Genomic DNA, 144,179 nt, shown 5'->3' with positions numbered 1-144,179 from the left:
AATTTCTGGTTGGATTCCTTTCCCAGTGCATGTCAAACCCAGAGTTCCTTGCAGTTTCCCCTCGAAGTGCTCAGGTACATCTCTTACCTAAGATAGCTCACTTCTAAGTGGGCCAACATGCACTGTAGTCTCATAAAGGCAAAGAAACTTGGGTTGCCCCAACTCCAGAATATGTCCCTGCTATAAACCAGGATATCTGGGACCACACTGCAACCACAGCAGAGGGCAATGGTAAGTATGGGAACTGCAGCAATTAGGCGGTGGCAGTATAGGAGCTATCTGACGTCAAGAGGCCAGAAAGAATTACTGACCTTTTCCAGGGCAGGCTCTGGGAGTCTCCTGGTTTCAAGAGCCCAGGCAGGCTGGGGGAGAGTACTAAGTATGCAAAGAGAGTCTGAGAGTCTATTGTTGCAGCTGGAGCAGGAAGAGCCTGTGGGAATCTGGACCTGTGGGAAGCCCCGCCGGGCATTCCTGGGCGCTGTTAGTGAGGCTTGCTCTGGGCAGAACTCCCTGTTTCAGAAGTTCTGCAGGGACACTGTGGGAGCAAAGAGAGAGTCCCATAAATTCTCTCTTCATCTGTCCTCGTATCTTTGATTTTTTAACGCTCAGCAAGTTGCCTTCGTCTGTGCTTTGCTCACTGCTTCATCTGCTCTCATTTCTGTTTATGTTTTATTTTACCCACTGGGAACTCAGCGCTAGTTTTTGCTTTACACTAATCACGGTTGCCAGCTATTGACTGAATATGCTACCGTGGACGGGGAAAGGAGAATGATCTAGCAGGAACATTATAGGGTGAAGATGCCAAGAACAGCAGAGGCTGAGGAGCCTGGCAATCACACCGTGTGAGAAATTCATCCATGGTTTCTGAGGAGAGCTGTAGATTTACAGCCTCCCCGGCTACTTTAAAAGAATACAACCACGTATTTAAAAATCAAAATACATGCTTCATAGCATGAACCTGTCACTGAATCAAAAGAGAAAGGCACTTTATAAACATATAAAAGCCAGGCTAGGATGGTGTGGATGCCAACAATTAAGAAGGAGAGGGGTGAAATCTTTGAAGTGGTGGTGAAATGATTGAGTATCTCACTCTCTGGATGGGGGAAGAGCAGGTTATGGCAGAGGGTGCTCCCGATTTGAGCTTATATCACTTATAAAAATACATTCGTTTCCACAGTGAATCATCGACATGTTTACTTAGGTCTGAGTTGGGGACATTTGTGGAGATTTTAGGATATTCCTCCCAGACCCATCTAGAAGTTGCCAAGCATATAACTTAAAGCTCTAGTCTTGAGTATTGTGAAAAAAAGGGTATTATTTGAAGTTGAATTGTGACTAAAAGTTATATCTGTAGTATATATTTTTTCACTCAGAGCCAATTTTGTATAAAAGACAATGAGTCCCAGATAACATTGCAATACAGATAATGGTCCTTTCCAGAATTTTTTCATCAACTCTTTGCTCATCTTTTACCACCTCCCTTTTTTCTCGCCCTGTTCATGCATGTATTCACTGAAATAGGGATGGCAAATGGGTTAGAAATGTCTCCAGGTCATATGGAAACAAGGCAGCTCAGAGCACTGCTGGGAAGGGAAGCTAACACAATCCCCAATCACCTGGGTGGCAGGGATCGAAGCCACAGCTGGAGCGCACACAGCTGCTGGAGCCCAGATGGAGAGATGAACTCCTGCTGGCCCAACAGGGAGAGCTCCAGACACTTCCTCTGGGCCTTGACCACCTGCAGGGAGATCGATAGGGAGATTTACGCATCCAAAAATGTTAATTTTGAGTTAATTTATGAATGGTTGAAGAAGCTAGATGCAGTCTGTTAGTGGGAAAGAAAATCAATGGAAAACATTAAACTTGTCTTCAGTATTTGAAGGACTGCCAAGCTGAGAAGGATGAATATTAATTTTGAGGTGCTCCACAGAGAAGAACCAGCATGCACCAAGGGGAAAATTTGAGGAGGCAAAAATCAGCCCCACAAAATAAATTCATTTCTAACAACTTTGAATTATAAAAAAAAAAATTGTGTTAAAAAGTCAATCTTTTCCTTCAAAAATCAACATAGAACAAAGAGACCAATATGAAAAGCATATTTTCCATATAAACAGTCACTTTACCTAGAGGATTCCTGGAAAACAGAAAATGTTGAATATGTTTTTATAAACATGTTTATTATAAATGTTAAAGACAACTACCCTCTTAAAATATAGAAATGCACTGTATGGGGGCGGTTCTCATCCCGAAGAAGCAAGTGAGTCCTGGAGAAGAGAAACTCAGCCACAAGTTATTTGTGTAAGCACTGATCAATTATGAAATCCCACAACGGAATAATAAGAGAAAAACTGAATTCAGATGAGTAACAAATATGTCATCAAGCGCTTTGATGACAAATCCAGTATAAATACATTAAGCAATATGAAAGAGTACAAAGAAAGTATCTGGCACATTTTGATGTCCCTGCTGGCACCCACATTCTTCACAACTCTCTGAAGACCTATTTCTCCATAACTAGGTTAAGTATCATCGGCAGGTATATTTCAGAAGTGTGGTAAAGGTATTGGGATTTACAAAAAACACGGTGGATCTTATTCCTTGGGTCACCGTGCAGCTGTGATATATTCTAAGGGTAGTCACTCACTCTAATCATTTGAAACAAAGGGACAGAATCATTCATCCAACCAATCAATGTGAATCCCCTGGTTCAGAAAAGAAGTATAAATCAGCAGCTGCTCCGTGGTCAGTGTTCTCATCTACCCCTCCTCCAAAACAAAGAAAGGGGGAAGTGGAACGTGTGTCAGCAGGAAAATGGCTCGGGCTTTCATACTGACAGACATAGTCATTGGGCAGCAAATTCTCCATGGCAGCTGTGCTGAGGTCAATGTTGCTGAAAGTAAGGTAGGAAGTTTGTGGGGCTTGGGTACTTTTTACTTTTTGCCTGATCGCAGTTTGGTGTATTGCAGAAGATGCTGTTCTGTGTTAGGGAATGTGGAAGAAAAGAAAAATCATGCCAAGTCTGCCCCTGCCCATCTGGCAAGATGCACATTCACTTAAAATAAGTATTATTCTAACTGTTTCAAGTTGACCAAATGCTATATTTTTCATGAACACCAAATAGATATCAGATACAGTACTAAGCAGCTTCTCTCTTCCCCATTATAACTTCCCCCATCCCTGAGTCAGCAAATGACTTCATGACTTGGTTGTGGTAACTCTGCCGGCTGGAGAGCACAGCGTGGCTTGACACTCTGCCTCCCACCCTCCTTTCCTCCGTGTGCATCCTCATACATCACGCATCCTTAGCAGTCACAGCACTGACCCACGGAATGTTTCTGAAGTCATAATAATTTCCTATGATAATTTCTAGCTCACCAAGCCGTGGACTTTGCACGTGCAGGGAGAGGTGTTTTCTCACCCTTCTGATGGACCCTGAGACATGCTGCCCCTGTCACCCTGGAAGGGAAAGCTTATTGCCCAGCCACTGGGAATGCCGTCAACCTTTAGCAATTGCTTCAGATCCAGAGCTGCCTTGCCTAAGGTCATGCCCCTTCCTGGGGTGGCCTATATTTCAGGACTGGTAGATGCAGGAGTTTAACATTCCGGCTCTCCAAGCTCAACTTAGGACAGTTCTGAATGGCCATTCCTGCCCCCAAACCCCCCATGGGTTCAAGCAAAAGTGTTGTTAGGCCATAACTACAGCTCAGATCCTCCAGTTCCTAATTCCACCCCCCTCCCTTCAACAAGTGTTGATCTCAAGGTCAATCCTAATTAAGCATCCTGCTTACGAAACTCTACCTCAAAAAACTCTTCCCAAAAACTCAACCTGAGACAACTCCTGTATTGATCCCACTGAAGTCGCCACCCAGCGGTGTGCTACTAAAGATTGACACACAGCTCTTGAACAAGGGAGCCCTGTACTGTTTGTAGATCTCTGTGGTGTAAGTACTCCACCATAGCTGATATCAAGCTACTGATGATTTATCAACCAACTCATTAAATTCCCATAAACTTAATATTATTTCTCACAAATGAGCCAGCCTAAGCACCTCGGTGTCTTTAATTGATGAAAGATACATATTTTTTTGCTGAATTGAAGAATTAGTAACTGTCAAGCTCTTCATTCTTTATGTTTCATTTAATACTCATGGAAACCCTGTGATGTTATATTTTCCATTTTATAGACAAAGAAACAGAATTTCTGGAATAAAGTAGTTGTTCCACAAAACATAAATACTTGCTCACGGCCAGAATGGAGCAAAGACATATTTTTTAAAAATATGCTAGCATCCATTTACTTAGTCAACCATCTATTAATTCAAGTAATTATTAATGAGTGTTCATCTTTTTACCTATACCTGGAAAAACTATTAGAATTTACTCCATCTGATAATAAGAGCAAGTGTTCCAAAGACACATTAGTAAGAAACTGGTGGAGTTTGAGGGGTGGAGAAGGAAAGCAAGCCACTGTTAAGATTAAAATATAGGATACAGATGAGGAATTAAAGGAGGAGGAAGAGAAGGCTGGGGAGAGACAGAGAGAATGGTCAGGCACAGCCCCTCTGCCTTTGCACTATGAGGTTATTGTTTTAGATCAACATTTACCTATTGGATTGGATTGGATTAACCATTTAACCTTGCATATGTACTCAAGTGGTTGATCATGTTGCTGTTATTTTATGGGTACAGATAATGCTTATGACCTAAACCCATGGTCGGCAGACTGCGGCTCGCGAGCCACATGCGGCTCTTTGGCCCCTTCAGTGTGGCTCTTCAACGAAATACCACGGCCTGGGCGAGTCTATTTAGAAGAAGTGGCGTTAGAAGAAGTTTAAGTTTAAAAAAGTTTGGCTCTCAAAAGAAATTTCAATAGTTGTACTGTTGATATTTGGCTCTGTTGACTAGTGAGTTTGCCAACCACTGACCTAAACTAACATCCTCATAATGTTAGAAATTACAACATTAGGAAAGGAGGGGAGCAAAAAGACCTAAACACAAACTTGATATAATACATGCATTCCTTTAAATTGTAACTCATGATATAAGCTAGTCATCAAATCAACTTAGTATTAACCAGCATTTTAAAATAAATAATAGAGTAGAAAATACCAGACTGCATCAAATGATAGTTTTATGAAGATTTCATTTATTTATATGTACATGCACAAAAACATATCTGTCTGTATTCATACACAGTGAAATGTGCTGAGAGGTACAAGGACATTAGCCATGGAAAGACCATGTTTTCATTCCCATCACTGCTTCTTAACTGCATTATGACCCAGAGTGAAAATCTGTGTGGATACCTGGGGTCCTCAGATTTAGCTTGACGACTGTTTTGAAGATTCAAGCAATCCACAGAGATGCTGGAACTGAGTAGTTACTCAGTAAATGGCGATGAGGTTTTATGGAAATTATCCATTATGTAAGAAGATTTTGCCTTTTATGTCCCAAAATTTTAAACACATAAAAGATGCAGTGCTGAAGAGAAAGAACACTGGGAGAAACTGTACTCAGGAGGTTTTCTTATTGAGCGTTAAAGACATCCTGGGGTTGGCAAGAAGGCAATTCAGTGGCGTTACCAACGCAATGCGGGGTGTTGCCCACTGACAATAAGGGAGTGGAAACAAGCCCCATCTCAGTGACCTCTCCCTGCTTTCTCTGAGCTTTCTCTTCACCACCATCTCCCTCTTAGCCTTCCCTCTTTTAAATATTTAGACATTTGGGAGAAACCTTCCGTTTCTACTTTTTTAATTACAGAGAAAAAGAACAAAAGATACAGATGTCATCATGGTGGGTTTTCAGAAAGTTTTCTGTGAAGGCTGTTTCTAGCTACTGACAAAAACTGTGTCACCAATAGGTGGCTTACACTTCAAATCAAATGAAGTTTGAACTTTTTGGAAATTGTTATTTCCTGTTCTAAAATTAAAACAAATCAAACCCTAACCAGAGAGAGCGAGCGAGCGAGAGAGAGAAAGAGAGAGAGATAGAGAGAGAGAGAGAGCGAGAGAGAGAAAGAGAGAGAGAGAGAGGGAAAGAGAGAGAAATTACTTAGCATCATGAGTATCAAATACTTCTTTTAAATTTAGAAATTTAAAATACTTTTTAAAATTTGGGGTGAAAAAATAATTTTAGAAAAAAGCCCTAACCAGTGTGGCTCAGCTGGCTTGGGCTCATCCTAACACATGCCTGGGTTGTGGGCCTGATCCCTAGCAAGGGTGGGCACGCAGGAGGCAGCCAATTGATATTCCACTCTCCCATCGATGTTTCTCTTTCTCTCTCCCTCTCCCTTGCTCTCTCTCTCCCCCTAAAAATAAAAAGAAAATTAAAATAATTTTAGAAAAAAAATTAAGAAAAAATCTAAAATACAGAAAACTTTATAAAACATAGAAGCCTTTGGTGTGGAGAGGAGGAAGAAATGCATAATAGGCAAATACTAATGTCTAACAATAAATTGCAGTTAAAGAAATACTAAGTAGACAATTTGGTAAAATGTACTTTAAAAGGGAAAAAATATTAAAACTTTTTAGGCAAAATTACAAAACAACATCTACTCATCTAGGAACTGACTCCACATAGCATTTTTTAAATACAAATTGAAATATTTGGGTGAGGGATCAGTTCACCAGGGAAGAATTAAATGACCCTGCCTTCTCTGGGATCTCATGGGGAGAGTGTTACTACATGTGGGGGCAGCTCTAATTACAAGAAATAATTGCAGGTGAATACAAGGCAGTTCCCTATCTCAGATAATAAATTATACTGAGAGACAAGGACACCCAGTGCAAAACGCTAATGCTTCCATCTCCATGACATTGCTAGGAAATGTCATGTCCACAAAATAAGCCCCAGGAAAAGCACATTTGACAAATACCTAGTAACAGGAGCTAGTGAGTCCATCTGCAGTAGAGTTGTGATCAGTAAACATACAGTAGATGAATACCCACATATATACCTATTTGCCAATAGGAAGTAAAAGCCTCTAAGGTCAGAGTGAATAAGCTGTGGTGGGACAGGACAGGCAGAGCATCTTTCCTAAATGCTACCTAACCTGAGGGCATAGTCCAGGCCTGAGACTTACTTGTAAAGTCTGTTGTATAAGTCTTGGTGACTAATGAATGCTCACTGTTAGTAATTTCTTATTCCATTCATCTTTGAGACACCTCAGAATCACCTGGAGAGCTTTAAAAATATGGATGCCAGGTTCTGCTCTCAAAGACAGTAGCCTGGGAATCAGGATGCTTTAAAGCTATCTATGTCATTCTAATGTACAGACAAGGTTTGAGAACCACCACTTTATGGGCACTGAAGGCATAACTGCTCATCTTTCCCCTTAAATCTCACTGATTCGGGTAACACGTGTCGCCATGGCTCTTCCTCACTCACTCCTTCCTTTGCAATTATTTCTATAAGCCTATGAGAGGTGTCTGACACTCCCAACTACGAAGCAGTTTCTCATGTTTGGCCTTCTCTGGTTCCAGTGATATCACCATTGAGCCAATGTTCTATAGTCCTTGGAGGGCTCCTGCCATAAGCCCAGCCTCCCAGAAAAGTCATACTCTACCTACTGCCACTGTCCTCAAGGCCCCCATTACTGTGCAAAACCTCCCATGAGCTGTCAGCATAGTCTGCAGGCCCTTGTACACAATACTCCACAGACATTTTGCTTGAAAATAGTCCATGAGACAAGCTGGTATTTAGATATTCAGGAGAAATCCCATGATATTCCCAAATACCCCCTTATTATCCTCCACACCTATTTAAAAGCACAGCCTGTATTTCACTGTAAATTTCCTCTCTGTTTTGATGAATCCCCAGTTAATTCTTGTCTTCTCACTCCTCTTTATTCTTCCCACCTATTTTATGGGCACATATATCCCTTATATTCCAATCTCAAGAGTAATTCTGCTTCTGAAGGTTTAGCTATAGAAATGCACATACTTTTGCATAATGTTATATATTCAAGGATACTCACATGCAATGTTGTTAGCACGAGCAAAGAATTAGCAAACACCTAAGTGTCTCTCAATAAGGCAATAGTTAATAAATCCAAGGTGTCCCCATCCTATGCAGTGTTATTAATGCTAAAAGGAAGAAGGTTTATCTGTTTGTACATATACAGAAAATTTCTAATATATATTTTAAATAAAAAGAAAGCAAGTTGCAGAATAATACATGTAGTATGCCCCATGATGGAAAAAATGTGTTGTCTATATTAAAACTAAAACACATACATATATAAACACACACATATGTGCATGTGTATAAAAAACACATAGATACACATACAAATGCCTAAAAAAGAGGCATGGAAGAACCCTCCAAGCTACTACTAATAGTGATTAGAATAGGGAGGACTGCAGAGTTGAGAATGGGGTGGGGTGAAGGAAAACGTACACTTCTACTTTAATCACTTTGATAATACCGATATTCTTTACACATATTTATGGACTATTTTAAATTAAATGAGATAATTACCACAAGATATCGTAATTAGGTCACTAGTAAACTAGGCAAGATATTTAGTGCAATGGTGGGGGTAAAGGTAAAAAATAATGGGTGATGGGGAGAACCTCTCCAAACCACTTTATTGCACCATTTTATTAGAATAAATCAATTGTCACACACCCAAAGGTGGACCAAGGTTTAATGGAATATGAAGTTTATATAATTTGGGATTCTCTTTAAAAAAAAAAACACACACAGAAAACTATTACTATAAAATTATCTATAATAATAAAAGCATAATATGCTAATTAGACCAGACATCCTTCCAGATGACCTTCCGGACGAAGCCGGGGCTACGAGGGAAGCCCGGGTCCCAGGTGCCTGCCAGCAGCCAGAGGGAAGCCTGGGTCCTGGGTACCAGAGGAAAGCCGGTGCCAGCAGCCAGGAGAAGGAAGGCCTACTCTTGCATGAACTTCATGCATTGGGCCTCTAGTATTAAAATAAGAAATCACAAATATCAAGAAATCAGAAAACATCGTATTTTATTATATGCCTAACACACTTGCAATAATAATTTTCTAAATATTAGCATCTGGCTCTGGGCATTTCATGCCTTTCTTCTCCTACAACTTAGGGTATCCAGCGCTACAGGATGCTCCTCTATGACCACAGAGATGCTAATCCTGTGTTTTCATAGCATGATGCAAGGTGGGTCAGCACAGTGGGTGGGAAGAATATGCCTGGAAGACATTCCTACACTAGTATGGCTAGCAATGACTTAATTAGACATAGAAGTGACTGCAAACTATACAACATATGATATTAACCTCAGCCATATGTACCTCTAAATAGATTTCTTTTTAGCTGGTTTCCCAAAATGCTCATGACCTTTCCAACACTCTGTGACAGGAAGAGAAGTATGTCAGTGAATGAGATGAGATTGTGTGTGTGAGAGAGAGGGAGATCAAGAATAATCTTGAGAATATTAAGATCAGGACAGGGGAAACTATCAGGAATATATATGGAAGACTTTGAAATGATCAAAAATAATAACATGACATTTTGTCTAGTGCACCCCTCCAGGTTATCGAGTGTGAAAATAACCCACATATATTGATTGTATCACAGATCTTGTCTAGTAGCTCAGCAGCTGGGATATTTCAAGACACCACATTCCTACGTATCCTCTCTATCAAGATCTGAGAGCATCACTCTCTCTTAAAAACCTGTGCCTGCTCTTAACTACTCTAGAATAGTCCTGATTCCAAAGCTTGATGCTCAAGGCTTTCAAATTTCCCATCTCCCCATTTACCCACAGGTGTCCCCATCCCACCCACACCCATCTATCTACCTGAGAGATTATTCTCCAGACAAAATACCCTTCCATTTCCCACTGACATTTTAGAGTATTTGTCCTTTCCTTCAGTCAAAAGCTTATTTATCCTGTAAGATTCAGCTCAAATACTTCCTTCTAAATAAAACAGCACATTCCATCTCATTGGAATTCATTGCTTCCTCTCTGGTCTCTCAAGGCATTTTTCACAGAGCTCTATTATTACACATAACATAACACACAGCATAGTCAGGCTTGGAGTTGTAATTGCACCCATGTGGACTGTATGGGACCCAGGTGGGTCATGATCTCTGGTCCACGTGTATGGAGCAAGCAATCAATAAATCTTTGTAGACTTGAATTAGGCTGGATAATTGCAAAATTATGTCACTGAAAGTCAGTCTTATTAAAAGCCTGTGAAATGCCAAATGTGGCCTTTACTAAAGGTTGTATAGGAGAATCACTAAGCAGCTATTGTACCCTAGTGTTAAAAGCTATTTCCTTGGGGGCAAAACTTAAAATCATGACTGTCATGCAAATATAAATTGAACACTGGTGAAAGATTTTATTTAACTCATAATTAATAAGGGAATCAGTAAGAACTTAAAATTTGTTCAAAGAATTCTGAGAATACATGCATATATGGGCAATCAGGAATACTGAATGAATTTACAAATAGACGTAAAACTGGTGAATAGCCACAAAACAACAATCAATTATATGGCACCAGGTAAAATTTATTTACATTTTTATGGACAGTAATCATTTGCATTACTATCCGTTTGCTACAATTTACAGAGTTATAAAATAGCTCAAAGCCAGTGAAAGACACAGATAACCTGGAAGGGTGCACTAGAAAGAATATCCATTTATCATTTTTGCTCATTTCAAAGCCTTTCACATTTTCTAAGAGCCTCCCTCCCATGATCATAATAATTTCAAAGATTATTCTTGATCACAAAAAAGGCAGGTCTCATTAAGATGGGCCTAGCAGCTCACTACATTTTAATTGCCTCTTTACTTGTCCATCACCTCAATTAAAATGTCAACTTCCCAAGGCAAAAGACAAAACTTCTTCATTTTAAATATTAATTCTTGCTTCAATAGATTAGTTTTTTGTTTTTATGATAATATTTTGGTCAAGTAAAGCCATCGTTCTGTGTCTTTCTCCCTCAGGTAGAGTATTTGTGAACTGCAGAAACTAATGACATTTCCTTTCCAAGTATGTCTTTATCTTGAAAAAATGATCTCTTCAGTATTAGGGAGCAATGACCTAGTTTGCTGTATTGTTAATATCAGTGTGCTCAAGCACTAAAGAGCATGCAACAGCTCTGATATACTTTTGAACGTTAGAAACATCACACAACTAAATCTAGCTTTACTGCTTGGCTTTGAGAATTTCAACCACATTAAAACCACTGCTTTTGAAATCTATTAGCAGTTTCCCATTTATAAAGAGATCAATATAAGGACCCAATTAAGAGATATTCATTGTGTTTCTATAAAAGGTTCAACACACAGATGGACTCTACATTTGAAAAAAAAAAACATTGTTATGCTAATTATAATAGAAAACATTGTAAAACGTTTAAATGCACAATGGGATTAGTTTTTGGAAAAGGTGATTCATAAATAACATGTACTGTCATGCAGTTTTTAAGTGATCATTTTTAAAACTATGCTTCCAAAAGGAAAATATATATATAGTCCATTAAAATGCAATAGAACGTAAGATTTATACCTACTTAAACATATATAATCATTGGAACAAGGCTTGCACAATAAGGATGCATATTGAAAAGAACCATATTATAGGACGCATTTTCTGTTTTTCACACTTCCTTTGTGTTGTTTCGGCAATGTGTTACATATATTTTTAAATAAAAGAAGGAAGAAATGGTGTTCTATAAAGTCTCTTCAGTAGCCTGTAATTTTGGCCCTTATCATGGGACCCTTAAAGGGTTTCATTATGCTTTGTTTTGCTAGCAGACATCTGATGTCCTTCTCCTGGTGTGATTTTCATTATAGCTATTTTCAAAGTGCTTGAATTCGGATTAGTTACTTAGCAAGAGGCCTCTTGTTCTATTAGTCACTAATACGATTTTTATATGACCTGAAATGCAGAATTCATCACTTTGTTTAGTCCTTTAAGGACTGGGTCACCATAACCCTGAACATGCCAAAGGAGGAAGAATTAGACTTTAATGATACCATCATTCGAACAGGGGTCTTGGATTCACCGTCAGTGTCCAATCCTGTACCTCTCTCAGGACACAGGTCCTAAAGAGATTGCTGTAACTTCGCACGGCTTGGTTTTAGGAGTGACACAAAATGTTATTTAACCAGTGGGATGTTTTTCATTAACATGGGTGTTTATACATTTCACAAAATATAAATATGTTGGGGGGTATTAAAGGTTATACAAGGAAAGTAGTTCACCACCCCAATCCGAAATCCCAAGTCTTCCCCGCTGAAGGCAAGAACTATTAGCCAGCTTCTTCATGTGTCTTTCTGGAAATCTGAATCACTTTGCTGTGAACATTGCAACTTGCTTTCCACCTAATCTTTCAAAAGGATTTACTAACCAAGAAGTCTATTTTCCAGCTTCAAGACCCACCCAGCCAGAACTGTCCCTTAGGTAAATTAAGCAACTGAGGAATAGATCAAAGTAACCAATGGCTCTTAGACCTGGTTGGGTCAGTTTTTACAAGTTGAATGATTTATTATCTACCTTCATCTCCTGCAAAGTTTCAGTTTCTCCATCAGGCCTGTGGCTCCAGGTGGTCACGTGACTCCCCACAGAGCTCTGAAAATTGTCTTGCCGTGGTACCAACCAGCAACAGCACCGCGTAACTAGGAATAACCTAAGACTTCAAGAGGGATGCCTAAGCAGAGTCCATCTCCTCCTCAGTTGGGGGTAAGAATAGTTGTCAAGAGAGAAAATTCTTTGAGAGATATTTTTATTTAGTGACTTCTATTTCAGAAACTAAAGATTCAAGGAAATAAATCATGACCACAAAATACTTCAATCCTGAAACATCTTATTACGTTGTTATCCTATGATTCTTTTAAGAATGAGATACTTGAATAAAGCAAACAAAAATTTACATCACTTTTTTGGATTATAAAAAATATTGACATTTACTGTAGAAAATATGGAAAACAGAAAGAATATTAAAATAATCATTGTTACCATCCAAAGACAACCACTGTTAATATCTGTCTAGCTATGTTTCATTTATACACATTACAGATGTGCTTCAGATCTTTTTATGAGTTTTTCCCCAATATACTAAATTTTCTTCAGACTCAAATTAAAAGAGGTAACTCATTACAATGGGCTCTTTGTGTTTTTGTCCCCAAGCAGAGAGCCAGCTGTTTCAGCAGGTGTGGGAATGATGTAATTCTACTGCAGCAGGTGTTCAGACATCCTTTCCCCATACCTTCTATCTCCTCCAGCAGTGCCCTGAGCAACAGAAACTATTCTAAAAACCCACCCTGTGGAAGGCAGAGATTAAGCAAGAATGATCTGCACCTGTGAGAAAGATTGTTTGCTTAAGAGTCTCTTTAAATTGTGGTTAAGATAGATTTGCTTGGGAGCAATCTTAGCATTGGGGGAAAGCTCAAAGTTAGCTAGTGAAGATTATCTGTACCTATTTGTTTAGTGCTAGGCTGGCTTGAGCTTCCACAGAATTCAGATCATATGTTTTTTCTCCTGTAGTTTGACAGTGAAAAAGGAGGGGATGGTTACACAGAGCCTGATATGGTTAGAAACTGTCCAGTCCCAATCTTGTATTCAATAAGTTAAAGCTATTTTTTTTTAGATATATTTTTATTGATTTCAGAGAAGAAGGTACAGGGAGAGAGAGATAGAAACATCAATGATGAGAGAGAATCACTGACCAGATGCCTCCTGCAGTCCCCACACTAGGGAACCGTGACCTCCTGATTCGTAGGTCAACGCTCAACCACTGAGCAACACCAGCTGGGCTAAAGCTACTTTTAAAAATAGTTTCTAATGGAAGCAGAATATTCATGTCCTTACCACTGCCTTGAAGGATACCAAATGCTGTTCCACTATACTCAGGTGCAGCTGATGACTCAAGGAGTATGAGTCAACATAAGAAATGCAAGTTACATGGTTAGCCTAGAACAGTGGTCGGCAAACTGCGGCTTGCGAGCCACATGCGGCTCACGAGCCGCGGTTTGCCGCTCTGTTGACTAATGAGTTTGCCGACCACTGGCCTAAAACATAGCATTAAATGTGCTAGTCAAGCTATATTATTCTGTTAGTGACCTGGTGCACAAATTCATGCACATTGAAAGGAAATTAATTAGAAGAAATATTTTAATATCACTATTTGCCCTTTCTCTATAATAGAAGTATCAACCAAATTCACAATCAACAATGACAGATCAAAACACACACGTGTGATTGGTGCCAGCAAGAGCTTTATATATATAAATAAACTTGCTTCATTAGACCTGCTTTCTGATTTAGCTAAACTTTTTCCAGCCCAGTGAAGCACCCCAACTTCTCTTTCAGGTAATTGTCAGCAACACAGAAGTAAATATCAACATGAAGCAGGTTATTATTGTACATCACGCAGGGAGAACAAAGGGTAAAATATTTAACTGCAGCAGTGTTTGACTATATTCTGCGCAGTGAGAAAACCTGAAGTCATTTTCAAGGTCCACCATTTCTTACTTCTTTTCAGTCGGGTCAAGTTTCTAAGCTTTCTAAATCTCCATTTTCCAGCTAATGAAAAGAAAATAGGATTCCACCGAGTCTCCTATCTACCTACTCCAGGACTTCTGTGAGGATCAAATGAGATGAGGCACAGGAAAACGCTTCACAGACATTTGCTTAAAGTGTAAAATGTTTGCACCTGCTATAAAGCAAGTCGTGTTCCTGGCTGAAGAAACTGCAAGGAGGTTAGTTGCTAGGGAGAGGAAGCCAGGCATTGCTACATGACATCATTACCCGGCGCCCACAGCCACCATTTCTGGGCTGGGCTGGGCTGGGCTGTGGGCTGCATTTTGCGTTACAAGGTCTCGGCAGCCAGCGTCAGCTATGATTTGGTGGGGTGTCACTCTGGGGTGGTGGCAGGGCCTGTGTCCCACTTGGAGGAAGTGAAGTGTTGCTTTGTGGGCGCCAGGTCTGCGGTGCCGTTTATTGTTAAATGGCCTGTTGATAGGGAGAGGAAGTTGGGCGTTGCTATATGATGTCATTACCTGGCACACACAGCCACCATTTCCGGGATGAGCTGGGCTGTGGGCCGCATTTTGCGCCATGGGATCTTAGTAGCATCGGGTGCAATTTGGTGGGCTGTCACTCTGGGGTGGTGGCGGGGACTGTGTCCCACTTGGGGGAAGCCAAGTGTTGCTTTGTCGGTGCCAGGTCCGTGGTTCCGTTTCTCTGTTAACAGCCAGTGCACTTCACGGCAGCTCCTGTGTTGAGCGTCTGTTCCCCAGTGGTCAGTGCACATCATAGCGACCAGTCGGACTGTCGGACACTGAACATATTAGCCTTTTATATATATAGAAGATGCTTAAAATCGGTAGATTTGTTTTGCATCAGACACTGCTCTATTGCTCATTTAACAAAGTGACATTGATATTACTGAGCATCAGGCAAAAGTAAAAGAACATTCCAGTAAGAATAGCAAATATGACAGGGGAATTCTGCTTAGGACACTGTTCAGTATAGGGAAATAAGCATAAAGGTATTTTCCATTTAAAAATAAGCATTGCATATAGTCTCAAAATGGAAAACGTCTTTGGTAATCATATACTCTGCTATATCATTTTAAATATCCTAGATTGATGTCAAAAAAGTTTATTATTACCATTATCTTCCATAACCTAGGCTCATGTTGAGAAATCTTCAAGGACAATAACTTCTCTACAAATGTAAAATTAATTCATCATTTTGGATGTTTGGTTTTATTCTGCATCTTGCCTCAAGTCTAAGGACCTAGTGTGGTAACCTTCTGGTTTCAGAGTAAAAATAGAAGTCTGGAGAGTAAGAGAATAGTCCAGCCAGTTAATAGAGGAATCATTTAATGCCTTCTTTAAAAAACTAAATTAGGCATAACATCTGGACTATTACACCTGCTCCCTTAACCAGGTAAACCGAATAGGGTGCCAGGTCTCCCTGGTCAGGCTTCCCTTTCCACACATAAGTCCTTTAAACAACGGGAATTTGACCTCAGTCCTTCATGTACCTGTTTGAGAATGTAGATTCTTCATTCCACCAAAGACCACCATGGCTTAATAAGGAAGGTGAACAACTGAAATCTGATGGATTCACATTGTTGTCAACTAACTGCATCTGAGAGTTGATTCAATTTTGAATTTGCAAGTATCATAATCCTAAGGTTTTTCTAATTTGGCCCCTGTTAATCCACATCTTCCTTAAACCTATGCATCCTCACTTGCTCCTTCCAATTAGTTAAACTTCATCTTTTAAAAAGTTACATATGGCCCAGATGCTGTGGCCCAGTGGTTGAACATAGACCTATAAACCAGGAGGTCACTGTTCGATTCCTGGTCAGGGCACATGCCCGGTTGTGGGCTCGATTCCCAGTAGGGGGCGTGCAGGAGGCAGCTGATCAATGTTTATCTCGCATCGATGTTTCCATCTCTCTATCCCTCTCCCTTCCTCTCTGAAACTGCTAAAAAATATATTTTTTAAATTTTTAAGTTGCACATGGACATTAAAAAGCATAAACATGTTTAAAAGGAAAATTCAAGCAATAGAAAAATGTATGAGATACAAGATAGGTATCATTTGCTGTCCAGATCCCCAGTCCCTCAGGCCCTCTCTACAGCAACCACTGTTACCAGATTTGGATCTCCTTCCAGAAATAATCCCAGACATACATGCATACAAGTGTTTATGTAAATATGTAGCCTTTTTTCACAAAGCGGGAGCCTACTACACATATTGTCAGTATTTTTTCTTTTCTACATAGCAGTTAGTATAAAGATCTAAGTGAATAGTCCAAGGGGATTATTCAAGCTTATCAAGGTCACTTTCACCTAAAATGGTAAAAGTGTCACCTGTGTCCTCATCTAGATGTTGAAGAACAGACTGGGGGGAGGGGGCGTTGGACTGTAGCACTCCACTGCCAACTCTTCCAACCCCAGCAAATATTAAATAGCTCACAGTGGGCTATGAATACTTTAATGGTATTGTTATCCTGCCCACATTATTTCACTTCAGTACCCTGGGAGGTAAATCAGAAGAAGTACCAAGAAACATGAACATATGCAGAGCCATTTCTTCAGTTACCCTGAGTTGCCATTTTTATTGACTTTCCCCCTATTCCTTCAGGCTTAAAGAGAAAAAAACCTTTAAAGCATATGCTTTGTTATATACAACATGCTATGAACAGTAGTCCTTACATAATGAGAATGTTGAGAACAGTAACTAAATAAAGGTGGTGATAAGGCTAAAAACTACAAGCCAGAGTAGCAAGATTCTCATTTCTCTCCAGTGGACTTCTGAACCGCTTAAAGTTCAAAGACACATCATGGCATTGCATACCTCTGAGCCACAGAACAGGCCATCCCTGTGCGTCAGAACAGCAGTTACCAGATGGATCTCTGTGGGCATTTCTATCCTGGCATCCATCGGGGATGCTTCAACCTCTCCTACATCTAGAGATCTAGCTTCCCGTGTGAGAATTCACTGATACAAAGCATAATGAACACCTTCAGTGGACCGTGGTACTTTTCACTGCTACATAAATTTTCCAGGGAGTATGTACCGTATGTTTCCCCTTTCTTTAAGCTTCTATTTTTGGTTCCTCCTGCAGGCATATTTCATGTACTGCTGTCAGCATATGTGTCTATGCTTTTCAGTGAGTGAATAACTCAATAAAAATAACTGCCTTGCCCGGCTGGTGTGACTCGGTGGTTGAGTGTCAACCTTTAAACCAAGAGGTCATGTTTCAATTCCCGGTCAGGGCATATGCCCAGGTTTTGGGCTTGAGCCCCAGTGTGGAGTGTGCAGGAGGCAACTAATCAATGATTTACTCTCATCATTGATGTTTATGTCTCTCTGTTCCTCTCCCTTCCTCTCTGAAATCAATATATATATATATTTAAACTGCCTTAACCATCATCTAACCCCATGCTTTATGCTGAATCATATGTACTATGGCCATTGAGAATTAACAATTATTTAGTCCAGGGACAACTTCCCATGACACATGCATTCTGTTTGAAAGAAAGTACACCCAGACCATTTGGGGGAAGATATGAATACAAAATTAAGCCATATTGGTTTCAAAGCTGAAAACAGAGTTTATCACAAATATGTATTCAATCATTGGTGAAACTGCAAGGTTTAATTTATATATGTAGAAGCAAGGAAAACATGTTAGTCATAATTTAATTGTGGGCTTTCTGCATTTATAGGTACACTCCCATTTTTGTGAAATGTGTATATTTCAAGCTACTGTGAGGGTGTCATTTCAAACCCAGTATGGTTCCCTTATATTGACTTTACACTTCCTCTCTCATCTCCTATCAGTGGCTGCCTTCTAGATGCATTTGCTGAGACACTACCTGCAGGAAGGAAGTACTATTGTTGCTACATGTGCACATAAAGCTTATCTGATTCACACTTTAGATAAGAAAAAACAAATAGGTAATTAAACATTACAATTATATCTGTCATTATTCTAATCATGCTAATAACTATGGCTATTTGAGACTAATAATAAGTTGAATCCCTAACGGGGCATATGCCACTCCAGAACCAATCAATCATTTTAGTCATATACATATGATATTACTATTAGCCAGACTTGTGGTCAGTAGACAGAAAACTAGGTGAAAGGCCTACAAGCATTCTATGGAATGAGTGGTAGGGGTAAAGAAGTTCCTAATAGAAAGATCCGTGATCTTACCCTAGAAAGGGTAAGAAAGAGTGCTACACACGCAAACACACAAACACAACTTCAAATTCCTTTAACATACTCCCATTAAGAAATGGGTCTAAGTCCCCTGGACTTGAATCTGCTTCTGTGCCTGCTTGACCAGTAAAACATGGTGGGAGTGATGCTGTCCAGTTTCCAGTCCAAAGCAGTAAGGAACAGGCAGTTGCCCTGTCTCTTGGAATGCTACTCTTAGAAACCAGCCGTAATGTTGCAGGGAAGTTTGTGAGGAAGCCCATGCAGAGAGGAAGCAAAGTCTGAAGCCCTCAATCCTGCTCAGCTCCCAGTCACAGCCAGGACCAAATGGCCGGTCACGTGAGTGAGCCATCCTCCAAGTTTATCCTCCAGCCCCAAGTCGACCCAGCCCAGCTGATGCCACATGGCGCAGAAACAAGCCTTCCCTGATGAGCCCTGCTGAAATTGTATGTTTGTGGTCTGATTATTTTTGTACTTTAAAATCACTAAGTATTGGTGCATCTGTTATATAAAAATAGATAACTAGAACAACCAGTCACCAACTGTTCCTCTTTCTTTTGCATTGAATACACAAACTTTGCTACGCACCTTTTTCATAGCCCTCTAAGTACAAGCACTATGCCAAGCACAACGAAGTTGTGCTATAAATATTCATGAAATAATTGAATTATGCATTCAGAAGGTATTATTGTCTCTTTGTAAATGGATAAATGGCACCAAGAACTTAAATGAGTTGCACAAGTAGGTCTTAAGCTGAGCTGGAAATAAAAGATTTTCAGATGAGTGTTTTATCTGTGAGGCCCCTCAGAATAGTCTCTCTGCATTAAGTAAAATACAACTATTCTTTTTTACATGAACAAGACAATGGGCAGATGTGAATGCTTTCTGAGCTTTAAAAATCAACTTGCTAAAATATCTGGAAAGATAGGCTATAAGTCATTAACAGTAGTTAATGGTGGAGAGTAAGACCTGGCGTTTGAGGAAGCAATTCTTTTTATCTTCTGTGCCATTTTCATTTCTTACAATGAACATACATTAAATTTATACTTTAAATGGCATTAAATTAGATATAGCAAGGAAACCCACCAAAATGTTAGTAGCAAGTGTCTTGATTATAGAATTATGAGAGCTTTACATTGACATTTAATATCTAAATCATATCTTGCTAGTGAAAATGTATTCCCCTATGGTTCGCAAGAAATTTAATTTCAAAAAACTTTTTAAGAGCCCAAAAGTTACAGAACGTAACATATCTAGATGTGCCATACAAAATCAACTGTAGTATACAAGCTCAGATTCACCCAGGAAGAAGAGGGTTACACATCTGGTCCTGCACTCCCACATGCACCAGGAACCATGGGGGGATAGCTTTGCTCTCATAGGACATAGCACCACGAAGAAAATTGCAAATCACTTCCTAATTAAACCGTTTTACCCTTGAAACTTTTGTCTTGCCACAGCGTTTCTAGGAAAGGAGTTTGAAACATGCCCTTTCTCGCTGTTATGGTCAAGTGGGAAGGTGGTAAAGAGCCCATTAGTGTCTAGCTCTGAGGCTCAAGCATGGCTAAGGGATACTAAACCTTTGATACTTCTGAAGCTTTGATACTTAACGTAAAAGCTAGAAAACTAGTTAATGTGGCACTTTGTATTCTCTTCATTTATAACTGAAAATTTTCTCTAGGTACAAAATTTTAGGGTACTCGTATTTTGCTTCCTGATCTTCTATTTCTATCAATAGATTGAGTAATTTTCAGTACACATTACAGGTCCTCAAAGACCAAGCCTTTTATTCATTCACTAGAGGCCCGGTGCATGAAATTCGTGCACGGAGGGGGGTTCTCCCTCAGCCCAGCCTGTACCCTCTCCAATATGAGACCCCTTGAGGGATATCCGACTGCCCGTTTAGGCCCGATCCCAGTGGGATCGGGCCTAAACGGGCAGTCGGACATCCCTCTCACAATCGAGGACTGCTGGCTCTCAACTGCTTGCCTGCCTGCCTTCCTGATTGGCCCTAACCGCTTCTGCCTGCCAGCCTGAATACCCCCTAACCACTCCGCTGCCAGCCTGATTGATGCCTAACAGCTCCCCTGCCAGCCTGTTTGCCCCCAACTTCCCTCCTCTGCCGGCCTGGTCACTCCTAACTGCCCTCTCCTGCAGGGTTGATCACCTCCAACTGCCCTTTCTTGCAGGCCTGGTCCCTCTCAACTGCCTTCCCTTGCAGGGCTAATCCCTCACAACTGCCCTCCCTTGCAGGCCGGGTGCCTCCCAACTGCCCTCTCCTGCTGGCCATCTTGTGGTGGCCATCTTGTGTCCACATGGGGGCAGGATCTTTGACCACATGGGGACAGCTATATTGTGTGTTGCAGTGATGATCAATCTGCATATTATTCTTTTAGTAGATAGGATAGAGGGCTGGTACAGGGGTGGGGGCCAGCTGGTTTGCCCTGAAGGGCGTCCCAGATCAGGTGGGGTTTCCCTTGGGGTGTGGGGCGGCCTGAGCGAGGGGCCTGTGGTGGTTTGCAGGCTGGCCATGCCCCCTGGCAACCCAAGCAGAGGCCCTGGTATCTGGAATTTATTTTCCTTCTACAATTGAAACTTTGTAGCCTGGAGCGGAGCCAAGCCAAGCCTGGGGCTCCCTCCGAAGCCGCAGCCATTGTGTTGGAATTATAATTGAAACTATGTTGCCTTAAGCAGGTGAGCCCGGCCAGGGTGTGTGGAAAGCTTTGCTTCCCCTGTTGCCAGCGGCAACCCTGGCCTGCTCTTTCAAGCTCCATTCTGCCGCCATTTGTTTGAATTTGTTTACCTTCTATAATTGAAACTTTGTAGCTTGAGTGGAGGCTTAGGCCTGGAAATGGCAGGCGGAAAGCTTGGCCTCCTCTGTTACCTAGGAAACCTTGCTCTCTGTGGCTGTAGCCATCTTGGTTTGGGTTAATTTGCATACTCATTCTGATTGGATGGTGGGCATGGCTTGTGGGCGTGGCTTGTGAGTGTGTCAGAGGTATGGTCAATTTGCATATTTGTCTATTATTATATTAGATTTATATACTCAAACTATATCTAAGAAACATTTGACAGGCAATCTACTGAAGAAATATGAAATTGGAAGATAAAGAATAATTCGTACTTTTAACTAAATGTCCAAAAGGATGATCTCTTATCTGCCAAGGGCTATATTTAGTTGCCTACCCAGCTATAATCCCTGCTCTCCATAAATCAAATTTATAGAAACAGGGAGTGGAATGGTGGTTACCAAAGGCTGGAGAGCAGAGGAAATGAGGAAATGTTAGTTAAAAGTTGCAAACTTTCAGTTTTAAGAGTATTAAGTCCTGAAGGTATAGCATGCTGACTATAATTAATAATAATGCCTGGTGTATTTGAAATTGGCTGAGAGAGATCTTAAGTATCCTCACCATACATGTTAAAAATAGTAACCATATAAGGTGATAGATATGCTAATTAGCTTAATTGTGGTAATTTGAGCAGAAAGTATAGAGAATTCCCATATCCCCCTTGTGTACACTTACAAAATTATCACATTGTATCCTTTAAATATATATAATTTGTATTTGCCAATCATACCTCAATAAAGCTGGAAAGAAATGGGCAGGAGACTTACAGCTACCTCACCAAAGAAGATATACAAACAGAAGTAAGCATATGAAAAGATTCTCCATATGTCATCAGGGAAATGGAAATTAAAATGAGATACCACCATAGACCTATTAGAATGGCCAAAACCCAGAACACTAACAGCACCAAATGCTAGTGAAGATGCGAAGCAACAGAAACTCTCCTTCATTGCTGGTGGAAGTATAGCCACTCTGACAGATTGACAGTTTCCTACAAATCTAAACATACTTTTACCATGAGATCCATCAATTGCACTCCTTGTTATTTTCCCAAAGAAGTTGAAAACTTTCGTCCACTCAAAATTCTGCACAAAGGTGTTATGACAGATTTAATCATATCTGCCAAAACGTGGAAGCAACCGAGATGTCCTTCAGTGGGTGAATAAGTAAACTGTGGTACATCCAGAAAATAGAATATTATTTAGCACTAAAAAGAAATGAGCTATCAAGCCATGAAAAGACATGAAAGAAACTTAAATGCATATTATTAACTGAAAGACAACAACCTAAAAAGGCTATATACTATATGATTCCAAATATACGACTTTGCAAGAGATTTGGGGAGAGGGACGGATGAAGAGGCAGACCAGAGAGGATCTTTATGGCAGTAAAACTAGTCTGTATAATATTACAATGATGAATATATGTCATACCTTTGTCCAAACCCATAGAGTGTACAACACCAAGAGTCAATCCTAACATAAAGTATGAACTTTACATGATATATATATGTCAATGCAGGTTCATCAATTGTAACAAATGTACCATTTTGATGCAGGATGTTGAAAGTAGGGGAGCCTATGTGTGGGGGAGGGCAAGGGGGTTATGGGAATTCTCTATACTTTCTGCTCAATTTTTCCACAAACCTAAAACTTTTCTAAAAAATAAAACTTAAATCATCTCTAGGCCAAAAAAAAAAAAAAAGGTGGCTGCTTTTCTTTCTACATTTCCAAAATTAACGACTATTAAAATTAATTGCTTTGCTTTTCTAATAAGCAATGTATATGTATTGAAGATACCTGAAGATTTTGCCCTTCTCTTAATTCCCAGGATTGCTACTCTAATTTAATCTTCAACAAACTCATGCCTGAACTACTGCAACAGGAGCCAAACAAAGTTCTCCATCATCACATCTCTGCTCTTCTTAAATCCCTCCCATCAGTCCAGGGCTGGTGCATGCTCCCTCCCCACATGCATTTCTCCTTTCATCTTCTTCAAATGTTCCATTCCAGAGTGATTACTTTTCATTATGTCATTTTATAAAACAAAGGCCAAGGCTTTAGGAAATTGACTGTAAACCAATGTGCACCATATATTGGTTTCATGGTCTGTGGGTCATGGTGATATCTCCTCAACCAGATTTTAAACCCTGTCATTCCAGGTACGATGCATCACACTTGCCTTCTATTTCATCAATTCCACTTCCGATGGGAAAAATGCCATCATATATGGGACTTATGTTAAAATACTCTACCAAAAATACATATGGGGGATACATTTTTTTAAAAAGATAGACACAATAACACAATGTTGATATTTGCTGAATGCAGATGTTAATTATATGGGGATTTTAAAAATATGATTTCCCTAGTTTGTGTGATTTTTGAAATTTTTCATTATAAAAACTTCTGAAAAGGAACTATGAAGAGTTTAAGACTCTTAGAGCCATTTCTGAAACTTTAAATTATCAGACAGATTTGGATTCAAGTTATGACTTGAACTCTTTTCCAAATTATTTATATATAGTTAAATCGATCCCTTTTGCATACATATACTTTTATTTTTAATAAAAACCATTTCACTTGTACAAAAGTTCCTATTGACTGTTAAGTCGTAAAATGTGTTTTCATTTATAGAAATAAATTATGTGAAGATTAAATAACCTAAATATTAATTTGGAAAATAAAGTACCTGACTTGTGACATCATTTTTCATTGTCCAAAGAAACAGTGAACCCCACTTCTTATTTTGCATCATTTTTACATACTGACCTCAATCTGGGTTACAGAATGGCAATATTATTGCAGCAAGCATGATTAATTCATTTGTTTGTTTATTTCATTTATAAATCATTTTAATTAAATAGAAATGTCAAGGGAGTTGAGGCCTCACATTTAGAGCTTTAAAAAAAATAAAATGAGGTAGAAAGATGATTTTAATCATGGCCAAAACATGCTGCTTTCATATTAAAACCATAAACAATTAAAAAAACACACCTGACCCCTTCACCCAATGAGACCTCTTTAGTTGTGATAAATGGGAGCTTATGAAAGTATCACAGTCCCTACTTAGCAACTAGGAAAATTTAGGCTGACAAAGTCTCGGTAGAGGCCCCCAAGTCCCTTCATTTATCAACCCCTAGTAGCAGTATATGTAGAAAAATGCACGCAGTTACTAGCCGTGTAATGTGCCAAGTGCCTTCAAATAGGTGGGAATGCCTACCATGCAAATGACTTCTCATAATCTCTGTTCATGTCATGCTTTCAAACACCTGATAATGTGATCTCTAGCCCAGAAATTGTGCGCAAGGGCATACCTTCCCAATCCTCATTTTCCTCACATATTAAACTGAGATAAGAACAGGATGTATACCCCACAGAGTTGTGGTTATTAAGTGAGTTAATGCATGTGAAACAGTGCCTGGTATTAAAAAAATCTGAATGTGAAAATAAAAACAGAACTTCAAATAGTAGTTGTGGAATTATTTTTTTCTTCTGTTTATTTTCATCACTCAAGGTTTGTGGGATCATTACAGAAAGACAACATGATTCTGTAGGTGGAATTCTTGCCTCCCATGCCCCTGAGCCAACCTCTAGTCTAGGGTCCCCATCATCCCTCTTGAAGGAAGATCTGGTAAGAGACAATTCCAGGAATCTGTTGTGGTTGGTGCCCAACTTAAGAAAAAGAATATAAAATGACAAATACAGAATTATATACAAACTAGAGGCCCGGTGCACGAAATTCGTGCATGGGGGGGGTTTGGAGGGGGGTGTCCCTCAGGCCAGCCTGCACCCTCTCCAATCTGGGACCCCTCGAGAGATGTCTGACTGCCCGTTTAGGCCCGATCTCACTGGGATTGGGCCTAAACGGGCAGTTGGACATCCCTCTCACAATCCAGGACTGCTGGCTCCCAACTGCTCACTTGCCTGCCTTCCTGATTGCCCCTAACCACTTCTGCCTGCCAGCCTTATCACCCCTAACCACTCCGCTGCCAGCCTGATTGATGCCTAACTGCTCCCCTGCCAGCCTGTTTGCCCCTAATTGCCCTCCCCTTTAGGCCTGGTCACCCCTAACTGCCCTCCCCTGCAGGCCTGATTGCCCCCAACTGCCCTCCCTTACAGGCCTGGTCCCTCCCAACTGCCCTCCCATGGTGGCCATCTTGTGGTGGCCATCTTATGTCCACATGGGGGAAGGATCTTTGACCACATAGGGGGCAGCCATCTTGTGTGTTGGAGTGATGGTCAATCTGCATATTACTCTTTTATTAGATAAGATAGAGGCCTGGTGCACAGGTGGGGGCCAGCTGGTTTGCCCTGAAGGGTATCCTGGATCAGGGTGGGGGTTCCCTTGGGGTGTGGGGCGGCCTGGGTGAAGGGCCTGTGGTGGTTTGCAGGCTGGCCACGCCCCCTGGTGACCCAAGCAGAGGCCCTGGTATCTGGAATTTATTTACCTTCTACAATTGAAACTTTGTAGCCTGGAGCGGAGGCCAAGGCCAGCCAGGGCTGCAGAAGCTTTGCTTCCTCCATTGCCTGGGGAAACCCAAGCCTCCCGCTCTTTCCAGCTCAGTGGCTGCCACCATTTCTGTTTGGATTTGTTTACCTTCTATAATTGAAACTTTGTAGCCTTGAGTGGAGGCTTAGGCCTGCAACGGCACACGGAAAGCTTGGCTTCCTTTGTTACCGGGGAAACCCAAGCCTCCCTCCTACTCTCTGTGGCTATAGCCATCTTGGTTGGGTCTATTTGCATATTTGCTCCTGATTGGCTGGTGGGCGTGGCTGGTGGGCGTGGCTGGTGGGTGTAGCAGAGTTAGGGTCAATTTGCATATTATTCTTTTATTAGGTAGGATGTGTGTGCTCATTTAGAATGAGAAATCACAAAACTTATCTACAAAAATCTGAAAAATTCCACCGTTACCATAAAATTCAGAATACACATACAGAACACATTTTTCTATGTTTTTGTAACCTGTAAACTCTTTGATTGCTTTCTTACATGAAAAAAATTTTGTAATTTCATTTTCTCTAGGAAGAATAGAATGTTAATTTAGTCTTTCCTCTAGCATGGCTGATTCATTTTTTTTGTTTTGATGGTTAAAATGTGAAATTTTGCATATAGTTGTACCTTCTGTTTGCAGTACTCCTACAAAACAGTGCCTAACAAACAGAAATCCTCATGAATTCCATTTTATACTTGTTTCCATTAAAAATGCAGTGTTATTTACAATTTTATATGTTGCATATATTCCTCTGAAAAATAAGATATTAGAGAAACATGACTGAGGTTACTCTGCTGGCAGACTGCTGAGCTGGGATTCCATCCTGACAGCCGGCATTCGTTAGCACTCACGTTCTTCCCACCACTCCATGCCATGGCCTCCAACTTAATGCCCAAACCTCTGACAATTTGATCAACTGTGAAGAGGAGACAGAGGGTAAGGAAAACTAACATTTACTAAACCTTTGCTGTATGTCAGGCTCTTATATTTGTCACTTTCTTTATCTCACATACTCCTCAAAGATACTCTGAAAGGTCAAAGTCATTTCCCCCAAATTACAAATGAGGAAACTGATATGGAGAAGTTAAAGATTACAATAAATGAGAGGCAACTGTATGGCTCCAAGACCACGTCCTTTGCACTAGACAAATCTAATTCCTTAGAAATGTAAGAGAAATATGTGTAGTGTCCAAGATAAAATTGTAAAATGAGACTTCAAACTGACTTATTTACTTTATAAATACTCTCTATCCTTTCTTGAGTTGTAAGTGGACCAAGGAAAGCACCTAATATTTGCTGCACTCAACACTCCTTGGTGATGGTTAATCTGATGCAGGACTACAGTGGGTAATGGACACTTGGCAAACCCCTGTTGGTGAAAAGGGAAAGTACTAGAAATAATTATACAGTTACATATTTTGGTACTTACAACATACATGCTTCATCCCTACAATGTTTAGTGCCATGCCCCAAAAGCATTTCCAAATCGCTCAAAATCATTTGGCCACTTCTGCTCTCTAGCAATACTAGTATACTATCCAATACACTGTCCACAATGCTAATAAAAACTAGAATCTCCTTGTGGTGACTTCCCTGTTTTTCTGGAGGATTTGGGGGTTTGGGTGCAATTTATTATGGTAGGGGAATGACTGCCTTCTTATTTTATATTTTTTTATTGAGTTAAGATACATGTAATACAAAATTTACATTATAATTATTTTTAAGTGTACACTCAATGGTATTAAGTACTTTCACATTTTTGTGAAAACATAATCATCAATCTCGAGAACTTTTTCCTTCCCAAACTGAAACTGTGTAACCATTAAACAGTAACTCCCCGTTCTCCTCTCCCCCCCAGCCACTGGTATTCTATTTTCTGTTTCTATGAGTTAAACTACTTTAAGTACCTTATATAAGTGGTATCATACAATATTTGTCCTTTTGAGTCTGGCTTATTTCACTTAGCACAATGTTTACGAGGTTCATCTATGTTATAGCATGTGTCAAAACTTCATTGCCTTTTAAGGCTGAATAATATTCTATTGTATGTAAATGCCACATTTTGTGAATTGTTTTTACCTTTTGACTATTGTGAATGCTGCTGATTTGAACACTGGTGTACAAATATATCCTATATAATAAAAGGCTAATATGCAAACAGACCGAACAGCAGAACAACCGAACCAAACAACCGGTCACTATGATGTGTGCTGACCACCAGGGGGCACATGCAGATCATGGTGGGCATCATCTGCGGCGGGATGGTAGAGCAGGTGAGAGGGGGCACCAGACCAAGGCAGGGCACCGGTCGCTGTCATAGTGGCCTCTGGTGGTTACTAAAAATTATTTGCTCCCCTGCACTGTGGTCCCGCCAAGCACTCGCACCTGCTGCCAGTGCCAGAGCCACCACTCACACCTGCTGCTGGCGCCCAGCGCCGGCCCCAATCGCTCAATGCTGTCAGTGTGTGTGAGCGGCAGCAGCCAGCCCCGATCGCCCCTGAGGTCTTCTCCACCTCCCCCTGCTCCTGAGGGGCAATGAGGGTAGTAGCCACCACTTGCACCCACTGACAGTGCCGGCCCCGCTCACACCCACTGCTGGCGCCAGCCCCAATTGCTCAGCGCCGTCAGTGGATGCAAGCGGGGCCGGTGCTGGGAGCGGCGGTGGTGGGAGTGGGGCTGCCAGCAGACAGAGGACTGGGGGCCATGGTGGAAGAGGCCAGGCAGAGGCACAGAGGATAACCCAAGACCTGCCCCTCTGCCTACAGCAGCCTCGCAGCCTCGCAGCCCACAGTTTCTTTCAAGGTGCACGAGTTCATGCACTGGGCCCCTAGTCTGTTCTATAATTTGAGATGAAGAATTTAGCATTGTTGCTTTGAAAGTCAGAACAGGTGATCCTGAGAGCTCCACCCCTAGCAGCTGGGTCCGAGGGAGGAGCAAGGAGGCAATACCTTTGAGGTTCTGCCACAGTCATTGCTTGTTAGAGGCAGATCCGTGTGTAAAAGACTTTGGCCAGCATTACTCAGGGTTATCCCACCAGTGCTGCCATGATCCAGCCTGAAGGAGCGTTGCAGCATTTCCTGTAATAACCCACCTTCTGCCATGTGCCTTCATCCCAGGGTCCAGGTAAAGATACCTCCAAATGCAGAGAGGTTCAGACTCAGTTTCCTTAGTGTCTCCAATCACTGATGACAGAAAGAGAGCCTCGTACTACCAGCCCCCATGGGGAGTTGCTCAGGGGCAATCATACCAACTAAGATCAAAGATCATCTAGATTTGGGAGCCAATAGGATATTTTTTAAATCAGCTAGACCTGCATGGTGAGTGTTCCTTTGAATTAAGATAAGTAGACACTCTTTTTCTCTCCTATTGATCAATTAAGTGTTTTTGAATAATTAGATACAACTCCAACCATAATCTACAAATGATATGATTACTGTATACAAATATATAATTGTTAAAGATAGAAATTATGCATAAGTGAATTGCTGGCATCTACAAATGATATGATTACTGTATACAAATATATAATGTTTAAAGATAGGAATTATGCATAAGTGAATTGCTGGCTCTACATTTATTTCATATTTAAGCTTCATTAATTAATACCTTTATATTTTTTAGGCTTCTATATATGATCAGTTTGGCATTACAGATCATCCGTTTAGGATACTGTAAGAAACATTTATTTATGCCCTTTTCATTTTTATTGAACATTCTAAAAAATATTTGGTTCTCATCATCATGGGAAACTAAACAAAGCATATTTTTTATTGTATCCAAATGGGCATAAAGTATAAAGGGGAGAAAATATTTCCCAATAAAGCTTATTTTACCCTACCTATTTTTCTTTTTCTTAAGAATAGTTTTGCTATTTCATAGGGAAAAAAATTCATTTTTTGTTGTTTTTTTTCATTTGTTTATAAGTGGGGTTTTTTCCTGTAGGCCTAATAATGGGATTCCCATAAACTTGAAACAAGCATCCCCAATAAAGATAATAGCAGATGCCTGTTCTGCTTCTCACACTCTGCAGTGTGACACTATACTAGGATCAGTTATGAACTGCAAGCACAGAAAAGGGTCCTTTCACTGGTGGAACTCCTTTATTAAACAGTGAAGTCACAATCATTATTATACATTGAGAAGGAGAGAAAGAAGAGGCTGGATTAGGATTTTTACCATCTTCACCAAAGCTCACTCCTGACCAGTCAGCAATGCTATCTGGTTTGCTTCTACATCCCTGATAAATTAAACAGAGCTTAATGGAAAAAAATCTCTTACCTGGGTGCTACTTTTATTGAGCTTCAGGATAATAAGTTTAGACCTCCATGTAAAATCCCCTGACTGCTTAAAAAAGATAGGCCAGAGGGAAGCTGGAAGTAGAAGTGTCCACGTCTTATGACATCCCTGAGCCTGTATTCCCAAGAGCAAGTACCAACCTGTCCTGGGGTCAGGACTAGGGGCCAGAGCCTGGGAAACATTAAGTCACCTCCTTTTTTCTTTAGGATTTCTTTAGGAATGTGGGGGACTCCCCAGCAATACAGAACCACTCAGCATTTCACTGTATTTCAATGATTTGAAGACAGGTTTTTATATCTCGATGGCTCTGAAATTGAGATATGTCTTATGATTGATCACTGTTAGCCAGACAGTAGCTCTGGCCTAATTATTTCCTGAGCATTCATGAACTTTATTGTATCACTATTCTCCTTTTCGTGGTTGCACAACGGCAATATCTAATTTTAACAAATCTATGTCTAAATAAGTAAAAAGGGGCTCTTTCAATAAGTCTGAAATTATAAAGAAGGTACTATGTCACGGTTTAATTGTCGGTATTATTTTTTCTTTTTGGAATACCTAATAATGGTACATCTTAGAAATAACATTTTACATTTGATGAAAATTATAATGAGTAATAGTAAAACTTAATTTATGTTTTCATTCTTATACTTTAAAAAGAATGGGAATTTGCCCTGATCAGTGTAGCTCAATTGGTTGGGCATTGTCCCATGCACTGAGAGGTCACTGATTCAATTCCCAGTCAGGGCACATACCCAGGTTGCAGGCTCTATCCCCAGCAGGGAGTGTGCAAGAGGCAGCCGACTGATGTTTCTCTCCCTCTCCCTTCCTCTCTCTTTTTCAAATAAATAAAAAAACACATTTAAAATAATAAATACATAATGGAAATTCTAATTTCTTTTTTAACATATTTTTATTGATTTCAGAGAAGAATGGAGAGGGAGAGAGAAATAGAAACATCAATGATGAGAGAGAATCATTGATGGGCTGCCTCGCACACCACAGAGCCCTTAACCCAGGCATATGCCTTGACCCAGAATCAAACTGTGACCTCCTGGTTCATAGATCAATGCTCAACTTCTGAGCCATGCCAGCCTGGCATAATTCTAATCTTTTCTTCCCAAGCCCAGAGGATCCTTCTGTGCATTTCCAGGATGCACACATCCCTCTAACAGCCACCTAGGAAACAGCTTGACAGTGCTTTCCTCCTGCTTCACAATACAAACAGCATTAAAAGTAATGAAGGAGGGAAAGAATTTGACCTTCTCAGGGACAGCTTCTTCCTGAATGCAAGTTTGTACCAGAACTGCCCTGCCTGATACCAGGGCTGGATGACTCAGCGCACAGCTCTGAAACATCACTTGAGACCTTGATTAGCCCACTGGCTAAGTGCACACAGCTGTTCCTTTCTACAGTCTTCAAAAAACAATAATCAAATAACGTTCACTTCCTGAGTTCCACAATCATCTCAATGGCTGAAATGAAAAGGAAAATCATTTGCAAAAAGTAATCATATCTTCCTGAGTTACTATTCAAATAAATTGTACGTTATTCTTCAAAAATTTACAAAACCCTCTCATTCTTTGCCACTCAGAGTGTGACCTAGGAGCCCCACCCCAGACCTGCGGAAGCAGAGTACGGTACAATGCAACACTCCTCAGCCACAAGAGATGACATACTGCCATTTGCGACAGTATGGATGGATCTTCAGAATAACATGCTAAGCAAAGTAAGTCAGATGAAAAAAGTCAAGCAGCATATAATTCACTCCTATGTGGGATATAAAACAGAAAGCAACAAATGAACACCCAAGACAAACAAACAAAAACTCATAGACACAGACAACAGTACAGTGGTTACCAGAGGGAAAGAGGGGTAGAGGGAGGTAGTAAAGGGTAAAGGGAGTCAAATATATGGTGACAGAAAGAGACTTGACTCTCGTTGATGAACACACAATGCAACATACAGATGACATATTATAGAAATGTACACTTGAAACCCATATAATTTTCTTAACCAATGTCATCCCAATAAATTTAATAAAATAATAAAATATATTTTTTAAAAAGACCTCCATGTGACACCCTCAGGTTTGAGAGCACTCTAGCTCTCATCTGTGCTTGGACTAAATGAGGAAGTGATTTTTTTTTTTCCCTGAAAGAAGTCACTGCATGCATTAATCCTGGGACCGGGACCGTGCAGCCTCTTTCGCAGGAAACTGAGTTTATTTTGACTGTGATGAGACTCTGACAAAGCCAGATGAAGTCTCTCAGCCACTCAGCACTGATTCTGAAAGTCCCATCCATTTGCAGTTCTCTCCTTTGAGGAACTTTGGAACCTTCTTGGAGCGGCGTTGTGGGGGGAGGGGCGGTGATGAGAACGCCGCAGGCTAAATTGCCACAGTCTCAGATTGTTCTTATCCAAGGTACACTTCTTTATCTTTAATACTGTCAAACTGTTGTATGCCTTTGGTTAATTTCCAGAGTCCTAAATGGTTGTTTTGAAATTTCTGTCCACTTTTATCACTGCTTTTTTGGAGTTAGGAATTGCCAAGCTCCTCATTCTGCCATTTTTCAGATTGTTAATTTATCTTCAATCTTTTTTTTTTCCTTCTCTGTTCCTTGGCTTGGATAATTTCTATTGCTCTACTATGAAGTTCACTTACTATATTGTCGGACATCTGAAATATGCTGGTGATTCCATCCAGTATATTTTTTTGTTAATTTTAGTATTGTCATTTTCAAACCTAAAAATACCACTTGGTTCTTTTCTGTATTTTCAATTTTTCTATTGGGATTCATCATTTATTACATTATATTTGTATTATATTTTCCTTTAATTCTTACCAAATGAAATTCTAAGCATATTTATAACCATTGATTTGAAGTCTTTGACTGCTAAATCCCTTGTCTAGTCCTTATAGAGTCAGTTTTTATCAGTCCCCATCCCCAAGTATGACTCACACATTAATTTCTTTGCATGTTTTATATTTTTTGGTTGAAAGCTGAACATTTTAGATAATATATTTTAGAAACAATGGATTCCTTTTTTAAAAATATATTTTTTTATTGATTTCAGAGAGGAAGGGAGAGAGAGGGATAAAAACATCAGTGATGAAAGAGAATCATTGATTGGCTGCCTCCTGCAGGCCCCACACTGGGGATCAGCCCACAACCCAGGTATATGCCCTTGACCGGCATCAAACCTGGGACCCTTCAGTCCACAGGCTGACGCTCTATCCACTGAGCCAAACTGGCCAGGACACCATGGATTCCTTTTCAAGATAATGTATTTCAGGAGCTGTGGATTCCTTTTTAATTATTCTATAAACTAGAGGCCCGATGCATGAAATTCATGCAAGAGTAGGCCTTCGCAGCCTTGGCTGCCTCGCAGCCCCGGCCCCACCCCCACCCGTACCCCGCCTTAGCCTGGTGCTGCCTTCGTCCACCTCGTCCCCTGCATCTGTGGAGCCCCCTATCAATCGCGGAGCCCTCCCCTACTTCGATTGCCCCGCAGAGGGTGGCCAGGCCTCCCTCTTTGGGGCGATTGCAGAGCCCCCCGATTGATCACCCCGCTGGCCGGTGTCCAGGGCCTGCCTCTGCAAGCAATCGTGGGGTGATGGCGGGCCCTCCGACGAATGGCATTGCACCCACTTTAGCTGGCCTGGCGCCAGTGCGTGTCATAATGTGCTTGTCCAGACAGTCGTTCTGCTGTTTGGCCATTCTGTCGATTTGCATATTATGCTTTTATTATTATAGATAATAATAACAATGGTGACTATTATTATTATTTACTTGCCTAGATTTTAACTGCCAAGAAAATATCTCCCATGTAGTATGCTCTTTCTTATTCTGATTTTTATTCTGATTTCTTGAGGGTTGCCCTTAAGTCTGTGTAGTTTAGTGGTCAGCTAATGATTTGGGAAAGATCTGTGCTCAAGCACCTTAAGTTGATAACTCTTCCACCCTCTACCAATCAATGTGTGTCTGTGTTGGGTAAAGCAAAGTCACAGCTAATTGTCCAATATCCCTTGGCATTCTCTCTCGACTGGACTCTCTCCCGTCTTCCCTACACAGGTAGAGTCCCAGACAGCCATTTTATGTCTCCCTCATTTCCAGGGTCTCCCTTTGAGTACATACATTTTAAGCAAATTCTATCCTAATGAACTATTATGCTTTTTAAATGCAATGTGTCCCATAAACATAGATGATATATTGGAAGTTGGTAGTTCTTGAATCTAATGAACTTATGAAGACTGTGTTTTGGTTGCAGTGTTGTATTAAAATAGAGTTGCTAGTGTATCTTGAAAAGAGGCCTTCTATTTCAGAATAATCATTACAATAACAAGTGAAGCACTTCTCAAAGTTATCCTAAATCTTTAATAAATGTAAGTCTATGTGGTGCTTGCAGCATTAACTAGTATTTTCAAAGCACCTGCCTTCTATACCTTTATACCTGAATAATAAATAAAAGCATGCTGAAAGATGGGGATAGTGAAAAAAAGCACAAAGCAGTGCTTAAGAAATTAAGTTACAAGAAATCTCGATGTGAGGGTGCAGTCCTCATGTAAAGAACTATTCATTTTCATTTTGCAAATACGGTCTATACATGTTGCTTCACATTTCAAGTAAGGGGTTTTATGCAGGAGCTTTAAATCTATGTTTCTAGATTTCACAAATAGAGCAACTTTCCAGTAATGTACAAGTAAAGCAGATAAACCTTTACAAAACAAAAATTAAATATCCTCAGGATATTGAGAAAAATAAGCAGACGTCTTTATTTTTACACAACTTGGAGGTATTTTGATGTTATTTTTCTAGCATGCAGTGTGTCATAACAGCTGAATGTATATATTGATTAATTTCAAAGTAGAAATACTGAAATTCCTATGAGACACAAGAATACCCATAGTTAACATCTTTGTTTAAGATCCACATGTCCCAGATATTATCTGGTCCATCTATTTAAGAAAATAAAAGTATTATCAACTGCCCCTACAATAGCATCCCTTTGTCCAGAAATTTGCTTTCCTTCAGTGCAGTAATTAGTGCTCTCAATTCTGGATTGAAGAAAAATAGTATTCACTCCTCAGTTTTGCTATATCTTTATAAACTGAAGAACTGCATGGCAAAGCAGGCATCTGTTGCCATAGCTCATTGAGTACTCTCTGGGTGAGCAGACACTTACAGGATGGAGAGAAAGGAAGAGAGAAAACCCCAAAGAGAAATATCAATCAAATGTTTCTTCACTCCCCTGCACTTCATTCCCTCATTGGATTTTACTTCACAACCAAAACAAAAATCACTGCCACATTACCGTCTCAGTGATTTCTCCAGTTTAGATGCAAATGCAAGACCATCCTTTCCCTGGCTGGAGGCCTTCAAAAGCAGCACTTTGAATCTAGTTCTCAATTCACCTAGCTGCCCAAACCTCTTATTAGGAGAGGAAAATAAGAGGTGGCGTTTCTTCCAATAATAACTACCCAATATATCCCACTAGTCTCCCAGGCCGGCCTTGAGTGGACATTCAAAGATTTTTTTCCTACACTGATAGCCACATTCCCAGTAACCTTCTAATTGAAAACTGCAGGGATGCTCAAAGATGCTGCTCTCTGAAATGTCTGTGCTGCCTGCACTGAGTTTTTATCAATCTCGAGGGCAAAAGTTCTCCCTGGGAGTTGAATTGCACTAACCCTCATTTTATAAACAGGAGAAAAGAAGCCAAGAGGCAAGAAAAAATATAGATAACTACTGAAAATCATATATCAGCTCAATCAATTTGTTCTTCGTCGAAGCCTAATTTTCCCTTTGAACCAGAGAAAGCTAAGGAGATAGCTCTCTTATACTATTCCTTCACACAAATCTATGTCGGCCTTCTAAGTGCAGGTAAGTGACAAAGCAGATTGGGCCATCAGGTAAGAGATTTAAAAAGAAAAGAGAATTGTGTGATAGGGAAAGCCTAAGAGACACCCTTAACAGTTGCCTAGAGCTGTCTGAAAGTCTTGGTTTCTTTCTAACAAAGGTTTTTCTTAAAGGAATATGGGTCAGCGCTGGCCAATTTGGCTCAGTGGATAGAACGTCACATGTGGACTGAAGGGCTATGCGTTCTATTCCAGTCAAGGGCACATACCTCGGTTGGATGCTCAATGGGGGCTCAATCCCCTGGCACATACAGGAGGCAACCAATGTTTCTCTGTTTCCCCCCCTCCCTTCCACTCTCTCTAAAAATCAATAGAAAATATCCTCGGGTGAGGATTAACAAAACAAAAACAGGAATTGGGTTCAGACAGGCATAAATTGAAATCACAGTTTAGTCAATTACCAGATATATTGCTTTAATTTCTTTTAACTTTTTTGAGCCTCAGTTTATAGTCCATAAAAAGAGGACATGGGTAGTGCCATTACTCTTTGTTCTCCCAGAACCTGGCATGAAATCTGAAAATATTTGTCCATAATATTTTGTTTGTTTGTTAATCCTCACCCGAGAGTATTTTTTCCATTGATTTTGAGAGAGAGAGAGGAAGGGGGTGGGGAGGGGAGAGACAGAGAGAGAGAAACATTGATTGCCTCCCACACGTGCTCTGACCCGGGGCCAGGGATGGAGCCTGAATCAAGCCTCCAACTGAGGTCCGTGCCATTGACTGGAATTGAAACCCTGACCCTTCAGTCCCCAGGCCAACACTCTGACCACTGAGAAAACTGGCTAGGGCCATACTACTTTTAAAGAGAAGAATGAGGAAGGGAAGAACCAAGCACTCTGCTTCTGCTTAATAAACTTAGATGTATGTTGGTATACTTTCCTTAAGTCTCTTCCAGACGTTTTTCCAAGCACAAAGATTTCCTGCAAACTTTGTGAAGATCCTTAACTAAATCAAGTGAAGAGTGTCTGCAGGTGCTCATTTTAAAAAGTAGATTGGGAGAATTGGAAGGGAGCAAGATGATGGAATAGAAAGCCCTAGACCTCCCTCCCCCAACAGAGACATGGATATAACAATGAAATACCTTGTGAGAAATCCAAAAACCGACTAAAAGGTTCCTGCAACCCAGGCAAGCTAGAAGCCAACCACATTAAAACCCAGCAGGTAATTCTTGACACTTTCCATTCTGTCTCTGTCAGGGCCCTTGTAAGAGTAAATAAGATAGGCAAATACAGAAGCCTGTGGTATTGGAAGGTAGGCAAGTAAATCCCTTTTAAATATGTATCAAATTTTTTAAAGCATCCTATATAATAAAAGGCTAATATGCAAATTGTCCCTGTGGGTGAGAGTTCAACCGCGAGTTACACACGTGCTGACCACCAGGGGGTGGCACGGAACATGGTGGGCTTTGGCAACGAGCAGCCGGGGGAAGGGAGGCCCCGGCCGGCAGCCAGCAGCCGCTAGGGACTCTACTTGTGCATGAATTTCATGCACTGGGCCTCTAGTAAAATTATAAATCAATGTTAACAGATATTCAATATAAAAATAACTAATGTCATCAATTACATAATACACAAAATTAATTCAAAATTAATTAAAGACAAATGTAAGACCTAAAACTATTAAACTTCTTTTTTAAAAAAAATAGGGGAAAAGCTCATAACGTTAGATTTGGTAATGATTTCTTGGATATTATACCAAAAGCACAAGCAAAAATAGAGCTGTATTAAGAACAAATTGGTAATAACAAAACAGTCACGGGGATGTATAGTATAGAATAGGGAATATAGTCAATAATGCTGTAATAACTGTATACGGTGCCAAGTGAATACTGGAAACATTGGGGGAAACACTTTGTAAAGTATGTGATTGTCTAGCCACTATGCTGTACACCTGAAACTAATACAGAATAATACTGAATGTAAACTTTAGTTGAAAAATAAAATTTAGAGCACTGTTGCTTAATGACATGCAAAAAATTAGACAAATGGGACTATACCAAACTTGAAAACTTCACATCAAAAGAAACAATGAACTGAGTAAAAAGGTAACCTATGTAATGGGAGAAAACAACTTCAAATCATATATCAAACAAGGGCTTAGTATACTGAATATGTAAGAAACTCCTACAACTTAACAACAAAAATTAATAACCCAATTAGAAACTGGGCAAAGAACTTGAATACACATTTCTCCAAAGAAGACATACAAATTACCGATAAGCACATGAAAAGATGCTCAACATCACTAATAATCAAGGAAACGTAAACCAAAACCACAGGGAGATATCACCTCCCAGCCATCAGGAGTGCCAACATCAAAAGACAGAAATTAAGTGTTGATGAGGGTGTGGCAAAGTTGGAAACCTTGAGCAGTGTTGAACACTCCACAATCTGGAGGTTCCTCAGAAAATTAAAAATATAATTACCATATGATCCAGCAATCCCACACTTCTGGGTATATGTATATTATCCAAATAATTCAAGACAGGATCTTGAAGAGATCTTTGCACATCCATGTTCATGACAGCACTAGAGAGGGAAGTAACCTAATTATCCATTGTCAGGTGAATGGATAAAGAACATGCAGTACATACACACAATTTTTATTCAACCTTAAAACACAAGGAAATCCTATTAGGCTACAACATGGATGAACCTCGAGGACATTTGTGCTAAATGAAGTAAGTCAGGTGCAAAAGGACAAATAATGTATGATTCCACTCATATGAAACATCTAAAATACTCAAAATCACAGAAACCAAAAATAGAAAGGGGTTACCAAGAGCTAAGGGGAGGGGGAGGGAAGGTGGTGTTTAACGAATATAGAGCGTAAGTGTTGCAAATGAACAAGTTCTGGAGATCTGCTGCACAATAATGTCAATATACTTAACACTACTGAACTGTCCACTTAAAATGGTTAAAATATATACTTAATGTTATGTGATTTTACAATTTAAAAAATTGAAAAAGAACTACATTTTCATTTGAACTGGTTTACTAGGTTGTTTTACCTTGGGTAATATTTTTGGAAAATAAAATTTTTAGTTCAATAGAAAAAATATGTATTTATATTCAATTGGCAGTTCAGCAAAACAGGCCAATCCAATTAAGACTCTATTCCTAACTAGGGCCAATCTGACTTGGATGGGAGCTACTTGGTCTAACTCCATGGTCGGCAAACTGCGGCTCACGAGCCACATGCGGCTCTTTGGCCCCTTGAGTGTGGTTCTTCCACAAAATACCACGGCCTGGGCGAGTCTATTTTGAAGAAGTGGCTTTAGAAGAAGTTTAAGTTTAAAAAATTGGGCTCTCAAAAGAAATTTCAGTCGTTGTACTGTTGATATTTGGCTCTGTTGACTAATGAGTTTGCCGACCACTGGTCTAACTTAAGCCAGCCTGTGGCTATTCTGTGGGTTTATTCTGCATGTCAAGCACAGTGGGGCTGAGAAAACTACTGATCACAGCCCTGGTTTCCCAAAAATGTCAGGGACATTTTATACTTTTTCTATGAGGTGTTAAATATCAGACCTACCATTAACCAGATTGTGAGAACAGACACAATAAAGCCAATTCCAAAGTTCACATTAAAGAATATCTCTCCAAAGGTCATACTGAGCTGGAGAAGATCGTAATGACCCTCTCCTTTGAGGGCTACTGATTTCTACAAAAGATGTCCCGACCCCAGCTTTGCAACTTCCACTTCTCCATAATAGCAAACAATTCAGAGATGATTCTCTTCCTAAGAATCATTTAACACAAGCACAAGCCCCATTAAAAAAAAAAAATCCCTCTCTGTTCCTTCTTACCCAACCACACTTCATGGGTCACCTAGCATGCCTTCCCTCACCGCAGTAAACCAACCTACTTTGTTGAACAAAAGGTTTGCCCCTGGTGGTCTTTAGCTACTGGAATTTTTCATCTCCCTTGCAGGAAAAGAATGTTTCCAACATACCTAAAACCAGCAGGCTTAGGGAAAAGGGTGTATTCTTCTCCAACAGTGAGGATAAATCCGAGATTTTTAAAGAGTTTTTCCCATCTCCCGGCCTGGCCCACCAGCAACCAGCCCACCAGGATCAGTACAATCGCTGGCAGCCGGGAAAGATGCTCTCTGCCTGTGACTATGCACAGGGAGCTCCTGTCTCAAACTCCAGCCAGTGTTTCCCAACTTTCCCTTGAAAACAGTTGTGCCCTTGAGGGGCTTTAAATCTAAGACCTCCTTCTAAAATTTGGCATTTGACACTCATCCCCCACGTGGGGTCAAGACAGATTTGAACATTCAAGGTCTTGCTGAAATGTCATCCCTTCAGAGATATCTTCTTTCACCACTATAACTAACATCTTCACAGACAATCTCTAACCCACATATGTTTTTTCTTCTTCTTGGCACTTATCATATAAGGAACATTGAGTACTTAGCATTTTATGAATTTGATTCACTAGTTTATCAAATTCTCATCTTAATTTTCACAGTTGAGAGTTTCATGGGTTTTTTTAACTTTGCAATCGTGTCATCAACATGTCTCTTTTCCACAATATTTATTGTAAATATGCCATTTCTTGTTCATATTGCATTAGCTGTTGCTCCAAAGAAAGACCAAAACAGTAGTGATAGTCTGACTCCAGTTTGGTAGGTTTTGCTTTTTTTTTTTTTAGTGTGGGGTAGATTTAAATATAGTTATAAAATCAAAGCATTTTATTTCTGTAAGAAACTTTAGCGGTTATAAAACCAGTTTCTCGCCCAGCCAGAGTGGCTCAGTGGTTGAGCATCAACCTATGAACAAGGAGGTCATGGTTTGATTCCGGTCAGGGCACATGCCTGGGTGGTGGGCTCCATCCCCAGTAGGGGGTGGGCAGGAGGCAGGCAATCAATGATTCTCTCTCACCATTGATGTTTCTATCTCTCTCTCCCTCTCTGAAATCAATAAAAACATATTTTTAAAAAATAATAAAAAGCCAAAAGTTTCTCCTTTTCTTGCAGAAATAAAATTGAGGGCTGGAGTGTGGAGGCAATTTGAAAATGCCCCAATTTACTGGTGACTGAATGCCAGATGGTACTTGATTAGAAAAGGGTGACAGGTTATGTTTTGATTCCTATACCACTTTATCATTTTGCCTCTTGAATTAATATCTTTTAAAATGTACAATATAGAGAGAGTTTAAACAAGTATAAATCAAAGAACCACGAATAGTCCATTCCCCTTAATAACTGGGCAGTGCTATTGAAACTCTCACTGTGACACTCCTTAATCACATCCTTCTCTTATTTTATTTTGTAGAAGGGGCAAGGAACTACTCTGAATTTTCTCTTCATCATTTCTCTGTTTTTATTTGTAGTTTCATTACTTATGTGTTCTTGAATTTAAATGAATGATTTCATACTGTAGGCATGCATTAACAACTTGCTTTTTCCATTGCTTTTGAGACTCATCATTTTCATGTTAGTTCATATTGCTACATTAATTTTCACTGCTGTATAATATTCAAATGTCTAACAATGTCATACTTTATCCATTCTCCTACTTGTAGATAAGTTAAACTTAGCAATTTAGGATGACAGCTAAGGAGACATGAGTCAACATAATGTAACTATTTGCTCCAAGAGAGTCTCCTGCAGAAAAATAAGACTGCAACCTAATAAATAATGTCATTATTATCTTCAGGAAATTCTTTCAGATCACTTTATCCAGGCAAGTAATTTGCATATTTGGAAAACAGATCTTTTATAAGGACAAGAATTTGCTCATCTTGATACGTGGTGGGCTTACCAGAACAACGGCTTAAAAAAAAAAAAAAAAAAACTCCATTAACTCAAAAGGTGGCAGAGAAGAGGAGGAAAGGTTGGAAGAACAGATGGAACAAACAGAAAATAGCTAGCAAGATGGTAGATTTAAATCCAACTGTATCAGTAGTAATACTAAGTGTAGATTATCTACACACTGCAAGCAAAAGGCAAAGATTGTCAAGCAGGAAAAAAGCAAGAACTATTTGTCATCCACGAAATGGCAACTTTGAACATAGATAGGTTAACAGTAAAAGAATGGGGGAAACAATAGCATGAAAACACTAATCAAAAGCGAGCTGGGTAAAATTAATGAGACAAAATTCTGTTTCCTTTCCGGTGTAGGGACACAGTTGAAGAAGCCACAAAGGAACGAGGAGTCATTTGTGAGGATGACCGGGTAGGGCAAGAACAATTGCCGTATACACTTACCCTGAGAAGGAGGAGGACACGGAGGCCTCAGGTTACGGGGCCCAGAACATTCCACTGAGCTGGGATGCCGTCAAGGACCTGGGCTGCTGGGCTGCTCTCTACAGTCCTGCCACTGCCCATCAGCCCCCCAGATGGCTTCCTGGGGGAGCGTGAGGCCACCCTGGAGGACATTTTGCACCAGAAGAAGATCACCCTGCAGATGAAGGCCGACAAGAGCAACAGGGTGCCCGGCGTGAGCAGCGCCAAGAGCTGCGGCAGCTACGGTGCAGGACCTGGTGCAGGGCTCCCTGGAGAAGGAGGCGGCCCTGGAAAGCCGTCCCCTCAACCCCTTCACGTCCAAGGTCCAAGGATGCCTCGGGGAACAGCCCGGTTGATGCCGCGAGGACAAGGACAAGTGCTGCCCAGCTCCTGGATCCCGTCTCTGACCCCCGAGGCCAAGGCCACCAAGCGGGGGAAGCCCTGACGCACCGACACCTGCCCCACGTCCGGGAAGCTGCTGCGCACGTCGACGCGCAGGCGCCGCACTCCGTGCGCAGGATACGTGGACCACGTGGCGTTCATCCCACGCAGGAGCACTGCGCATGCGCCCTGAGCCTCAACAGCCTGAGCAATGCGGCGCCAGGGTCGCCCTTGAGAGCGCGGAAGGGCATGGGAGTCCCGGTGAACAGACAGGCTGATGTCCGGGCATCAGCGCACCCGAGACCCAAACAATGGGCTTGGACGCAGGTAGGAAAAAAGTCTGGACCCAGACTGCCTGAGCACAAATCCTGTCTCACTGATCACTGGCTTGACTAAATTGCCATAACCTCTTTCTGCCTCACTTTATCCATCTTTAAATGGGAATATTAATAGTCTCTTGCTTAAAGGGCTGTTGTGAAGATTGAGTAAATATGTGAAGTGATTAGTACTGGTTCCAGATTTTAATGGTAAACGGACTTAAGAGTTTATCCTTTAAAATAGTGTTTGCTGTTTTTAGTAAATGGTGTTTGTTTAAGTAACTTCCTTCTAATCCTACTCTCTTTATTCACGAGAGCTCTATACTTTATTGAATAGTTTTTCAACATCTATTGATATCCTTTAGTTTGCTGTTTTAATGAACTAAGTTGATAAAGTTTCTATTTCTGAAGTCCTTGTTTTACTGAAATTAATCCCATTTGTTTATATAATAACTTGATAAATGAATAGCTGGTTCATACTTCTAATCATTTATTTGAAATGTTTGCTTCTATATTTGTAAGTAGATTTATCTTTTTATTTTCCTCCTGTGCAATATTTATGATATTTTCAACAATGAATTAAGGGCCTTTCATCTTTTTCTGTGGACAGGAATTATTTAAACAACATAGGAATTACATGATGTATACGAAATTCAGTAAGACCATCTGCGCCTGCCACTGAATTTGGTTCTGGTTATTGGCCTGTTCAAATTTTTTATATCATTTTGGGTCAAGTGGGATATTTTGTCTTGATAACAAGTTATCGGTTGTGCTCAGATTTTCCAAATTTATCATCATGAGTTTGTACAAGATGCTATATATATATAGAGAGAGAGAGAGAGAGACTTCAGAGAGAGGGAAAGAGCAATAGAAACATCAATAATGAAAGAGAATCATTGATTAGCTGCCGCCTGCACCACCCCAACACTGGGGGTCAAGCCCGCAACCCAGGTATGTGCCCTTGACCAGAACTGAACCCAGGACCCTTCAAGTCTTCAGGCTGATGCTCTATCCACTGAACCAGACCAAATAGAGCTGTACAAGATGCTTTAATATAAATCTTTAAACTTTTCTGCAATTGAATAATGTGTTTCATTAACACTTTATTCATTTTCTCTCTTTTCATTCTCTCTCAACTAAGTTTGCCAAGGATTTCCTTTTTTATTTTACTATCCTTTCAAAAAATAAAATGTGTATTTTGTATCATGTAACATAGACCATGTGGTATACTACAAAAAAATTAAGGAGCAGTATCTTAAATTAGACAAAAGTTCATTTCTCTCTCATGTAAAAGAGGTGCAGAGGGCCCAGATGGTGTTGCTCAGTGGTTGAGCATTGACCTATGAACCAGGAGGTCAGGGCATATGCCCAGGTTGCAGGCTTGATCCCTAGTGTGGGGTGTTCAGGAGGCAGCCAATCAATGATTCTCTCTCATCACTGATGTTTCTATCTCTCGCTCCATCTCCCTTCCTCTATGAAGTCAATAAAAATATATATTCAAAAAAAGGAGGTGCAGAGGTGTGCCCTTGACCAGCATCAGCCTGCAGACTGAAGGGTCCTGGGTTCAATTCTGGTCAAGGGCACATGCCTGGGTTGCGGGCTCGATCCCCAGGCACCCTGGCATCATCAGGTGCCCAGACTTAGTCTTCATGCTCTGATTCCCAATGAATAATTTCCATCCTTGCAATCCTTAAATTCACAAGAACTATTGGAGATCTAATGCTTGGAGTCAAGTTTCTAATCAGCAGCAGGTAGAGGAAGGGAAAGAAAAGGATCATTTCACCAATAATTCAACCTCCTTTATTAGCTTTCCCAGAAGTTCCTGACCATGTGAGGGGGGGAAAAAAATCAAAGCTCTAAACAAGAATGGATATTGGGTGAGACTAGAAGTGTCTGATACAATTTCATATATCATCTCAAACACTTCTGCTTTTATTTCTACTCTAATTTTCATAGCTTTCATATGAATTATTTTTTCTTTGTAATTTGTATTCATTTATTTTGATACTCGTCTTTTAAGTTCTAAGGTCAAATCATTTGTGTATGTTTTGTCTTTTTTAAAAATAACAATAAAACACTTGAGAAATAAGTCAGTCAGTGAAAGACAAATACCATTTGATCTCACTAATAGTGGAATTTAATGAACAAAAAAGAACCAGAGGCATAGATACATGGAACAGACTGACAGATGTCAGAGGGGAGGAGGTAGAAACAACTGGAAAAAGAAGGTGAAGAAAGAGATTAGCCAAAGAATATATAGTATATGCATGCATAGCCCGTGGGCACAGACAACAGTGTGACAAAGGCCTGGGGAGGAAAATGGAAGAGGGCAAAGTGGGGGTAAATGGGGGACATCTGTAATAGTGTCAACAATAAAAAATATCCCTGGCCAGTTTTTCCCAGTGGTTAGAGCATTGGCCCACAGACCAAAGTGTCGCATGTTCAAATCCCTGGCATGTACCTCGGTTGCAGGCTCAATCCATGCATGAGGTAGGCAACCAACCGATGTGTCTCTCTCACAGGGATGTTTCTTTCTCTCTCCCCTTCTTCCCTTCCATGCTCTCTAAAAAAATTAATGGAAAAAAATATCCTTAGGTGAGGATTAAAAAATAAATAAATAAATGAAAAATAATTTTAAAGAGAATATAACTTTGAAATCCTGCATTTCATTGCCTTATTTGCTAGCTCTTAACCCTTACCAGTGGGATAAATGTTTATAGAGCTGTCCAAAGACAGCTGGAATGAAGAGCATTAGATTTTACGGTTTATGATCTTTGAACATATATTCCCTGAGCAGGGTGGTTATTTGACATATTAAATCTCTCTCCTTGAGCACATAGTCCCTCATATCATAATTCATTTAGCAAATTGCCTTTTGCCAGACATTTAGTGGTCTCCAATTCTTCAAGATTATAAGTATTTGCTATATCTGCCATCCTTAAGATATATCTTTGCCTACCTGTGTAATTATTTCTGTGGGATTAATTTTTAGGAATGGAATTACTATGTCAAAGAGAATAAAAATGTAAAATCTGATACCTATCACAAAACAAGTTATTAGCTTGGTTGTTTTTTGCCCTCCAGAAAGTTTTCCAGAAAATATAACATTGCTTTCTCTCAGACATTTTTGGTAGGAGCATAACTTACTAATGCTGATTTAGATAGCAATCTGGTAGAATCAGCCAGAATTTAAATAGGCATAGCCACTGATGCAGCAAGTCCTCTTCGAAGAGTCTGTCTTACTGAATTGCTTTTATATGTACATAAGTAAATATACATTGTATGCGGTGGCTTGGAAATGCAACCTAAGGACATTAAAATTAAGTGAAAAAAATCGCTTTGAAGACATATAAATATGTTATGATTCCATTTGTAAAATAAAATTATCAGTGCATGTGTAAATGTATATTAGTACTTCATTGCAAAGTGAAAGAATGAGAAGAATACATATTCAACAATGGCCAGTAGTTACCTCTGAGGAGTAAAAGAGACCTGGCCCAGGAGAGGGGGAATGTGATAAAGAGAAAGGTCCATGTTTAAAGAAATATGCTTTTTTGAATTATATGTATTTTTTTTATTTTGTAATAACTTTATTGTTGACACTATTATAGATGTCCCCATTCACATCCTCCTTATCCACCTTCCCCAGTCCCCACCCCCTTCCCTCAGGCCATCACCACACTGTTGTCTGTGTCCATGGATTATGTATGTATGTTCTTTGGCTAATCTCTTCACCTTCTTTTACCCAGTCCCCACTCTCACCTCCTCCCTTCTGAAAGCTGTCAGTCTGTTTCATGTATCCATGTCTCTGGTTTTATTTTGTTCACCAGTTTATTTTGTGCATTACATTCCACATATAAGTGAGATCTCATAGCAATATGTTTACAGATACATCTCCTAGGGCAAAGGAAACTAAGGAGAAAATAAACAAATAAACATCAAAATAAAAATAAAAAGCTCTGCACAGCAAAAGAAACCATCAACAAAATGAAAAGGGAGCCAACTGTATGGGAGAACATATTTGACAATGATACATTGGATAGAGGTTGAATATCCAAAATATATAAAGAGCTCATACAACTTAACAGAAGGAAGACAGACAGTCCAATTAAAAAATGGGCAAAGGACCTAAATAGACACTTCTCCAAAGCGGACATACTGATGGCCAAGAGACATATGAAAAAATGCTCAAAGTCACTGATCACCAGAGAGATGCAAATTAAAACATCAATGAGGTATCACCTCACACCTGTTAGAATGTCTATCATCAACAAATCAACAAACAAGGATATGGAGAAAAGGGAACCCTAGTACACTGCTAGTGGGAATGCAGACTGGTGCAGCCATTATGGAAACCAGTATGGGCAAGAAGGGGTCAGTGGGATTAAAAATCGAACATATGTAATACTTTCAACAATAAAGATTTTTTTCTAATGAACAAAAAAAGGAAAAATGCTAGTGGTCTAACGTCTATTATGTTAATGAGGTGATATTGCAAAGCCATTAGGTAACCAAAACCATTAGGTTATAGTGGTCTGTCTAGTAAAATTCATTTTACCCTACAGGTCTTACAAGTTTATATGATTATTCTTGTTGAAGTTTAAGCTAGTCAGCAGTTAGTTAACTTGGGAAATAACATGAAGGAGAATAATGTTCATGTTTATTAACAACTGTATATTTGAGTTGGGTAAGCACATATTTCATATCTCAATCATCTTGGACATTACTGGATGAATGGGATATATGAAACTTGCTCCTAAAATATGCTAAATGACATAAGGTTGAAATCCATCAGCAGCTTTCACCAAATACTTCTTTGTATGAGAAGAATCTGATTTGGCCCTTGTCGTTCAAAAGTTCTAAACTATGACAAGCAACCCACTTGAACATTGATCATATACACAGTTGAGTAAAGAAGAAGAAAAACATTTACTGTAATGCATAGAATAAAGAAAATATTTGTGGTTTTGGTGGTGGTGTTCTCAGGTAGCATTAATTGCCCATAAAATGTTGCTTAATGAATGTTAAATCAATAGAAACTTGCATAGGTTTTCCTATACATTATCTCACTTCATCTCCAAAATTTCCCTGTAAGATATTTTTTAAGTTCATAGATTATGACATCCAAACTTGAAGCAGTTAATGGACTTACTTGACCCATCTCCCATGTCCCAAGACTTTGGGAGATCATATAGTGCTCTCCCTATGTGTGCTGTGCTGGTTCATTCTTCTGGCTCAGCAGGATGCAGTTCCATGGCCTGGGAGGTGAGAAAGGAGCTGGATTTGCAATTGGTAAAAAAGGTAGATATACCCACTTGCCCCCTGAGAGGTAAAGTGAGGGGTTGTGAAGCATGTGGAATTCCAGGAGTAGAGGGAACATCAGAAAGACAAGACTCATCAACTGAGTGTGGAGGACACCACTTGGGGAAGATGTGTAGGCAGAAAGGAGGCTCATTGAAGGGACTTGAATGGAGAGATAGAGAGTGTGGTATTGCAACTTATAATAGGAAATAATGTATTTGGTCTTCAACCTGTTCCTGGCTCACAGCTTCTAAAACTTTTGGAATTTCCTTTAGTAAAAGCAATAAATGTGTCTTTTATTATATTAACTAGAGGCCCCTGTGCACAACATTCATGCACTGGGAGTGGGGTGCCAGGGGGTGTTCCCTCAGCCCGGCCTGCACCCTTTAGCAGTCCGGGAGCCCTCGGGGGATGTCCAACTGACAGCTTAGGCCCGCAGGAGAGGCTCCCGTCACGCCGATGCGCTTGCCAGCCATCAGCCCGGCTTGTGGCCGAGCGGTGCTCCCCCTGTGGGAGCACACTGACCACCAGGGGTCATCTCCTGCATTGAGCATCTGCCCCCTGGTGGTCAGTGTGCATGATAGCTACTGGTCGTCCCACCGTTCGGTCAATTTGCATATTAGCCTTTTATTATATAGGATGAGGTGATATTGCAAAGCCAAAAGGAAGGGTCTAGTTGGCAGGGGAACCAACTATTTGATCAGAAGGTTGGAACTTCCCATGTCCCACCCCAACCTCTGGGGAAGAGGCCGGGGCTAGAGGTTGTAGCAATCACCAATGGCCAGTGGTATAATCCATCATGAATATGTAATGAAGCCTCCCTAAAAAAGAAAAAAGAAAAAGAAAAGGAAGGGCAGGGTTCAGAGAGCTTCTGGGTTGGTGAACACATGGAGGTGCTGGGAGAGTGGCACCCTGGAGGGGGGATGAAAGCTCCACACTTCACCCATGCCTTGTCCTATGCATCTCTTCCATCTGGCTGTTCCTGAGTGATACCCTTTTATAATACTCCAGTGATCTAGTAAATAAAATGTATCTCTTGAGTTCTATGAGCCTCTCTAGCAAATGAATCGAACCAGAGGAAGGGGTATTGGGAACTCTCATTTATACCCAGTTGATCAAAAGTACAGGTACTAATCTGGGTTTGTGACTGGTATCAGAGATTGGGGGGCAAGGGACAGTTAAGCAAGAAGCTTAAATGCTACGGAACCCTGAGCCTGTGGAATCTGATGGTATCTCAGGGTAGGTGGTGTCAGAATTGAGTTGAATTGTAGGACATCCAAGTGGTGTTCCAAGAATTGCTTGTTGATGTGGGGAAACCACACACACACACACACACACACACACACACACACACACACACACACATTGGCATTGGCACCAGAACTTGCTTAGAGAGAAAGCTAAGTCATTTTTGCAGAAAGTGGGCATCTTGAGGCTGTGAAGCTGGGTGAAAGTTATCAAGTCACAGTTGTGAGTGGAAAATGAAACTCTTTAAGAAAGAAGATAGGTGGTTACTTAAATTTCATGGCTGCTCACCGGTGGATCAAACCCCAAATCTGGCCAAGTCAACATTCCTTTACCTTAAAAATAATGGGATGTGGTGACCTGTTAGGGACTGTATTCTTCATGGTGCCTATTATTCCCTATTCACCCCCCTGGACTACCTGTCTAGCCCCTTAATCTCCCAGTAATTGCACACAGACATGTTCTAGCGATATGGAGCCCCAAACCTCAGTTCCAAAAGGAACAAAGATTAGACCAGCACGGAATAATTTTTTATTGGCTTGTGGGTGGACTTCTTTAGGCTCATCCTTGTTTTTATAGCAAATTCTTTCAACCTGGCTTATAACTATGCAACTACAGTACCTGCTAGAATCAATCAGCCTTCCAAACCCAAACACGTTCATCTTTATCCAAATGTAATTTATCTGAAATGCCATGTTGGTGTGAGCATTATGTATTACTGCATAGGCTTTTATTTTCTTCTTAAATAATGAAACACCCTAATGGAAGCTATTCCCTCTAAATAAATTTTAATGAGCACTTATTTGCCCAAATTGTTCTTTCTCTGAATGGCAGAAATTTAATATGAACTTGAATTATCAGAGGCTCTTTGTTATAATGGGCTTTGGGAATAAATCATGCAAAGATGACTTATTTTCCTATATCTTCCTAAGCTGCAAGTGCTGTAGTCACAACTTCCTCTTAAATGCAAAGTGAGTGTCAACATCTTACCTTGCATCTCTACAGGAAAATGTCACATCTGACATCGTGCCCAGGCATAAGATATTACTGGGGATTGAAGTGAACGAGTAAGAAGCTTAATTGCTATGGAAGGGCGTGTATCCCAGACTTTGCTACTACAAATGAAAATTCATGTGTCTGCTACATTTTTTAATCCCATGCATTGAACTCTTTTTTCTGAGGAAAGAAAGCAATTGGGAAATATTAGTCTGTATCCTGGCAGGCCACAGAGCTTGGGCCTCGCTGTGCTCACAGAGCATTAGAGCAGGGCCAGATGCAGAACTTGGAAAAGTGCCTTCCGGAGAAGAGCTCCAGCCGCAGCAAGAGTTATGAGTCAGTGGAGTAGGGAGCCAGATATGTGAGGGCTCCCTTAGACTCCAGAATGCACACCATTCATTGCTTCTCTAGACTTTCTCTCCATCTGAAATCCCGCCAAAGGGAGCCATTGCCATTTCCAAGTTGTTTTTTATAATAGAAATGACACTAAGCGGGGTCATTTAGTCCAGTTTTAAAAATTTGTGTCGCATACCTACTAGAAGCTTCTGGTTATTAAAAAAGCAACAGTGAAAGAGAGTTTCCATTTTTCAAGGAGCTCTGCTCTGGGATGAAAAACGCATCGCTAAGTCCAAGGCACTTCATAAGTATCAGGCAGATTCCTCTTTTTCAACCCAAATAGTGTCAGCTCAGGGAGCACCTTCAGTGGAGCAGAAGGCCACCAGAGTTCCTCTGGGCATGGTACAAGAGCATGGCTATCAGATGCTGATGGCTGCACCACCCACCAGCTGAGTGGCCTTGACAAAGTCAGTGAATACCCTAAAAACTCTGCTTCCTATCAGCAAAATGGGCAAAGAACACCGATCTTGTAAGGCAGCCGTGAGGTGCACACACATTCTAGACGGTTAAGGAATGCTCACTTGGCCTCCTCTCCCCTGAGCAATCTCCAGTCATTCTGACCTCTACCCCATCATAGGACCCCGACCTCCCCACCTTCCTAGCAGTTTTGTCCAAGAGCAGCTCTGTCCACAGAAATGATCCAGTCATTAGAATATGGGATCTCAGAAGATTTGGGGAGTGGAATTATTTAATCCATATAGAGAGAAAGTGGAGAATATTTGATTAAATGTGATTAAGATTCTTTTATAGCCAATAACAGTAACATGCTTTCTCATAATTTAGGCATCCTAATGATTACTCCTAATTTAATAATAATTAGGAAGCATTAAAATAACATGTATAAAACATTTAAAGGTTACAAAGCACTGGTATTTATTTTGTAATGTGATTCTCAGAACAATCAAGTATTATCAGCAGGACAAGAAGTTTTACCACAAATTTTCAAAATGAGGAAATGGAGGCTCCGAGGATTTATATGGCTTGACCCAGTCACATGGAGAGTTATTGGAAAAGCATGCTCTGCTTCCAAATCATATCTCCTGGCAGCTTGTCATATTGCCTAAATACCTGTCTGTAAAAGAGGTCCCACCTTGACGTTTATTCCATATCTGTACGCGTACCCAGCAGCTCAACTTGAATATCAAATAGATAACTCAAACTAGGTCCAAAACTCTATTCATGAACTCTCACCACACACCTTGCACTCCTTAAAGCTTCCTGACTTCATGCAGGCACTGCCAGTCAACCAGGTGTTCACAGCAGAAGACTTGAGGTCACCCCAACACTTCACCTTTGCCCACCCAGTGGTCTCTCACCATCTCCGTGGACTCCACCTCTTAAATTATTTCTGAATCTGGCCCCACCATCCTAGACAGGACACCATCATCTCTTCCCTCTCATTGCCATGGCCTCCCAGAATTCATTCCTGCCCTGTAATCTGATTCTCCAGAGAACCACCGAAGTCATCTTCTAAAGGACAGGCGTAGATCCATCCCTTCTTTGCCTAAATCCTTCTTCCTTGGGCTTCTTAGAACACAGTCAAATCTTCCATGAGTGAGCCATCGCCAGCTGCTTTGAGCTGATCTGTTCTCACTCTCCATCTTCCCCACAACTACACAGACTCTCTTAGTTCCCAGGCAGACAAATCTCTTCCCACCTCTGGACATTCCCATAAGACTCTCTCTGGATGATGTGTCCATGCTGCTCACTATAACTGCTTGCCTCCTGCTGTCCCTCAAGAATTCTTCGAAAACCTTCTCTTCCTGGTGCCCTTTTCTTAACTCTCCTTTTGCTCTGTGTGGTAGAACAATGGCCTGCTTGCAGATGTCTGCATCCTACTCCCTGAAACCTGTGACTGTGTGACCTTACAGGACAAAAGCGACTGCAGATGTGAATAAATTAAGGATCTTGAGATTACAAGGATTATAATCCAGAATAGTTATAATCTAGGTGGGCCAATGAAATCTAAGGATCTTTATCAAGGAAAGTAGAAGATAGGGGAATCAGAGAAGATGTGACTGATGGAAGTAGAGGTGGCTGTGATGCAGTTACTGGCTGGAAACCACAAACCAAGGAATGGGGGAAGTTACTAGATAAGATTCTCCCTTCAAGCCCCCAGGAGGAACACAGCCTGGCCAGAAAACCTTGAGACCCATTTCAGACTTCTGACCTTCAGAACTGTAGATGTGTTTTGTTTAAGCCAGGGGTGGGGAAACTTTTTTCTGCCAAGGTCCATTTGGATATTTATAACGTCATTCACAGGACATACAAAATTATCGACTTAAAAATTAGCCTGCTGTACCTGGTCAAACATTTCATTAACTCACCTCTAATGCCTTGGCAGGGCCAGACCCCAAATGATTTCACGGGGATTACAAGGCGAGAAATACTGGTGATAGCAAACTAATATCCTTCGACTCCCAGGTCCTTTTGGCCTCCCTTGTCTTGTGTTTACATGACGTTGCATACGTCTCCTGGCTGCACATAGATCTCTGGCAAGTACTTACTTGGAATATTTTGTTTAACGCTCGTTCTCCTAATCAGAGTGTGGCGCTCCTCTCATCATCTCTTTAGACTACCACTGGATCCCCAGCTTCTATCTAGCCCAGGACTTGGCCCAAGAAAGAATTCATTGATTCACAGAAAAAGTTCACAGAGCATTGTTGTGGCAGGGGAAGCGCGGTGTATTAGTAAAATAATGGAAATCGGCTATTTTCAAAGAAAGGGGCAAGTTACAGGCAGCGTGTATTGATCAGGCGGAGGAGGTCTCCCAGCGCTAGCCCACCACCTCTCCAAGTTGACGCGGAGTAAATGCTGCTGAGCAGGATTTGGCTGCGACCTCTCCAGCGAGCTTCAGAGTCTGTAGAGCAAGGGACTGGGGGGTCAGGTGCCTCTGAGGGCAGAGGACCCAGAGATCTGGCTCCTGGGTTGCTCTACTCTGAGAGGAGTCTTCCACCAGGCAGAAGGGACCTGGACCTGCTCTGAAGTGCAGAGGTCTCGGAAACAGACAGTGTCTCCTTGTGGGAAAAGAGGAGTATTTTTGAGTGCCTACCATTTACTCGCCAGTGAAACACACACACACACACACACACACACACACAGCTTCTTTAGGATGTACCAGATGAGACTTCCCAGTGAGGAAAAACTCTAGTGCAGTGTTAGGGATGATCCATTTCTAAGTAACTCATGTGATGTCCAATTCTGGCTCTTTCATTTCTAGTGAAGGGACCAGAATCAGACCCCTAAATCTCTTTCCTCGTCTGCAATGAGTTTGTAATGCTCCTCTCATCACACTGTTCCCATGTGCCGAGGATCAAACTACGCGCAGCTTAGATGCCTGGTGCACATCACGTGCTCGGCAACAGTAGGAATTACTCCTTTCTGAGGGAGAGAAGGATGATACGTTTAAGTGGGCACTGTTGTAAGCTGTGCACTTTCTCAGGAGTGAAATTCAGTCACCACCTCGCTGGATCCACACCACACCCCTGAGGTAGGTGGCATCCTCCCGACCTTGCAGGTGAGGCGTCTGGCTCATGGAGGTGTGGGGTGTGCCCAGGACCACACAGTGTGTAAATGGCAGAATGTCTGATCATTCTAGAGCCAGAGTGGCCTCCTGAAGGGGGCTCGGCTGTTCTTTTACCGGGGAAAGGAACAATCAATACCTCTGCGGGATTACTGCTGGAGAGAATCCTGATGTAAGCACAGAGTTTCTGGGAAAAAGAACTTGGCAAAGCTCACTGTCAACAATCAGAAGACGATCAACAGGAGGAAAGTACTCTGAGGAAGCATTTTTAAAAATATCTTCTTTGAAACAGAGCTGATTTCCCTAGACAAACGCAGAGCGAAATTCATATAATTATCTATGCATGCACCCCTGCCATCTTCTATATTTTTAGACAGCGCGTTTTTAAAGAAAAAAGACAGAGGCACCATTATTCACATTTTAGCAAGCTGAAAAATCTCTCTCCCCCTTGCTTCTCTGTGACAGTCATCAGCACAGCGTGCTATAATGAATTTTGGGAGTGGGTTAACATGTATCTAAAAAAAAATAGTGGAAGAAATGTTTACTGTTTCTTGGTGCTTGTTAATGTGAAAATATAATCAATTGCTTCCTGATTCTTTGCTCCAGCAAAGAGTAGGAACATGAACTCACAGGGGCAGACGTGCATGGACATCAGTGCCTTCTGTTCCCTGCCCCGATACCAGCTGGACAGCCAACTCCTCTTCCCAAGGCCCATGTCAATTCTATGTCTCCAAAGAGGGAAAACTATGTCTCACGATCTGTTTGCCTACACTTTCTTGGAACTATTGGGGTGACTATGCAGGGTGGTTGGAGGGGACCAGTCATGCTGGGGACATGGTAGGGTCCTAGATTTCACGTAACTGTGTGTGCCCACCACAGACTGGGCTAAGGACACATGTTCATTCACATGTGTTGAACCCTTTGTTTCCTTCCATCACCCCGTCGAAAGCCCCGGAGTGGTCAACAGCCTTCTTCCAAACCCTCAGAAACCCTTAGACACATTGCCAGCTGTGTTTGGAACTGTCCAGCAGGCGGAAGCAAGCTTTTGTACATTGTGAAGCGTTAACCTGTTGGATACTCGTTCCTGGGGAATGAGATGGAGGTGGTCTTTGCCTTCTCGCCAGGGAGATCCAGGGCCCCGGGCCCAGCCAGCCTCGGCGGGATCATGAGGCCAGTGACAAAGGACCTGTGTGAGGCAACTTTGGAGATGCGGGAGGGTGACCAGAAACCAAGATTTACCCACGGGACTCAATGAGGCAAAGGGTGTAAAACAAATTGTACGGTATAATCTCATTCAAACAATAAACATGTATTTTGAAACAACACCAGAAGGAAATGTATGAAATTTCAATTTTTTGAGTTTGTTTGTTTTTTTTCTCGCCTCACTACTAGGAATACAGATGATTTTCTTGTGTGTGTATGTTTGTGATGCAGAACTATGTTTTCCCAAATTTTCTGCATTAAGCACATGCTGTGGTCATAATGAGAAAAAAAAATCTGTTTTAAAAAATTGCAAATGATCCACATCGGCCTCTGAGTTGGAGCCAAGTGATTCCAATAAACACAGAGTCATTCCCCAGGCTCCCCTGTGCCCCCCTGTTGGCTTCACTGTAACCAAGGAAATGGAGCTTTCACATGTGCGCGTCATCGAGCGCTTAGTCATTGGACCACAGCGTTTTTAGGGATGTGGGTGTAAGTGACTGCCTTTGTCAGAGCAGCCTGCGAAGCAAACACAGCTTACGTTACCCCTTGTCTCCTCTCTCCCCCTCCCCGAGCAGGGTGGCTGTCCTTGGACCACCCGTCCTCCCTGGAGGTCCAGGAAGAGAAAAACTACACACCAAGGTCGATAGCAAAGGAACGGGGACTTGGGGGAACTGGCCTGATTACGTGCCAACAGGTCCGATGCAGAACGAGAGCCACACTTCGGACAAGGCAAGTGCGGCTCTGATCCCAGCTTGGCAACCATTTAGCCTTCGGGCAAGTTACTCAGTCTCACCTGGCCTCGCGTTCCTCATCTTTTCGGGGGTCCTTAGGCATTGTTGAAATGGTGCAGAACACGGATTCCTCCTCCGAGCAGGAACTGGGAAAACATTACAGCTGTGACGCAGAAACACAAGCAAACCATCTTAGCTCGGTAAATGTGGAATGGAAATAAAGCGTGTGCCTTTATTTCTCCTTAAAAGGAAAGAAAACCAAAACACCCCACCCTCTCACACACCCCAGGTACAATTGTACAAAATCCTTTGATGTTTCCAAGTAAAGCCAGAATGTCAGAATCTTCTATGCCTCTGTTGTCGGGCTTGGTAGCCACAAAGCACACGTGGCTGTTGAAACGTGGCTCGTCTGAACTGAGATGCGCTGGAATGTAAAACACACCCCATTCCAAAGATTTGGCATGAATAAATAATGTAACATGTCATTCACATTTTGCATTGGATAGATGTTAAACTTACATACACTGAGTGGCCAGATTATTATGACCACCTAACGTTTGTAGGCAAATTAGCCATACACTGCATCATATGGGATATGGAAGCCGAAGGCCTGTTCGAACACCTTTGCTGTCTGCAGTTACCAAGATAAAACATCTCCAATTCTCACAGGAACACAAGGGTTGGACAGTCGAGCATTGGGAAAAAGTCATGTGGTCCGATGAATCACATTTCCAGTTGCATCATGCAGGTGGCAGAGTGAGAATTTCGCGAAAGCAGCATGAAAGCATGCACCCCACATGCATGAGTACAACCCTTCAAGCTGGTGGGGGCAGTGTTATGGTTTGGGGCATGTTTTCCTGGCATGATTTGGGCCCTTTAATTTGTGTGGAACAACGTCTTATACATACCTAAGTATAGTTGCTGATCAAGTTCATCCTATCATGTTGATGGCGTATCCCAATGGAGATGGCTTCTTCCAACAAGACAATGCGCCATGCCACGGTGCTCGTATTGTGCAGGAGTGGTTTCAAGAACATGAGGGAGACTTGACCTTGCTTAGGTGGCCCCCACAACCACCAGATCTCAATCCAATTGAGCATTTGTGGGACGAAGTTAAAAGAGCCACCAGGCAGCCGGTTCCACAACCATCAAATCTCACAGAACTGGACAGTGCCATTCATCAGGCATGGTGTCAGATTCCTCGCATCACTTTTCAACATCTCGTGGAGTCAATGCCAAGAAGAATCGCTGTAGTATTGAAGGCAAAAGGTGGCCCAATGAAGTACTGATGGGGTGGTCATAATAATCTGGCCACTCAGTGTATATTGGTCATCATGATTGAAATGTATCATTAAAAACATTTTCCCCTGTTACTTTTACTGTGCTACACTTTAAAATTTAAAACTATTCATGTGGCTGGCATTATGCTTCTTGTAGACAGTGTTGATCGAGATTTCCTTTCTGGATATAGTCTCTCTGTCTGTAAGGTCTTTCATCCACTGCCTGCATGACAAGAGAACTATGTGAGGTGCATTGCAACAGGGAGGTAGGGTTGAAGGTAGTCTCTACCACCCTAGTCCTCACTGGGTTATGGTTGGCTGTGATTTAAGCCACTTTAGCTTCTTCCCTCCTTCTGCCTCTTCTTCCTTGCTCATTCCTCTTTTTCCTTTTCTGTAAAATCTCCTGCACCAAAGCGGCAGGCCATTGCTGAGCTCTAATAAGAGTGAAGTGTGGGCCAGATAATTAGCTACTGTTATACTTCACTCATCATTAGCAACTGATTTACTGGGAAAGCTTTACTCCAGGAAAAATCATTACCTGCCAGTGTGATGTGACCCGTACTCAGGTTTTGCCGCCCAGAATACTTCCAATGTGCTTTAAGTAACAGTGCTCTGATTTTTCTTTGCAAAACAGATCAATACCTTTGTTTGTGTCAGTCACAGTGCCCTACCCTCTTCCCTCCCTACTGGGCATTCAGGCCAACCTGACGCCCTTTCCCAGAGCTTGAGTCTCAAGAGGAATGGCACACCTTAGGAATGGAGGTATAACGAGGCCATGTGGATATGTCTCCTGCTACGGGATTCTTAGAGCTATCTTGATACTGTGCCTGATTGATTTCCAATTCTTCTTTCAATCTAATGAGCTACCCAGTAGTCTTGAAATAACTTCCTTTTGCATTTAAGCTACAAAGAATCATTTTCTTTTTAAATATATATATATATTGTTTTATTGATTTCAGAGAGGAAGGGAGAGGGAGAGATAGTAACATCAATGATGAGAATCATTGATCAGCTGCCTCCTGCATGCCCCCTACTGGGGATCAAGCCTGCAACCCAGACATGTGCCCTGACCGAGAATAGAACCATGACCTCCTGGTTCATTTGTCTACTCTCAACCTCTGAGTCACACCAGCCGAGCCAGAGTCATTTTCTATTCTTCAAAGCCACAGCCCTCTTTGTTATTATCCTGATTTTGCAAAACAGTGAAATACTGTAAAAAGTATTTAAGGACCTTTGTCCCTGACTGCAAATATTAGTGTCAACAGGAATAAGAAAGAATAAATTGTTGAAATATAGCCCTCAACGTTGTCTTTGTAAAAACTACAATGAACCTGATGCCAGGCTAGCTCAATTGAGCACAGAGCTGAGTCCCACCAGTGCCTGGCAGACCTCACCTGCATGCCATAGGGTGGAGCTCTGGGAACTGAGAGCTAAGGGAAAGGATGGCCTGGATTTCCCCAACCTTTCGGTACAGTGAGTCCTCACTCAAGCAAAATAAGTTATGAACATCAAAACTCGATTTTATAAAGGACAGCTTGAAAAGAAAGAAACATCAATTGAGCTATCAGCTGTTACGTGTATATGCATTTTTGGGACACCCTGAATATGAAACTTTAATTATTCTTTGTTCTTCAAGCAGAATACTGGGGGTTTCACCTGGTTAATTGAGATTCTCCCCAAAAGTGCCCAACTTTCCTCGTTATGAGGGTTTAAAGACAGGTCATGATCCCTCACTAAAGCTAATTGTTACTCATTACAAATCTCTATAGCATTTTATGATGGGAACGGGAGAGTTAATATAAGTAACAATTTTTGCAGCTGTGAGCAGTGAGCTTGCTATTAATAAAATGCCTTGCATTTGCAAAATAAGTTATCAAGAAATTGGTTGTTTCTTCATGAACTCTACACTTGTAAATGTTGTATTTATTAGAGAGGATGCTGCCAACGAGGGAGAAAGGAGTCAGGGATAGATATAACTGTCTTGATGTATGTAACCAAGGGAAGTAATATTCATTTATACAAAATTGCTTATTGATTGCATCCTGAGTTTTAGGCACTGAACTAAGGTTTTTTCATTTATTATTTTTAATTCACTTATTTACAACAACCCTAAAATTCGATATAATTATGCAAATTGACCATACCTCCGACACGCCCACAAACCACGCCCACCATCCAATCAGAGTGAGCATGCAAATTAACCCAAACCAAGATGGCTACAGCCACAGAGAGCAAGGTTTCCTAGGTAACAGAGGAAGCCAAGCTTTCCGCCTGCCCTTTCCAGGCCTAAGCCTCCACTCAAGCTACAAAGTTTCAATTATAGAAGGTAAACAAATTCAAACAAATGGCGGCAGAATGGAGCTTGAGAGAGCAGGCCAGGGTTGCTGCCAGCAACAGGAGAAGCAAAGCTTTCCACACACCCTGGCCGGGCTCACCCGCTTAAGGCAACAAAGTTTCAATTATAACCCCAACACAATGGCTGCGGCCTCGGAGGGAGCCCCAGGCTTGGCTTGGTTCCGCTCCAGGCTACAAAGTTTCAATTGTAGAAGGAAAATAAATTCCAGATACCAGGGCCTCCGCTTGGGTTACCAGGGGGCGTGGCCAGCCTGCAAACCACCACAGGCCCCTCACTCAGGCCGCCTCACACCCCAAGGGAAACCCCACCTGATCTGGGATGCCCTTCAGGGCAAACCAGCTGGCCCCCACCCCTGTACCAGGCCTCTATCCTATCTAATAAAAGAGTAATATGCAGATTGATCATCACTGCAACACACAATATAGCTGCCCCCATGTGGTCAAAGATCCTGCCCCCATGTGGACACAAGATGGCCACCACAAGATGGCCAGCAGGAGAGGGCAGTTGGGAGGCACCCGGCCTGCAAGGGAGGGCAGTTGTGAGGGATCAGCCCTGCAAGGGAGGGCAGTTGAGAGGGACCAGGCCTGCAAGAAAGGGCAGTTGGAGGTGATCAACCCTTCAGGAGAGGGCAGTTAGGAGTGACCAGGCCGGCAGAGGAGGGAAGTTGGGGGCAAACAGGCTGGCAGGGGAGCTGTTAGGCATCATTCAGGCTGGCAGCGGAGTGGTTAGGGGGTGATCAGGCTGGCAGGCAGAAGCGTTTAGGGCCAATCAAGAAGGCAGGCAGGCAAGCAGTTGGGAGCCAGCAGTCCGGATTGTGAGAGGGAGGGCCGTTTAGGCCCGATCCCAGTGGGATCGGGCCTAAACGGGCAGTCGGACATCCCTCTAGGGGTCTCATATTGGAGAGGGTACAGCCTGGGCTGAGGGAGAACCCCCCTCCGTGCACGAATTTCGTGCACCGGGCCTCTAGTTTTACAAATAAGAAGGCTGAAACCAAAATAAGTAACCTGACTAAGGTCACCCAGTTAAGAAATGGCAAATCAAAGTTTCAAACTCCCAACAAAATCTGATTTCAAATCCTAGTTCATTTTATCACAACTTCCCATTACATTGCTATTGTTTTGTTCAAGAAAATAAATCTTAGTTAATTTTAAAAACACCCTAATTTTGGCTAAACATAACGTGTTTCTTAGATTAGCCTTCAATGAAATGTGAACAGAGTTAAAGAAACAGGCCCCTCCCTTATCAAGGAAAGGGACACTAAGCCAACAAACAAGTGGTATGTTAGGTACCATCTCTTTTTGGCACAGACACCACACACTTGTCTTATTCTCCCAGGTCCTGCTGCCTAAAGTTTCTGGATCCAGGGACACTGTCTCCTTAAGGCATAATGTGACTTACTGGCTGTCCTTCCTCACAGTAGGTCTGAACAAACTCTGCCTCTACGTTCATTCTGCCATGTGTCTCCCTGAGGTGAGCTAAAGTTGAAAGAAACTTACTAGCAAGGCTGACATGGCTCAGCAGTTGAGTGTCAACCTATGAACCAGGAGATCATGGTTTGATTCCTGGTCAGGGCACATGCCTGGGTTGCAGGCTCCATCCCTAGTGTGGGGCATGCAGGAGGCAGCCGATCAATTATTCTCTGTCATAATTGATGTTTCTATCTCCCTTCCTCTCTGAAATCAATAAAAATATATCAAAAAAAGGAAGGAAGGAAAGGAAGGAAGGAAGGAAGGAAGGAAGGAAGGAAGGAAGGAAGGAAGGAAGGAAGGAAGGAAGGAAAGAACTTACTGATTCTATAGGCTACCACCACCCTGCAGTCCCAAGTTTCTAAACTTTTCATGACTGAATCCCATCCTTTGAAATATTTCAACAACTATATAACTTTATTATCCTCTGGCTCTTCATACAGGATAAACCACTTCTCAAAGTCACTCATTTGTGACTGTCAACCAAACACCTAAAATAATTTAGAATACAAGATAAGGTTATACAATTATTACCTTAAAAGTCATGGATGGATTTATCAACTCCAAGGCTGGCCATTGCTGGCTTTGCCTGCTCTCCCAGAATCTTTCCGAGGTTAGTTTGTGATATTGTATCTGAGACTATCCACAGGCATGCAACCACTGCTCAAGTCCACTCCCATTTCTACAACTCTGGATTACAAAAGGAGAAAGTTGGCAGAATTCATTTCTTTCTCACTATTTTCATATGGTGAAAATCTCCATTCTCAAGCCAGCAATAGAAGGTCTACCACATACTACTTGTCTTAAGTCTTGGATGCTTACAGAGAAAGGGTGGGGAGGAGGGAGACTGAAGGAAAAATGGATTTCAGCCCTAGCCGGTTGCTCAGTGGTTAGAGCGCCAGCCGGAGGACCAAAGGATCTAGGGTTTGATTCCATCAAGGGCATGTATCTGGGTTGTAGGTATGATCCCCAACCCAGGGCAGGGCTGGTTCGGAAGGCAAGCAATCCATGTGTCTCTCTCACATCAATGTCTCTCTCTTTCTCTCTCTCTCTCTCTTTCCCTTTTTTCTTTCTCTCTCTTTTCCTCTCCCTTCCACTCTCTCTAAAAATCAATGGAAAAATGCCCTCAGGTGAGGATTAACAACAAGAAAACGTTGTTTTGGCCTTATTTTAAAAAATGGATTTCACAGAAAAGTTTGTGTATAATCATGGAGGGGAATAAGAAAGGCAAAAATATAAAGGTTTGAGTCAAAGAGTAGAATAAGTTATCTTTATCAGTGATAGTCTCTCTTCTTCTGAATCTTTTATTTTTTATTTTTTATAGGGAAATATTTTCTGAAACTACAAAATATATATTATGCTATGCCCCAGGGTAGTCTATATCTCTTCCAGTTCTGTGAATCTGATAAAATTGAAAATTTAAATCTGTTTCTAAAGGAAGCACTGAGCATATCAAGCCTACGACATATATAGTTCTGCAACTAGATATGCCATTTAAAATCTTTCAGCAAGAAATTCCAAAAGCCAAATGAATTCAGCCCTAGACATCTCACAGTTTATTTGGAAAATAACCCTTTGACTGGCAGTTGAAAAGGAGGAACATGGAACCCCGTGGTTAAATGGAGGGAAACATGAGGTGGTTCTGTAGTGGAGGCCAGCTGCGGGGAGCAGATGTTCTGAAAATTCCTAAGCCAGATAACCTCTACCCCTTTTTGCTTCGTGGACAGTAAATAAAGACGACAATCTGGATCCCAACCCTTGCTCTTCCCGTTGCTAGCTTGGTGACCTCGGCAGGATGTTTAACTTCTCTAACAATCAGTTTCATCAACTATAAAAATGAGCGTAATTATATTTGCCTCGTAGGACCATTGTTAGGATTGAGCAAGGTGATGCATATAAATGAACTAGCTTAGTCCCTGGCATGATAGGTGCTTAATGAGTATTAGATTATTTTCTTCTTAATTTGGGAATATCTAACATTTCTGTTTGAAAAAGAGCCCTGATTTTAACCACAAATATCATTGCAACCAACTTGTGAGTTGAGATGAGAGCTCAGATGAAAACCCCAATCACACTTCTCATCACACACTCATTGGGTTTGAAACCAGCAGCCAGTCAGATGTGGAATTTTAATTTTCTGAGATTCAGTCGTGAGGAGTTGTTTTTCCCTGACAGGATTGTGTGAGTAGGAAATAAACTCTGTACAACACCTGACACTAAACTAGCATTGACACTGTGCCTGTGAGTGTGGAGGTGTGTCTCATTGGAGAGATTGGTGCCAGCTGCTGAGGCTGTCCTCTTAAATTAAATTCTAGAAGCATTATTATTTTATCTATCATACTTAGATCTACAGTCCACCTGGTATTGATGTTTGCTTATGGTATGAAAAAGGGAATGTATAATAACTATGGATTATAACATAAAACCAGCAAGGATACTCAAGACGAGCTCATTCTACAGTAGCTTCTTATTGATGCTTGGGACACTCTTATGACCTTGACCCTACAAAATTACTGGGGTTACATTGCACTCTGTTTTTCTTCCTTCCTGCTGCTTGTCTCAAGTTCTCCTTCCCACTCTTTGCTGTATGAGCAGACACATCCCCTAAGGAAAGAGGCTGCCTATCTGTCTTGGGATATATATATCCCAAATATGCAAATAGACTGAACGGCGGAGCAACCAAACAACTGGTCACCATGATGTGTGCTGATGACCGGGGTTGTGCATGGAACAAGGAGGGCGTTGGCCATGGCGGGATGGTGGAGCAGGTGAGCAGGGATGCCAGACCAAGCCAGGCACCAGTCGCTGTCACCAGGGGGAGAGCCTCTGGTGGTTACTGAAAATTCTTTGCTCTCGCATGCCGCGGTCCTACCCAGCACTCGCACCTGTTGCTGGCACCAGCCCCGCTTGCACCTGCTGCCAGCGCCTGGTGTTGGCCCCCATTGCCGGCAGATGGGGGACAAGGGGCTGCAGACAGGGGACCAGGGGCCACAGCAGGAGGGGCTTGGCGGGGGCATGGAGGATGGGCAGAGACCTGCCCCTGTGCCCACAATTCCTTTCAAGTTGCACGAATTCGTGCACTGGGCTCCTAATACTTTATAAAGGATGCTCTTGGAGAATCCCTAAAAGGAATGTAAGTGGAAAATCACAGGAGGAAGAGCCATACTCCCTAACCCTCTTCCTAACCTTCTGTTTTTATAGGCTTGGCAGGGAAGGAGACAGCCTAGATCAGTGGTTCTCAACCTTTCTAATGCCGCGACCCTTTAATACAGTTCCTCATGTTGTGGTGATCCCCAACCATAAAATTATTTTCTTTGCTACTTCATAACTGTAATTTTGCTACTGTTATGAATCGTAATGTAAATATCTGTGTTTTCTGATGGTCTTAGGTGACCCTGCTAGCGGTTGAGAACCACTGCGGTAGAGCCTAAGACCATCGGAAAAGGCAGCCTCTTTCCTTAGTGGATGGTCTTAGGCGACCCTGCTAGCGGTTCTCAACCTGTGGGTCACGACCCACAAGTTGAAAACCACTGCTGTAGAGCCTAAGACCATCGGAAAACACAGATATTTACATTATGATTCATTAACAGTACCAAAATTACAGTTATGAAGTAGCAACAAAAATAATTTTATGGTTGGGGGTCACCACAACATGAGGAACTGTATTAAAGGGTCTTGGCATTAGAAAGGTTGAGATCCACTGGCCTAGAGACTTCTGTCAGGATCTGGGCTCTGATTACAGTTTAGTCTATTATGCCTTTTTCCCCTAAGCTTTGGGTCCCAGTTCTCAATTCTTAGGCAACCAGACAAGATCCAGAGATCAACCTCCCATCATACTGAGGTGGACATGCAGGGAGAGAGGGCAATACTAAGAGGGAGCTGGGGTCCAAGCATTTATGGTGGCCATTTGACGATTTTATCTCTGAGCTCACATGCTTAGAGAAATAAGGAAGGACAGCGCCCCCTGCAGTACAGAGTCCCTGGTGCCCAGGAGGACATCAGTGACTGGGACTGTGACATTCAGAGTGCACGTCTTATAAGAGGCTCTCCGTCACCCTAAAAGTGAAAAAAATTCTCACAGCTGAGCAGCTGGCGATAATGTTCATTAAAAAACAGCTAAAGCAGTCTGTGTGTTATCAAAGAGCCACATGGCACCTGGAAAAATAGCATTTTGATATTTTAGGGGGAAAAAATAAAACAAAAAGTTAAAAGGAAAAAGAACTCTTCTATCTCAAAAGACACAGATTTCCCAATTCTGAGAATGTGAATTACAGCCAATTTATAAAGTCCTTTGAAATTAACAGGTTATATTAGCAAAGCTGAGACATCCTTATCTAAAAGTGAGCAAGAACAGCCTCATTACAATGGAAAAACAAAACCAAAAAAAAAAAAAAAGAACCCTCTAAAGCAAGCTGTGGTCCGAGACAAAGAAAAACCAAGGTCTTTGCATAATATTGTTCCAGAATGAGCTCATTATATGAACTTGGAATTGGGGCCAACAAGTCAGATTTTCTTGGGTTGCACAACATGTAAGTGGGGAATTTAGAGCTGTGGGTGCCCAGGATGTTTGCTAAGAAGCAGGAAAAGCTCAGGGATAAGAAATAAGAATAATGGAGACATGCCGAGAGAAGTATAGTGGGGATGGAGGTGGACAAAGAAAAAGATCTCAGGGTCCCTCTGGTTTCTGATTTCATCCCTTCTGAAGTCCGGTTGCCTTTTATTCTGTGTGTGATGAGGTACACATTGATTTCAGAGCCACCTTTTTAATGAGCTGCCTGGCACTGGGTTTTCTTACTTTCCACCAAGAATTCTAACTATCTACAGCAAGTCTTGGGAAATTAGCCAATAAGTAGAGAGGCTGTTTCTAGGCACAGAACTCTGACACAAGACAGCGCTTCACCGACGACCCGCCCTCTGTCGCAAGGGTGCTGACAAATTGCACAGAGTTCTTGAATATCGCGTTATAAACCAGAGAAGCACATCAGACTGGATGTGTTTTGCCCTTGGAGGAAGTCAAGGATAGACTTGAGCTGCATCTTGAAGCAGGTGGGATGTGTGATTTAACTACTCCATCACACCAAAGAAGGTCTTGTAACCTGGAGCCAGCAGGACAGTCCTGGTTTAAAATATCATGCTAACATCAGCCTAGATATGGCCACAGTGCTCCCCAAAACTGTATGCTCATCCTTACTCAGGGTAGCAGAACTAAAACTTTTTCCAGACTCTTGCTTACCGGTGGTCCAGTGATGAGGAGATTTTAATACATGTGTCACAGGCCCAAAGGGACAATTGCTTTTGTTGTTGTTAATCCTCGTCCGACGATACTATTCCATTAATTTTTAGGGAGAGTGGAAGAGAGAGGGAAAGAGAGAGAAACATCTATGTGAGAGAAACACATCGATTGGTTGCCTCCTGCAGGAGCCCTGACCAGGGCCTGGCCGGGGAGGAGCCTGCAACAGAGATACGTGCCCTTGACCAGAATCGAACCGGGGACCCTTTGGTCCGCAGGCCAATGCTCTATCCAGTGAGCCAAACTGGCTAGGGTGGGACAATAGCTTTTCATCCGAATTCATAAAGCCCTAATGATGCTAACATCAAGGACCATATTGTTAATGATGTGAAATATAAGTAAAAAATTTTAAGTCGCTTACATTTTTCTAATTATATGACCATGAGTAAATTGCTTAAATCCTCTATGTCTCTATGTTCTTCTGATTATTGTGAATATTAAATAAATTTGCCAATATAAAGTGCTTAGTATAATGCCTGGCACACTGGTTATTACTATTTTTTCTAGAAGTACCTTGTTGCTCCCACCATTGTCTTCATTTCGGATGAACTCTCTCTTGTCCAAAAATTTGAGACCCCACCCTGGCCATTAGAGATTCATCACTTTGGGTTGTCAAATAATCTCTACTGAAAGGCAGAAAGTTCTAGTAGGAAACATGAAATAACACCTAGTGGTCATTCCAACCTTTCATGAAATAGTTTTCAATGTAGATTCTTTCCTCCTAATATGTTTGAATGGTTAATCTCATCTAAACATCTGACTCCTAAGAGAGGTACAGATTGGGAGGACTGACATGGGAATGGGCTGATGTTACAAGGCTCCCCAATTCTCTATACTCATCGGGCAAATGAGCTGGTCTCTCATTAGCTACTCAGACTCCAGAATCTTAGAACAGGTGTCTTCTATGAGGTACATGGGTTTTTTCTGCCATCTAGTGGTGTCGTTGAGGATAACAGTCTTGATGTGAGAAAGGAAGGCATTTGTACCACACTGGACAGTGCATAAGAACCTCACTGGCCTCTGTAAGCTTGATTTCTTTAGGTACCTCATATAAGTGGAATCATGGCTTCACAGGTGTGAAACTGTGACCACACTCATCAAATGTTATACAGGAAATATTTTTGTATATCAGTTACACTTTATAAAGCCATTAAAACAACACAACTCTCTGGCTCCCAGGCATCTTCTTCAGCTTACACTTTCCAGGGGCTGCACCTGAGATCCACAGTGAGGCAGGAAGGAAATCAGAGGCTTGGATCTGCAGGGAGGATCAAGCCCCAACCTGGCTATTTGAAGACTAGTAGCTTAGCCACTGATTCTCTGGGTGGCCTGAGTCCGGTCACTTCGCTCTCCAACCTATTTTCTCATCTATCAGATGAATCACACTGGCTGGTCCCTGCTAGCTCTAATATTCTAGTATTTTGTTGTCCTTCAGATTGTAACTCTTTGTTTAAAGACACATATATAGAGAATTTATAACATTTAGACAGTTAACTAATTTACTATTGTCTAGGACACCTTTTTCATCTCATGGCACACATAAACTAATTACTGAAATTCTGCGGCACACCAAAAATTATATTTTTGCCGATTTGACAGAAATATAGATTTAGTTTCTATTCATTCACGCTCTGATGGCTAGTGTTGTGTTGGCTGCTGTCATTTTTTTAATTGACAATCTAAGGGAAAAGAGATCAGTGCCCGAGTAAATAGATATTGCATGTTTTAAAAATTCTTGTGGCACACCAGTTGAAAATCGCTGCTTTAGGGCAATAGGGATAAGGTGGCTAAGTATAATGTTTCTGACATCATCTTCCTCTTGGGGAAGCTCTTCCTTCTTAATTGCCTTGCAAAGACTGTGTGACTTGTTGATTCATTTACTCTAAAGTCCATAAGTCACATGCAAACAACAGTGAGCAAGTGGTTTGTTTCTAATACTCGGATATTTCTTGATGAATGCCAGAAATGCTTTACTCACAGTAATACACAGTTATTTATTCATTTGTTGGATTTATTTAATCCAGAATTTTTTCATGACATAGCACTGGTTTAATCCCTCCCAAACAGGACTACCATATATTCTTTAACATTCTACCTGCTTCTAAAATCTCTCCTTTCCCTTCATCATTATTCTATTCAATATTTAAGATAGAGAAATCTGAAAAAAACTGTCTCCCTACATATCCCACTGGCTTCCCATGGCCACCATCTTCCAGTCCAAACCTGCAGCACGCCACCAAAGCATCCCTTGATTGGGCCTCTCAGGGGCACCTGTTCATTGCTTCCTTGGCATCCTCACCCCCACCAACTGCAGCACCCTGTATTTTCTTTTGGAAAATTACTCCCTGCTATTGCTTGAGTAGTCTTGACCTGCCTTCCAAGAACAGAGTGACTCTATTGCCTTAGGCCAGTGGTCGGCAAACAGCGGCTCACGAGCCACATGCAGCTCTTTGGCCCCTTGAGTGTGGCTCTTCCACAAAATACCACGTGCGGGTGTGCACATACAGTGCGATTGAAACTTCGTGGCCCTTGCGCAGAAGTCGGTTTTTGGCCTGGGCAAGTCTATTTTGAAGAAGTGGCGTTAGAACACGCAAGGGGCCAAAGAGCCGCATGTGGCTCGCGAGCCGTGGTTTGCCGACCACTGCCTTAGGCCATTCAAATGACTCCTCGCCTGGCCACAGTGATTGATTCAGGGGTGGACATATGATCCAGCCTAAGTCAACGAGATTTCTGTGGAGACTTCTAAGAATTAGACTCCCATCTAATCCCTTCTGGATGCAAGCTGGACATAGGTAGCCAAAGAAACTGATGGATTCATTTTGGAATCACAGGGGAGAGTCCTAGAAATTGAAGTGACCATCAAGAAAGAAGAGCAATCACTAATCATTCAAGAGATGCAAATCAAAACAACGATGAGGAACCATCTCACACCTGTCAGAATGGCTATCCTCAATAAATCAACAAACAAGTGCTGGTGAGGATGCGGAGAAAAAGGAACCCTCGTGCACTGCTGGTGGGGATGCAGACTGGTGCAGCCACTGTGGAGAACAGTATGGAGTTTCCTCAAAAAGTTAAAAATGGAATTCCTGCTTGACCCAGAAATCCCACTTCTAGGACTATATCCCAATAAACCAGAAACACCGATCAGAAAGGATATATGCACCCCTATGTTCATAGCAGCACAATTCACCATATCTAAAATTTGGAAACAGCCTAAGTGCCCATCAGCAGCGGTTTAAAAAACTGGTACATCCACACAATGGAATACTATGCCACTGTAAAAAAGAAGGGACTTTTACCATTTGCAACAGCATGGATGGAACTGGAGAGCATTATGCTAAGCAAAATAAGCCTGTCGGAGAAAGATAAATATCACATGATCTCACTGATATGTGGGATGTAATGATCAATATAATTTGATGAACAAGAATAGATCCAGAGACAAATGGGTGCGGGGGTGGGGGTTAGAGAGCAACCGAAGGACTTGTATGCATGCATATTAGCATAACCAATGGACACAGACACTGGGGCGGTGGGGGCTTGCCCGGGGTGGGAATGGCTGGAGGTGCGGGGGGGCGGGGAGAGTCAATTGGGGAAAAAGGAGACATATGTAAAACTTTAGACCATAAAAGAAAAAAGAAGAGCAAGAAATAGAGAAAAAGGTGAATCCTGATCACATCATTGGAGCCCTAAATCAAGCCTCACCTGATGCTGGCATTGCCTTTTTCTTCTATTAACCAATAAAGCTCATTTATTTAAGGCAGCTTGAATTGGGTTTTCTGTATTTTGAAATTATAGTAATAATAATGATGATAAGGAAAACATATAGGCCCCCATGCAAACTTTCCATATATTTTGCACTAGTCCTCATAGATTCTTGTCTTCTGATATCACAAGACTGAAGGAGAATATTCGGACTGAAGGAACAGTGTAGATGAAGGCCCAGCAGCTTTCATCAGATTCTGGGGGTGCTGACTTGGTCGTTAATAATCGGACCTGAGCCTGGGGGAGAAGACAGAGGCAAGGGTGACTCCAAGGGGACAGACAAAGACTTGAGTCTCTTTGGGACTGCTACTGCCATTAACTAGGAGAATAAATGAGTTTGGGAAAGGGGACAAGATTCAGTCTAGATCAATTGGAATTTGAGGAGAATTATCATAGCACGCTGCAAAAGGCCTTGACCTATCTACCAACCCCAAAAAACTGGCAGGTCCCTAAGAGCAGGGACTGTGTTCACCTTCAGTCTACCCCCCCCCCCCACCCCAGGAAAACCCGAGGGCTGTCTGTTCAATTAATGAAGAAATGAATAAATGAAAGCTAAATTCATCTAAAATTAGAGAACATTTAAGTCTCTTCTGTGGGCCGGATGCTGAAGTTTTCCAAAAGTTCTGAAAAGTCAGCGATGCCTGTTGGTAGGAACAGAGGCAGCGTTGTCAGGGAAGAGGCAGCACTGAAGCTGTATCTTGAAGATAAAAGTGGATGAAGGGAGTAGCCTTCTAGGCTGGGAGAGGGGCTCAAGCAAAGGCGTTCCTGCATCCCTCTTCGATGGGGAAGTACCACTGTTTTCTCTCCAAATAACTGGAGAGAAAGCTAGAGTGAAGCAACCAAAGAGAGTTCCCACCTCACCTGACAACTGAGGACCCATCCCAGTGGCTGAGACGTTAAAGGATACCAGGGAGGGGCTGTGCTTACAGAACTAGGTCACAGAAAATTCCACACAAATAGGAGGGAATGGTTAACTGCAAGTTTCTCAGTCTTTCAGCTGGGTCGGGAGACCATTTGGTATGGCTCAATTGAAATCCAAGGAATAGGAGATGAGGCAGCTGGCGTTGATGTTTGTGCTTCCCCCCGCCCCCCCCCCCCCGATTACATAACAAGATGGAGAGAAAAAAGAGGGGACTTTGAACCATTCTGATAAACAAAATCCAGAAGCTAACTGCATGGTTTTGTTCTTACCTCTAGAGGAATTTTCCAGAGGAAAAGTTACACAGAAAATTTCTATTTAAAAAGGGGAAGAGATTATTTCTCATAATTGTTTCCAATTTAAGGGGGGGGGTGGAATCTTCAAAAGGGAAGTATTACTTCTGAGCTAGTTGTTTCATACGCATTTAAAACAGAAAATAAGGCACAACCAAAAGCAGTTCTCTGTCAACTGTTGGGATTTGCATGAAAATGATCAAAGGGCCCTTCCTCTCTCTCTTTTTTTTTTTATCAGTCTGCTCTCAAAGGGCTCTCAGTGCAGGCAGTGCCTCCTCTATCATCACTGTTGACAATTCCACCCCGTTCACCCTCCTGGCTGGTTTTATGAATTTCTTAGCTGTCCACAAGGAAGTACTTGGAGACATTAGCAAATCCATTCAAATCTTATTTAACTGGCAGCAGGTGACTTGGTGATGATTTTGTACCCCTTCTTGTTTCCTAATTCTGTGAGGAGTGATGCTGCTGAGCTTCATTACTTCCACAGGGAAACCGATCTGGGATGCAGAGACTGTGAAAATAGGCTTTCATCCTCATCACGCAGTTTCCACCTTCTGAGGTTTGGGTTGAGGAGGGATATAGGGGGCAACCTGGGTGGGGGAGGAGGGCTAGCAATCTGAATCTGTGCCAGTGACAGGTGTCCAAATGCACATTCTTGTTAGCCTATCCTTAAGTCACTGCCCCTTCCTTAGGCAGTCATCTGTTTTCCTAAATACTCCCTGTTTACAAGGGCCACAAACCAAGAATTGAACAGCTTAGCCAAAGGGGAGGTCACTAGCCCCACCCAGGCCAGGCCTTTAGCTGTAATCTTACTTCCCCATTCTGACTTGGGTAGGGCTGCAAAAGCCCTGAAGTAAGGAAACAAAGAATTTAGAAATATAAATAAGGAGTGATCTTATTGTATAAGCTGTTCAGGCTTTGGATCTTTGAATCCCCTGAGCCAGCAGTGCTGCTTTAAACAATGGGTTTTTCCTGAATCTCCGGGTACTTGTATATTTCCTAGTCGCCTGGTAAATTCTGCAGCAGGGTGATCCGATTAGATTTATCCAAAGGAATAATGAGATGGCTGTGGCCTTGTACTCTGGAAATGTGCTCATGTTTTTGCATTTTCATATGAACACTATATGGTAGAGCAGGGGGTGGCATGGAATAGAGGATGAAGCATAGACCTGGGTGCCATGAAATCTGAGAGGCAAATTCTAGTATGAGTTGACTAAATAATTTAACCTTTCTAAGCTTCTATAAAATAGGATAGTTATATCCATTCCAAGAGAATGCCGAGGATTAAATAAGATCATATATATCAAACACCTCCTATAGATGACACACAGTATGGGTTCAATGAATTGATCGGGGAGGGGTGCTGCTGGTAGTGGTATTATTATTGCTCTTTAAATATTCATTCAATTAAAGAAAACATGTAAGTGGGATAACATTGTAAATTATCTATGATGACTGCAAATGGTTACAGTAGGAATAATACATTTTTAATCCTCATCCAAGGATATGTTTACTGATTTTAGAGAAAGGAAAGGGGAGAGAGAAACATCTGTGTGAGAGAGAAACACGGATTGGTTGCCTCTCATGCGTGCCCCAATTGGGACTGAACCCACAACCTAGGTATGTGCCCTGACCAGGGATTGAACTCACGACCTTTTTTTTTTTTTTTTTTTTTTTTTAAATTACTTTATTGATTAAGGTATCACATATTTGTCATCAACCCCCTCCCCCCGTTCCCTTCCCAATCCCCCCCACACGCAAGCCCCCCCGCCCCCCTGTTGTCCGTGATCATTGGTTAGGCTCATATGCAAGCACACAAGTCCTTTGGTTGATCTATCTCCCTTGTCCCCACCCTCCCCTACTTTCCCTCTGAGGAGAACTCACGACCTTTTGGTGTAGGGGGTGACACTACAACCAACTGAGCCATACTGATCAGGGCATGGAATAATTAATATTATAGTAAGTAATATGAAATTGACATTTTAAAATGTGGGTTATTTTTATTGTTTTATCAAAGCTAATTAATATATGCTCATTTTCAAATACTTAAATGATACAATTGTATAAAGTGGGAAATAAAAGTTCCTTATAATTTTTTACTTTCCTGATCCGAGATATGGTTATTATCCTTTCAAATTTGTTTTTGGGTACAGATAAAAATAGTGCTAGAAAAAAATAACAGATTTTTCACTCAGTAGTAAGATTTGACCTTGATGTAAGGGTGGACCATTTTATCTCTAGGTCTTTATCTTTGGGGTAGAGCCCATTGGGAACTTTGTATTTTTGTCCCACTTTGTAGATTAATAGCAAATTAGGCTTTCAGATTACTCTAACAGAAGGGCTGTGAATTGTCTAATATAAAATAATGTTGAAAAGCATCATATATCCTGTTGGACTTCACTACTAAAGTAATGTCTTTTGTTGAGGGATAATTTTGAAATTTAAAAACATGACTTTCAGATAAATATATAATAAGGACATGCCAATGATTTGATTCAATTACTAATAAATGAAGGAATCAATCAGATGATACACCTGGTCCAAAGTAGAATTCAAGGAATATAAATTTAAACAGTCATTCAAAGAAATGCTAAAATAAATGTGTTAATAAATACAAAACTTCTTAATGCTCTTCAGGTTCCCTGAAACCTTTGGAGTTTAGATTTCTGATCAGACAGAAATCTAAAACTTAACATACAAAATCATAGCATCCATGATCCCATCAAATAATAAAGAACAAAGTTAAACACAGATGCATTCTCTTAATTAAATAATACTTGGATGAGACCTTTTAACAATGACCTAGTCTGACTTTGAAAGGACATGCTGTCATATTTTGCTTTATTTTTAAGTTTTATATGTTAATATTCTCAATATTTAAGTTTGTTCTTGGTTTTTTTTTTGGTCTTGGTGTCCCTATTATCTTTTGACCCACAAAATCTTTTTACTTCCTATTACTTTAATTTCCTTTTCATGTCTTTCAGCACACACACACACACACACACACACAAACTTTTATAAAGAAACCAAACCTTTTTTTTTTTTACTTTTTTAAAAATAGATATGTACAATGGCATGAGGAGACTGGTTCCTTGTCACTAGCCAGGACAATTTTATCTCCCATTCTGGAGCAGATTCCACTAAAACGTAGTAATTATATTAAAACTCCTATTCTGTGACTCTTTTTGCACATTTCTCTAAATTTTAAGCATAGAATAAATTTCTCCTGTGTTTTCTTGCACCCCCAAAACCATAAAAGGTGTCTCTTATGTGTCCTAATGTACTTGTCATACTATTATGATACATAAACTTTCTACCTCCCACCACAACATACCCTTCTATTAACTTGGAATCTATAAGGGCAAAGATGGTCTTTGTCCAGTTTTCTCAGGGCCTGGATGCTCAGTAAAGAACACTTGAATAATGGACACTATTCTTATGGTCAATGAATCAAGTGTAAAAATTAAAAATGAATTCAAGTACAGCTGGTGTTGCTCAGTGGTTGAGCATGGACCCAGGAACCAGGAGGCCACCGGTTTGATTCCTGATCAGGGAATCATAAAGCAATTTCATGATGAAATTAAGACTAGTTCTTGATACCCAAACTAGTGAATAAAACACCATGTGCTACAGGGATATCATATGCTACAGTGACAAGTTAGTGTGTATTGCCCAATGAATGTGATATGTCCCTGTCCATCCTTGCTCTAAGATTCATGGTAGATGGGAGGACAAGTAACAATTGACCATGGTTAGATAATGCTTGCTATGCCTATGAGATGATCAAGGACCAAGGATTATTAAGTGAGTCAGGAGTAATACTTAAAACACTGGTCAATTTCACATTGCCATAATGAGAACTAAAAGATGCTAGAGAGTTGAAGACACAAAAAGCTACTCTTCCCCTATTATTGTTAATTAGAGGCCCGATGCATGAAATCGTGCATGGGTAGGGTCCCTAGGCCTTACTGGCGATCAGGGCCAATCTGTGGGCGACCAGCAGGGTGATTGGGGGACCCTACTGGTACCCGCCTTGACTGGCCTGGGGCCTGTGGGCTGGGGGCAGCTCCTGTGTTGAGCATCTGCCCCCTGGTGGTCAATGTGCATCATAGCAACCAGTCATTCTACCAGTTGTTCTGCCATTTGGTTGATTTGCATATTAGGCTTTTATTATATAGGTTATCACTGGTGGTCAACATAGTGAGTGCTCGGCAAATTCCTGTTAATACTACTGTTATCTAAGGCCTTGTCCCCATTCCCATCTAGCAGGTCATCTACACACACTGACCAAGCAAGAAGGGGCATTGTTTCCAGGTGAGTTGGGAAGATCAAAAGTGGCCTCTCTTATACCTTTCAATAGTAATTGTGGAGATAAATAGTTATTAAGCAACACTTGGGCTTTTCACATTTGTCAGTTTCCATGGCATAAATACTTTCATCATCTCATCATGCATTTCAAACTACCAACATGATATTGGTGTATTACCTATATTATAAAAAGCCAGTGGCTGTAACACCATAACGACCAAATGACCAGTCACCAAGAGGTGCATTGAAGGGTCTTGCAGTGCGGCGGGTCTGGGGTCCTGCGCGATTTTGCGCATTGGGCCTCTAGTACCCTTATAATGGTATATGAATTATATATATTAGATATTTCAGCTTCCCCTTCATAAATGGAAATTACTGGGTATTTAGAAGGCATGAACAGTACTATCAACCAACGTGACCTACTGGAATTCTAATTCTTTGTAATTGCAAATGGAACATTCTCCAATATAGGTGATATGGTGTGACATTAAGTAAAATTCTAATTATTTAAAAGGCTTCAAATCAGACAGATTATGTTCTCTGATGACAGAAGATTAAATTTATTAACAAGAGTTATTTAGAAATTTCCAGATATTTAGGAATTAAACAACATACTTTCAAAATTATCCATGGGCCAAAGAAGAAATCACAGAGGAAATTAGAATATATTTTTTATTTATTTTATTTCATTTTTTATTTTTTAATATATTTTATTGATTTCAGAGAGGAAGGAAGAGGGAAAGAGAGAAATATCAATGATAATAGAGAATCATGGATCCGCTGCCTCCTGCACAACCCCTATTAGGGATCAAGCCCACAACCCACTCAAGTGCCATTGGACCCTAATCAAACCTGGGACCCTTCAGTCCGCAGGCTGACGCTCTATCCACTGAGCCAAACCAGCTAGGGCTAGAGTATATTTTGAATTGAATAAAAATTAAACCAAAAAATTTAACCATTTGTGCAATAGAGCTAGAAAAGTGCTTAGGCAGTGGTTCTCAACCTTTCTAATGCCGCAACCCTTTAATACAGTTCCTCATGTTGTGGTGACCCCCAACCATAAAATTATTTTCGTTGCTACTTCATAACTGTAATTTTGGTACTGTTATGAATCGTAATGTAAATATCTGTGTTTTCCGATGGTCTTAGGCTCTACAGCAGTGGTATTTGTCATGTCCCACAGGTTGAGAACCACTAGCAGGGTCGCCTGAGACCCTGCCTTAGAGTATAATTTATAGCTTAACATACTTATATTAGAAAAAAAGATTAAAAAAACAGCCTAAGCTTCTACCATAAAATGTTGGAAAATAAGTACATGTTATATTAAATCTCAAGAGAAGGAAGGAAATAAATGAGTAAAAATCAATAGAAAAATATAGAACATCAGTTAAACTAAAAGGTTGTTTTTTGGAAAGGGCAATCAAATTGACAACCCAGTAGGTATATTAATCAAGAAAAAATGAGAACATGTGCAGATGACTTATCTGGAATAACAAAAGAACATTGGTGTATACATCTTATAAACATAAAGAATAAGTATTTTTAAAACTTTATGCTAATAAATTTGAAAGCTTAGGTGAACTGCACAAATTCTTTGAAATATAAAAATTTACAAATTATATGCAAGAATAAATAGAGAATTTCAATAGCACTGTAACAATTAAAGAAGTTGACTTTGTATGCTGAATTTTTCTTGCAATCTAAATAAACTTGACTTCATCAGTTAATTTTAACACTTAAGGAAAAACTAATACATTCATTCACAAACTCTTTAAAAACATAGAAGATACATAAATCTTAAATTATTTTATCAGTGAAAAATTATCTTGAAACTAAAATTTTAAAAAATACAAAGTAAAACCCTCTAACATGACCATTCCTCATGAACATACACATAAATTCCACAAGAAAATATTAGCCAATAAAATCCAGCAATACATGACTGATTGGCATTTTAGCACCAAAAGCAAAGTTGGTTAATCTTTAGGAAAACTAAATAATGTAATTTACTACATTAACCAAATAAATTGTTAAATAAAGCCTATTTAATTATACAAGTAGATGCAGAGAGGGAAGTCTGGCAAAATTCAACAATCATTCTTGATGAGACCATTATTCACCTATTAAATAATGTATAATACCACTCTACAGTCAACATCATACTTAACCATGAAAGACTAAATGATTTCCCCTTAACATCAGCAACAGGGTAAAGATTTCTGCTCTTGTCCTTTATTCTTCATTGTAACAAAAGTTTTAGTCAGTACATAAGGCAATTTAAAGGAATAAACGTCATAACGGTTGGAATGGAAGCATAAAAACTATATTTACAGATGACATAATCTTGTATGTAAACTTCCTTAGGAAATCTAAAGAAAAACTACTATAACTGATAAGTGAATTTAGCCAGGTTGCAGGGACATGAGCAATGTACAAAATCCACTTATATTTTTGTATAACAGAAAAAATACAAATTGAAGTTAAAAATTAATACCTGCCATAGTAACATAAAAATAAGGAATAATTAATGTGGGGGAGCATGGGACTTGGTTGGAAAGTTTGAAGGAGGAAATTCCAAAAGAATTTCCTAGGGGAGTTGGCTGAAGGCAACCGCCCCTGATTGTTCTTGACCTTTCCAAACAAGTCTGTGTATATGTGAGGACCGGCGGGTGTTTTTCCGAATCTTGATGCTTAATCTTTATGCTTAGAGGGTACTGCTGTCGCCTGTGTCCTCCCAAGAAAGCTTACCCTACTGATTGTATCTGAAAGTTAAACTTTCTCTCAAACTGGTATTACAATAAAAGCCTGAAGAGGCAGGAGAACAAGACTGTTTGGTTTCTCTAGCCAGGCAGTTCCTTAGCCCTCTCTTTCACAAAAATATGTGTCAGAGTAATCATTCATCCATTGCTTAGGGTCTGGTGGTCAGCCCCGGCAAGTTAAGAACAAATTTAACAAAATACGTGCCAAATTCACAACACTGTAAATACTAAACATTGCAGAGAGAAATGTAAAATGGTAGAATACATGGTGAGATACAAGTTGCTCTTGGATTGGAAGACTCAATATTGGTGTCAGGTTTCTTTAAAGTCATCTCTAGATTCAAATGAATCCTAGTCAAAAGCCCAGTATGCATTTGTGTAAATGTTGATAAGCAATATTTAAAATGCATATACAATGGACTTTACATGTATTAGAAATAGCCAAGAAAAGAACACATTTGAAAGAATTACACTCATTACCAAGTTTGAAGTATGTCATAAAGCTACAATAATAAAATTTGGTATTAGCATGAAAATAGACATATAGATAGTAGAAGAAAATGTCCAGAAACAAACCCAAATATGTAAGGTGAGCTGATTTTTAACACAGAGGCCAGGGTGATAAAATAAAAATGTGTCCTTTCAAGAAATTATGTCAGAACGATTGATATTATATGGAAAATAATTAACTTTGATTTCTGTCCCCAGACCATACACAAAACTTAACTTGAAATAGATAATAACTAAGTGTAAAAGTTTATGCCCACAACTTCTAGAGGAAAACAACATTTTTGCAACCTTGGCAAAGGTAAATAATTCCTATACTGGACACAAAAGAAAATAATTACTTTATTAAAAGAAAATATTTTATTCAAAAGGTACTGTGAGGAAAAAACAAGTCGGACTCAGAGAAAATAGTGGATATTTCATGCAGGCAAATGGAAAAAAACAACAACTAGTTATCCCTTTCTTGAAATACATCAATGTGGCACCATTTGCCTGGAGATGGCATTCCAATAGAGCCTCACACAGATACAGTGTGCGTGTGCAATGGAGCTCTGATTTTCTGTCTCCCTAAATAGGAAGAGTGGTGTGTGTGTGTGTGTGTGTGTGTGTGTGTGTGTACCCCTATGGTAGTCAAAATAAATAATGCCCCTCCAAAGATAAACACAAATGACAAGGAGGAATTGAAGTTGCAAATGGAATTAAATTTGTTAATCATCTGACTTAAAAATAAATGATAACCTGGCTTATCAGAATGGAGCCAGTGTAATCCCAAAGATCCTCTAAATGTATTTTTAAAAAGGCAGAAGAGCGGTGTCAGATATGTGATGTAAGACTTGACTATCTATTGCTGGCTTTAAAGATGGAGAGGGGCCCTGAGACAAAAAATTGGGGCCGCCTCTAGCAGTAGTAAAAGTAAAAAAAAAAAAAAATGCAAAAGAAAAAAATTATCTAGAAAAATATTAAAACACCTAGAACATACTCAATTATTTTTAAAGTATCTGCAATGTGGTACTGATGAAGGAATGGACACATAGATTAATTGGCTAGAACATCATGATACAGTCTCAAATGCATAGGAAATTTAGTATATGAAAAAGGTGACATCTCGATTAAGAATGGAAGAAGGTATCTTTGTAGTAGAGGTATTGGGTTAATTGATATAGAGAAAAAAAATCAATCAAACCTATAGAAAAAAATGGGACATGATATGGACAAGTCACAGAAAGAATGCAAATGGCCCTTAACTCAATCCATTTTCTTCTTCTTTTTTAATACATTTTATTGGTTTTTTTACAGAGAGGAAGGGAGAGGGATAGAGAGTTAGAAACATCAATGAGAGAGAAACATCAATCAGCTGCCTCCTGCACACCTCCTACTGGGGATGTGCCCGCAACCAGGGTACATGCCCTTGACTGGAATCGAACCCGGGACCTCTCAGTCTGCAGGCCAACGCCCTATCCACTGAGCCAAACCAGTTAGGGCAGCCCAATCCATTTTCTAGAAACCACTTCTAAAATCACATTTTCAAATATAACAAATGATGTCTTCACTTGCCTACTCATTGAAGTACTATTCGTAAGATCAAACAACAGAAAAGTAGTGAAAGGACCAATAATCAGGAACTGGTTGGATAATAATCCAGGGCACAACAGCATGGAGGATTATAGAACTGTCTGAAGAAAAGGAATATATACTATTGTAGTGTCATTTTAGGATATGCCATAAAATAAAAATAGCAAGATAACAAAAGCTATGTAGATAGTGTGCTGCAGTTTTACCTGAGAGAGTGGATGCATGTGCTTACAGATATTTCAATTAACAGAGCAATGGGAGGGTAAGCCATAATATCATAAATGAAAATGTGAGGGGCTGGTGGGGGGGGGCAGAAATAGACATAGGGGCAGGAAGAGAAGTGGAATGACTGAATAAATCTTGTTTAGTAAATTTGGTGTTGGAGGTGATTTTATTTTCTCAAAATCCTGTACAAATTTAAATTGTATAAAGGCCCTAAATATATATCTACTAGAGGCCCAGTGCACAGATTCATGCACCAGTGGGGTCCATCAACCTGGCCTGTGGGGATTGTGCCAAAACTAGCTCTCTGACATCCCCTGAGGAGTCCCGGATTGCGAGAGGGCAGTTCTCGGGTGATGCACCCTGGAATCGGGCTTCCTCCTCTCTGGTTCCGGGGTGCATTACCTGAGAACCGCAGCTGCCAAGTCACCGCAAAAGAGGCGGTGTCAGATATGTGATGTAACACTTGAGCATCTGCCCCCTGGCAGTCAGTGAGCATCATAGCTACCGGTCGTAGTGTCTGCTCCCTGGTGGTCATTGCACATCATACCTACCAGTCAGACAGTTGGATAGTCACTTAGGCATTTATATATATCGATCCCTGCAGAGGGACCCTGCTTACTCCACAGAAGCCCAGGTACTGCCTGCCGGGACGGGACCGCAGGAGGTTGACTCCAGAGTGTGTCTGGTCCCTCTCACCCAGTCCTGCCCCACTGGCCATCTTCTAATTAATTTCCTTCCAATGTGCACAAATCTCTGCACTGGGGCACTAGTTTATAAATAAAACAAAGGAGTCTGTTAGTTTTCTAGGGCTGCCATAACAATGTACCACAGACTGGGTGACATGAACAACAGAAATGTATTTCCTTATAGTTCTGGAGGCTGGAAGTCCGGATCTTCTGAGTATCTCCTTAGTTCATACATGGCCATCTTCTCCTTGTATCTTCAAATGGGCTTCCTTCTATGTGTATCTGTGTCCTACTCTCTGCGGATAAAGATAAGCCATGTTGGGTTAGGACCCAACCTAATGACTTCATTTTACTTTAATTCCCTTTTTAAAGACCCTGTCTCTAAATAGTCAGTGGACTTGAACCTATAAATTTTAAGGAGGCACAGTTGAGTCCATAGTACTGTCCAGGAATAGGTGGAGTGGGTGGCTCTTTAAATAATCATCAGAGAAAAATTCCAAGTGACAAATGTACCCAATAGTTGAACAGTACCTGCCTGGTTGACATGCTTGAGAGATGAAAAGAAAATGCAGATGAAAGAAAAATTATTCCAAATGATGGGTACACCCAATAATCAGATTGTACCTCCCAACTGGACAAGCCCCAGGGTGAAAAGAAAACGCAGAAGATTATTTATCCTTCCTGGTGCTGGCGTTCTGTGGAAGCAACACCTTGGCTCAGCCTCACAGAGGTAAGACATTTTTAAATATATTTTTATTGATTTCAGAAATGAAGGGAGAAGGAGAGATAGACAGAAACATCAATGATGACAGAGAATCATTGATTGGCTGACTCGTGCACACCCACACGGGGATTGAGCCCGAAACCTGGACATGCCCTCTGACAAAAAATTAAACTGTGACCTCCTGTTTCATGGGGTGACCCCCAACCACTGAGCCTGCCAGCCAGGCCAGGTAAGATATTTTACACATGAGGCACTGACTTCATGCATGTGGTCCACAAGATTGTTGGGGGCTGGACTCTGTCTTTCTAGGTCCCTAGACATTAAGAGAGGGAGACAGTCCTCCAAAGCCAGCTCAGTTTCTATCTGTAGGTGGATGGGGCGCTGGGCTAGAAAAAGTTCATGATTTAACGCATGCCTTGTGTTCCCCAGGACCCACCATGGATCCCTCAGTCCTGCTGGCCTTTCCCTTGCTCCTGGCTCTGTCCACACCTTGCAGTGCTTGTCAATGTAAACTTCAGCACCCTCAGGAATATTACTGCACGTCAGACATTGGTGAGTCTAGGGAGACACCAGAGAAGTCTGCATCAAGAAGGTCTCACCATGGGGTGGAGCAATGCAGAGGTGGGGGAGCTCTGTTGATCTGAACAATGTCTCCAGGAGACTGAGGATGGGAAATCTTATTTCAATGCACCTATGGGCTCCTGACCCATTTCTTCCTCCTCCCAGTCTTACTAGTTTATCTACTAGGACCAGGAGAAAACACTGCACTAAAACGAGGTTACAAAGTTCAAATCAGAGAGAAACCAAGATGGCGGCATAAGGTAAACACCTAACTGTTGCCTACCACAACAATTTTGAAACTACAACTGGAAAACAGAGCGCACACCGACCAGAACCACCAGAAAGCTGGCAGAGTGGAAAACCTATAACTAGAGAAAAAAAGAGGGGGGGACGCTGAGCCTCAGGAGCTGTGGAGGTGTGGAGATCCGTGAGTGCGGAAAGGGTGGGCGGCTGAATACGCGGCAGGCTTGCTCGCAGCGGTACGGAGAGGGAGGGCAGCAGACGCTGCGTGGCTAGCTTTCTCGTTTGGGAGAAAAACAGAACCTCCCGACTGCACTGAAATCCGGCTGCGGTCAGGGAGAAACTGGTCTGTTAGGCAGCGGGAGAGGCTCGAAAGCTGCCTTCTCTCAGAGGCGCGCAGCCATTAATTCGGACACGGAGAAACCGCCCCTCTTAGGGCGGAGCAGACGGGAAACCAAAACTTGTCTGTGCCACCCTGAGACTCCGCCCCATCCAAGCTGAGCACAGAAGCTCTCCCAGCGGAGACACTGCTGATCCTCATAGCCAACTGGCTTGGAGATCAACTCCCGCCAGTGATACCAACAATCCCAACCACTCTGAACTCCAGTTTCTGGGGACACGCAGGGAACCCAGACGCCTACAGGACTCTCGGCCATCGGTCGGAGAGTGAGAGTGACTTTTCTGTTGGTGTGGACGACACCAGATTTCAACCACTCTCATAAGGGACACATTCAAGAGGCAGACTCAGTGAGCACCAAAGCCCTACTGTGTCTCCAGCACAGCAATTCTTCCATTATAGACACAGCAGGCCCTCACAACCAATTGGACCGGAGGTCAATTCCTCCCAGTGTACCAACAGCAATCAGGGCTTTTAACTACACCAAGACTTTCCACTCAGCCCACAAAGGGGAGTACCAAGAGCGACCACCTCTAGGGTGATTGGGGAAACTGAGCTACCAGCCCCTATAGGTCACCAACCACACAAAGCCACTCCATCAACACAGGGAGGCAGCCAAAATGTGGAGACATCGGAGTATGTCACAAGTAGGAGAGATAGATGAAAGCAAACTAATGGACGACACAGTGTTCAGAACCATATTTATAAGGTTACTCAAGAATCTTCTAAAAACCGCTGAGAAACTTGAAGAGACCTTCAAGGACCTAAATGAGAATACCAAAAAAAAATGGAAAAGAACCAGTCAGAAATTATGCATACACTGTCTGAAATAAAGAATATACAGAGTAGACCACCGCACCCGAAGAGTCAAACCAAAGATCTGGAATATGAGGAAGAAAAAAACACCCAACCAGAGAGGCGGAAAGAAAGAAGAATCCAAAAGTGTGAGGATAGCATAAGGAGCCTCCGGGATGGCTTTAAGTGTACCAATATCCGAATTTTTGGGGTGCCAGAAGAGAGAGAGCAAGATACTGAAAACCTATTTGAAGAAATAATGACAGAAAACTTCCCCACCTGGTGAAAGAAATAGACTTACAGGTTCAGGAAGCGCACAGAACCCCAAACAAGAGGAATCCAAAGAGGACCACACCAAGACACATCATAATTAAAATGCCAAGGGCAAAGACAAAGAGAGAATCAAGCAGCAAGAGAAAAACAGTTAGTTACCTACAAGGGAGCACCCATACGACTCTCAGCTGATTTCTCAACAGAAACTATGCAGGCCAGACGGGAATGGCAAGAAATATTCAAAGTGATGAATAGCAAGAACCTACAACCAAGACTACTCTACCCAGCAAAGTTATCATTTAGAATTGAAGGGCAGATAAAGAGCTTCACAGATAAGAAAAAGCTAAAGGAGTTCACCACCACCAAACCAGTATTATATGAAATGCTGAAAGGTATTCTTTAAAAAGAAGAAAAAAGTAAAGATAAAAATTATGAACAACAAATACATATCTATCAACAAGTGATTCTAAAAGTCAAGTGAATTAAAAATCTGAGGAACAGAATAAACTGGTGAACATAATAGAATCAGAGGCATAGAATGGGAGTGGATTAATAATTCTCAGGGGGAAAGGGGTGTCTGTGTGAGGGGTATGGGAAGAGACTGGACAAAAATCATACACCTATGGATAAGGACAATGGGGGGGGAGGGAACCGGGTGATGGGGAGATATAGGGAAAAAAGGAGAAACAATTGTAATAATGTGAACAATAAAGATTTATTAAAAAAAAAAGTTCAAATCATTAAGGTAAACCCAATTCCTCTTTCCTTCTTAACCACTTCCTTCTAAATAAACTAGATTTTCCAATCTGCTTGGGTGGTGGGATTTTAATGGTGTCTGGAACCTAGCACCTTCAAGGAAAACCAAGGTCTTAGCCTCTCTTTCTCCCCATCACAGATCCTCAAGAGGCCCAGGAAACTCCCAAGACTCAATAATATCTATACCCCTCTTCGTTCAGATGACTGTGGATATCAGGAAACATTGTTTAACCGCATACAGTACCTTGTTGCAGGTGAGCACCCCTTCCACATACAGCCCCTCAAACTTGTTACCTTCCCTTGAAAGGACCACTGTATTTCTGTAACCCCAGTTCTCTGGAGGACCAGGGACCTCTTGTTCATAATATGACAGATGCATCCTAGGAAAATGCTGGGCCATTTTAAAATCATCTGTGATTTGTAGATGACTGTACCAGCCTCTGGGTTTCCAGACTCTCTGGGGCTAAATACCTTAGGGCCTTAGCATGTCCTTCCCAAAGGGGCATCCGTACATGCTGTGCTGACCCCAGGCCATGCTCTCTAATCGCCGCAGGCTTTGTGAGGGCCGAAAAAATGATCTTCACAAGGTGCCATATAATGTATTACATGGTCAGGCTCACCACAGAGCATACAGTAGGTTTCCTGGGAGCATACAAAAGAGGCTGCAAATGTCACGTGAGTAGCATCCTATGTATGTTTCCTCTGCAGCCCAGGCTCTGCTCATTGTTCCTAGATCTTCTTCCCTGTCATCTCCCTCTTTGGATGACCTTGGCCTCCTTCCCTGCTTCCTTCCTATTCCCTGCCCCTTCTCATTGTCCCCTTTAGCTTCTCCCTGGATTCAGAGCGCTCCCCCATCCCTTCACCCCTTCACCCTTGTCTTTTTCGGATGGGGGTGTGTGAACAAGAGATGGGAAGGGAATGACAGTAAATCCTGTATCTCCCTCCACCTGTAGGTTCAACCCTGCTTCCTCTACTCACTTGGCTGCCCGGAAGCTGATCTCACAGACTGTGTGTGGGAACAAAGAAATTGTCAATATAACGTTTGGAGCGAAAACCACTCCTTAAACTCCATGTGTGTCCCCTCCACAGATGGTCACTGTGAGTGGACTGGAGTCCAAGCCTGAGCTCCAGCAACTGTTCCAAGCATGACTCCTCAGGTTCTGCCCTAGGGTTTTAATATTCTATTGCTGGATCTGGCCAATGAAAACAGAACTGAGTTGTACACCTAAGTTTTGCTTACTTTCTGCAAGCAGTGTATGCATCCATAAAATCTACAAAAAAATAAATCCCAGACTGAGACTGTGACAGCTTTTCCTTTGTTAACTCAGTTCTTCAATCAGATTTCATTTCAATTCATCCAGCAACAGCACGCCTGACCCTAATCCTTCTCATTCCAAAGTTCCTGCATCTCCTCATCCTACCAAAAGCAAGAATTCGGGCCCCCAGCAAAGGGATAAACCAGAAAGACTAGGGTCAGACTCCACCTGACATTCCTTCACTTCCCCTGATATTGGCAGAATCAAAACCCACCAGGTGAAGGAGAAAGGACATTCCTTGCTCCCACAGAATCAAGACTGCTTTGCATATATAAAAACCATTCCTTGTCATTATTAAGATCCTGAGTATAAAATATTACACTTTTAAACTTTTATAAGAACACAAAGGGGAATAATTTTAGGTCATCAAATCACAAAAGGCAAGAAATATGAAAGAAAATATTGACAAATTTGACTATTTTAAAATAAAACACCTTTCTAAGAATAAAGTACCATAAACACAGTAAAAATATAAGATGCAGACATAGATTGGAATTGTAGGAGATTTACAGATTACTGTACAAGTGAGGTCTGGATAGTAAATATTCTGGGGAATTGATTGAAGTTTTCCTTTGAACATAATCAACTTAAAAATATTCCATAGTTCTTTCAAAACTAGTCCCTTCTCTCTTTATTATAGTTAGTTAGGTTTTTTTAAGATTTTAAATAATTTGGGATTTTAAAAAAAGCGGTGCCAAGATGGTACAGAGAATTCATATACAGATGGTCCCTGACTTATGATGGTTGACCTTATGATTTTTTTGCCATTATGATGGTGCAAAAGTGATATGCTTCCAGTAGAAACCATACTTCCAATTTGAATTTTGCTCTTTTCCTAGGTAGCAGTATGTGATATGATAATCCGTCATGATGCTGGGCAGAGGCAGTGAGCCATAGCTCTCAGTTAGCCATGTGAGCAGAAGGGTAAACAACCCATATGCTACTGTGTGATCGTGTGTTAACTGTTTTTGCCCAACTGCAGGCTAATGTAAGTGTTCTGAGGAAGTTTAAGGCAGGCTAGGCTAAGCTATGATGTTTAGGTTAGGTATATTAAATGCATTTTTACCCCATGGTAAGTTAAGCAGCATCTGTATACCCTTCACCTAATTGACCCTAATGATAACATTTTATGTATCTACTAGTGGCCCAGTGTATGAAATTTGTGCACGGGGGGAGGGGGTGTCCCACAGCCCGGCCTACACCCTCTCCAATCTGTGACCCACAGGGATCAGGCCTAAACCCGCAGTCGGACATCCCTCTCACAATCCAGGACTGCTGGCTCCCAGCCACTCACCTGCCTGCCTGCATGATTGCCCCTAACCACTCTGCCTGCTGGCCTGCTCGTCCCCAACTGCCACCCCCCCACACTGGCCTGCTCACCCCCAACTGGCCCCTCACCAGCCTGATCACCCCCAACTGCCCCCCCTGCCAGCCTGCTCACCCCCACCTGACCTCCCCACCGGCCTGCTAGCCCCCAACTGCCCCCCTGCTGGCCTCTCACCCCCAACTGCCTCATCACCCCCTCCTGCTGGCCTCATCAGCCCCAATGACCCCCCCCCCCCACTGGCCTGATCACCCACAACTGCCCTCCTCTCTTGGCCCCTAACTGCCTCTACCTCAGCTCCGCCACCATGGCTTTGTCCAGAAGAACATCTGGAAGGTCTCCTAAGATTAGCCAAACTAATCTTAGTCTAATCTTAGTCTAATTAGCATATTACCCTTAGACTAATCTTAGTCTAATTAGCATATTACCCTTTTATTAGTATAGATGGTATATTTGTGAAAACTAAGAAATTTGCCCCAGCCTATTTTTCCCAGTGATTAGAGCCCAGGCCAGTGGACTGAAGGGTCATGGGTTCCATCCTGGTCAAGGGCACTTACCTTGGTTGTAGGTTCCATCTCCTGACCCCAGTGGTGCTGGGACTGATGCAGGAGGCAACCAATGCATGTCCTCTCACATCGATGTTTCTCTCTGTTGCCCTCCCTTCCATTTTCTCTAAAAATCAATGGGGAAAAAATATCCTCTAGTGAGGATTAACCAAAAAAAGAAAAACTATGAGATTTAACAAGTGTACAGTTCTGTTAACTAAATGACACTCTATTCAGATTTCTACAGCTTTTCAGTTTTTTCCGTGCCAGCATCCAAGCCAGGACACTGCAGAACCGTCTCCCCAGTCTTCTCTGCGCTGTGACAACTACTTCGTTTAACTTTTAGTTTTCAACAAGCTGGCAGTTTTTAAGAGTACTGGACAGGTGTTCTGTGGACTGTTCCTCAATTTGGGTTTGTCTGGTGTATTTTCGTGATTACACTGGGACTCTGGATTTGGGAGAAGAATACCACAGAGAGGAAGTCCTTTTCTCATTGTCCCACATCACAACATAGCATTGGCATTTTATCCCTGGGGTGGTGACATTCCTCACCTGCTTACAGTGGTGTTGGCCAGGCTTCTTCGCTGTACAGCCTCTATTTTTCTTTTTCTATACTCTTCTGGCCATGCCCTCTTTTTTTAATGGGACAATGGAATTTAGAAACCCATATTTGAGCTCTGGGTTATTTGTTGCTTCTGGGGTGCTACTGCTTCTAGGCCCTCTCAATAAACAGAGCTAGGAAATATGTGTACTAATTCATGTATATACACAGTTATAACTATTTCTGTCTCTCTCAATATATATTAAAATTAACATGTGTTCATACTATCTTTAACTATAAAGTAATCCAGGATTTATTCTAGCCTTCAATCCTTGACTATTTGTACCACTCTTCTCTGACGATAAGAAATCTGACTTCCATTTTATATAATTTCCTTATTCAACCCCAATGTACATACAGGGTGGGGCAAAAGTAGGATTACCATTGTGAGTACATGGAACACAGAGTATATTCTCATATTATTATAATTGAGTAATTATTTTCCATACAAACAACTGTAAACATACTTTTTCCCCTCCCTGTATACATTAGTTTCAGGATTGTCAACATATAACCTTTTGAAAATAAATTTACCAACTAAAATTATCAGGTTTATGTAGTTTTTAAATAAATCCTCTCATTGAAACTCAAATGTACATGGTCCCTATCATTGGACCCCAAAGGTTCCCGGGGTCCATTCTGGGAGAAGAAGTCCTGCAGGGGAGATGGTTCTCGTGGCATAGACTCAGAAATTGGAGTGGGCTTGCATACAGTGTCAGAAATAAAGGCACTGCCTGATACTTACTCATCTACAATCCCCACCTAACTTATCCAGACCCTCAACATTACCCTTCCAATAAGCAGGTCCTTCCATTGAAAATTCTCAGAATATTCTATGCACCCAAAGTAGGAGCACCTAAATATATAAAGCAAATATTGAGCAACATAAAGGGAGAGAGTGACAGTAGTACAAAAAAATAAATAAGTAAAATAAAATTTTCAAAATAAAATAGAGCCAAGAATCAAAAGTCTAAATGAGCATAGTTGTGGTTAATAGGAATAAAAGGAGGCTACAAACTCCATGCACAAATTGTCTGTGATCTCACCTTGGGTGGAATTCAACCAAAACCTTGTAATCGGGGCATGATTCTACATGAGAAAACCTATGGGACAGATGGAATATCACACAGACTTTGGGAACCATATTGAGCACAGGGAGGTTTTCTGTGGCTACAAGGTCATACACATACACACACACTAACAAAAATGTTTATAAGTATCTGTGTATACATAGGTAACATATTCCCTAGCTTTGTCTGCTAAGAACCTAAATGAAATAAAATGTATCTGTTGAATAGGCAACAGTTTCTTAGTTGGGGCACAAAAAGCAAAAACTGTAAAAGGCAAATCGATAATTGTGCTTCATTAAAATTTAAAACTCCCACTCTTCATAACTGTAATTCCAAAAGTAAGAGTAAGCCCCAGAGAGAGGATTTGGAAACAGCCTAAGTGCCCATTAGCAGATGAGTGGATTAAAACACAGTGGTTCATCTACACAATGGAATACTATGCTGCTGTAAAAAAAGAAAGAACTCTTACCATTCACAACAGCATGGATGGACCTGGAGAGCATTATGCTAAGTGAAATAAGCCGGTCAGAGAAGGATAAGTATCACATGATCTCACTCACTTGTGGTATATAATGAACAACATAAACTGATGAATAAAAATAGATTCAGAGACATAGAAATATCAAACAGACTTCAAACCTCAGAGGGAAGGCAGGGGAGGGATGATGGGAGTAAAGAGATCAACCAAAGGACTTGTATGCATGCATATAAGCATAACCAATGGACACAGACTATAGGAGGGTAATGGTATATGCCGGGGGGTGGAGGTGGCCGGGGGGGAAAAGGAGACATATGTAATACTTTCAACAATAAATAAATTAAAAAACACACCCATAGGCTATATAAGTGAAATGTCAGTGCTGCAGTAAATACAAAATAAAACACCCTTTTTGAAAAAACAAAACACATATACTTGACAGACATCCTTTATCCAGAATACTGTATATTAAAGGGGGAAAAAAAGAAGTCTCTTACCACTCAATGATAAAAGACAATATAAATAGGCAAAATATTTTAATAGACACTCCATAAAACATGATATATGAATGACCAACAGTTCCTAAAAATACTTATTTTGGAAAAATATAAGTGAAACCTTTATAAGGCACCACTTTGTATTCACTACAATGACAAAAATTATGAAAGACGGACAATACCAAGTGTTGACAAAGATTTGAAGTAAGTAGCAGTCTTCTAAATTGTTCTTGGGAATATAAAATATTACAACCAATTTGGAAAATGTCCAACACTTTTTTACGAAGTTAATGATATAATTATTACATGATTAAACAATTACAGCTTTAGTATTTGCACAAATAATAAAAACATAGGAAACAAAAAGACTTGTAATGAATGTATGTAATGTCACCATGCCCAAAAAACTATCAATACCTGAATGAATAAACACATTTTGGTTTAGTCATACAATGTAATAGTAACCAGCTTGAAAGGATACAAGCTATGAGTACAGGCAACAACGTGGCTGAAAGAAAATGCAGATGAGAGAAAAATGATTCCAAGTGACAGGTACACCCAGTAATCAGATGGTACCTTCCGGGTGATAAGCCTCAGGATGACAAGGAAATTCAGAGGACTATTTAACCTTCATAGTGCTTGGTGTTCTGTGGAAGCAGTGGTACACCTTGGCTCAGCCAGACAGAGGTAAGATATTTTAAAATATATTTTTATTGATTTCAGTAAGGAAGGGCGAGGAAGATAGAAACATGATGAGAGATAATCACTGATAGGCTGTCTCCTGCCTCCTGGGGATTGAGCCTCCAAATAGGGCATGTGCCCTGACAGGGAATCAAATCATGACCTCCTGATTCATGGGGTGACCCTCAACCACTGAGCCATGCCAGCCAGGCCAGGTAAGACAGTTTACACATGAGGCACCGACTTCATGCATGTGGTCCACAAGATTGTTGGGGGCTGGACTCTGTCTTTCTAGGTCCCTAGACATTAAGAGAGGGAGACAGTCCTCCAAAGCCAGCTCAGTTTCTATCTGTAGGTGGATGGGGCGCTGGGCTAGAAAAAGTTCATGATTTAACGCATGCCTTGTGTTCCCCAGGACCCACCATGGATCCCTCAGTCCTGCTGGCCTTTCCCTTGCTCCTGGCTCTGTCCACACCTTGCAGTGCTTGTCAATGTAAACTTCAGCACCCTCAGGAATATTACTGCACGTCAGACACTGGTGAGTCTAGGGAGACACCGGGGAAGTCTGCATCAAGAAGGTCTCACCATGGGGTGGAGCAATGCAGAGGTGGGGGAGCTCTGTTGATCTGAACAATGTCTCCAGGAGACTGAGGATGGGAAATCTTATTTCAATGAACCTATGGGCTCCTGACCCATTTCTTCCTCCTCCCAGTCTTACTAGTTGATATACTAGGACCAGGAGAAAACACTGCGCTAAAACGAAGTTTCAAAGTCAGGATCCTTAAGGTAAACCCAATTCCTCTTTCCTTCTTAATCCCTTCCTTCTAAATAAACTAGATTTTCCAATCTGCTCGGGCGGAGGGAGTTGGATGGTGTCTGGAGCCTAGCACCTTCAAGGAAAACCAAGGTCTTAGCCTCTCTTTCTCCCCATCACAGATCCTCAAGGGTCCCATGAGACTCACAGAAATCCATAATATCTACACCCCTCTCCGTCCAGATGACTGTGGATATGAAGAGACGAGCTCTGAACAATCACAGGTACTTATTGCAGGTGAGCAACCCATCCACATGCAGTCAGTCAAACTTGCCACCTTCCCCTGAAAGGACCACTGTATTTCTGCAACCCCAGTTCCAGCGGGGACCAGGGAGCACTTCTCCATAATTTGACAGATGCATCCTAGGAAAATGCTGGGCCATTTTAAAATCATCTGTGATTTGTGGATAACCGTACCAGCCTCTGGGTTTCCAGACTCTCTGGGGCTAAATACCTTTGGGCCTTAGCATGTCCTTCCCAAAGGGGCATCCATACATGCTGTGCTGACCCCAGGCCATGCTCTCTGATCACCGCAGGCTTCCTGAGGGCCCGAAGAGTGATCTTCACCAAGTGCCATATGTTGTCTTTCTGGCAGCAGCTCACCCTAGAGCAGAGGATAGGTTTCGAGGGAGCATACAAAAGAGGCTGCAAATGTCACGTGAGTAGCATCCTATGTATGTTTCCTCTGTAGCCCAGGCTCTGCTCATTGTTCCTAGATCTTCCTCCCTGTCATCTCCCTCTTTGGATGACCTTGGCCTCCTTCCCTGCTTCCTTCCTATTCCCTGTCCCTTCTCATTGTCCCCTTTAGCTTCTCCCTATATTCAGACCCCTCCCCCACTCCTAATCCCCTTCACCCTTGTCTTTTTCGGATGGGGGTGTATGAACAAGAGGTGGGAAGGGAATGACAGTAAATACTGTATCTCCCTCCACCTGTAGGTTCAACCCTGCTTCCTCTGCTCACTTGGCTGCCCGGAAGCTGATCTCACAGACTGTGTGTGGGAACAAAGAAATTGTCAATATAACGTTTGGAGCGAAAACCACTCCTTAAACTCCATGTGTGTCCCCTCCACAGCTGGTCACTGTGAGTGGACTGGAGTCCAAGCCTGAGCTCCAGCAACTGTTCCAAGCATGACTCCTCAGGTTCTGCCCTAGGGTTTTAATATTCTATTGCTGGATCTGGCCAATGAAAACAGAACTGGGTTGTACACCTAAATTTTGCTTACTTTCTGCAAGCAGTGTATGCATCCATAAAATCTACAAAAAAATAAATCCCAGACTGAGACTGTGACAGCTTTTCCTTTGTTAACTCAGTTCTTCAATCAGATTTCATTTCAATTCATCCAGCAACAGCACGCCTGACCCTAATCCTTCTCATTCCAAAGTTCCTGCATCTCCTCATCCTACCAAAAGCAAGAGTTCTGGCCCCCAGCTAAGGGATAAACCAGAAAGACTAGGGTCAGACTCCACCTGACATTCCTTCACTTCCCCTGATATTGGCAGAATCAAAACCCACCAGGTGAAGGAGAAAGGACATTCCTTGCTCCCACAGAATCAAGACTGCTTTGCAAATATAAAAATCATTCCTTGTCATATTAAGGTCCTGAGTATAAAATATTACACTCTTAAACTTTTATAAGAGCACAAAGGGGAATAATTTTAGGACATCAAATCACAAGTCAAAAATATGAAAGAAAATATTGACAAATTTGACTACTTTAAAATAAAACATCTTTCTAAGAATAAAGTACCATAAACACAGTAAAAATATAAGATGCAGACATAGATTGGAATTGTAGAAGATTTATAGCTTACTCTACAAGTGAGGTCTGGATAGTAAACGTTTTTGGGTATTGATTGAAGTTTTCCTTTGAACATAATCAACTTAAAATTTTCCAGAGTTCTTTCAAAACTAGTCCCTTCTCTCTTTATTATACTTAGTTATGGGTTTTTTTTCCTCACCCGAGGATACTTTTCCATTGACTTTTAGAGAGTGGAAGAGAGAGGGAAAGACACAGAAGAATATCAATGTGAAAGAAACACATTGATTAGTTGCCTCCTGCACTCTCCCTGACCAGGGCCCCTGTGACCAAGATACATGCCCTTGATAGAAATCGAACCCGGGACCCTTCAGTCTGCAGCCGACGCTCTATACACTGGCATGGAATCTGTGCGGGCCTTATTTGAGTTATTTCAAAATGACTGTTTGCAGAGTATAGACAGGTGCTTGGTTCAGTAAATTATACTTGAATACAAGGCAGGAGCAATCTTACCTGTGTGATTGTATGATTGTGAGGAAGCAGTGACCTACTATCTCTATGGGAGTCTCTCTGGGATGAGATTCGTGCGTCGTTATGCCCTTTCCCGTGTGGATGATAGGAAAAAATTGCAGCAGGAGATGAGGGACTGGAAGACAGTCCTGTGAGCAGAGAGAAGGAGCATGAAGCAAAGGGAGGGAACAAAAGGACAGGAAGTAGAGCAAACAGTAGAAAGTAGAAGCAGGTAGAAAAGATAGAGAAAAGGGAAGATCAGGAGGCTCATCAAACAGGCAAAAGGAGGAAAAATCAGAGAGAAAACAATGAGAGGAAGAGAGAAGGAGAAGGGGAGAGGGAGAGGGAGCGAGGGATGGTGGGAAGAAGTACGCAACAGGTTCTGGGCTGAAAGCAAAGCTGGCGGGTCACTTGTAGAATGACCTTCTACCTTGTAGCTATCAGGATGCCGTCTTTCCCTCCTAGCTGCACTCTTTTCTATATTTCATGCTACGTCTAGTCAGTTTTAATTTACTGTTATTCAGAACTGCTCTTGAGGACAGACGTCAGCACACTGTGTGAACACTCAGTGGTTTAAACGAGTCCAGCCTCAGGATACCCTGGGCAGGGTCCCAAATCAGCCATGGATGGGTAGTCCTGGGAGCACAATGTCCTAGGTTACTAAGGAGCTACAATTACTGTGTTTCTGGTTCGTTGGCTAAAATGAAGCGTTCCCATGCAGGGGTTAGAGAAGGCAAAGTGCTGGGAGGGAGGGTGAGCTCACCCTAGGTGAGTTATGTTTTGCTGAAAAATCCATGCATCAATGTAATTATGATATTTTTCCTCATCTCTCATGTAAATTCAAATTTCTCCCAGGAGAGTTGGTCTTCTCTGGAGGAAAGAGGACGGTGACTTGGCACGCGGGGACATGGGGTGTGGGGCTGGAGGGGTGGTGTTTAACCGGGACCTACCAGGCTCCAGACGCCCTGCATATTCTGTCAGTCAGAGCAGGGTAGAAACTCTGATCTCGTGGGGAGGGATGAGTGGGGAGAAGTCGGCAGGGTTCCTCTGGTAATATGATCTCTTAGAGCTGCATTTTCCTGTTGATTTGGCCAGGCCCTAGAATAAAGAAATCATGATTGAGGGGGTGGAAAGAGTATGCAAGGGACCCCTTGTGTTTAGGTATCAAGATGCCACTTATGTACCTCCAGCCAAATCTCAAAACAACAAAATATGCAGCCCCACTGCACCCACGCCCAAGATCCCTCACTCAACCCCCAGTGCAGGGAGAATTCTCACCCCTTATAAATACATGGGGAGACACCATAGTGAGGGACTCACCACCTACCAGCCTCACCAACTTCCAGGTAAGCAATCCAGTGGTGTAATTGCACAAGAACAGGCCTGCCCATACCTGCTAATCAGTCAGGAGGATGCAAAGACCACCAGGAAGGTGGGAGGCAGGTGGGTACAAAAGGGACAGGAAGGATTTAGGAAGAGACTTTCTTACAGTTCCTCTTGATATAACATTATAATAGTGACAGAATGTGGGTAAATAATATTAGTGATTTGTGATAAGTATTCCTGTAATGACTGTGAAAAACCTAGGGATTAACTAAATGGAACCTGGACTCAAGGTGCTTAGATTAAGATCCAAGTTGTATTAACTCCTGGCTGTAGTACCTTAGGGCAGGCCGTTCAATAGCTCTTTGCATCAGATTCCTCAACTGTGAAGTGTAAATAATTACAGAACTTCTCTTACAAAATTACTGCCAAGATTAAATATTTAATACATGGAACACACTTGAAATATTACCTGAAGTCAAGTAAGCACTCAATAAATTTGGATTTGTAGTGTATACCCTATGGTTAGTAGTTATTATTACTAATCCTTTAGCAATAATGAGCACTGCTTTAATAAACCTCACAATACTCATAAAAATATGGATTTATGCCCTAATTTTCAAGTACCTTTTCATTCTTAATTGCAGTATTAATTTCAATTATACTTTAATGTGAAAGAAAAAAATAGTATCAATGAAGCAGTATAACTATCTCAATTTCATATAGATTAAGACGGAACAACAAGATTCACCAGGATAGTATTAATCATGGTTATAATGCTATGTTAAAGCAAATAAACAAGGTACTGAAATCACCCCCAGTTCATAAAGGAAAGCCAGAGAGAATGCCAATATTTTAACACTACTTCCTTGGCCCTAAAATGTCCTGCATGAAAGAGTTCTGTAGGATGTCACAACATTTCTCAGAGATTAATCACCACAATCATTATCCCACATTGTCCTTCAAAATTGGCATGAATTTTCTTGGAAACAGTCATGCTCCCACATTCTCACCCCACACTGGCCACTCACCAGGGTGAGGCCATAATCTAATTTCTCCCCATTCTCTAAGAATGCCCAAGTCCAGGCAGGCATGTAGCTGGATCTTACTTGTGGATCAAGGACTGGTAGCCATGCCTCTAATATACAGCATACCCCAATATAAAACATAAAATCTTGTTAGGCCATATGCCCTGACTGTAACGACACACTCAAGCTTTTACCTCAGGAGAAGGTCACAAATAGGTCAAGGATCAGTTGTTTCCAGGGTCTTTTGGTGCCACCAATGAATTCACTCAACCTCCCACTCCTTCCCCACATAAGCAAAGGGGATAAGTGGTACATTGTATGCTGTGGTGATGGATTAATTAGATGTGTTAGTGGAGTGTGAATTCACGTTTATTTTAATACATATTCAGATACTTAGATGCAGAAATAATTATAGGTATCTACACTAAGAGAAGAGAAAGATGCAAATTGACCGTACCTTCGCATGCCCGCCAGCCAATCAGGAGTGAGTATTCAAATTAACCCAACAAAGATGCAGGTTAATTTGCATTCACAGGCGCTGAGCGGCCTGGGGTGGGATACTTGTGTTGTCGCCATGGCGACAATGCAGGCATACCTCACCGCCCAGCCGCTCCAGGCCTCTGGGCAGCGTGGGAAGGCGGAAAGGTTGCTCTGGCCGGAGCGAAGGTGGTGCTGGCAGCCAGGGGAAGGAAGGCCCATTCTTGCATGAATCTTCGTGCATCAGGCCTCTAGTGTTTCTATAAAAAGTTAATATATATGTACACATATGTATTTATCAATTATTTGTTTTCTGTTCTATCTTGTGAGCTGATCTAATAGCAATGAGCACACCTAATGCCCAGATTGCGGTTTCTAAATACCATTATCCATTAAAGGAAACCAGAGCCCTTTGTGGAAAGGGCTGGGGCAGGTAAAACACAAAATGATCTCATGTATGTTAAAAGGACACCTGAGAAGCTGGATCCCGGGTCCGAGTGAGGCCGTGAGCTCCTGGATCTGGGTGAGGCTGGGTCCGGGTGAGGCCACGTGCCCCTGGGTCCGGGTGAGGCCACGCGCCCCTGGGTCTGGGTGAAGCTGGATCCCGGGTCCGGGTGAGGCCGTGTGCCCCTGGATCTGGGTGAGACTGGGTCCCGGGTCCGGGTGAGGCCTCGTGCACCTAGGTCCAGGTGAGGCCACGCGCCCCTGGGTCTGGGAGAGGCCACGCGCCCCTGGGTCCGGGTGAGGCCACGCGCCCCTGGGTCTGGGTGAGGCCACACGCCCCTGGGTCTGGGTGAAGCTGGATCCTGGGTCCGGGTGAGGCCGTGTGCCCCTGGATCCGGGTGAGGCTGGGTCCCGGGTCCGGGTGAGGCCACGCGCCCCGGGGTCTGGGAGAGGCCACGCGCCCCTGGGTCCGGGTGAGGCCACGCGCCCCTGGGTCCGGATGAAGCTGTGCCCCTGGGTCCTGCCGAGACCAAACCAGAGGGAGTCGGACCTGCATTACCACCATTTGTCCACCATCCAGAGCTAAGGGGTCAGTGCCGACATGTACACATAAGGAACTGGTGGACATTGAAATTGGGTCTCAAAAGAACTGTTGGTCCAGAAAGAAACTCACTACAGACTGATTCATTTGCCTGCCAGCATAACTATTATTTCTCGTCTCACATTCAGTTCTTATAAGTATATCTCTAGTGACACATGATCTCGCTCATCTAGGGGAAATGATGAACAACATAGACTGATGAACAAGAACAGAATCAGAAACAAGGAGGCATCGATCGGACTATTGGGCCTCAGAGGGAGGATAGGGGAGGGTGCGGGGAGGGGGGAGAGATCAACCAAGGGACTTGTGTGCATGCATATGAGCCTAACCAGTGCTTGAGTTCAACAGGTGGTTGGGGCATCCGTTGGGAGGGGTGTGGGATGGGAATGGGGGGATGAGGACAAATATGTGACACCTTAATCAATAAAGAAATTTAAAAATAAATAAATAAATAAATTCAGGGAAAAAAAAAAAAAAGGACACCTGAATCAGTATGAAAAATCTCCCAACAGACAAGGCTGAAACCATTTTCCCAGTAAACTGTATAACAATTAAAATATGGAACAATTTTCCTAGCAAAATAAATATATTTATTAAATTGTAACTCAAAGAAAAATTATCCATCAGTCTATACCAGTATCAATAAAATATTTGATAAGCAAATAAATGGGGACAAAAAATAACTCTTTCTTATGAAAGATTTCCAAATAACATGTATAGACACCTGCCTTCTAGGAGGTAGACATTTATTTCCTTCTCCTTAGCATGGGGAGGGTTTATTATATCCCACAGAGTAGAATATGGGGAGGAGAAAATAGTGATTTCATAATAGGGAAACATTGAAGAGACCATTATAACCAAGTGATAAAGGATACTATCCACAGTGATCATTTGTATCACTATCCTGTATTCCTTGATATGCAATGAGAAACACACACTACCTTGAAGTATGTTTTAGAAATACACTTATCTTTTCAAAGTGAAAATTACTTAAATATGTAACATAATGCATTAAAATATTTTTATTTTTCAGTTACAGTTGACATACAATATTATATTAGTTTCAAGTGTACAATATAATGATTAGACATTACATACTTTCCAAAGTGATCACCCCAATAAGTCTAGCACCTATCTGACACCATACATAGTTATTACAATACTAGAGGCCTGGTACACTGGGGGTAAGGAGGTGAGGGAGAGGTGGGTCCCTCAGCCTGGCCTGCACCCTCTCATAGTCCGGGACCCCTCAGGGGAGGTCCACCTGCCAGCTTAGGCCTGATCCGTCAGCAGTCAAACATCCCTCTCGCAGTCCAGGGCTCTCAAAATCCAGGACCCCTCGCTCCTTACCACCCGCCTGCAGCATTGTGCGTCTGCCCCCTGGTGGTCAGTGCACATCATAGCAACCAGTCATTCCACCGTTAAGTATATTTGCATATTACGCTTTTATTATATAGATTATTGACTATATTCCCTATGCTGCATTTTACATCCTCATGACTATTTTTATTGTTATTAATATATTTTTTATTGAGAGGGAGAGTGAGTGAGAGAAACATCAATGATGAGAGAGAATCATTGATCGACTGCCTCCTACATCCCACAGGGGATCCAGCCAGCAACCAGGGCATGTGCCCTTGTCGAGAATCAAACCATGACTTCCTGGTTTATAGATCCACGCTCAACCATTGAGCCATGCCAGTGGGCCTCATGACTATTTTTATGACTGCCAATTTGTACTTCTTAACCCCTTTCCATTTTTCACCCAGCCGCCAAACCCCCCTCCCATCTGGCAACCATAAATTTGTTCTCTGCATCTATGAGTGTTTCTGTTTTGTTTTGTTGATTTATTTTGTCCATTAGATTCTATCTATAACTGAAATCATATGGTATTTGCCTTTCTCTGACTTATTTCACTTAACATAATTCCTTCTAGATCCATTTATATTGTTGCAAAGGGTAAGCTTTCATTCTTTTTTATGTCCAAGTAATAGTCTATTGTGTATCCGTACCACTTCTATTTTAACCATTCTATTGATGGACAATTAGGTTGGCTTCATATTTTGGCTATTGTAAATAAGGCTGCAATTAACATTGAGGTGCATATATGTATTTTGAGGGAGGGGTGCATATATCTTTTTGTATTAGTATTTTGGATTTCTTCAAATAAATACCTAGAAGTAGCATTGCTGGGTCCTATGGTAGTTTTATTTCCCACTTTTGAGGAAGCTCAATACTGGTTTCCATCGTGGATGCACAATTTACAATTCCACCAATGGTGCACAAAAATTCCCTCTTCTCTACTTCCTCACCATCACTTGTTACTTGTTGATTTATTGATGACAGTCATTGTGACAGGTATGAGGTAATATCTCATTGTGTTTTTTTAATTTGCATTTCCCTGATGATTCCCAACATTGAGCATTTTTTCATATGTCTATTGGCCATCTTTGAAGAAGTGTCTGCAGGTCCTCTCCTTGCTTTTTATTGGATTGTTTGTTTTGGTATTAAGTTGTGTGGATCCCTTATGTATTTTGGATATTAACTCCTTACCAGATGTATCATTCCCAAATATATTCTCCCCTTCAGTAGGTTGTCCTTTTGTTTTGTTGATGCGAAAAATCTTTTTAGTTTGATGTAATCCCATTTGTTTATTTTGTCTGTCTCCCTTGCCCGAGGACACATATCAAAAAAAATTACTAAAAGCAATGTCAAATTTGGGGTCTTACATTTAAGTCTATAATCCATTTTGAGTTTACTCTTCTATATGGTATAAGAAAGTCATCAAGTTTCATTCTTTTTTATGTATCTGCCCAGTTTTCCCAACAGCATTTATTGAAGAGTCTGTCTTTACCCCATTGTATTTTCTTGCCTCCTTTGTCAAAAATTAATTGGCCATATAGGCATGGGTTTATTTTTGGGCTCTTTACTCTGTTCCATTGATGTTTGTGTCTGTTTTCATGCTAGTATCATGCTGTTTTGATTACTATGGCCTTGTAGTATATAGTTTGATATTAGGTAGTGTAATACCTCAAATTTTGTTCTTCTATTTTTTGCTTTGGCTATTTGAGGTCTTTTGTGGTTCCATATAAATTTTACCATTATTTGTTCTAGTTCTGTGAAAAATTCCATTGGTATTTTGATAGGGGTTGCACTGAATCTTCAGTGCTATCCCTGATAGGGCAGTATGAACATGTTAAGGATGATAATTTTTCCTATCCATGAGCAGAGTATAGCCTTCCATTTATTTGTATCTTCTTCAATTTCTTTCTTTAGTGTCTTATAGGTTTCCAAGTAAAGTCTTTTTCCTTTTTGGTTAAATTTATTTCTAAGTATTTTATTCTATTTTATGCATTTTTTTCTTAATTTTTTGTTCTGATAATTCCTTATTGGTGTATAAAAGTGCAACCAGTTTCTGAATATTAATTTTGTATCCTGATACATTACTGAATTCATTTATTAGTTCTAATAGTTTTTTGGTGGATTCCTTAGGGTTCTCTTTATATAGTATAATTTTATCTGCTAATCCATTACAATTCCTTTGTAGGCCTCTAAATTTCTATGACTATATCTATACCCACCAACTTTACAATAATGTAACAAATTAAATGCTGACCATTACAGATTTGTCCTAATTTTTTCATTTAATTCTCTCATCTAGGACCCACTCAAGGCAAACAATCTCAAAATGTGACTACTGGAGAGTGGGGGTCTTGCTGAGACTATGACTCAAATAGATACTTCCTTATGAGATAACCAGTTCATATTGCTAATGACAGAGGATGGATTTGTCTTAGTCTCCATGATGCTTGACACATATATGTTGAAAAATAATGTTCTTGGTAATTTCCAGATTTTTGTACCAGCATTTTTCAAACTTCTCCCTTTAGCATACTCTAAGCCCAGGTTTTGGTTTTGCAGGCTGAGAGAAATTTAAGGGTCTCTAAACATTAATTGATACTATCATTGCTTGTCAAGGAGGTGAGTATGGCAAATAAATAATAGGGATCTGACCATTTACACCCATTTAAGTAATCTAGGAGTGGTTAACCCATGCTCTTGACACCACAGTATTTCAGCATGTATATAACTATTCCTTGTTCTCACATATGGATCTATACTTAGGCTTTAGGAATGTCTAATATTAAGACTGAAAAAATGTTAGTGGATTTTCCTCTCAAGTTGGGTAATTTGCCTTCATAAAAATTATTTTATGATCTTGTCCCTATATCTTTTACCATAGAGAAAACAGATAACACTGCTATATCTATTAATTCTTTTGTGATGCAACATCAAATGTTAATCCCTGGAAGAATGATGAATGGTGATGCCCTGGGGCTTTGTTGCTGATTAGACTCTCTTCTTTAAAGATCTTTACAAATAAAATAATCAACCATTAAGAGAATGATTAAATAGGGCCTGTAGGGACCCTCAGAGCCTGTTGTGGTTGAGGCATACAAACCAGGACATTAGGTTGTAAGTGACAGAAAACTAGCTCAAAGTCACTTAAGCATAAGAGGAGGTATTTATGGGCTCTCATAATTGGCCTGGCTTGACCCCAAAACTCAGGACCTTCCAGGCTTTTAGTCTGTTTCTCCACCTCACCGCTCTGTTGAACTCTTCTAGCATCATTCCTCAGAGAGCCTCCCACCTGCCAGTTTGGCAACCCCACTGAGAAAGGCAGCCTTTTCTCTTCCCAAGCAGAAAAAGTTCCACAAACTCTTGCTGGGTCATGTGCCCTTGACCAACCAATCCTCATGCTCAGGGCTTGCTACTCTGCTTAGACTGGCTTGGTCCAGGCCTTCTTTTTTTTTTTTTCTTTATTGCAGGCCTTCTTTTTATTTTTATTTTTGAGAGAGAGAGAGAGATTTGTTGTTCCACTTATTTATGTGTTCACTGGTTGCTTCTTGTATGTGCCCTGACCAGAGAGCAAAACCACAACGTTGGCCTATCAGGACAAGGTTCTAATCAATTGAGATACCCAGCTAGGGCCCACCCAAGCTTTCTGCTCTGTCCATGGAAAGGTGGGGCCCAGTGGTTCAGGGACCAAAGAGGCCATACGGAAGAGGGAGGAAAAGTTCTCAAGGGAGAGTGTTCTCTGACCAGAAAGACTGATCATATGGCAATCATCCACAGGAGCCCAACACTGGATCAACATGGAGCCTCACACACCATCCGCCACCCCTGTACTGTGCTGAGCAAGGTCTATACAAAGCAGAGTTATGAAGAGAAGCTTCTCTGGTGCAGCCTCATTGGTCTGTACCCTCAGTGTGGTGCCTCTTCCACTGACAGTGCGGACAGGCTCCCAGGAGCCACGTGCACCATGTGTGAGGGTGCTGGTGCTGAGCTTTACGCTGGGCCACCAGAGACACATCAGGTTGGAAGGAGTAGATGATGCTTTGCCTGAAGGGGAGGCAGAAGATGGACTGAGTTGGTCCCTGAAAGCAGCTGGAATGACTTAAACTCTCCATTGCACTAACGAAGGTCAGGTAACATGCAGCCAGGAGGACAGTCCTGGTTTCACACATACTGCTGATGTCAGCATTGTCACAATGCTCTCTTAAGAATTTGTGCTCCTTACTCGGAGTGACACAGTTGAAACTCTTTCCCAGATCTAGTAATGAGAAGATTTGGACGGGTGTCACAGAGTCAAGAGAACAATCTGAATTCATGAAGTCCAGCAGTGCGAACAGCAAGCACCATACTGTTAACTGCATGTAGTGTGAATGCATACGAAATGGTCCTGATCATTTTTCTATTGTATATCTTGAGAAAATTATTTGAATTCTCTGGGCATCAATGTACTTCTTAGTAAAAAGTGAGAGATATCCATCACTTCATAGGTATTATGAAGATTAAACTTGCCAATATAAAGTGTGTAGTACAGTGCCTAGCACATAGTGCTGAATAAATATCCACTCTGATTATTATTACAAAACGTATAGGGCTACCTCCACCAACTTAATTTTAGAAGCAGATGAACTCTTCGCTTGTCCCAAAATATTACATACACCATGCTGGCCATTATAGATTCATCACTTTGGATTGCCCAATCTCCTGGATTGCTGAATCTCCATGATAATGTAGAAAACTCTGGTAAGGAACATGAAATACCATATTCAGGCCTTTCATAAAATAGTTTTCAAAACAGATTATGTCTTCCTAATGGGTTTTAATAAAGAGAAAGATGAGATTGACCACAAGACTCTTTAAACAGGTACAGATTTGGTTAAATGGCATGGGAGTAGGATAGACTGTGCTATAAGTGTTGGGCTGAGAAGAGAAAGTCTCAATGGAAAATATTCTCATATCACAACCATCTCCAGTTCTCAGTATTTACCAGGCAGGTGAGCTGGTCTCCTCAGAAAAACTGTATAAACTCTCGGAGCTTCATAATCTTTGGAGTAGGTGTCTATCAAAATCATGGATTTTTCTGCCATCTACTGGTCATTTTTGAGAAGGACAGCAGTCTTTGTGTGAGCAAAAGTGATGGGGTCTTTGATGTCTCTCTTCTTTAGTGGCCCAGCTGGGGCCTTGCCATAAACCTCACTGGAGCTGTCAGGTGTGGGATTGGGTTTGTGGAATAAGTGGCAGGGGTTTGGGGTTAATGGTAGTGGTACATGGAGACAGTGATGAGCATGTGTGGAGTCAGTGATGAATGTCCATAGGTTCAGTAGTAAGGGGTCTGTGAGTCAGGGAGTGGGGCTGAGGGCTGAGTGATTGAAAGGCTGCAGAATCAGAAATCAGTTTCTCCAGAGGTGGAAATGGGATCTCTAGAAGTAATTTCTAGAATTGGAGACTGAAATATCTGACATGTGGAATCTATTTTGTCTGTAGGACAAGTGATGTTTAGACAGGGTGCCTGGCCCTAACTGGTTTGGCTCAGTGGATAGAGCGTCGGCCTGTGGACTGAAGGGTCCCAGGTTCGATTCCGGTCAAGGGCATGTACCTTGGTTGCGGGCACATCCCCAGTAGGGAGTATGCAGGAGGCAGCTGATCGATGTTTCTCTCTCACCGATGTTTCTAACTCTCCCTTCCTCTCTGTAAAAAATCAATTATATATATATAATGTATATAATTTAAAAAATAAAAAATAGACAGGGTGCCTGGAGTCTGGAGGCTCAAGGATATGGAGTCTTATGTTAGTAGGTGGGGTTTCTGTGATAGTGAGGGAGTCTGAGCCTATCAGCTCTGAATATAGTGATGGGGTCTCTGGGGTCAGTCATGGGTGGCTGTAGGATCAGTATGTGGGTGATGGATAGCCTTTGCTGCCAGAATGAGGTTCATGGGACCAGTGGTTCTGGGTTTTAGGAAGCAAACAGGAGTCTGTATGCTTAATGAATGGGGCATATACTTTTAGTAATGGACTGCCTATGGACTTTTAAATCCCGTCCAGACCAGTCATTCGATGCAGGCTGTCTGCGGGAAGCAGGCATACACATGACTGCTGTGATTACCATCCAATAGGGGCAATTCCTTGAGACTGACTCAGATCTGAGATGTCAGCACTCATCATTCCTAAATGCCTCAGACCTGAAAGAGGGGTTTTTATGGAAGAAAAGCTACCACAAAAAAAGAAGTGCCCTTCTCATCAAATCAGATCAAGGGTGCATTAAATGCACCTGATATCTCTGGTGATGTAATCCTTGATCACTGGGTTAAGGTGGTTTCTACCAGGTCTCAGCACTGTGAAGACCTTTTTATGTTCCCTTTCCATGCCCTATCACTTGGAAGTGGATCACAGTTCTAGCTCACACTCCAGGGAAGGGAAAGTAATTGGAATTAATTCAAATTGTCCCATAAAGAAGATCTGCACCTTTCCCTGTATCTATTTATTCAATTATTCATCTGTATTATTATGGACTTGTGATATTTATTTTGTTTCTTGGGTTATAATGCATCACTAATATTAATTATGTATTTGCTTAAATTGTTCAGCTTTGACCATTGAGAGCAATTTCATGTTGGCTTCCGTGCCCATTTGCAAAGCCCATCTTTTTTGAAATCCGAGAATGGTATTTAAAAACCAATATCTGGAAGAGTAATGTCAGCAAAATGGCAGAGTAGGCAGCTCCAGGCTTTCATCTCCCCGCAGACACATCAAAACAAGCAGACAATGTCAGGACCAATTTTATCAGAACTCTGCAAAACAATCAACAACTTACGGCAACCAAGCAAATGCTGAATCAAGAGAAAATGTGACTTCAAAATTGTAGACAATTTCAGTGGTGATTTTACTTGCCCTTGTTCCACCCCCTCCCTGGCATGCAGTGCTTTTAAAGCAGTAGCCACACACATTGCCAGAGAGGCATCTGGTCCCTGAGTCAGGGAGGAAGAGAGCAGACATTATTTTTAAATTACAGTGTGTGTCTGTTCAAACCTGTCTGGAGGGTGTCTGAAAGACTGATGCAAGTTGTTCAATCTCTGTTTCAATTAACTTGGAAGTCAGCATAGGATAGCAGGTCAGGAAAGTGACAGACATTGCACTACAAGGCATACTAACAACTCTCAGATGCCTGGAGCAAAAAAAAAAAAAAAAAATGACCAGGTCTTACACAGTTTACCCACTTAACATGCCTACCTCAATGGCTCTTTGTTTCCTACTCCTACTGTCTGCCATAGCAATTCTGGCATTTCTCCACCAAGTACTTTAGTCATCCCACATCTCCAGGAACCATACTGGAGACATGTTCACACCATCTGATGAAGTCCCTGCCATGGTGTTAAGTCCTGTATCCTCCCCTCACCACATCCTATTCAAATCTAATCTTCAATACCACTTACCCAGAAACTCCAGATTCTGGTCCCATGACCACTCCCTGGCTCTTGCAATACATGACATCACGTACTGCCATCATATTGAGATATTGTCCTATTTCACTAGCTGGCCCAAGGTATCCTGGCTGGGTTATATTGTGACATTTTTCTAGTTATTGACTTGGTGGGAAGCACTTAGTTGGAAGGCTCTGCATTAGGAAGTAATTCAGTAGGATGTGACAGAGTGCAGCATCAAGCAGGGAAAATGCAAAATGATTCTGGGGGTCAGCTGGTGCCATGAATCAAGGATGTATATTTTTTCCAGCTTTAATGAGGTATAATTTATTTTTTAAATTGTATATTATTAAATTGTATGGCATGATTGTTTGGTATCTATATACACTATGAAATGATTACCTCCGTCAAGCTAAAGGAACATATCTATTATCTGACATAGTTGACTTTTTTCTTCTTTTTGGCATGCTGAGAACACATCTACTCTCTTAGCAAATTTCAAGTATACATACAGCATAGTTAACTATAGTCGCCATGCTGCACATTAGATCCCTAGAATGTATTCATCTTATAACTGAAAGTGGTTCCCTTTAACCAACCTCATCTCATTTTCCCCACCCCAGGTGACCATGGTCTAGAAAAATGTACAGTACAATTCTTAAATAAATAAATATTACAAAAATACCACGACATAAGAGCAGATCAAAAAGAGCTCACAAAGGCTAAAGGTGGAATAATCTGTCCAAAATATCTGATACTCTAGAGTTATACTCTGAAAGAATAACATGCATATGCATAAGCATGTGGATGTAAATAAAAGATTGAATAAATGAGAAGAGGCAAATCTTTCCTACAAAATAATTCCAAATAACATGTAGATACCCCTCCAGGATTTCACTTTCTTCTTCTTTTTTTTTTTGTTTTGTTAATCCTCACCCAAGGACATTTTTCCATTGATTTTCAGAGAGAGTGGAAGGGAGGGAGAGACAGAGAGAGAGAAACATCAATTGGTTTCCCACATGCGCCTGGAACAGGTCGGGGATGGAGCCTGAAACGGAGGTACGTGCTCTTGACCAGAATTGAACTCAGGACCCTGCAGTCTGCAGGTCCACTGAACCAAGCCGACTAGAGCCACTTCCCTCTTCTTTCAGTGCAGGCTGGACTTAGTGACTCACTCACTTCCAAAGAATAAAGTGTGGAAAGGTAAACAGTGACTTCACAGTGGAGAAACTCCATAATCCAAATCTAATCAAGATAAAACATCAGACAAACCAAAAATGAAAGAAATTCTACAAAAGACATGTACTCTTCAAAACTCTCAAGTTTATGAAAAACTAGAGAAGACTGAAAACTGTCATGTGTTATAGAGGACTAATGGCACATGAAGACAATGTAATTTGTTATCCAGAATTAGATCAGGGAAGTGAAAAAGGATATGAGTGTCAAGACAGATTAAGCACAAATGAAGTTTAAAGTTTAACTCACAGTGTTGTTACCAATATTAATGTTGCAGTTTTGACAAATGTATCATGGTTATGTATGATGTTTATTTTGGCCCTAGCCAGTATGGCTCAGTGGATAGAGCATCAGCCTGCGGACTGAAGGGTCCTGGGTTCAATTCCAGTCAAGGGCACATGCCTGGGTTGCGGGCTCGATCAATGATTCTCTCTCATCATTGATGTTTCTATCTCCCTCTCTTTTTCTCCCTGAAATCAATAATGCAAATTGACTGTCACGCCCTCACACAAGATGGCCAGCAGGGGAGGGCAGTTGTGGGCGACCAGGCCAGCAGGGGAGGGCAGTTGGGGGCAACCAGGCCAGCAGGGGAGGGCAGTTGGGGGCAACCAGGCCAGCAGGGAGGGCAGTTGGGGGCAATCAGGCCGGCAGGGGAGCAGTTAGGCGTTGATCAGGCTGGCAGGCAGAAGGGGTTAGGGGCAATCAGGCAGGCAGGCAGGCAAGCAGTTGGGATCCAGCAGTCCCAGATTGTGAGAGGGATGTCCCAGACTGGAGAGGGTGCAGGCTGGGCTGAGGGACACCCCCCAGTGCACGAATTTCATAACCAGGCTTCTAGTTTGTATATAATGTCCTGCAAACCTCTAAGAGATGCATGTATGAAAATGACTAGAACCAACACAAGCAAAAGGTTTGAGAACTGAACTACAGCACTGAGTACAAGACCTGTTTCAAAACTGACCTGTGGGTAGCACACAAGTGAGGGAGACCAGAATTGCACTGCAAAGGCTTTGGAAGCTAAATTCATAGCTGAGCTACAGCCCCACCAACAGTAGGCCAGAGTGTATGTTACAAACCAACACAGGTTGACCACTTACTAAAATGGAAGCATGTCATATAATACCCAAAATGTCTGAGGAACAGTATAAAATAGCATAATTGTGTGTTTTTTCTTGTAGACCCAGAGTTTTGCCTTGTTGGAAATCTACTAGGTAATTTCTAGAAATCTACTAGAAATCTACTCAGTAATTTCTGCTGCATATATTCTGTTTCCATTTCTTATGATTCAGAAAGGTGTGTGGGAATGAATGTCATAGCCTGGGAATCACTTCAGTGTGTGCAGATACCCACAAAAAAGAACACATTGTATTTTACAAATAGTCCATTGCAGAGACTCAGAGCACCCTGAGGCAGGTGTAGAATTGTGCATGGTTGGCCACTCCTGGGAGTGCAGTATGCTGAATGACTCATGAAGACTAATGTGCACAGAGGGGGACCTTTTGTCCTGGGAAGATGTGTGTGATCCACTTTTTAGAAACACATGCCAAGGAATAGGGGTAGGAATCTGGAGAGTGACCAATTTACCCTAGGTGAGGAATTTCTCCTGAGATGTCCACTTTTGGACATAAACACAATTATCCTCCTTAGAAGTCATATAAATGAACTCAAATACCCCTTCAGTTAACTTGATCCTCTGCAATTAAAGGCAGGCATGTGACATGGGATTAAGGAGTATGGTGATGTTCTCATTAGTCCAAGTGACTATAAAAAAATAGCAAACTAATTTTTTTCTCACAGCTCTGCAAGTTGGAAAGTCCAAAATCAAAGTGGCAGTAGATTGGTATCCGGTGAGGACACATTTCCTGGTTTGCAGACCACTGCCTTGTGCTGTATCCTCCTCATAGGGAGGAGGGAAAGAGAAAGCAAGCTCTCTGGTCTCTTCTTATAACACCACTAATCCCCTCAGGTGCACCCACCCTTATGACCTTCTAAACCTATTTACCTCCCAAAGTCCCCATCTTATTAAGATAATATTATCTACACTAATAAAAGAGTAAGATGCAAATTGACCATACCTTTGTGACACCCACCAGACAATCAGGAGTGAGTATGCAAATGAACCCAACAAAGATGGCAGGTTAGTTTGCATACACAGGCACCGAGTGGCCGGGGTGAGGCTTTCCACATCACCCCAGCCACTCCGAGCCTCTGGGCAGCGTGGGAAGGCAGAAAGGCAGCTCCGGAGCAAAGGCGATGCCGGCAGCCAGGGGAAGGAAGGCCCATTCTTGCATGATAATATGATATTTCCTCAAAATTTATGGTAGAATATTCATTACAATTACACTAAAATGTAGACTTTTTTTTTTTTTTTTAGTTTTCCAATGGTCATAGTATAATCCCAATTTATTTAGATCTTCTTAGTTTCTTTCAGAAAAATTTTATAGTAACCTGGATATAGGTCTTGTACATACATTGCTAACATTCCCACTAACTGTTTTTGTGGTTTTTGTTAGATATGTGATTTTTTTTCCCAGTCTGTGACTTGTTTTTCATTCTTTTAGAAGTGCCTTGCAAAGAGCATACTTTTAAAAAATTTAATGAAGTCCAATGGATCAAATTTTTCTGTGTTAGCCTTAGTGATTGTGGCTCAGGGTGTTTTGTGAGGCTGCAACCAAGGTGAAAATCAGAACTACAGTCATCTCAAGACTCAATTGTAGGAGGATCTCCTCCTAGCTAACTTTCATAATTGCCTCTTGGTGATAATGTTATAATAACCTGGTTATTATTTAACAGAAAAGGAGAAAAGGGAAGACTAGATAATATAGGCATGCCATTTATACAGCTTTGCCAGATAGCTACAATTAACATCCTCCAAGTCTGTTCTCCACAAATCGCTGGGGAAAGGGACTGGACAATAGACACATGGCCAGGAAGGTCTGGGTAACTTGGGAAGATGCTTAATTGTCAGTCACACCTGGGAGTGAGTCAATGGCCAGAATAGGCATGGCCACTGCAAGGGGAAAAAATATGACACCTAACTCCTGAGCAAAGGAAGTTCCCTCTTTTGGCTGTTTCTTATGCTCTTGGCCCTCTTGCTCTCTTGGGACTCCTGTTCCAGAGGGTGCACCCTCCTACATTCACCCATGTGGCCCATAGCCATGTGGACTCCACATAATGGATTAATGGACTTTAACTAGACTGATGAAACATTGGACCTAATATTTTCCAGAACTGGTTTAAAGTCCATGGAACTTTACAAACTGAGGGATGTAACTCTACACAAATAAAAATCATTATTCTTGCCGAAACCGGTTTGGCTCAGTGGATAGAGCGTTGGCCTGCGGACTCAAGGGTCCCAGGTTCGATTCCGGTCAAGGGCATGTACCTTGGTTGCGGGCACATCCCCAGTAGGGGTTGTGCAAGAGGCAGCTGATCGATGTTACTCTCTCATAGATGTTTCTAACTCTCTATCCCTCTCTCTTCCTCTCTGTAAAAAATCAATAAAATATATTTTTTAAAAATCATCATTCTCCAGTGCGAGTCTTAGAAAATTCCTTTTCTGAAGAAATTGCAAGAACCTCATTCCCACTAGTGAGGAAGAAATTCCACCCACCCAATCCTCCAGCATCAGAATGGCATAGGGAAGTTGGATTTGAGGCAGTGAAGGCATGGGACATTGTTAGGCTTGAAGAGGCTGGTGGGCAGAGGACACTGGTGAGTTTGGGAGGTTGAAATTTTTGCGTGTTTGGTTTTGGAGATTGGTGTTTCTGGAAGGTTGTAGATTTGTGAAAATTAGCAGTCTTAGGCATTCGGGTAGGTTCACAAATGTTTTTTGAGATAAGCAAGTGTTTTTGGACATTTTCTTGGGCTTGAGGAGTCTGAGAGTTTGGGGAACATTGTTGAATGTGGTGAGGATAGGGTTTGGAATAGGTTATCAGATTTGGGGAGACGTGTTTGGGGAGGATTTGGAATTGGAGACATTGAGTGTTTTATGAAGGTCAAGAACTTATGTGTGTTTAAGGGTTTGGTTAAATGGGTAGATTTGGGGATTTAAGAAATTTAAGATGTTGATTGGTTTAGGGAATATGATAGGCTTGGGAATTGGGCTAGCCCCCTATTGAGTGAAATAGCGTAGAATGCAGAAAGCTCTAAATTTGTGTTTCCATTTACATTGATTAGTCCCACAGGGTGGGCAGCTGCTACATTTGCTGTACTTGATGAATTCAGGGCAGGAGGTATTCCATTCAAAATTATGTATCTAAGAAAGTATCCAACATCTTAATTTGGAAGTCTGAGCAATGAGATAAATGTAGCTAAGATCATCATTCTTCTCCCATTCCTGTTCACAGCACTATCTGGAGAAAATATTAAGAGCAAGGGATCAAAGACAAGAAGAAAGACAAGCAGAGACAGAAAGAGCAAAGAACAGGTGAAGAGCAAGGATAGTGGAGACAGAGCAGAAAACAGCATGATGGGGCAGAGAACAAAATGTAGGAGCAGGGACCCGTGATACAAATCAGAGACGAGAGAATGGAACTAGGTGAGGGGGCACAGAAAAGAGAGGCAGGGTAAGGACTATCGGGAAATAAGGGCACCAAATAACCCTACACTGCAGGTACAACTGAGGGAACCAGTCACAACCACACAACTACACAAATACACTACAAGTTTCCTTACTTCTGTTCATGGCTGTGTTCCTCTTCCCATCTCAATTTATACCATATAATCAAGTTCAATTTCCTAGCATTCGGAAAGTTTATAAGGAAAAGAACCCATAGCCTGAGGGTCACCACAATCTATCCAGATAAGCACAGACAAGTTCTTAATGTGGTTTATGAATTTTCAGTTCCAGATGCTCAACGCATCCTGGGACAAGCATAAAAGTGGGCGTGGTTGTTCAGTCCTGGGAACATAATGTATTAGTGACCTTATGAAAGAAAATGTGCACAGAAAAGGACTCTTTGCCTAGGCTTATGGGCAGGGCCCAATATGGAAGTGTTTAGCAGAGCGAGAGGGCAAGTACCTGAAGACTGATTAACTCACCCCAAATGAGGAATTTCTCATTAGGGATGCCCACTTTGGGATATAAGTGCAATTATTCTCCTTAGCAATCATAAATGACCTCAGATACTCTTCAGTTACCTTCATCTTCTGTAGTGAGGATGGAAGAGTCTTTATGTGAATCCAAGGGTCTTACTATTTCACCAGGATTTACTGAATTCCAGAAACTCCATACTTTCGGCCAGAGCTGCTTTTTAATGCTATATTTTTGGTGGAAACATGGCTGTGGGAAGAGTTGGTTTGTTTACATGATGATGCTGATTCATGAAAAAGCACAGTCTCACTGACATGACAAAGACCATGGAATTCAGCACCGCACACTGAGGGGAAGGGAGTTACAATTCAGGAAAACCCTATTGTGAAGGGAGGGAAGAGTGAACCCTCAATCTCCTGAGGAGTGCTCAGAGTCTATTGCTCCTTAGATTTCCCCAATGTAAAGAGGAATCCTGCGGGTGACAGCGCGGGGCCTCCAGGCTGCTGGTCCTCAGGGGCTTTGCTCCGTGGGACTCCAGACAGTCACCACTCTGCTAGTCAGGGGTAGTGAGTGGGAAGCCAGAGACCAAGATAGAGCGATGTGAGAGCGGGGAGGAAAACTAAAGAACGCCTGAGAGACACAAAGACCTAGGGAAAGCGACAGAGATAGAAAAAGCTGAAGGGATAGGGAGGAATGGCACACAGAGATACAGAAACATAAGACACCGGAAGTGAGACAGAGACGCAGGCGCAGAGAGACACTCAGACGCAGAGACAAAAAAAGAGTCAGAAACCGGAGTCGCAGGCAGAGACATTCTCAGTTAAGGAGTGTCCAGAGCAGGCGCGTCCCCACCACGCTCGTCCTCACGCTAAAACAGGACCCTAGGAGCTCTCTAATACCACCCGGGGCAAGACCAGCAGCAGGCGCGCCTCTCTCCATGCCACCTCCCAGGGGGCGCGCCCAACCCCGCCCAGCCGTAGTGGCGCGCAGCGGCCGATGGGCATTTTCTTCATCCCGCGGAACTCAGAAGGCTCTCAAGGCCACGCCCACATGCTATCCCGTCAGACAGGGACTTCCAGTCTCTATAGCTCCGCCCACAGGGCCGTGGTTTTTTGTTTGTTTGTTTGTTTTTTGAAAGGAGGTCAGCTCGGTATTTTGCCCGTCTGGGCGAGCCCTGATCAGCCTGCACATTACCTTAGCAAGCTCATTCCTCCGCGCCGTGACTCTGTTCACGGCTCGTGCTTCCCTTTTTCCAGAGGCTACGAGCCCTTTGCCTGGCACAATACTGAGACTTGCGAATACTTCCTATTTCTGAGAGGCCCGCCTTCTGCTTCAGCACCGAGTTCCATAGGCTGACCAGGTTACGCACGGCACTCCAATTGGAAGCGGCGGCTGTCCGTCAAACATCCTATTGGTCGGGGTACGGTACCTGCGGTTATTTAGGCTGGGAACGTCCTCGAGCGGGAAGGGGCATTGGCTCGAGCTCTCGATTGGGTCCAGGGGACTGTCAGTCAAGGAATGGGCGGGTGCAATCGCAACCCAACGCACAGTATTGGTAGAGAGAAGAGGCGGATACGGGCGGAGGGAAGCCGGCTTCTCTTGATTGGGCCATACGGAGGGCCGTGCGCCCCCGGACTCCGGATTGGCTGACCGTGAGCCGCGCCCCCCTCACGCCAACAGCCTTCGGTACCAGAAGTGCGCCCGGCTCGCCTCTGGTAGCCGTGGAGCCAGTTTGGTGCAAAGCAGTGCACAGGGGGCTCGCGGGGTTCCCAGCCAGATCCGACGTGGCCCCGGGAGTGGTGCGCTCCTTCTCAACGGTGAGCGAAGACCAGTGGGCAGCGGGAGAGGGGTCGGGCCAGCGGGCTGCGAAGGAAGGTCTGCGGCACCGAGTTCCTTCCGAGCGTCGTCGCACCCGGAAGTGTGGCAAGACATCAGTCGCACCCGGAAGTGTGATGCTTCCGAGGCCACGGGAAGTGATGGTGCCCGGCCAGTTGAGATACCGGGTTAAAACAGATGTTTAGGTATCTTTAATTCCTGAGGTTCGGCAGATCCTTCCTTTTCGGCCAGTGTCGGAGGATGCAAGTATTTGGTCACATTTTTAAATGCCTCATCCTGTTGGAAACCGAGGGTAAACGAGCACTAGGAGTGTGTACAAGAGGGCTAAGCTCAGTCAAGGCTTTTAGGAAGTTTATTTTGCTGCCCGTCACCCTCACTTCCCCTGCCGTCCAGGGATGTGCAGATGGAGGCCGGAGGAGACACGGCTGCCCCAGCCCCCGGGGACGCAGAGGACTTGGAGGACACGCGGCTCCTCAGTGAGGAGGCTGGAGACGGTGGAGGGGTTCAGGAGGACCCCACAGATTCCGAAGACCGGAGCCTGGAGGAAACAGGTATGTCTCTTCCTTCACTATAAATTCGAAAGAATGTACAGGGGTGTCATTGTTGAGGGAGGTCAATGAGGGACCAGTAACGAGTCTTTTTGGGTCTTAGCAGGGTTGCAGGTGGTCAGTAAGAGGTCATCGTTGACTCACACTGTAGTTTACATCTTTGAGGAACGAAAAGGAGAAAATCAGTCAGTGAGCGTCAGTGAATGTTCACTGGGGACTTTGGAATGCGTTTAGGTCGTTGAGGTATCAAAAAGGGATTACCAGTGGTTGGGGTCAAAGAGGGGCATTGGGGATTTAAGATGGTTAGGCCAATGACTGACCAAATGAAAGTTAAGAGGGTCCAAGGTGGACTATTTAGAAATCTAGGGTGTTATTTAAGTCGTTGAGGTGGAGAAGAGAGGGTCAGTGGAAGCCCGTGAGCACTCAGAGTATTTACATCATTGAGGAGACAATGGTGAGTTGTTGGAGGTACTCTCTTAAGGAACCAGATGTTAGTGGATACTAATGGCGATAATTGGTGGGGAGGCAGTGGACATCAATGAGATTATTTGGAGAGTTAGAGGACCAGTAGGAGAGTCTTTGAAGACCCAGGTGGTTGTGTAAAGGTATTCTGTGGAGAGTCAATGGAAGTCATTGGGGGCATTGCTCATTGATCACTTTGGAATTAGTGCATGTTAAAGAGGTCACTGGGAAGGACGAGTGGACATCTCTAAGATTAAATGGTGGAGTCGGGGGAGGGGTTGTCTTTGAGAATTTGGGAATTTGCAAGTAATGGCAGATATTGGGAGGAGGTCGTTGGTAATTGGGGGCAAGTGGAGTCATAGAATGTCAATGAGAGAATGAAGGAATATGAGGTCATTGGGATTTCATGAGAAAATTGTTGAGACATAGTTGCCAGTGGTTACTAATGGTTGTCCTTGGGGCAAATCAATGGACATTGACTAGATTATGTAGGAGGTGTGTCAAGGGAGTCAGTAGGGGGCATCGAAGTGGTGGGTTTCATTGGTGATTGTTAATAATAATAATCATGGGGAAAGGCAGTGGAGGTCATATTTATAAAAGTCCTGTGTGTTAGTGCATATTATGGTGGTTATTGTAGGGAGGGGAGTGGATACCACTGAGAATAAAGGGACATCAAGAGAGTCAGTGGAGGTCATTGAAGTCCTAGGTGTTAGTGGAGATTAATAGTGATCATTGGGGAGAAGGGAATAAAAGAGGGTTAGGAGAGTCAACAGAGGTCACTGGAAGTCTTGGATGTTAGTGGACACTAATAGTGGTCATGGTAGGGATGGAATGGACATGGAGTAGAATAGATTGTGGGTCAGAGCAGTCAGTGAAGGTAATTGAAGACCCAGGTATTAGTGATGTTAATGTGGGGTCATTGAAATGGTAATGAATAGCAGTGGGAGTAAATAGAAGGGATTAAGGATCTGGGTGTTAGTGGATATTCATGCAGTCATTGGGAGAATTAGTGGTCATCATCAAGAATATAAATAGTGCTCAAGAGAGTCAATAGGGTCATTAGGGATCATGGACATCAGTGAGAATAACTAAGGGATTAAGGTAGTGGGGACAAGGAGCAGTGAAAGACCCAAATATTAATAGATGTAATGGTGGTCATTACATCTATTGAGGGTTGAGTAGGTATCAGGAGAATGAGGGGTCAGAGGTTATTAATGGGGGATCATTGAAGATGTAAGTTATTCAGGAAATGGGGTGCTTTGAAGACTTAGAAATGACAGTTATTGAAAGGGGAATAATTGGTCTTTAGGACATAAGAGGGCTCAATTATGACAATGAGAGATTGGATTATTGGGGTTTTAAGGGCATCATGTGGATGTAATTGAGGGGCAGAGGAGATACCTGGAGTTCTGTGTCAGTATGGGTTCATTGGGGGAGGAGGCTGGTAAGCATTTGGTGGGTCCTTGGGCACATGGGGTGAGTGGGAGTCCACAGGCAGATGACCCACCAGGGGCTCCCTTTCAGGATCCCAGACCAAGGACCAGCCAGCCAGCCTGCTGTCACCACTGCCCCAGTCAGAGTCCCCTTCATGTACCCGTGGGCTCTGGGATCCTGCAGCCTCTGAGAATAATGCCATGGGTGACTCTGAGAGTGGCTCCGGGGGCCAGGGCGGAGATCCAAGTGACGAGGACTGGCGCAGCAAGCGAAAGCACGTGTTTGTACTGAGTGAGGCAGGCAAGCCCATCTACTCGAGGTATGGTAGTGTGGAGGCACTGTCGACTACCATGGGTGTGATGACAGCTCTCGTGTCTTTCGTGCAGAGTGCAGGAGATACCATCCGCGCCATCTATGCTGGTGAGCAAAGGGGCAGGAGGTGGAACCGGGGCAGTGACTGTGAATATGAATATGGCTGTCTGGGTAGCTGTAGGTCTGTCTGACTTCCTGGGGCACTGTCCAGCCAGCCAGGTGTGGGTCAGTGTGTGTGGATGGCTTTCCAGTCATCTGAAGGGGTGGGGGTTTGGTGTTGCGTCCATCTGTCAGTTTGGCCTTCTGGGTTCTGAGTGATTAACTCCTGGGATGTGAGTGACTGGCTGGATACTTCCTTGTTTATCTGACAGCATGGCTGTGTGGCTGAGTTGGGTATCTTTCTGGCTGTGTCAGTCCTTGCTTCATCTTCCCCCACTTCATGTTATATGTCTAACCTGATTCTTTGACCATCCCATCATGTCTCTACAAATGTTCAGTCTCCCCCAGATTGTCCTAACCCTAGTCCGAGTGTCCACAGAGTGACCACGCAAGCTTGGGCCAGAGGTGTGTGTTCAGGGAAAGGAGGGAAGAGCCTCACCTGATCCTCTCAGTCACCACCGACTCATCGCTACCCCCTGCCCATCCCTTCCCTCCCCTAGAGGACCACAAGCTGGTGTTCCTACAGCAGGGCCCACTGCTGCTGGTGGCTGTGTCAAGGACTCCTCAGTCAGCAGCCCAGCTGCGGGAGGAGCTGCTAGCTGTGCACGCACAGATCGTGAGTACACTGACACGTGCAAGTGTGGCCCGCATCTTCGCCCGTAAGCAGAACTACGACCTCCGCCGCCTGCTAGCTGGCTCCGAGCGCACCCTAGACCGGCTTCTGGACAGTGTGGAGCGGGACCCAGGTGCCCTGCTCCTGGGTGCCGTGCGCTGTGTGCCCCTCACTCGCCCTCTGCGGGAAGCACTGGGTACACTGCTCCGACGTTGCACAGCACCTGGCCTGGCACTGTCCGTGCTGGCGGTAGGTGGTCAACTGGTGACAGCAGCCCAGGAGCGGAATGTGTTGGCTGAGTGCCGGCTGGATCCAGCTGACCTGCAATTGCTGCTCAACTGGGTCAGTGCACCTGCCTTTGCAGCAGGAGAAGCGTGGGCACCTGTGTGCCTGCCCCGCTTCAACCCAGATGGTTTCTTCTATGCCTATGTGGCCCGCCTGGACGCCATGCCTGTCTGCCTGCTGCTGCTTGGCACTGACCCGGAGGCCTTCCATGACATGGCCACCTGCCGGCGCCTGGTGGAAGACGGCATGCACACGCTTGGTGCCATGCGTAACCTTGGGGAGGCTGCCAGTTTCTCTAATGCCCCATCAGCCACTGCCCCATCCTACAGTGTGCAGGCTGTGGGAGCACCTGGCCTTCGGCACTTCCTCTATAAACCACTGGACATCCCCGACCATCACCGCCAGCTGCCTCAGTTTACCAGGTGGGTCCTGACCCTTGGGCAATCTGCCAGCTGGGAAGGCTTATCTAACTGGAAGGTTCAGCATCTCATAGACATGTTTCAGGAAAGAAAGCCAGCCATGCTCTAGAACAGTGGACCACTGGTGGTCCATGAGGTCCTAAAGGTTGGCGACCGCTGGTTTAAGGAAACCTTTGGAGCAGCAGTTGCCAAGGTTGGCGACCGCTGCTCTAGAATGATGGAATAAAATGGGTGTCTAACTGATAAGGGAGGCTCAACTACCAATCTCAAGGAATCCCTTATTCTAATGGAAACTAGGGCCCCAGTATTCAAGGAATCCCATAGTTTGAGGGGAAAGCTGGGCCTCTGACCATAGAAATTCTTAAAGTCAAATGGGGAAGGCTTAGCTCCCTAACTTAATTGAACTCCTTAGACTGAGGGGAGATGGCCAGCCAAGAAAGCCCTAGACTGACCCTGTCGCCGGCCTCCCTCCCTCACTGCAGCCCTGAGCTAGAGGCCCCGTACAGCAGAGAGGAGGAACAGCAGCGCCTATCGGACCTGTACCACCGCCTGCATGCTCGCCTCCATAGTACCTCCCGGCCTCTGCGCCTCATTTACCACGTGGCTGAGAAGGAGACGCTGCTGGCCTGGGTGAGTTGGGGAGAGGGCTCTTCGGGGGTTCTCTGCTTCAATTCTTTCTGCCTCCATTGTATCCCCCCAGCCATAACAAACTCCATCCATACATAGCCTGGGCTTTGTATACCTTTGCTTTCAACGCTATCCCTGCCATTACACATGTGTCTTTGAAACCCATAAGGGTCAATCACAGTGTCTCCAAACCTCATTAGCCCCATCATTCTGTTTGCTGCTCCCCCATTAGCAACCAGTACAGTGTCTTCAACTTTCAAGAGGCCCCATTAATAACCATCACTCCGTCTGCTGATTTCCCATTTTCCCATTAGTCCCGCCCATGTGTCTTCCGGCACCAGTTCAGAACTCCTTGAATACCAAAGGCTTGGTTCCATGCTATGCCTCCTACCTGGGATATCCTTCCCTGGAGTCTTTCCAGGGCTTCTGTCCTCACTTTCTATGGGTGTATTAAATGTCATCTCTTCTGGGAGCTTGGTCAAGGTGACCCCGTTGGAAATGGCACCTTCCCCCGGGCTCTGCCATTCAGTGCACATTTATTAAATAATTTATTGGGTACCCATTGTGTATCAGGCATTGTTCTAGGCCCGGGACTTTTATATTTTTAATTTTTTTAAACTTTATTTTCAAGTAATTTAGACTTAGAAGAAGTTGCAAAATAGTAGAAAAAATTACTATAAATAGTTCCATCACCTAGTTTCTCCAGATAATAACATAACCACAGTAACTTATCAAAATCAGGGAATTAACACCAGCATAATGACATCTAATCCACAGACTTCATTCAGATTTCACCAGTTGTCCCACTAATGTTTTTTTACTGGTCCAGAATCCAGTCCAGGATCACATTTTGGATTTATTTATTGTGTCTTCCTAGTGTCATTTATTCTGGAACAGTTCCCCAGTCTTTTTTGTCTATCATAATCTTGGCACTTTTAAAGGGTACCAGCCAGTTAGTTTGTAGAATGTCCCTCAACTTGGGTTTTCCTGGTATTTATCATGACTAAATTGAGGTCATGCCTTTTTTGAAAGAATATCATAGAAGTGATGTGTCCTTCTCTGCATCATATCAGGAGGCCCACAATGTCAGTTTGTCCTGTTGTTGATGATATTAGCCTTGATCACTTAGTTAAGGTGGTGTCTGTCAGATTTATCCATCATAAAGTTAGTATTTTTCCCCTTTGTAATTAGTAAATAGCATGAGGTGATTATGTTAAAGTTCTGTTTTTCATCATATTTTCACCCACTAATTTTAATATCCATTAATGATTCTTGCCTGCAATAGTTATTACTCTGGTGTTTACTAGACTGTCGTTTTTCTAACCCTATCATTCCTTCTACAGTTATTGTTTGATATTCTATTGTCTTAGAGACCTTTTCCTCCTGTATTTGTTTGTTGAATTTTTAATTTTATATTAGTATGTTCTCATGGATTTTTCTTTAATTCAGCGGGCTAAAAACCTTCTCTATCATTTATTTTTCTTGTCTGATATTTATTTCATTGCTCAGATTGTCTCTCACATAGCCAGTGGGAGCCATGATGTTGGTACACTGGCCCTTGTGTCATTTGACATGTCTCCATCGCTGCTGGAACACTTCTTACTTTTTGGCACAAGATGTTCCAAGCTCATCTTGTACTTCCTCTGTGTCAGTCCATTTGTCCAAGTAGCCCTTGTACCTTTTAGTGAAGAATGGTAATTCAAAACCAAGATATGGTAGGCCCAGGATTTTAAATTGGGTGATGAGGGGATTACTCACCAAGGAGATGGCATGTAAGTGGGGCAGGGAGGTCGTGGGCCATCTGAGTATCTGGAGGAAGGGTACAGCTGGCAGAGGGAAAGGACTGTGAAAATGCTGCGAGGTGGGACTGAGCCTGGTTTATGGTTGAGGAAGAGCAAAAAGAGGCTAGAGTGGCTGGAACAGAGGAAGTGAGGGGAGAGCAGTGAGAAGTGGTGTGGAAAGAACTGGTGATCTGATCACAGTACGTCTCTCAGATTGGTGTGAGGATTAAGTGGAATTAATCCTCTTATACTCAGGGTACAGATGATGAAGACATAGGTGTGTAGAGCTCAGAACAGGACCTTGTACACAACAATTGCTCATTAAAAAGCACTGTTGTTGTTATACCCGTTCTATAGGTGAGCATCACAGTCAGCATCACCCAGTTGAAGCCACTAGCTCTAAATGATCCTTTGGCTCAAATGAACCTGGCCCACCCTTGGTTCAGCTGAGAACCCCTGGCTCACCCATGACACAATAATATCAGCTTACCTGCTTTAGCCCAGTGACCAGACAGCATCAGGTGGGAGCTGCTGCCAGGTGCGTCTTCCAAACAGGAGATAGGCATGGGGCTAGGGTTGGATGGACAGGGTTACGGATGACCAGTTCCAGCCCAACTGACCCTGTCTCCTCTCAAACCCACAGGTGACCTCCAAATTTGAGCTCTATACCTGCCTCAGCCCCCTGGTGACCAAGGCAGGTGCCATCTTGGTAGTGACCAAACTCCTACGCTGGGTGAAGAAAGAGGAAGATCGACTTTTCATTCGTTATCCACCCAAGTACTCTACACCTCCAGCAGCCTCATCTGCCTCTACGGACCAAGCTTCCCATAATGGCTTGTTCACTGGATCCTGAGAGGCAGAGCTCCCAGATTGGGCAGTGCTGGGAACAACTGCTTTTGGCTCTTCTGTCTCCGCCCTGGAAAGGGGGAGCTGGAAAGGGTGGGGTGGTTGATGGTGGTGTCTGTGGCTGGTCTCCCTCTCCCTGGGAAATAGGGCAAGATCTGAGGGCTTGCCCACGAATGAGAGACGGGTGGCAGCATGACGGCACATAGGTGAGCGGGCTGCCTCCTCAGCCCCTCATGCATCTCCACCTATGGAGAAATCCTTAGGCTCTTCCCTCCCCTCTGCCTCACTTGGATGATGTGCCAGCCTCTGTCAGGGACTTTCTCCTCCGATACCTAGGCACCATACCCTCTGTCCTGCATCTGGAGTCGGCCTCTTCAGTTGACTCTTAGCCCTGAGTGTCCAGGGCTGGCCAGCGTCTCTTTGGGTGACCCATGGGGCCAGCCTGTGCTGGAACTGACCTAAAGATACTTTAAAGAAAAAAAAAAACAAAGAAAAGGTCTAAACCAATCCCCACAAGGACATTCCTTCGCCCTTCATGTACTTCATCTTTACCCTGTCAAAAGTGACCCCATCAGTGTTGGCTGCTGCTAATGTTAATGAGAAAGGTGGTCCCCACAGTCTGTCTGCGAAACCCAGGGCAAAGCCCCTGGCTTCACACAGTAGCTGAGATCCAGGATTTTTACATAGGAGGTCACTTAGCTTCTAACGCTCGTTCTGCTCATTCGTGAAATAGAGATAACTGACCTCTCCCCGGCTAAGTGAGCATTTGTGAATGAAAAGGGACTGGAACTCTTGTGTACCACCCCACGACACATGTACATTTGCCCCAGACTTTCTTACAACCTGCACTACACGGAGCAACCAGGAGGGGGCGAGACCTCTTCCCAATTTGTATCTGTACTCACAACACTCAGTCCCCAATCCACTAAGATCCTAGTTCTATCCTTGTTTTCTCTAAACTGGAATTACAGCCGCATGTCACTGAGTCCATTGCTCTCATCCTGGTCCAGTGAGCAGACTGCGAGCTGCAAGCTTGCGCGCTGCAGAGCCTTCCTGCCCTCGCGTGCACCCACCTGCCCCAATCAATTGTCGAAGGCGCATGCGCCTAACTCCTGTTTTGGAAAATGGCGGCCAAGTTGGAGCCGCTGGAGGTCGCGGAGGAGGCTGAGGAGGGCAAGGGATATGCTGGTAAGCTGGCCGCTCCCGGCCAGGGCAGAGGGGAAGCCTCTGTCCCATTCCAATAAAGAGATACTGATAGCAGCACTAAAAAAAATAAAATAAAAATTTAGGCCTTCTATAAAATACTTTTAAGCAATGTGGAGATAAATAACATGCATATTTTCACCGAGATTAACTTGTCAGCTTTATTGGACATACTGCTTAGTATTTTAAGGTAAATAATACGTCAGTATGCATCTCTTCAAGCAACGAATGGTGGTAGACATTCTCACAAAAACCACTCCGCTGCTGCCACATCTGAGAAAATTCACAGTAATTCCCTATGTTTGACACCCAGCAGGTTCACACTTTGTGTGGACTCAAATCCTAATTGAGAATGGCCACTCCCACAGAGAGCTTTTCTCCAGGGAATTTTGATAATGATACACCTTAGTGAGGAGAAAACATTCCTACAGACTAGTGGTGAGAGGGGAAAAAACTGCCTACAGACAAGTGGGAGTTGCCCTCTAGACAAAAGAAAACCTGTCAAGACTGATCCACCACTATGCCACTAGCATTCTTTAAAATACAGGAATTTTCCAAAATGTACCACAGTACAGAAAAGAGCATGATGAATGCCCACATACCCATCACTGTTTCAACAGTTGTCACCTTTCTGCCCTCCTTTCGCCCATAACCCCCTTTCTGCAGTCTTTAAACCGCTGTGTTAATAAATACGGTTGCATTTTGTCCAGACCTGTCTATGCAGACATCAACAATAACTTGTTTATTTTCCTAGGATGTCAGCTCCATGAGAACCATTTATTGCTCTTTCCCCAAGGCTCAAACAATGCCTGCTTAGCATATAGTAGGTGCTCAATAATTTTCTTGGTTTATTATATGAATAGTAACATAACTAACATGGAGAGCTCTCTCTCAGATTAGGGCCACACATTGAATGCCAGCTTTCAACAAAGGACAGACAGAAATGAGACAGATGCAAATAGATCTCATTTATTGAGCACTTACTGCAGCTGCCACTCTGCTACAAAGCTTTTAGTATTACCTTTCAAATTTGTCACAATTGAAGTTAATTCACTTCAGCAAGGAGGAAATTTAAGAATAGATGATGTTACCATTTCTAGCCATAATAAATTGGCTTTATAGGAGGAGAGATCTAATAGTGATTACTCTGGGGGAAAGGCCATCTTTTGTCTCACTTGGAGAGCTGACCAGTAAACACTTAGAGGCAGTTTGGCAGAACATTTTTAGCGTCTAAAATGCTATTCCTTATATTCAGTCACCATGCTTAGTAATCAGGAGAATACAGAGATATCTGGGCCAGAAAAGTCGTTAGGATGTTGTTGATGGAAGCAAAAAAAAAAAAAAAAGGAGCAATCATGGAAATGGCTAAACTTAGGTATGTTCATGCATATTGTGGAATGCCTATGTGTGGTGGACCTTTAAAACTTATGCAGCAGGGAAAAAAATGGTTAGATTGCAATTTAATTTAAAATAATTAAAATTTAAAAGGATAAAACCATGATTTATTGACACAGAATGAACTCTAAAAAGAAATATTTTTATGAGGATAAAGTTTGGATTTTCAAAATAAAGTAGAAAGCAATGTCAGCCATAGCCCTATGTAGGTTGCACAGAAAAGTTATTTGAAGGCAAAAGGCCTCACTGATGACTCTTAATAAGGGACTTGGATCTTAGGGGCTGTGCAAAAGTGGAGGCATTTTTGTGATTTTTTTGTTTTTCTTTTAGGAAACTAAGTAGTACTATATAATTTTTTAAAATATGAGAACGAGGGAAATTTCAATTGCATCCGAGAATCATATTAATATTGATTAATATTGACATCTTGGTTTGGATGGTTATACTGTGGTTATCTGGTAGATTCCCTTTGTTTAGAGGAAATATACACTGGAACATTAAGGAATAATGGGCCATGGTGCCTGCAATTTATGGTACAGAAACGCTCACAAATGGGAAACCTGATACAAGGGCAAGTAGGAGCACTGTGGTCTATTTCTACAACTTTTATGTACGTCTGAAATTATTTCAAAATAAAATGTTTAAAAGGAGCTCATGTGTTATAAGCTGTTTTATAACATGGATTAAAAAAAACCTTTTATCAAGTTGTTAGTTGGATTATTTTAAAGATTTACTGATCACCCATGATCTTACCCCATGGATCTATGTTTTTCCTCTCCCCATGACTAGGACTAGAAGTGCAGGGGAGAGGAAAAACATAGATGGAGCTTTCACAAAAATGGTTGCAAAAGCCAGCTATAAAAGGCATGGGGACAGTCGGGGAAATCACATATGTTCTGGGACTAGATGATATTAATGAACCAATGATTAGTGATAATTGTTAATATTGGTATAATTATAGGATTGGAGTCATCTAAGAAAATGTCTTCAAGTAGTGAAACTACTTGTGGGGATGAAATGTTACGAAGCCTGGGGCTTGCTTGGAAAAACATAGCTGAAGCAAACTAAGAATTGTCAGGTTTGGGCGATGAGTAAATCAGAGTTCATCACGGTATTCTCCCTACTTTTACGTGCATTTGGAAGTTTTCATAATGAACTATTTAAAAAAAATAAATACTTATCCTCATTATTAAAGTAGCTTTAATTTTTTGTTTAATTTCCAAATAGTAAGAGTATTTAAAACTGGTTAAAGTCTCAAGAGAATACATACCAGCCTATTAATACCAGAGAAAGGCACTGAGATTTGGAGCCAAGGAGAGAAGGGAAAGTTCCATTTTTAACTTCACATGTTTGTGTAGTGTTTGAATGTTTTTAGAATGTTACTTGGATAAGAAAGGAAAAATTAAAGCAATACATAAAATACATTTTACTAGAAGATCTGCATGTCTTCACCAAACTGTTGGCAGTAATTACTTCTGGGAAGGGGATTGACTTGGGGAAGGGGCTAATGGTGAGGGGAGACATATTTTTTACTCTATGTTCTTCTACATTTGTTTAATAAGTAATTTAAAAATTCAAATGCAAAATTAAATTAATGCATAGAATTTTTAAAAGGTTTCAGGCAAGACAAAAATATGTAAAGAGAGTGAATACACCACCAAATATTTTAACAGAATTTAATAAACTCAGGTTATGAGCCCCTGTTTTACATGATTTTTAATGGCTGCAAAGAATTTCATCCTACAAATGTGCTATAATCAACCAAGGCATCTTTAGGTTGCTTCCATCTTTTAAGATTACAAACAATGAAACAATGAACATCTTGCCCATCATCCTTAATTTTTTCCTTAAGATAGATTCCTAGAAGTGGAATTTCAGATCTAGAGGAGTTGAGTAAGTTTTGGATATTTACCACTAGAAAGTTTGAGATGAACTGCTGTTTTTGTCTATCAGACTGGCAAAAATGAAAGAGGTTGAAAACATACTTGGCTGGTAAGAGTATGGGGAAGGAGTCTTTTTTTGGGCCTGCCAAAAACAGATGGAGGGCAATTCCGTAATACCAGTCAAATTTAAAAATAGACATGCCCTTTGACCCAGCAGGTAGCTTTCTCGGAATTTATCCAGTAATACACTCCCATGTGTGCACAAAGAAGAATGTACTAGGATAGTGTACTGGGTTCAGTTGTGTCCCCACCAAAATTTCATGAAGATTGGAACCTCAAAGTGTGACATCACTTGATCTTTGTAGATATGACTAGTTACTATGAGGTTATACTGGATTAGGGTGGGCCCTGACCCAATGTCTGGTGTCCTTACAAGAAGAGGGAATTTTGGACACAGAGATAGAATTCAAGGTGAAAACATAAACACACAAAAGGAAGCCCCAGTTTATGGTACTTTGTTTTGGCAGCCCAAGAAAACTAATAAAAGATCATTAGTATAGCATTGTCTGTAACAGCAAAAGAAGGAAAGCAACCTAAATATCCACTCGTAAGGGACTTCTCTCTAAAATCATGGTATATTTACTCTGCAACCACTAAAAAATACTAAAAACATCATCAGTATACATTGTCAAATGAAAAATACAAGCTGTGGAACATATTTATGATAGGATACCACTTATATAGAAAGAGTGGAAATATGCTTGCATATGAATTATCTCTAAGCTTGTAACACTTCTGAGGAGGGAAATTGAGGAATTAGGGTCTGAGGGGAAGAGACTTTTCTGTATACTACTTTTTAGCTATCATGTGTGATTTGTGCGCTGCCTTTTATATTCTCTGCCCAATTTTCCTTGGAGAGGGGTGCGTCATTGGGATTTGACTTTTTATCATTGATTTCAAAAGTTTAAGATGTCAATATATGTTTTTGATATTTTATTGTTATTGTAATTATAAAAGTAAAGTAGGCTCATGTTAAAAATGTATAGAAGGCCCGGCTGGCATAGCTCAGTGATTGAGTGTCGGCCAAAGAACCAGAAGGTCACGGGCATATGCTTGGGTTGTGGGACTGGGTCTCCAGTGTGGGGCTTGCAGGAGGCAGCCAATCAATGATTCTCTCTTATCATTGATGTTTCTATCTCTCTCTCCCTCTCCCTTCCTCTCTGAAACCGTTAAAAAATACATATATTTAAATATGTATAGAAGTATATATAGTAAAAGTGTGTTTGAATTAAGATCCAAATTAGATATTCATTACAATTAATTGATATATGTCTCAAGTCTTTTAATCAAAGTTTCCCCCCTCCCTTTTTCTTCTTTGCAATTTACTTATTGAAGAAACAAGATTGTCTTGTGGAGTTTGCCAGTCTTTTAATGCTGATCACATCCCCATGATACAATTTAACATGTTTCACTGCCCCTTGCACTTCCTTTGAATTGGCATTTTGATATGGAAACCTTAGTAATATTTCTTTTTTTTTTTTTTTTTGGTTGGCAAGAATCCTTTAGGTGGTGTTATGTTCCTCCATCAAAAAGCTCATAATACCCTGTTGTCTTTTTTTATTGTTAGCAGTCGTTAATAACTATTTCCTAGACGTATAAATTCTTTAAGATTTGCAAATTGTGGCGTATAATGATTTTACAGAATTCATATGAAATCTCTCTGCCCTATCGCATTGGTTAGAACTTCCTACTGATTCTGAAAAGCAGCCGCAAAAGTGCTTCACCTTCTCTCATGCCTGTGTTGTATTAAGGGATCTGTGGTGTCCTTTGACCTCAGGGAGAAGCTGACCATAAGGGTCCCTGATTCATCCAGCACACACCGGGAACCTCAGGGACAAGGGGCCGGGTCTTACAGAGGCCCTGCTCTTGCTGGAAGCCTCGCCCTCAGCCTGTCCTGGGTCCCAGCCCAGGGGTGTCTGTAGAACCCTTCCTCCCTTCCCAGATAGGTTTGGACCTTTCCCCAGTCCCTCACTCTCACTGGATCCTGTAATTCTGGTTTTCATCTCCGCAGGGCAGAGCAAATCTTTGAAGACTGAGGACTTGCTGGCAATGGTGAAAAAGCTGCAGAAAGGTGGCGTGTCTCCTTGTACCTGAGGCTCCCCTGGGGTTTTGAGTCAGGCATGTGGCTCCAACCCAGCTCCCTCAACTCACAGCCTTGGAGAATTATCCCATGGCACTCTCTCCCTCTAACACAATTTGTTCTTTGAACCAAAAGCACAGCTTCAAAATTCAAGAAGTATAAGGGGATGGAAAACCCTATGCTCTTACACACACACACACACACACACACACACACACACACCAGCCATCCGTTTCCCTGACCCACAGGCCAGCAGTGACTATTTTTAAATTCTTGGGTATTTTTCTAGAGATTAAAAAAAATACATTCGTGGGTGTGTGTTCTTTGTCTGCCCTTTTTATATACAAATGGCAATACAAATAGCTTTGCTTGTTGAAGGGGGCCTGGGAGCCCTCTACACCAAGGCTGGGCCAAGTTCTAGCTGGATTGGAGGTTGGACACACCCCTCCGCAGCCCACCCTCAGGTTAAATTCTACAGTGCATTGATCTGTTCCTAATAAAAGGGAACCTCCCCTTCCCCAGGCCCTGTGGCTCCCGAAGAAGTGCACCGGGGCTCCTGCCCAGGCTAACATGAGAGAAATTGCAGGACCAGAGCTTTGTCCGCCATAATTAGCACCTTGGAAGCACCCACTGTGCTAGAAGTCACAGGAGCTGGAGTTGGTGGCCTCGGAAAATCCAGGGCTTGAGTTTATTAACTCCAGAGTGTTGGGGCTGGGGGCCCAGCCAAGGCTGGGAAGCTTTTTTGCCCCAGCTCTGTGCTGCTGATCTTGAAGCCAAAAGAGGGATGAGGAAGAAGGCTTCTCCATACAAAACACTGATAATGGGGCTGTCAGAAGGTAGAGATGGCTACACTAAAGAGGCAGTGACCTCCCTGTCAGTGGAGAACTTGAAAGCTGCCACCCACAAAATTAAAGCAGCACTTTTCCATTTTCTCTAATGGGACCCATACCAGGGTCTGGAAGGACAGAAGTGACAACTGCCCTGCCAGGCTTTTAACAGGGTGGGCAGGCAGGTGGTCTTCACTGGCTCCCACCATGCTCAGAATTACAACCAGAAGCCTCCACCTTGTCCTTGGACACCCTCGGTGATCTGCACCCCCACTTCCCCCACCTTGCCTCTTGCTACTCCCCACTTGCTTACTAGATTCACGCCTGCCACACAGCCCCTTGGCCATTACTTTGGGCATCTGCCTCACTCTCTCTGCCCTTGTCCATCTGCCTGGCAGGGTTCCTCCCTCCACACCCCACACCTCCACAAAACTGCAGGGCTCCCTTCCCGTTCTTCATTTGGGGCCTTTCCAACATCTGGAGAAGCACCTTCTACGCCTTCACTCTCCAACCCCTTGCTTCGCTTTATTCCCCTTCACAGCAGTTACTGCCACCGACATTGATATGTATCTTTGTTCCATGTCCATCTCTCCCGCCCAGAACGGAAGCCCGGCAAAGGGCCTCTTACAGAGCCCAGCATACAACAGGCACTCAATAGATGTGTGTTGATGATAGCGGCAGAGACACAATGCCATCTCCCACCCACCCTCCATCTGCCTTGGACAGCCAGGCGTCTGTCTTCTCTGATTTAATCTTCCTTTCCTTCTGCAGAGGGAAGCCTGGAGCCACAGATAGAAGATCTGATTAACCGGATTAATGAGCTTCAGCACGGTAAACTGGGACTGAGGCTGGCCCTGGACTTGGAATGACTCCCCTTCCCCATCTATAAAATCCAGGCCCCTCCAGGTTGCTTGAAGATAGCGTGCAGTGTCATGATCTGAGAGAGAATAGTCAGGCTGCGTTCACAGTGTCTTCTGTGTTTTGGGCTCAGCAAAGAAGAAATCCAATGAGGAATTGGGAGAAACCCAAGCTCTCTGGGAGACGCTGCACAGGGAATTGGACTCTTGTAAGTGAGACCAAAAAAGGGACCCAGAGATCCCGTGACACTGCTGGTGTTCCTGTGCACACCTCAGGGTCTTCGCATGGGCTGTTCCCTCTGTCTGCAATGCTCTTATGCTGTGTAATCTCGATTGCTTCTTTCTCCAGTTAGCTCTTAGCTCAGACTTCACTCAACAGGTCTACCTTGATGGTCCCATGTGAAATGGGATGTCCTCTTCTCTCCCTGTCACTCTCCCTCTCCTGCTTGATCTGCTTCTTCATGGCCTTTATTTTCATCTGACTTGGTGCATTTATTTATTTCTAGTCATCTCTTTCCCCGGGATAAACATTGTGCATCCTGCAGTCATTATTCCTTTGGGGTTTACAGGGAGAAGCTGGATCTGGATGGTCCCCAGTGGGAGATGGGTGCAGGGTAGCAAGAACATACCTCCCCTGGGCCTGCACCAGACCTCCCATATGACCTTGGGCATGCCCTTTGCATGACGTTGCAGCGGGGTGCACGGGATGTAGCCCCTTCCTTGGACGCTCAAAGTGTTACTGTGTTTTCCAGTGAATGGAGAGAAACTACACCTAGACGAAGTCTTGAGAAAAAAGCAAGGTATTTACCAGCTGTTCTGTCTTCATTATTCTACCCCATTACCTCACAAAAGCCAGAGGAATCCCCCTGAAACCTGAGTCAGGCTGCTTCCCTCTCTGCTCAGACCTCTCCCTTGGCTGCCACCTGACTTGAAGTCAACACTCAAGTCCTCTGAGTGCCCTTCAGTGCCCATTACTCCACCCACGCCTGGCTCCCCAAGAGCTCTCACATGGCCCTCCTGGTTCCTCTCCACAGAAGCGCTGAGGATCCTCCAGCTGCACTGCCAAAGGAAGGAAAGCCAGGCGCAGAGGTAAGAGGTCCTGCCCAGCTCTGCCCACCTTATTCCCCAGCTTGAAGGAGCGGGGAGCAAGAGCTAGGGAAAATAAATCTTGGACACACGCTCCTCATTTCCCCCTTTTATAATATACACTAGCTAGACAAAAGGCTTCTATGCTCATCTCTGATATTAGGTAGTGGTGTGAAGATGAACTCACTCATTTAATCATTCCTTGCTACTTTCTTTATACATTTCATCCACGGGTGTTATTCTAAGCTTTCCCCAATTGGTTATCCAGATCTTCTGCTACCCATTCATTTATCTATCTGCTCATTTAGGACTCCCATTCATCCAGTCACCCATTAACCCATTCACCCATCAATAGATCTGTTCTACTATCCAACCCTTCATCCGGTCAGACAGACAGACAGACAGTATCTCTCCAGTCTTCTAGATAATCATCTTCCATCCATTTAATCATTCATTCATCTTATCTCCATCTTTCCAATTATCTGTTCATCTAGCTGTTCATTTCTTCACCCAACCACCCACCCAGACATCCTCTATCCTTCTAGTAATCCTTTTATTTCTCCACCCAGCCATCTCCCTCCACTGGTCAGTTCTCCAGCCAGCCATCATCTCTTCAGCCAGCCATTCACCCATCCAATGAACTGTCCAGCCAGCCATTCATCCATCCATCTCTCCATCTTTTGGACCTTTACTTAACTGTTCTGTGACCAGAGCAGTCACACCCTGGTGCACCATGATTTTAATTGTGCAGGAAAACCTGATGATGGATAGTGTGTGAATGCTTAACTACCTCCCACCCTCACCCCCACCCCCACACACACACACAGAGTCTGATAAGCAGTTTATGTTCATTTATCAACATAATCCTCACAAAGACAAGTAAAGGAGTTAAAAGCTAATGTCACCCTCCCATCATTACCACCATTTTACAGATGAGTGAACTAAGACCCAGAGACCTCTTACACAGTAAAAGGATCACAGTAGAATAGCAGATGCAGGCTTTAAGGCAGGACTTTAGAATCTACACAACTAAACTACTTCTCTCCTCACAAAGTGTTCTTCCAACCAAAGCCCCTCCTCTTTGGTTTCAATGTCTCTGCTCACTGCTCAGATCTACCTACTGCTCAGGCCCAAATTCATGGTTTGATGGGGGACAGGATGGACAGGATGATAGTCTCGACAGAGGCCCATAAATTTTCACATTCAACCAGCAGAAGAAAGGGGAATGATGACGGTTACGAACAAACCCGAACTCCCACTCCTGCAGGAGGGAGTGGGGGGAATCATTCAGAGGATATGATTGAGGTGGTCTTTCCCTTCCTTGGAAGCACATGTTGCAGGAGTTCATGGATCAAATTTCCATCCGTAACTCCCAGATTGAAGAGAGTTGTAAACAGAGGAAGCTGGGGTAACCACTGGGGCCCGGCGTGGCACTGGGTGGGGAGTGGGCGTGGGGTTTGCACCAGGGAGAATTTGTTGGGAGAGGAGCTGGTGGAACCAAGGCTGGGAGGATAAAGCCCTGAAAGGGGATCCTAGCAGATGGAGCGCCAGGCAGAGATGTAAAGGCCCGTGCCTGAGGAACCCTCAGAATGAGCCAGGCTGTGTGTCAGTCCTGGCAGGTGTTCTCTCATTCCTGGGTGTTGGCCCCTAGGTCACACATGGAAGAACAGCTGGAGGATCTGATGGGCCAGCACAAGGACCTCTGGGAATTCCAGGTGAGCCATCATCATTGCCTCCAACCAAAGCCTCTCCTCTCCCGTGTCTCCGCTGGCTGCTCAGGTCCATCTGCGCCAGCCCAACTTCACGGCATAATCCTTGACTCTGTTCTTCTTTTCACCCATCCACCCCTTCAGCTTTACCTTTAATCTGGCCACCTCTCACCACCCCCCACTGCCACACGTTGCCAAGACTGTCACAGTAACCATTGCTGACCGAGAGTGTGCTTACCTTGCAGTGGCAAATGGGAACCCTGAAAAAGCCATGGTCAGATTGTTCCTTCATTCAACTAATGCACCTCGCAGCATTCCAGGCAGGAGGAGACAGTGGGAGCCCCAGGGCCAAGTGTGTGCTGGTCCCAGGATGGTTTGAGGCCAGGGGAGGCGCACCCATACTCTCAATAAGAAAATAAGTAAGACAGAGCATGTACTGTCAGTTGGGGAAGGCCTCAGCAAGTGACATCCGAATGCAGGCACAAAGGAAGTAAGGGAGGAAGCAGGCAGGAATGGGTGCAAATGCTCCCGGCAGAAGGAAAGGCCAATATAAAGGCCCTGAGGCTGGACTCTACCTTGGACATTTGGGGAAGAGCAAACGAGGATGGGCAGGAGGGACGAGAAGAGTGGCAGGACCTAAGGTTTAAGAGGTACACAGGGACATCCGGAGTGATTGGCGAGGAAAGTGTCTCCACCAGCACCCAGCCGCAGCAGCAACTGCACTTGGAGTTAATAAGTAGTTGAATGGCCGAAACCGGTTTGGCTCAGTGGATAGAGCCGTCAGCCTGCGCATTGAAAGGTCCCAGGTTCGATTCCGGTCAAGGGCATGTACGTTGGTTGCGGGCACATCCCCAGTAGGGGGCGTGCAGGAAGCAGCTGATCGATGTTTCTAACTATCTCTCTCCCTTCCTCTCTGTAAAAAAAAAAAAAATCAATAAAATATATTAAAATAAATAAATAAATAGTTGAATGAATGGCCTAATTCAAGTAAGGACTTACTGAGAGGCGCGAAGGAGCGGGGGGGGGGGGGCCAGGACTACAGACCAAAGACAGGCCCCTTCTCTCCAGCAGGTGCTGGAGCGGCGACTGGCCTGGGAGATCCGCGCGCTGCAGAGCAGCAAGGAGCAGCTGCTCACTGAAGGTGGGACTCCCGCGTGGGCTGGGGGACAGGGACGGGGCGGCGGCGCGTGGGAGCTCCGGCCCCGCCGTGATGCCCACCCTTCACCCCCTGCAGAGAACTTAGCGAGAGCCAAGCTGGAGCGGGTGGAGCAGAGGCTGCGCTCCTCGCCTGCGGTCGAGGGCGCCCTGGCAGTGAACGAAGCGTAAGAGGAGAAAGGAGGCCCGGGGCAGGGGAAGGGGCAGGGAGGAAGGGAAGGGGCCAATGCCTCCCCCAGCACCGCCCCTCCTGGAAGGACCGGCTCTGGGCTCGGCTCCTGCCCCTGCGCTCCGGGCCTCTTCAGGCCACCGGGTCTCCGGTTTCCTCCTGACCCCTCCGCTCTAGCTCTCTTCTCCCTCCTCCTTTCTCTCCTCTTCCCCTTCTCAACAGGCTGAAGGTGGAGCTGGAGAAACCCGGGGGGCAAGTCCCCACCCAGGCCCAGAGCCCCGAGGACGACTGGGCCCACGAAGGAGAGGTCGGGAGCCGGGGATGGAGGCGAGGCGGGCAGAGAGGGAGGCAGAGCGGGCGGGGATGTGCCCAGAGTCCCTCAGAGGGAGGGTCTGTGGGTAGCAGGGCACCCCTGGGTGCTGACGGTGACGGGGCAAGGCAGTCACGGGCTTGACAGCCTGACTCTCCGCTCCGGCAGCCCGACCCGGAGTCCCTGTGCGCCCGCCACGAGGAGGACCTGGAGCCGCCGGTGGAGCTGGCCCTGTGGTCCCCCTAGACCAGGGGGACCCACCGATCCCCAACTTCAAGGCCCGCCGAGAAATAAAGGCAATGATTTTAGCCGGTCCTTCACCTCCCGGGCCTGAGTCTGTGCTCCAGGAGTCGCCCGGGCGGTGGAGAGGGGCGGGGCCGACACGGGGGCGGGGCTCCGTGCGCCATGGGCGGGGCCTCGGTCGGACTCCGCCCCCAGGCCTGGCGGGCGCTCTCACCAGCCCAACACTGTGAAGGTTCCTGAGCAGCTCAGTGGATACGGGTGTGTCCAGTCCGCCCCATCTCCACCGCTGCATCTCGTATTCCTGAACAAGAGGAAACGTGTTAAAAACCCACATCGGGTCGTGTCGGATTCCCGTGTGTCAGCGTAAAACCCTAGAGTCCCTGCATTCCCCACAGACTCCTGCTGGCTGACCTCTGGGGCCTCTGAGACCTGCTCCCTACCTGGGCTCCCCCCCCACACGTTAGGTTCTAGCTTTCTCCAAGCACGTTGTTATCTTAGAGCCTGTATGTTGCAGAGCCCTCATCTGGGGTGCTTTTCCTCAGGTCCCCTTGGGGCTTCTGCCCTCACTTACTTAGCTGGGCTGTAAGTATGTCATCTATTCAGGAAGCTGATGGGGGCGGAGAGGGAGGGAGGAAGCCAGTTCCAAAAGGCACCTTGCACCAGGCCGCTGCCACTCTGTAAGCATGTACTGATGAAACAAGCATTTGCTGGATGCCTCTTTTGTAGCAGCCATAAGTACTATTGCGGGTCCCGGGTTTTAAATGACAAGGTCAGGGAAGGTCTCGCTGAGGAAGTGATGTCTGAGTAGGAAGGTGAGCGGGCAAGTGGAGTGGGTCCTGTGGGTGTCTGGGGAAATGTGCATGGGCAGAGGGGATGGCACATGCAAGAGGCTGTGAGGGGGACTGAGCTTAGTGTGCTTGGGGAGCATCTGGAGGCCAACGTGGAGGAGGAACACAAATGCGGTGAAGAGGGAGGGAGATGCTATGGAAGGCTTGCTGGCGACCCGGTCAAGTTGGGCCTTGTCCATCTAGTCTGAATAGAGTTCTGGGAACAGGACCTGGCACACAGAAAACACTCAGTAAATGTTGGCTATCACTTATGATGATTCGTCGTGCCCAGTCTTCAGTGAGGAAAACTGAGCTGTGTGAGTCACTTAGAACAGGGGTTTATAATCCATTAAGTGTTTAATAAATGGTTCTTATCATTTATTATTGTTGTTGTTGTTGTTGTTATTCCCAGGCTACAGATGAGGAACTCCAAGGTGTGTGTTTCTCTTAGAACAGAGGTTTTTATGCAATAAATGCTCAATAAATGGTACTTATTGTTTATTATTCTCATTACTATTCTTGTTATTCCGGATTTAGAGATGAGGAAGATTGTGGCAGTAAGTGTAGACAGTAAGCCCATAGTAAAGGTTGGGTCTCACCATTGCTGCTATTATTACCCCGGATAAGGTGCACGGATGAGGCCCAGGAAGCTTAAAACCTTGGCTTTCATACCAATCTCCTGCCCCACTGACCCTGCGCACTTGCCCACCTGCTGAAGGCGGGCCTCCAGGAAACTTTAGTGTCTTCTTCACTATCCTCTCTGTGTCACACAAATGAGGATAGCCTGATATTCCACAGACGTAATCCCTTTTCTCCCAGGATTTAAATCCTGGCTCACTGGCTGAGTGTGACCTCGGGCAATTGTTTAATGTCTCCCAAACTCAATCACCAAGTTTGTAAAATGGTCTTACCAACTGCACAGAACTTATTATACACCTGACCAACTCCACACTCCTCCAGAAACCTCCCCTGAACCCCTAGATATGCTACATAGCCTCTGTGTGGATGCGGCTCAGTACAGGAGACAGCTGGTGCGAGGGATTGTCCACTCCTCCAGAAACCTCCCCTGAACCCCTAGATATGCTACATAGCCTCTGTGTGGGTGCGGCTCAGTACAGGAGACAGCTGGTGCGAGGGATTGTCCCTCCCAGACTGGACTGACGCTGAGATGGACGGGCATGCCCACAGGGCACACACACAAGGATCTGCACCCCGATCCCTTCTCTGTACCTGTATCTCAATTTGTGGATGAACAGATCACATAGTCTTGCATTTCAGAAAATGTTAGAAAGAGTGGATTTGCAGGATGTTTGGAAATTCTCAGTGAAACCAGATTTCTTAAGTAGCTCAAGCAAAAGCGATGACTCTATCCCCCGAAAGACTAGATTAGCATCAAGTTTCTTCTAATGCCATTAGCAAGAGGCTCCAAATGAGTGGACTGCAAAATTACAGGCTTCCAGAATGCATTGTACATAACTGTCATGCCACCAAAACTGTTGCATGGCTGTTTAGGAGCAGGATAACTCACATATTCTTAAAGTTATATCCTACGGTTTATTTATTCACACTGAAGAAGGATATGCCTTTGCAGTGGGGAGATGAGAGCGCTACCCTGAACTAGGGCCAAATTTAGCATCACCAGTTGTGGGACAGTTTGACCTTATCTTCTTCTTGGTGTGATGAGTGGGAGGCACACATCATCACCCATGTTTAACTTTAATCAATAGGAAAGGTAGTCAAAAGATAAAAAGCGTCCGCTAATAAGATAAATAAGTGCTAGGGATGTCATGTACAACATGATGACTCTAACTAATGCTGCTGTGTGAAATATAGCAAAGTTGAAGGGAGTAAATCCCAAGAGTTCTTATCACAAGAATTTTTTCCCCTTTATTCTTTCTTTTGTCTCTATATGAGAAGATGCATGTTAGATGAACCTAGTATGGTAATCATTTCACAATATATGTAAATAAAACCAGAAAAGGGAAATTAATCCACATGTAGGACAAAGTTACCCTATTTTGTAAGCCTCTGGGAACCATTTAACAGAACAGGCATAATCTTGCATAATAGCAGATTGACTGAATACTCTAGAAATTTGCTGACTTAGCATTTAATTCTCGAAGAGCAATTATTGGGAAAACAAGTTCTGTCAAGACAATAAAATTAACAATGCTGCAGTATTCAGATTTTTCAAGTCACTGCTGAGAAGGTAGTTATGGCGGAGATAATAGATGAAATGTGTGTGTGTGCTGTGTATGCATGCAGCATGCACATATACATACAACATATACATGCATGCATACACAGGCAAACACAGTGGTATTAAAAGGCCTTATTCTTTAAATATATATTAAAAAGAAGGCAATTGCTGTCTCGGGAGAGGAAGAGTCAACAACCAGTGAGTACCCCAAATCAAATTCATGAGAGTTGGAATTTACAAAGGACAATATGAAATTCTCTCTCTCTCTCTCTCTCTCTCTCTTTCGACCAGGCCTCACAGATAAAGGTGTGGGAGAGCTGGCTTCAATAAGAATTCTCCCCATTTGCTGGCTTCTGCCAGTTTCCACAGGGTCCCTTCTGCAGGTTCTGGACTGAGGGGGTGTCCTAGAAGATCTCATCCCAGTCCCCTGAAACTGTAGAGGAAGAAAAATAATTTTTCCTTTATCCTGAAGAGTGCCTGATGAGACCCCTTTTACTCTGGGCACTTTGTAAGTGGGTAAGCTCATCTAGGTTAAACATTCTCCACTGTGGCCACTCTAATTTGATTCTCTTTGATAAGGTACACCTGCTTATTCAGCCTTCACACAAGATTTATTCACCTGAGGCCTCACACTGCCCCCACTCCGGCGTTAGTCAGACCCAGTCCCAGTCCGAGCCTGGACCCTGTGGGTTTCCAAGTCAGACCCAGTCCGACCCTGAGCGCAGCGGGTGCCTAAGTCTGACCCAGTCTGGCTTGAGGTTTCAGGCCGCACTCCAGGAAAAGCAGCGCTCAGTCTGAAAGCTCCTGACGCAGAGCTGGGGGCAGGATCCAGGAGCCCCGGGGGCCTTGCCCGGCACCTCCAGAGGCAGCGAGAAAGCAGCGAGCCAGGGGCTCTGCAGGTACCTGTCCTGGCTGCTTGTTGTTCCTGGGAGGGGGCCGTGGGGGTGTCTCCTTTGGTTCCCTCTTCTGAGGCCAGAACTGTTAAAAGATAAGCTCAGGCATATTTAAAAATTTAAGAGTTTATTGGAGCAAAAATCTATTTGAGTTGGACAGCATCCCATCTAGCAGATAGGAAGGCGCTCCGAGGCGCTGTTCAAAATGAGACTTGGATGGGCAGAAGGAGGTGGGAACAGGGAGTTCACCAGGCAAAAGGCGAGTGGGTTACGCAAAGTCCCCTTCCTTTAGGAGCCCGGTGGTCCCTCAGGCAGAAGGCCTAGCAGGTGGCTCCGGGCTGACTGGCTAAGATTTCCTTTCTGGTTTTGCTGAAAATGCAGTGAGTAACGCCTTGGTTTGGTGACATGGACTTAGCCTAGGCCTGTTGTCGGCAAACTGCTCGAGAGCCACATGCGGCTCTTTGGCCCCTTGAGTGTGGCTCTTCCACAAAGTACCACGGCCTGGGCGAGTCTGTTTTGAAGAAATGGCGTTAGAAGAAGTTTAAGTTTAAAAAATGTGGCTCTCAAAAGAAATTTCAATCGTTGTACTGTTGATATTTGGCTCTGTTGACTAATGAGTTTGCCGACCACTAGCCTAGGCCCCGTTTTGGGCCTGTTGAGTTGTTTTTAACAAAGGCTAGGGGCATTTTCCTTGTTAAAAAGCTAGGCTGGAGGTGACATCCTGGGCATTTGAAATGGCAGAGGCAAAGTTTTCTTTACGTATCATCTAAATGCATGTGGGTCCCAAGTGTTTCTGCAGATGTTGTGAAAAATACCGCTTTTTGGTTATTGCTTTATTTCTGCACCTGAAGTAAGTTTTTATTAACCAAGTGTTTCTGTGGACCTCATGAAAAATACAGCTGGTTGGTTATTGCTTTATTTCTGCACCTGAAGTAAATTCTTGTTAACTATCAGTCTTACAATACTGCTTTCACTTATCAAGAGGCTCAAATCAGATGTGGTAATTCTTTCTCTTGAAGAAGCATGAGTGTTTTATATATATATATATATTCATTATATATCCATGATTTCATTAACTTCTTGGAATAATAATGTAAATGAAAGAGGTAGATATGACAAACTGTGAGATTTCCCTTGTAGTAGGAAGAATTCTAGAATGATGCTGTGATTCAAAGGCATGTATAATCCATCCTCTTGAGTAGGGGCAGGTCTGATGAATGTGAGGGGATGTCGCACTGTGATTAGATGATGCTGTATGCACAGCTGACTTCATGAAAGGGTAATTAGCCTCAGTGCGCCTGACCTTTACAGGTGAGCCCTTAACAGGGACTGCGTGCTTCCTGGCCAGAGACTCGAGGCCTGAGAAGGATTCAACACAGGGGCGTTCTCCCTTCCTGGCTTTGAAGCTTGAGGGGGCCATGTGACAAGGACGGAGGTTGCTTCTATGAGCTGACAGCCAGCAAGGAAATTTCTCAGTTTCATTGAATTATTAAAATTCTTTGCTTCAGGCTTGTGAAACATGTATTGTAAAGGCCTGCTAGCAAATATCTCAGGCTTTGCAGCCATGTCTGTCTCTGTCACATATTTTCTTTTTCCCCCTGTCCTCCTCTTTCTTCCTTCTATATTTAAAATGTAAAAAAATCTTCTTAGTTTAAGGACTGAACCAAAACAGGTTTGCCAGCTTCTGGTGTAAACAATCAATTAAAGTAGATTAAGGCCTGGATTGCAGTGTTGGCCAATTTCTGCAGTGTAAATACACCATGGTTGATTTCAGGCTACCAACATGAAGTGTCTTCACTGTCAGAAAAGATACGCAGTACTGCCCATTGTATAGTGTTTCCAAGAACAAACAATAGGAGTAAGTAATTACGAGAGCATAGACAATAGTAGAATATAATGACAGAATTAAGGAGGGTTGTTTTGAGTATCTGCTGCCCTTGTTTTTAACATAATGAGTTTCTGTAGTTTAATTTTTACTAAAGGCTGTGTTTAATAACCAACAGATGTAATTCCTGAAATTCATGAGCTGGTCCTAGCCACCTCCAGCACCACACTGCTCGTGGGCCAGAGGCTCCTTACACTATCCTCATATTTTTGGATTCTTTTTTCTTGTTGCTCTTCTGATTGGGTGTTTTAATTCTCGGAATCCTCTACTGTTGAATCACTGTAAATTATTCTTTATCTCAGTTAGTGTATGCTTACTTTCTGACTGGTCCTTTTTTATGTCTTTGCCTTTCTCACTAAGATCTTTGAAGTTCCTTGAGTAATCTTCTAACCATGGTTTTTGAACTTTGCATCCAAAAGTTTGCCTGCTTTCATTTCTTTCATTTGTGATATGTCTCTCCATTTTGGCTGCTTCCTTGTGTTTGTTTCTATGTATTGGGTAGAGCTACTATATCTCCTGGAATTGGTAGAGTGGCCTTGTGTACTAGGTGTCCTATAGGGCCCGGTGGCTCAGCCTCCCCAGTCACCTGAGCTGAGCACTCTAGGTTGGCCCTTGGATGGGCTGTGTGCACAGTCTTGTAGTTGAGCCTTGATTGCTGTTGGTGTCACTGGGAGAAATTGACCTCCAGGCCAATTGGCTGTGAGGGCCAACTGCGACTGCAGTGGGAGAGCTGTAGACACCCCTATGGAGCAGGAGACACCCCTATGGAGCAGGACTTGCTTCAGTGGGGCTTTGGTGCTAAGTCTGCCCCTTGAGTGTGTCGTTTATGGACATGTAGAGTTGTAATCTGCTATGGTCTGAAGCTGTCCCCCAGGCTCTAGAGCTCCAAGGAGGTGCAAGGTCAGCCACTGCTTGGGGCCACCCTGCAGGAGCCATTTGCATTGGGCTTGGAGGTGCCCAGGTGAGGCCCAGCTGTGAAGCAAGGCAGGCTGGTGCTAGTGCTGGGTCTTCGGCCTTTTATTGATTGGTTTGGGGTACGCTGACCCAGCTGCAGCTTGAGAGATTTTAGGAAAGTCTGAAGCCTGAGCCAGGACATTCATATGCAAAAGCAAATGCAAACAGGTTGGGTGGGGCTGCAAATTGGATGGGCGGGGTCTCAGGGAATCACCAGGGCAGAGAAAACAGAAATGGCTGCCAGTCAGCCCTGCAACAAGGGAGGTCCCAGTACAGGAACAATGACCCCTGCAAGCACCCCCATCTGGGAGAAAGCCACCCCGAGTTCCTGCCCTGATGCCAGCTCCTCGCCATATATATCTGGGTCCCCCAACACCTCCTGGCACTGGAGCTCAGTGGAAGCGAGTCTGAGTAAGTTCGTGCCTTTAAGAGGGACACCTGGGTTTCCAGCAGCCTCCATGTCTCTCAGCCCCAATTCCTGCTGGTTTTTAGAGCCCGTAGTTCAGGGACTTCTCTTCTCAGCTCTGGGACCCTGGGCTGGGGATCTGGTGTGGGGCTGGGACCCTTGCTCCTCACGGGTGGCCTCTGCAGAGACGATCTCCCTCCCAATCATAAAAGCGGCCCACGTGGGTGTCGGACCAGCCCTTTCTGCGCCTCCGCCCTCCTACCAGTCTCAGCGTGCTTTCTTCTCCTCTAGTTGTAGGACTTCCCTTCAGCCAGCTTTCAGGCGGTTCTGAGTGATGGTTGTTTTGTATTTTAGTTGTAATGTTGATGTGGTTGTGGGAGGTGGTGAGTACAGGTGTTTGCCTGTGCCGCCATCTTGGTTCCTCTTCAGGAGCACTTTTGATGATGAATCT

The 144,179-nt window shown here is 42.8% G+C and overlaps 3 protein-coding genes, 2 long non-coding RNA genes and 1 pseudogene across 11 annotated transcripts; 5 read left to right on the top strand and 1 right to left on the bottom strand.

Moving 5' to 3' along the window:
* Nucleotides 1-40,811: 40,811 nt before the first annotated feature.
* On the top strand, nucleotides 40,812-43,067 carry LOC103284723 (nitric oxide synthase-interacting protein-like; annotated as a pseudogene).
* A 13,760-nt stretch (nucleotides 43,068-56,827) lies between these two features.
* Nucleotides 56,828-115,659, bottom strand: LOC129147799 (uncharacterized). Of its 2 annotated transcripts, XR_008555009.1 has the most exons (4): nucleotides 115,459-115,659; nucleotides 114,372-114,513; nucleotides 96,302-96,449; nucleotides 56,828-57,010 (listed from the first exon to the last, which is right to left on the bottom strand). It is a non-coding gene; the product is annotated as an uncharacterized LOC129147799 (long non-coding RNA). The 2 variants fall into 2 exon arrangements; XR_008555010.1 differs by lacking the exons at nucleotides 56,828-57,010; nucleotides 96,302-96,449 and adding an exon at nucleotides 113,401-113,584.
* On the top strand, nucleotides 83,168-87,063 carry LOC129147798 (uncharacterized). The gene is made up of 4 exons (XR_008555008.1): nucleotides 83,168-83,288; nucleotides 85,898-86,012; nucleotides 86,312-86,433; nucleotides 86,712-87,063. It is a non-coding gene; the product is annotated as an uncharacterized LOC129147798 (long non-coding RNA).
* On the top strand, nucleotides 92,430-94,353 carry LOC114230868 (metalloproteinase inhibitor 1-like). Its single transcript, XM_028142606.2, has 6 exons — nucleotides 92,430-92,485; nucleotides 92,686-92,808; nucleotides 92,983-93,056; nucleotides 93,207-93,321; nucleotides 93,621-93,742; nucleotides 94,021-94,353. The coding sequence occupies exons 1-6, from the start codon at nucleotides 92,470-92,472 to the stop codon at nucleotides 94,189-94,191; spliced, it is 621 nt and encodes a 206-aa protein (XP_027998407.2). The 5' UTR covers nucleotides 92,430-92,469; the 3' UTR covers nucleotides 94,192-94,353.
* A 433-nt stretch (nucleotides 115,660-116,092) lies between the features above and the next one.
* On the top strand, nucleotides 116,093-123,598 carry MON1B (MON1 homolog B, secretory trafficking associated). 2 transcript variants are annotated; one of them, XM_054710425.1, is made up of 6 exons: nucleotides 116,093-116,285; nucleotides 116,494-116,651; nucleotides 118,635-118,964; nucleotides 119,516-120,335; nucleotides 120,815-120,962; nucleotides 123,384-123,598. In XM_054710425.1, exons 1-6 carry the CDS (start codon nucleotides 116,278-116,280, stop codon nucleotides 123,591-123,593), a joined length of 1,674 nt encoding a protein of 557 aa, XP_054566400.1. In that variant the 5' UTR covers nucleotides 116,093-116,277; the 3' UTR covers nucleotides 123,594-123,598. The 2 variants fall into 2 exon arrangements, with proteins under 2 accessions (XP_054566400.1, XP_027998635.2); XM_028142834.2 differs by lacking the exons at nucleotides 116,093-116,285; nucleotides 116,494-116,651 and adding an exon at nucleotides 119,354-119,420 and having other exon boundaries at nucleotides 118,912-118,964.
* A 40-nt stretch (nucleotides 123,599-123,638) lies between these two features.
* SYCE1L (synaptonemal complex central element protein 1 like) lies at nucleotides 123,639-136,652 on the top strand. Of its 5 annotated transcripts, none has more exons than XM_054710426.1 (11): nucleotides 123,642-124,774; nucleotides 130,139-130,198; nucleotides 131,806-131,865; nucleotides 132,026-132,100; nucleotides 132,644-132,691; nucleotides 132,926-132,980; nucleotides 134,629-134,692; nucleotides 135,740-135,827; nucleotides 135,921-136,008; nucleotides 136,233-136,317; nucleotides 136,489-136,652. In XM_054710426.1, exons 1-11 carry the CDS (start codon nucleotides 124,711-124,713, stop codon nucleotides 136,564-136,566), a joined length of 765 nt encoding a protein of 254 aa, XP_054566401.1. In that variant the 5' UTR covers nucleotides 123,642-124,710; the 3' UTR covers nucleotides 136,567-136,652. The 5 variants fall into 5 exon arrangements, with proteins under 5 accessions (XP_054566404.1, XP_054566401.1, XP_054566403.1 ...); XM_054710428.1 differs by having other exon boundaries at nucleotides 123,644-124,774; nucleotides 135,758-135,827; nucleotides 136,230-136,317; XM_054710427.1 differs by having other exon boundaries at nucleotides 123,644-124,774; nucleotides 135,755-135,827; nucleotides 136,230-136,317.
* Nucleotides 136,653-144,179: the final 7,527 nt, after the last annotated feature.

The sequence above is a fragment of the Eptesicus fuscus genome, chromosome 21, assembly GCF_027574615.1.
Source record: "Eptesicus fuscus isolate TK198812 chromosome 21, DD_ASM_mEF_20220401, whole genome shotgun sequence".
Classification (NCBI taxonomy): Eukaryota; Metazoa; Chordata; class Mammalia; order Chiroptera; family Vespertilionidae; genus Eptesicus; species Eptesicus fuscus.
The sequence above is the reverse complement of the archived record's forward strand: the minus strand, read 5'-3'. Positions and strand labels throughout refer to the sequence as shown.

What these genes read in the sequence shown, in the direction of transcription:
- LOC114230868 (XM_028142606.2), top strand. An exon ending in ATCACAGGTACTTATTGCAG is followed by an intron (nt 93,322 to 93,620) that starts GTGAGCAACCCA and finishes TGATCACCGCAG; the next exon opens with GCTTCCTGAGGGCCCGAAGA. An exon ending in AAAGAGGCTGCAAATGTCAC is followed by an intron (nt 93,743 to 94,020) that starts GTGAGTAGCATC and finishes CTCCACCTGTAG; the next exon opens with GTTCAACCCTGCTTCCTCTG.
- MON1B (XM_054710425.1), top strand. An exon ending in CAGCTGCCTCAGTTTACCAG is followed by an intron (nt 120,336 to 120,814) that starts GTGGGTCCTGAC and finishes CCCTCACTGCAG; the next exon opens with CCCTGAGCTAGAGGCCCCGT. An exon ending in AGGAGACGCTGCTGGCCTGG is followed by an intron (nt 120,963 to 123,383) that starts GTGAGTTGGGGA and finishes TCAAACCCACAG; the next exon opens with GTGACCTCCAAATTTGAGCT.
- SYCE1L (XM_028142835.2), top strand. Translation starts at nt 124,711, where the DNA reads ATGGCGGCCAAGTTGGAGCCGCTGGAGGTCGCGGAGGAGGCTGAGGAG. An exon ending in GGTGAAAAAGCTGCAGAAAG is followed by an intron (nt 130,199 to 131,805) that starts GTGGCGTGTCTC and finishes TTCCTTCTGCAG; the next exon opens with AGGGAAGCCTGGAGCCACAG. An exon ending in ACTGGGCCCACGAAGGAGAG is followed by an intron (nt 136,318 to 136,488) that starts GTCGGGAGCCGG and finishes CCGCTCCGGCAG; the next exon opens with CCCGACCCGGAGTCCCTGTG.